This window comes from Mustelus asterias, chromosome 4 (assembly GCF_964213995.1).
Source record: "Mustelus asterias chromosome 4, sMusAst1.hap1.1, whole genome shotgun sequence".
Taxonomy (NCBI): Eukaryota; Metazoa; Chordata; class Chondrichthyes; order Carcharhiniformes; family Triakidae; genus Mustelus; species Mustelus asterias.
The window spans coordinates 57,412,589-57,539,393 of NC_135804.1; the positions used below are offsets into that span (position 1 = coordinate 57,412,589).

The 126,805-nt window shown below is 44.1% G+C and overlaps 1 protein-coding gene across 1 annotated transcript; it reads left to right on the plus strand.

The window, feature by feature from the left end:
* Positions 1-36,350: 36,350 nt before the first annotated feature.
* Positions 36,351-120,514, plus strand: LOC144492727 (matrix metalloproteinase-15-like). The gene is made up of 10 exons (XM_078211090.1): positions 36,351-36,554; positions 86,154-86,302; positions 91,296-91,418; positions 91,665-91,972; positions 93,467-93,628; positions 94,751-94,971; positions 95,640-95,778; positions 116,923-117,073; positions 118,019-118,134; positions 119,953-120,514. The coding sequence occupies exons 1-10, from the start codon at positions 36,450-36,452 to the stop codon at positions 120,384-120,386; spliced, it is 1,908 nt and encodes a 635-aa protein (XP_078067216.1). The 5' UTR covers positions 36,351-36,449; the 3' UTR covers positions 120,387-120,514.
* The last annotated feature ends 6,291 nt before the right edge of the window (positions 120,515-126,805 follow it).

The following is a 126,805-nucleotide window of genomic DNA, read 5'->3' on the forward strand; positions in this document are numbered from 1 at the left end:
TGAGGATGAAGAAGGCTGAGAAGGTGCTAAAAAGTGTCCATTAAGTAATCAGAATGCGCGAATGGCAGAACAGAGGTGCAGATTGTTAAAGAACTGCCTAGAAATGTGGCAGTTGCCCTGAAGGGGGTGGGCGGACGGGGCAAGAAGGAGAGCTGCAATGGAAAGTGGAAAAATGGAGGTGAAAAAGAAGGATGATAAAATGAATGAATAGGATGAAACAAAATGAAATAAAATAAATGGAAATGGGGTGAAGGTAGAGGAAAGAGTTCATGCTCTGAAGTTGTTGAACTCAATGTTCAGTCCAGAAGGCTGTAAAGTGCCCAATCGGAAGATGAGGTGCTGTTCCTCTGGTTTGCGTTGGGGTTTGCAAGAACATTGCAAAAGGCCAAGGATGGAAATGTGGACAGGAGGGCAGGGTGGTGTGTTGAAATGGCAAGTGACAGGAAGGTCAGGGTCCTGCTTGCAGACGGACCAAAGGTGTTCAGCAAAGTGATTACCCAGTCTACATTTGGTCTCTCCAGTGTAGAGTAGACCGCATTGGGAGCAGCGAATGCAATAGACCAGATTGGAGGAGGTGCATGTGAAGTGCTGCTTCACCTGAAAGGGGTGTTTAGGACTTGGGGCGGTGAGCAGGGAGGAGATAAAGGGACAGGTGTTGCACCTTCTACGATTGCATGGGAGGATGTCATGGGCAGGGGTGAGGTGTTGGGTGTGGCGGCGGAGTGGACCAGGGTGTCCCAGAGAGAATGGTCCCTGCGGAATGCTGACAGGGGGGATGAGGGGAAGACATGTTGAATAGTGGCGTCTTGTTGGAGTTGGCAGAAATGGCAGAGGATGATCCTTTGAATGCAAAGACTGGTGAGTTGAAAATGAGAACAAGGGGGATCTAACCTGGTTTTAGGAGGGAGGGGAGGCGGTGAGAGCAATGGCCCGGGGGATGGGTTGGATGCTATTGAGAGCCCTGTCAATCACAGTGGGTGGAAAACCACGATTGAGGAAGAAGGAAGACGTATCGGCATACTGCTTTGAAAAGTAGCATTATCAGAACAGATGCGGCAGAGGTGAAGGAACTGAGAGATTGGGATGGAGTCCTTACAGGATGTGGGATGTGAAGGGCTGTAGTCAAGTAGTTTTGGGAGTCGGTGGTCTTGTAATGGAGTCCCTTCCCTCCTACATCCTCGATTCCTCCGATGCCCTACGCCATATCAATGACTTCCAATTCCCTGGCCCAAACTGCCTCCTTTTCACCATAGATGTCCAATCCCTCTACATCTCCATTCCCCACCAGGAGTTCTTCGCTTCTTCCTCGAACAGAGGTCTAAACAATCCCCATCCTCCACCACTCTCCTCCATCTGGCTGAATTGGTGTTCTCACTGAAAAATATTTCCTTTAACACGTCTCACTTCCGCCAAATAGAAGGTGTGGCTGTGGGCACCCGCATGGGTCCCAGTTATGCCTGTCTCTTTATGGGTTATGTGGAGCATTCCCTGTTCCAGTCCGGCCCCCCCTCCCACAACTCCTTTATCGGTACATCGACGACTATTTTGGTGCCACTTCATGCTCTCATCTGGGCCTGGAATAATTTATCAGTTTTACTTCCAATTTGCACCCCTCTATCACCTTCACGTGGTCCACTTTTGACAATTCTCTTCCCTTCCTTGACCTCTCTGTCTCTATTTCTGGTGATAAATTGTCCACTAGTGTTCATTACAAGCCCACCGACTCCCACGACAGCTTGACTACAGCTCTTCAGACCCCACATTCTGTAAGGACTCCATCCTATTCTGTCAGTTCTTTCACCTCAGACGCATTTGTTCTGATGACACCCACTTTCTAAAATAGCGCTGCCGATATGTTTCCTCCTTCCTCAATCGTGTTTTTCCACCCACTGTTGTTGACAGGGCTCTTAACCGTGTCCAACCTATCCCCTGGGCCACTGCTCTCACCCCCTCCGCTCCCTCCCAGAACTAGGATAGGGTCCCCCTTGTCCTCACTTTTCACCCCACCCGTCTCCACATTCAAAGGATCATCCTCCGTCAACTCCAACATGATGCTGCTACTCAACACGTCTTCCCCTCATCACCCCCCATCAGAATTCTCTCTGGGACACCCTGGTCCACTCCTCCACACCCAACACCTCAACCTCTGCCCACGGACCTTCCCATTCAATCGTAGAAGGTGCAACACCTGCCCCTTTATCTCCTTTCTGCTCACTGCCCAAGGTGAAGCAGGTGAAGCAGCACTTCACGTGCACCTCCTTCACCTGTTCTATTGCATTTACTGCTCCCAATGTGGTCTACTCTACATCGGAGAGACCAAACGTAGACTGGATGATCGCTTTGCTGAACACCTTCGGTCCATTCGCAAGCAGGACCCTTCCTGTCGCTTGCCACTTCAACACACCACCCTGCTCTCCTGTCCACATGTCCGTCCTAGGCCTTTTGCAATGTTCTTGTGAATCCCAACGCAAACTGGAGGAACAGGACCGCATCTTCCGATTGGGCACTTTACAACCTTCCGGATTGAACATTGAGTTCAACAACTTCAGAGCATGAACTCTTTCCTCTAACTTCACCCTACTTCCATTTATTTTATTTCATTTTTTTCATTCTATTCATCCATTTTATCATCCTTTTTCCTCATCCTCTTTCTCACCTCTATTTTTCCACTTTCCATTCCGGCTCTCTTCTCTCCTCTCCCTCCCCCTCACCCCCCTCCCCCCTCCCCCCCTCCTCCCCACCCCCCCCTCCCCCCTCCCCCCCCTCCTCCCCCTCCTCCCCCAGTGAAACTGAGGAACAGTAAAGGATCTAAAACTGTAACAGATGTTGTGTATAGATCCATTAGCAGCAGCTTTGAAGTTCTAGATTGTATAATTGCAGAAATTAGGCAAACGTACAGCAGACCTTGCAGATCAGTTAGCCTTACATCTCTGGTGGGGAAATTATTGGAGTCTGTAATCAAGGATAGAGGAACTGAATACCTCACACTTTCTGTTAATTGGGGGAGCCAGCATGGATTCACGACAGATAGGTCATGCCTAACAAACCTCATTGAATTTTGTGAAGTGGTGACTAAGGTAGTCGACAGGGGAATGTCTATGGATGTTGTTCATATGGACTTCCAGAGGATATTTGATAAAGTCTCATATGAGACTGTTAACTAAGATAGAACTCCATGGAATTGAGAGCAAATTACTGACATGGCAGGGAAATTGATTGAGTGGCAGGCGACAGAAAGTATGGGAACTGGATAGGTACTCGCATTGGTAGGATGTAACTAGTAGTGCCCCAGAAGGCTCTGTGTTAGGGGCTCAATTATTCACATTATTTATTAATGACTTGTATAAAGTCATATATCTAAAGTTGCTGATGACAAAGTTAGACGAGATTGGAGAGAATGTAAATGATAGCATGAAATTGCAAAGGGATATTGATGGACTCGGTGAATGGGCAAAACTGAGGCAGATGGATTTCAATGTAAGCAAGTGTGAGGTTATCTATTTCCTATCAAAAAAGGATAGATCAAAGTAGAACATAGAACAGTACAGCACAGAACAGGCCCTTCGGCCCACGATGTTGTGCCGAGCTTTATCTGAAACCAAGATCAAGCTATCCCACTCCCTATCATCCTGGTGTGCTCCATGTGCCTATCCAATAACCGCTTAAATGTTCCTAAAGTGTCTGACTCCACTATCACTGCAGGCAGTCCATTCCACACCCCAACCACTCTCTGCGTAAAGAACCTACCTCTGATATCCTTCCTGTATCTCCCACCACGAACCCTATAGTTATGCTCCCTTGTAATAGCTCCATCCACCCGAGGAAATAGTCTTTGAACGTTCACTCTATCTATCCCCTTCATCATTTTATAAACCTCTATTAAGTCTCCCCTCAGCCTCCTCCGCTCCAGAGAGAACAGCCCTAGCTCCCTCAACCTTTCCTCATAAGACCTACCCTCCAAACCAGGCAGCATCCTGGTAAATCTCCTCTGCACTCTTTCCAGCGCTTCCACATCCTTCTTATAGTGAGGTGACCAGAACTGCACACAATATTCCAAATGTGGTCTCACCAAGGTCCTGTACAGTTGCAGCATAACCCCACGGCTCTTAAACTCCAACCCCCTGTTAATAAAAGCTAACACACTATAGGCCTTCTTCACAGCTCTATCCACTTGAGTGGCAACCTTTAGAGATCTGTGGATATGAACCCCAAGATCTCTCTGTTCCTCCTCAGTCTTCAGAACCCTACCTTTGACCCTGTAATCCACATTTAAATTAGTCCTACCAAAATGAATCACCTCACATTTATCAGGATTAAACTCCATTTGCCATTTTTCAGCCCAGCTTTGCATCCTATCTACGTCTCTTTGCAGCCTACAACAGCCCTCCACCTCATCCACTACTCCACCAATCTTGGTGTCATCAGCAAATTTACTGATCCACCCTTCAGCCCTCTCCTCTAAGTCATTAATAAAAATCACAAAGAGCAGAGGACCAAGCACTGATCCCTGCGGCACTCCGCTAGCAACCTGCCTCCAATCCGAAAATTTTCCATCCACCACCACCCTCTGTCTTCGATCAGACAGCCAGTTACCTATCCAATCGGCCAACTTTCCCTCTATCCCACACCTCCTCAGTTTCATCATAAGCCGACCATGGGGGACCTTATCAAACGCCTTACTAAAATCCATGTATATGACATCAACTGCCCTACCTTCATCAACACACTTCGTTACCTCCTCAAAAAATTCAATCAAATTTGTGAGGCACGACTTGCTCTTCACGAATCCGTGCTGACTATCCCAGATTAATCCGCATCTTTCTAAATGGTCGTAAATCCCATCTCTAAGGACCTTTTCCATCAATTTACCAACCACCGAAGTAAGACTAACCGGTCTATAATTACCAGGGTCATTTCTATTCCCTTTCTTAAACAGAGGAACAACATTCGCCATTCTCCAGTCTTCTGGCACCATCCCCGTGGACAGCGAGGACCAAAAGATCAAAGCCAAAGGCTCTGCAATCTCATCCTTTGCCTCCCAAAGAATCCTAGGATACATTTCATCAGGCCCAGGGGACTTATCGACCTTCAGTTTATTCAAAACTGCCAGGACATCCTCCCTCCTAGCCTGTAACACCTTCTCTTCCTCAAAAACATGGCCCCTCTCCTTGGTGAACACTGAAGAAAAGTATTCATTCATCACCTCGCCTATCTCTACTGACTCCATACACAAGTTCCCACTACTGTCCTTGACCGGCCCTAACCTCACCCTGGTCATTCTTTTACTCCTCACATAAGAGTAAAAAGCCTTGGGGTTTTCCTTGATCCGACCCACCAAGGACTTCTCATGTCCTCTCCTAGCTCTCCACGCCCCTTTTTCAGCTCATTCCTTGCTAACTTGTAACCCTCAATCGAGCCATCTGAACCCTGTTTCCTCATCCCTACATAAGTTTCCCTCTTCCTTTTCACAAGACATTCCACCTCTTTCGTGAACCATGGTTCCCTCACTCGGCCATTTCCTCCCTGCCTGACAGGGACATACCTATCAAGGACATCCAGTATTTGTTCCTTGAAAAAGTTCCACTTTTCATTAGTTCCTTTCCCTGACAGTTTCTGTTCCCAACTTATGCCCCCTAATTCTTGCCTAATCGCATCATAATTACCTCTCCCCCAATTGTAAACCTTGCCCTGCCGTACGGCCCTATCCCTCTCCATTGCAATAACAAAAGACACCGAATTGTGGTCACTATCTCCAAAGTGCTCTCCCACAACCAAATCTAACACTTGGCCCGGTTCATTTCCCAGTACCAAATCCAATGTGGCCTCACCTCTTGTCGGCCTATCCACATATTGTGTCAGGAAACCCTCCTGCACACACTGCACAAAAACTGCCCCATCCGAACTATTTGACCTACAAAGGTTCCAATCAATATTTGGAAAGTTAAAGTCCCCCATGACAACTACCCTGTGACCCCCACACATATCCATAATCTGCTTAGCAATTTCTTCCTCCACATCTCTATTACTATTTGGGGGCCTATAGTAAACTCCTAACAACGTGACCGCTCCTTTCCTATTTCTAACCTCAGCCCATATTACCTCAGTGTGCAGATCCCCCTCGAAGTGCCTTTCCGCAGCCGTTAAACTATCCTTGATTAACAATGCCACTCCTCCACCTCTTTTACCAGCTTCCCTACACTTAGTGAAACATCTATACCCCGGAACGTCCAACAACCATTCCTGTCCTTGTTCTACCCACGTCTCCATAATGGCCACAACATCGTAGTCCCAAGTACCAATCCACGCCCCAAGTTCATCTACCTTGTTCCGGATGCTCCTTGCATTGAAGTAGACACACTTCAACCCACCTTCCTGTCTACCGGTACCCACCCTTGACCCTGATACCTTCCCCAATACCTCACCACCCTCTCTGACTTCTGGACTACAACTCCTTTTCCCACTCCCCTGACAAATTAGTTTAAACCCCCCTGAAGAGCCGTAACAAATTTCCCTCCTAGGATATTGGTGCCCCTCTGGTTCAGGTGCACCCCTTCCCCAGCATGTGTTCCAATTATCCACGTATCTGAAACCCTCCCTCCTACACCATCCCTGCAACCACATGTTTAACTGCACTAGATAGTGGTACTTTCTAGATAGTATGAAGTTAAGTATAGTCCAAAGAGAATTAGGGGTTCAGGTGTGTAATTTTAAAAATGCAACAAACAGACTCAGCAAATGATCAGGAAGACTTATGGAATGCAGGCTTTTATATCTAGAGGTCTGGAGACCATGGACCTGACCTGTGACATTCTACAAGCTCTCCATGTCTGAGGATCAATAAGCTGAGCTACCAGTCAAGCTTGCTGTTCTACCTCCCTAGCTAAAAGTAGTATAAACCAGGTCCTGCTGAGTTCTGATGGATGGAGCTTTCCAAAATGTGATGGTAGGGATATTTTTAATGGACTTCCATTATTTCAAGCACTCGAGAAATGCAAAATTTGAATTCCAGTGCACATTCCCAGCTTGTGGTTGTTACAAATATAAACTCTTGTAAGCTGAATTTAGATTGCTGCCAGTTTATTGCAAATATTTTCTGTGGCCAGATTGAGGTTTATTTTTATTTATTCGTTGGATGTGGGCATTGCTGGCAAGACCAGTATTTATTTCCCATTCATAATTGCCCTTGAGAATGAGGGGGCGAGCCAACTTCTTGAACTGCTGTAGTTTGAGTGATGAAGATGCACTCACAGTGCCGGGAATTATAACTATAGAATCTCTACAGTGCAGAAAGAGGCCATTCAGCCCAATAAGTCTGCACCGACTCTCTGAAAAAGCTCCTATCCCCATAACCCCACGTGTTTACCATGGCCAATCCACCTAACCAGCACATCTTTGGACTGTGAGAGGAAATTGAAGTACCCGGAGGAAACTCACACAGCTGGAGGAGAACGTGCAAGCTCCACACAGAAGATCGGAATCAAACCTGGGTCCCTGGTGCTGTGAGGCAGCAGTGCTAACCACTGTGCAGCCCCATGTTGTTCTAGGATTTTGACCCAGCATTAAAGATTAGCTGCAATGCAGGATGGTGTGTGATTTGGAAGAGAACTTTTGGTAGTGGTGTCCGATACATCTGCTGTTCTTGGTCATCCAGGTTTTAGATGTCTTGGTTTTGAAAGGTGACTCACACTGTGATGTTGGGGGAATTCAACAATGGTAATGCATTTGAATATCAGGGGTAGGTGATTAGATCCTCTCTCATTGGAAATTGTGATTGTTTTGGCATTTACATGCTATGAATGTTACTTGTCATTTAACCACTCAAGAATGTCTTGCTGCATGTGGACTGCTTCATTATCAGAGGAAATGTGAATGTTTATACTCTGAGATCATTAATGAATATCCCTCCTCTGACCTTATAATGGGGGGGAAGGCCTTTGCTGAAAGATAGTTGGGCCTAAGATCCTGCTTGAACAACTCCAGTAGCACTTCCCTAGGGCTGAGATGATTTCCCTGGGCTCTGCTATCCTGGAGTTTTAGCTTATTCGTGGAGCCTCTTCCTCTCTTTAGCTGTCATTATCCACCATCATTCATGACCAGATGTGGCAGGACTGCAGAACTTTGATCTGATCCATTAGTTGTGGGGGTCACTTAATTCTGTCTATGGCATGCTGCTTCTGCTATTTAGTGGGTATGAATCCTGTGTCTCTGTTCTACCAGTTTGGCACCTCACTTTTAGATATGCTTGGTCCTGCTCCTGACTTGTTCTTTTCCTCATTAAGTTGTTGGTGCTCTAGCTGATGGTATTGGTAGAGTGAAGGATATGCCAGGCTATAAAGTTCTGGATTGTGATAGAATACAGTTTCGGTGCTGATGATGACCCATAGCGCTGAAGGATGTTCATATTTGAGTTGAACAGTTCTGAATCTATCCCATTAATATGCTGTTAGTGCCACAAAACACAGTGCACAGTATCTTCAGAATAAAAATGGGATTTTGTCTAGAGAAGAATTGTGTGGTGGCCACTCCTACCAATTCTGCCAGGGCTAGATACATCTGCAACAGATAGATTGGTGAGGACAAGCTCAAGTAAAGTTTTACCTCGTATTATTTCTCTCCACCCCTCACAAGTCCTGTCTGACAGATCTTACTTGCAGAACTTGGTCAACTTGATTTGTAGGGATGTTACTGACACACTCTTAGTAATGAACATTGAAGTCCCCCCTCTCAGAATACATTCTGTGCTCTTGCAATTATCATTGCTTCTTCCAAACGATGTTGAACAATCAGGATTTTAGTTTCTTTTGCTATTGAGGGGTAGATGTTTAGAGGATGTTCCCCTCATGGGGAATCTAGAACTAGGGGGCACAGTTTCAAAATAAGAGATTCTCATATTTAAGGCAGAAATGAGGAGGAATTTCTTCAAGTCACGAAAGTTTCTTCCCCAATGAGTAGTAGAGGATCTCATTGAATATGTTCAAGGCTGAATTAGACAGATTTTTGATTGACAAGGGAGTCAAAGGTTAGGAGGGTCGGCAAGAAAGTGAAGTTAAGACTACAGTCAGATCAGTCATGGGTCAACCCATCCCGCCAATATACTACTGTGCTGCCATCTCTGGTGGGTGGGTCTATTCTGAGACAGGAAATACTCAAGGATGGTGATGGAGTTGACTATGTCAGGCTATTGCTTGACCAGTCTGTGGGACAGCTCTCTGAAGTCCTCAGTTGATGTTGAAGAACACTTCGCAGGATCAAATGGGCCGAGTGTGCCTTTGTCATATCTAATGCCTAGGTCGATGCCAGGTGGTCTGTTTGGCTTTACATTTTGTAATTTTTTCATAGCGGTTTGAAAGAACTGAATAGCTTGTTAGGCTGTTTCAGAAGGCAGTTGAGAGTCAACCACATTGCTGTGGGTCTGGAGTCACATTTATACCAGACATGGTAAGGATGACAGATTTTGTTTTCTAAAGATCATTAATGAACTAGGTGGCTTTTTACAATAATACAGTAATTTTATGGTCACCATTACTGAGAAGCTTTTTAATTCCTGATTTATTGAATTAAAATTTTCTAGATACCATGGTGGGATTTGAACTCATGTTAATGATCTGGAATGCACTGCCTGAGAGGATGATGGAGGTAGATTTATTAACGGTTTTCAAAAGGAAATTGGTTAAGTACCCGAAGGGGAAAAGTTTGGGGGGCCGCAGGGCATGGGAGCAGGTCTAGCTAATGTACTCTTGCAGAGAGCCAGCATAAACTTGGCTGTCCAAATAGTCTCCTGTGCTGTAAGCCTTCTATGTTCTGTGTCTTGAAAGCAATAGTCCAAGCCCCGGATTCTAATCCAGTAACATAACCACTATGCTACTGTTTCTCCCAAATTTTACATTTTCATTCTGTGTGTGTAGAATTTTTCACTCTAATTTGAACTTTTGTCCCCTTGCCCTACCTCACAATTCAATTTCAAATAATATTCCAGATTTAGCTTTTTCTATTTCCGTAACTATGCTTTATTCCTCTGTAATGATCACCTCTCAGATATCTTATTTCCAGGCTGAGAAGGCCAAAGTTATAGGTCGGAATTTTCCAGCCGGTCACACCTGCAGGATTCTCTGGTGCCGCTGATGGTGCAACCCCCAATGCAAGTTTCCCACGGCAGTGGCATGGGGTGGCTTCAATTGGAATTCCCATTGATAGAGGCAGGACCAGAAGATCCCACTGCCAGCAAGCGGCACGCCGTCTCCCGCCACCAAGAAAAACACAGGGAAGGCCAGAGAATCTCACCCATAGTCTTTCACATAACTCAGACCTTTCACACTCAGAATCCGCCTTTTGACACTTCTCTGCTTGACTATTGCCCTTGTATCTTGGTCACCAGAACTGTATGCTATATTCAAAGTGTAGTCTGACCAGAAAATTATACTGTTTGATCACAGCTTCTTTTGACTGGTGTTTTACTGTTTGGCAGTGTAGTTCAATATTCCAGATTTATCTATATATTGTTGCTCTGGATTCATTGGACAGACTGAGCATCAAATCAACTAAGACTTCTCTTTTAACCTCATGCATTACTACTTTAACACCATTCTTTGAGTATGTGGGTTGTTTACTTTCTCTTCCTATTTGCAGTATTTTACACTTGTCTGCTCTAAATTTTGTTTTCCCTGGCTCTGTCCACTTATACATTGTACCCTATTGATTCTGTAAATTCTGAATTCTCTCCTCCAGTTCCAGTGTTTTTGCACCGAGTTCTGGAATCCAAATCATTTCTATAAATCAGAAAAATTAGTGATCCCAACTGTGAGTCCTGGTGCACTCCATTCAGTGCCTTCCCCATCCCCATCACACTTTTAATAAATACTCATTGTTCTCTTCCGTTCAGTCAATTTATTTTCCATTTTCTGTTCACCATTGATCCGTACGGTTTTGATTTTAACAAATAGTCTATTTTTTGAGATTTGTTTGTGTTACACCATGTCATAGGGCTTTGATTGTCTCTTCCTCAAAGAAGGCAAAGAAGTTAAACAGGCAGGATCTTCTTTTTCTGATTCTCTGTTGACTATTGTTTATTATAATGCTATAGTTGAGATGATTCTCATTATTTTGCAGTGAATGAATGAGGCTCATGACTCTGCACCTATCTGAGTTGTTTTGTGCCACCCACATTAACCTATTTATAATTTATATTACTACCTTAGTATCCAATAGCATCCTTATAATGATTGACTTTGGAAAGATTAACTGTGAATTCATTGCTTTCCTAATCATTTTGTGTTGATCTCTTTCTTATAGGGATGTTTGTGTGCCTGAGAGTCTTGTGAAAGGTCCGCATTGTGTGAAATTATTAGTCTGATGCAAGACTGAGGTCCTGGACTTTCCCCTTTCTGCACCATTTCTATACATGGTGCTGACCTTGTAATATACAAGCAACAGTTAGACTTCCTGCTTCTGTCACTGTGTAGTAAGACACGTCAGAGCTATGTGAATGCGCAAATACTTGGCTGGAGCACAATGCGATAGCTTCAGGACTCTCTAGTCAGAAAATAATGAAAGATCACATGTTGCACCATGAGGCTTTATAAACTGATTAAAGCAAATTTAAAAGTAATGTTTGCACTGGTGACATTTACACTGCCACTAATCTGAAAAGAAAGAACTCTGATTTAGTGCCTATCACAATCTCAGGATATCTCAAAGTGCTTCCCTGGTGATTAAATACTTTTGAATTTTAGTCACAGTTGTGGTGTAGGAAACACAGATGACAGTTTGCACACAACAAGCTCCCACAGACGGCAAATGTGATAATAAGCAGTTAATTTATTTTAGTGATGTTGATGAGTGAAGAATATTGACCAGCACACATTCAGGTTGAAATAATGTCATCCATCTGAGGGTTTAATGTCTAATTTGAGACAGCATGAAACAAAATGACCAAAATTGGTCCACTATAGCAGTTTTGTAATGACTATTGACCTGGGAACTGCTTTTCCAAAGTACATGTTGCAACATAAAGAAAGTCTTACAAATTGGCTTGGTGCCAAGTAAAATTGGCATGTGCTGTAAGCACCTCTGTTTTCTATAATATTTGTGGTCTCTCGTTTTGCTAACGTGGAACACTTGCAGAGTTGACTGAGGTAATGAAAATGCTAACTTTATTAAGAAACATCTTACAGTGGCTTTGTTACCATGAAAGCAATGTCATGAGACATTACATTCTTTCCTGTGTTGATGTATACTATCTCATTAGCATATCACAAGTTAGGATTGACCCCTTATACTACACTATCTTGCACATCGTTTTCTAAAGTGATCGGCAGTTTTTGCTTTGCTACTGTTTTGAGGAAACATCTACTCTCTGATTCGAGCACAAAATGATCAATATGGCATTAAGGCAACATCAGATTTACAATCCAGACATCTTGTCTAATGTCATGCCAATAGCTAAGTGCTCCACCAATGAAAAGTTGTATAAGTTGGTGATAAGACTCAGGGCCCTGCTCCACCACCACACTGGCGGAAACCTGAACCATGAGCTACTGATGACTATGACATGCTACATGGACTCTCTCCAATCATCACCCTGACCCTCCTGATAGACTCTTTCACTAGGTCAACGACTTCCCAATTTCCTACTCTCTCAATTGCCTTCCCTTCCTCGTTAAGCACGAATCTTAGCCCACAGCTGGCACTGTATCACCCTGAAATTCTAAGGGGGCAATCTTACCAGCTCGTCCTGCCGGTCAATTGGCGGTGGCGAGCTGGTAAGTCAGGCGAGAGGCAAAAAATTTAGTTTGCCCCTGGTTTCTTGCCTCTTGCATTCGCGAAGCTGATTTCAATATTTATGATTTTAAATATAATTAGTGACTCCTGTACGCTATTGTCCAAGTTCATTCTGTCCTTACCTGCTCGTCAATTGAGGTCCTCCCTGGTGAGGATCACGTATCATCCCACTAATGGGAGGGACCTGACATGATGGCCTTGCCGGTGGAATGAAGGCCATTGAAGTACCCCCGTATCATCGGGGGTGGGACTGGCATCGGCCTGGGTGGCAATTGTTGGGTGGGGGATGATTGGCCGGGGCAATTATTTGGTTGGGGGGGGGGGGGGGGGGGCGGGGCATGATTCTCTCCCATTTTCACACTCATTCGGCATTTAGGCCAGAATAACATCAGCGGAATTTTCCCACCCGCTGCAACGAATGGAGATTTGGCTGGGCACAAAATTCTTCAACTTCACTGCAGCAGGTGCATGGCATGAACAGCTGGTAAGATCACCCCCTCAGCCTATTTGTTGGTGAGCTGCTTTTGAATACCCATCAGGATCTGAGTCTACAACTTATTGAGTTTATTTTATGAGGCCTGATATTGGGTATGCCTTAGACCTAGCCATCGCCTATAACCAGTCTGTGTCAGACTGCAAATCTATTTTCTATCCCGCTATTTTTGTGTACAATTAGCAAAAGGCTAATGCTAGTTGTTTACATCTGTGAGCATAATCCAGGAAATGCTGATTTTAGTGGTTAATTTTCAAATTAACCTGATAGGAATGTCAGAGTAAAGGATGTTAAAATTGTTTCATCATTTTGTAAAATGTTTTTGATAGATAAAACTGAGATAACATTGTGCACATCAAAGCAATATTCTCTTTGTGATGATTCAAATATACATTAGTTTTTATCAAAGATGGACAACAATATATGACATTTAAAAATGACCTTCAATGCAATTCAGATATCATTAGAAGGAAGTTGAAAAAAGCAGTGTGATCAGAGTTTAGCCAACATCCCTGAAAAAAGACTGGCAAAGACACAAGATTAGCTTGGTAACGATTGTTGCATTTGGTGCCCTAAAGGTCATTATCAGTGAAATTGAATTCCTGACTATTCCTGTTTCCCTTTTGAAATAGAGGGGGTGATTCTCCAACCTCGGCGTGCCATAAGTAGACTGCTGCGGTCCCGGAGAATAGCGTGCAGGCCTAAAAATCAATTTTGCGCCCAGCACCAAATGGTTTGCGAGTCTCTTGGCTCCTTCCAAATGGCACGAACCGGATCCATTTAAATATGCATAGCCCAATCAAATCCCAGCGCATGAAATTCACCAGCCTTGGGGCACAGTGCAATAATGGTGAGAATCACTACCGGCCTCTACAAGCAGACACCTGGTGTAATGGTCATGCTGAGGGGCTCGGAGGCCACTGAAGCCTCTGGGTAATTGGGGGCATGGCTGGGTGGTGCCTATCTGGCACACTGGTGCCCAACTGACCACTGGACAGTCCGGCGGTGTTAGTTGGGTACCACCAGTGTGCAGGTTGGGTATCGTAAGTGTGCAAGGGGAAACGTTGAGGGGATAAGGCCTGAGTGGGGGTCATGATTGGGTAGGGGGCGGGGGGGGGGTGGATCATGATTCAAATATACTTTAATTTTTATCAAAGATGGACAACAATATATGACATTTAAAAATGACCTTCAATGTAATTCAGATATCATTAGATGGAAGTTGAGAAAAGCAGTGTGATCAGACTTTAGCCAACATCCCTGAAAAAAGACTGGCAAAGACACAAGATTAGCTTGGTAACGATTGTTGCATTTGGTGCCCTAAAGGTCATTATCAGTGAAATTGAATTCCAGTCTTGATGTCGCGGGTCCTGATGGGCAAGTCAGGGGTTGGGCAAAGGGGCACATTGAGAGGACCCCAATGCAGGTGACCTGTGTTGGGTGGGGGAGCATGCCGCTGATGAGAGGAAGGGTCTGATGATTGTGGGGGAGCGGGAGGGGGTCTCCTATTGCACTGTGAGATTGTGGTGCCCTTGCCAAATGGAGCCTGAGCACTCAGAAGCTGGGTTCACCAGCACGTTTAGGCTGCACTCCCACCCTCAGTACCAGTGCGAAACTCCCAACTCTCCATAAAGGTGACTGGAGTGTGAGAGGATTGCGATGCGGCACGCACTTGAGAGACTGGTAGAGATCACTCCATTATTCTCTCTGTTATGACACTTATGGTATGATCTTATCAACTCGCAACACCTTTCAATTGGCGTGACAAGGGTGAGAGGTGAAAAATCACATTCACGCCCAGTTTCTCTCCTCTCCCGATCGTACCGGCACTGTCTTGCCAGCGATATCAGCTTCGCACCCTTAAGCTCATTTCAATATTAATAACACCATTTAAATGTCATCAGTGAGTTCTGGACACTACTGTCCAGACTCATTTGCACTTACCTGGTTGCCGGTCGAGATCTTCACCGGCGAGAATCACAGCTGGCAGAGACCAGATGTGATGGCCTCACTGGTGGGTCGAAGGCCATTGCAGCCCATGGGTGGTGAGGGCCAGAGTCAGGCAGTTCCCCTTCGGCAGTGCCAGCCTGCACCCCCCCAACTGCCGGATGGGTAACCAGTCAGGGTTGGGATGGCAATGTGGATGTGGCCAGGGAGGCGGTGGCAATCAGTGCCCGTAGCTGGCCACCAGTGCCGGAAGAAAATTAATGACCTTGTTCAGGCAGCAAGGGTGAGTGTCCATCCTGTCCTGACATCGGTCCCAGATGTGCCTGCAATGTCCATCCACCCCCGACACTCCACGACCTTCCAGCACCTGACCCCCTAGCACCAGCCTCCAACACCTCTAGCACCCCACGTCACAACACTTGCTTGCCGAGGCACAATCCCGACAGACCCACCTAAGCAACACCACCCTCGACACCCGATGCCCTTCCAGTTATCAGGCTTTCAATCCCCCTTCTGTCCCCACAGGAGAAGGTCGCCCATAACCACCAAGAGCAGGAGAAGACAGGGTGTTTGGCACCTGATCTGAGAATCCTCACTTCTTTTGAGGAGAGAGCCCTGGATGTAGCGGGGGAGAACAGGGCCAGTATGGCCTGTGGCTTCGAAGTGAGCATCCACCAATCCTTTCGTTTGAGATATCTTAAGTAAATGGCATGCTGCCCAAATACCTGTCGCTCCCTTGCATTCAAACTTTGTGTCCTTTGTTTCAGGAAATGAACTCAATGCACTCAACCCGTCTGGAATTTCTCCCCTCCCCATGTTGCTCCCGACAAGATGCCCCATGACAGCTCAGAGGAAACCTCGGAGGAAGGGCCAAGGAAACCTCCGAGGCCAGCACCAGTTATCGACACAAGGCTCCCACCACACAATCCACCAGCATAGATACTATCACTAGGGAGGAACAAATTAGCATTGAGGTGTCTGGGTCATTCTCTGGTACACACGACATAGCTGTTGATGTACATCGGGTGAAGATGGGAGCGTTGGAGGCCTCTTAGCACGCAGGAGCCTTCCAGAGCATGGATTCAGCTGACCCAATGCCAGATGATGGACCACACAATTAGTTCTCCCTAAGCCGCTGGAGATGCAGCAGCAGAACTGGGGAATACAGGTGGGGCTGTCAGCAACATTGCAGCAATTGTGAGGTTGTTGGGAGGAGTCCCATAGCTTTCAAGTGTAGGAGATAGTGCTGGCATAGCGTGGTACCCAGACCAACACTACAAAGATGGCGTCCGCAGTGGAAAGCCTGGAGCAGGAAATAGTCGCCATGGGTGGCAGGGTCCATGGCATGGCCAAGTACCTGCAGACCATAGCCAAGTCACAGCTGGCCACGGCTGAGGGCCTCGGGACCCTGCTCGAGTCACTGGGGCCATGTCTGAGAGGTTCGAAAGCATCCTGGAGATCCAGTAGGCCGTGAGATATGGTTGCAGGCTTCGAAAGCGTGGCCCAGTCACAGTGGGTCATGGCTGAGGGGCTTGGCCCAGACTCGAGGTCCATAGCCGAGGGCTTACCCATCCTGGGACGAATGCATTTGGGCCTCGAGAACAGACAGGGCCAGGTGACACCGGGGCTTCTGGAGCTCAGTCTAGCTGCCCCGCCCTCCCATGGAGTGGCCCAGAGGCTCATTAGCACCCAGAGGAAGGAAGAAGGGTTGGAGCCCATGCCAGGGCCTTCCACCCGGAAGACTCTGGGCATCGCCAGGCCTTCAAACCCCCTCCCCCCACCCTCCCCACCTTCCTGACACTGGTGCACTTCCGTGATAATGGGATGAACAGGGTGACATGGATATGTCCATACCACCAGAAAGCCCCCATCTCCAAGTCATTGATAAAAGTCACAAATAGCAGAGGACCCAGCACTGATCCCTGTGGTACACCGCTGGTAACTGGTCTCCAGTCTGAAAATTTTCCATCCACCATCACCCTCTGTCTTCTATGAGATAGCCAGTTACTTATCCAATCAGCCAAATTTCCCTCTATCCCACACCTCCTTACTTTCTTCATGAGCCGATCATGGGGAACCTTATCAAACGCCTTACTAAAATCCATGTATACAACATCAACTGCTCTGCCTTCATCTACACACTTAGTTACCTCCTCAAAGAATTCAATCAAATTTGTGAAGCAAGACTTACCCTTCACAAATCCATGCTGACTATCACGGATTAAGCTGCATCTTTCCAAATGGTCATAAATCCTATCCCTCAGGACCTTTTCCATTAACTTACCGACCACCGAAGTAAGACTAACCGGCCTATAATTCCCAGGGTCATTCCTATTTCCTTTCTTGAACAGAGGAACAACATTCGCCGTTCTCCAGTCCTCTGGCACTATCCCCCTGGACAGTGAGGACCCAAAGATCAAAGACAAAGGCTCTGCAATCTCATCCCTTGCCTCCCAAAGAATCCTAGGATATATCCCATCTGGCCCAGGGGACTTATCGACCTTCAGGTTTTTCAAAATTGCTAATACACCTTCCCTCAGAACATCTACCTCCTCCAGCCTATCAGCCTGTATCCCATTCTCATCCTCAAAAACATGGTCCCTCTCCTTGGTGAACACTGGAGAAAAGTATTTATTCATCGCCTCTCCTATCTCTTCTGACTCCATGCACAAGTTCCCACTACTATGCATACAATCGATTGCTCCCTGGATGTTCAGCAAGTATGTTCAGCATCCCTGCGGCCCAGGCTTCTTGCTGGGCCTGGTCAAAGTTGATATACTGTTCTGCCCAGTTGAACAGGGCACCTTGTGGACACACTTGTGGACAGAGGACGGAAGATCCCACAGAGGTTCCCGCTGGCGTCCTGGAAAGTCCCGGTGGCGTAAAAGGTTGAGGGCTGCCCTGACCTTCGCCGCCACCAGGAGGGGTGTCCTCTTGTCCCTTGAGGTGTCAAATCCACGATGACCTGACACAGGTACCGCACTGTCTTCTTGCCAAGCCAGAGAATGCACCGGCAAACATTGTCCAGCAGCTCCTGAAGGACATGCGTGTCCTGAATTGCCAGGGTCTTCGTCTCCTCTGTGCCCTAACCACCCCCCCCCCCCCCCCCCTCCCCACCCAAAGACTGGCATCTTCTTCTGCAGGACCTGCACTCCCTTCCAGCAACCTGAGTCCCAACTGAGTGTGGATGGTGGCAAGTCGGCACCATGCCCAGTGCCATGCTCCACCTCGACGGGATGACAAGATTCACTTCACCCTTGCCATTGAGGGGGGCACAAAGACCATACAGGTGGCTGTGCAGGGGTCCCCATTGGGAAGCTTTAAAGCATAGACGTGGGTGTAGCCCCCTGGATATCTGGTGCAGTGGCTTCCAGGAATGGCTAGCAGTTTATACAGACGGGGGAGGGGCACCCTCGTTACCATCACAGGATGGGTTCCCGTGGAGGGTAGCACTGAAGAGTCCATGCTGTGTGAGAAGCCATGTTGATACCAGTGCTCCCTTGCTTGTAACAGCAGTTCTGAGACTTGCTGCTTGTTTGTGTTAGTGGGGTTACTGGGCTGGAATATCAGCAGGCAGCCAGCCTGTGTAGCTGACAGATGAAAGGATGCCGTGGCGACAGCACTGGGGTTGGTGTCTACAATCATAAGTGACCCCTTGGGGATTCGTTCAGCAGCCAGAGTGGATGCGCTCACCACCTGGACCTAGCCAGCTCTGACCCCCGAACTCTGCACCCCAACACTGGCACAAACCCCTCCCCTACCCACAGCAGGCCCAGCCAGGACCGAGCCCTGAGATTTGCACCTCCAGATTGGCAGCAACTCCTCCCCCCCCTCCCCAAACAGCAGGCCCCAGCCACCGCCGAACCCCAATGACAGGCACCAGTTCTCCACAACATAACACCCATGCAAGCACCCCACCACCCACCATGGCTCCGCTGAGGACCCCTCCCTGCACCACGGAGGCTGGTGGTCAAAGAGACTTACCTCTTCGCTCCTGCTGCACCTGCAGCAGACTTTTATGGAGCAGATACATGAAGGTATGCGCAGTGGGACGATTGCGTCAGCATCTCTAAGTATATGGAGATACATATTGATGAATGAAAATTGGCATTTCACCCATTTTGGGGCGGTCTTCCTCATATCAGAAAAAAAGTTTGGTACGATGGGAACTGGTGGGAAAACTGGCGCGATTCCCTTTTTTTCATTCTCTCACGATCTTACGACCTCACCACACTAATAATGGGTGGGCTGAAGTCCTACAATTCGGCCCTTAGAATTTTTTGGAAGAATTCCACCAGAGTTTCTTTTGATAGCATTCCCATTTAGCTGATTACAATGGAATATGATTAAAATTTGGTTCATTTCGTCCTTTTTGAATGTCATGAGTATTTCTATAATGAATGTTACATACACAGGCTGATGTTTGAATTTGGAAGTATTTTAAGAGATGATGATGCTGATCTTTATAAAATCTGAGATAAAGAAAGCTGCTTGAAAGGTGAAGCATAATAATTCTGAACTAATACCACAATATAGGTAAATACTTGATGTATTTAACACCAGAGAAACAGTGCCGCAGTGTCCTTTTTTAGATGTTTATTTAACATGGTATAATTACATGAAGGAAAGTTTGATTATACAATTCATGTTAAGGTTTCAAAAGTAATTCTTTCAGGATAGAGGATTTTTAGAAAAATCTCCTGTTCCAATGCTTGTAAAGTCACTGGAGGACACTAAGTGATGAATGTTACATAATGTAGAGTGTGCCTTACAATGCAGCTTTTGTAAACTTTCCATTCAAAATATCTTTTTGATTTTTCCTGTCATTATGAGGTTGTTCAGGAATTAAATCAAGCTTTTGTCTGTGTATTTTAATGATTTGCATTTTGATCTACTTTGTCACTAACATACCTGTATGGTAAAAGTACATATATATAAATGACTTGGATATTGGAATACAGAGTAAAATTTCAAAATTTGCCAATTATACTTAATTTTGAGTTGTGACAAGCAATGAGAATGGTACTAACTGACTAACAGAATATAGATTAGTTAGCAGAATGGGCAGACAAAGTGGCAGATGAAATTTACTACAGAGAAGTGCGAGGACACTTGTGGCGGAGGGGATAATGGCATAGTTCTAAAGAGTGTGCAGGGACTGAGGAATCCTGAAGGTTCATATGCATAGATGTTTGAAGGTGGCTGGAGATATTGAGAGTAGTTAACAAAGTTTGTGGATTCTTGGGTTTCATAAATAGAGGTATTGAGTACAAAAGCAGGGAAGCTATGCTGAACCATTATAAAGCTCTAGTTAAGATCACGTACAACTAGAGCATTATTCCCAGTTCTTGTCTGCACATTTTAGGAATGATGTGGATATCCTTGAGAGGCATTTAACAAAATGTTTCCAGAGGTGAGGGATCTTAGCTACAAGATTAGGTTATGATGCGCGTTATCATACACGAGGCTTGATGCTCAGGAAATAAAGGCTTTTATTTGCTGTAACAAAGCAGCTAACAATTATAAACACGATCCCAGACTGAGGGGTCCCAGCCAGAGCAGGGACCTTTATACCTCTCCCAGGAGGCGGAGCCCGACTGGGATGTACCACAACACTACAATACAAAGGTGTAACAACCCCACCCTAACCCCAACAGCAACAAGTAGCACATCCCATCCCTAACCCAACAGCAACCGTTGGAGAAAATCTCCATTACAAAGGAGGAAGTGTTAGGTTTGTTAGAGAATTTAAAGACTAACAAATCCCCAGGGCCTGATGGAATCTATCCAAGGCTGCTCAGGGAGACGAGAGATGAAATCGCTGGGCCTCTGACGCAAATCTTTGTCTCGTCACTGGACGCAGGTGAGGTCCCAGAGGATTGGAGGATAGCTAATGTGGTCCCGTTATTTAAGAAGGGTAGGAAGGATAGCCCGGGTAATTATAGGCCGGTGAGCTTGACGTCCGTGGTGGGGAAGTTGTTGGAGAAGATTCTTAGTGATAGGATGTATGTGCATTTAGAAAGGAATAAACTCATTAACGATAGTCAGCATGGTTTTGTGAGAGGGAGGTCATGCCTCACTAACCTGGTGGAGTTTTTTGAAGAAGTGACCAAAATGGTTGACGAGGGAAGGGCCGTGGATGTCGTCCATATGGACTTTAGTAAAGCGTTTGACAAAGTCCCTCATGGTAGGCTGGTGAAAAAGGTTGGATCTCATGGGATAAAGGGGGAGGTGGCTAGATGGGTGGAGAACTGGCTTGGTCACAGAAGACAGGGTGGTAGTGGAAGGGTCTTTTTCCGGCTGGAGGCCTGTGACTAGTGGTGTTCCGCAGGGCTCTGTATTGGGACCTCTGCTGTTTGTGATTTATATAAATGATCTGGAAGAAGATGTAACTGGGGTGATCAGTAAGTTTGCGGACGACACAAAATTGGCAGGACTTGCGGATAGTGAGGAGCATTGTCAGAAGCTACAGAAGGATATAGATAGGCTGGAAATTTGGGCAAAGAAATGGCAGATGGAGTTCAATCCTGATAAATGCGAAGTGATGCATTTTGGTAGAAATAATGTAGGGAGGAGCTATATGATAAATGGCAGAACCATAAAGGGTGTAGATACGCAGAGGGACCTGGGTGTGCAAGTCCACAGATCCTTGAAAGTGACGTCACAGGTGGAGAAGGTGGTGAAGAAGGCATATGGCATGCTTGCCTTTATAGGACGGGGCATAGAGTATAAAAGTTGGGGTCTGATGTTGCAGATGTATAGAACGTTGGTTCGGCCGCATCTGGAATACTGCGTTCAGTTCTGGTCGCCACACTACCAGAAGGACGTGGAGGCTTTGGAGAGAGTACAGAGGAGGTTTACCAGGATGTTACCTGGTATGGAGGGGCTTAGTTATGAGGAGAGATTGGGTAAACTGGGGTTGTTCTCCCTGGAAAGACGGAGGGTGAGGGGAGACTTAATAGAGGTGTATAAAATTATGAAAGGCATAGATAGGGTGAATGGTGGGAAGCTTTTCCCCAGGTCGGTGGTGACGTTCACGAGGGGTCATAGGTTCAAGGTGAAGGGGGGGAGGTTTAACACAGATCAGACGGACATATTTTACACAGAGGGTGGTGGGGGCCTGGAATGCGCTGCCAGGCAAGGTGGTGGAGGCGGACACACTGGGAACGTTTAAGACTTATCTAGACAGCCATATGAACGGAGTGGGAATGGAGGGATACAAAAGAATGGTCTAGTTTGGACCAGGGAGCGGCACGGGCTTGGAGGGCCGAAGGGCCTGTTCCTATGCTGTATTGTTCTTTGTTCTTTGTATATACTTGTAGTACTGGCCAGACCCTGGCTCAGTACTATCCAGTGGGAACCAACGATGGTTCACCACAGGTTAGAAAGGTGGAGTTCTTCTCATTGGAGCAAAGAAGGTTTGCAGGAGATTTGGTAGAGGAATACAAGATTATGACAGGTTTAGATAAAGAAAAGCTGTCCACATTAGCTGATAATACAAGGGCCGGAGACTCAGCAAGACAGGGGGGAATGTGAGGAAGCAGGTTTTTATACAGTGGGTGATAATCACCTGAAACTTGCAATCTGAGGTTATTGAAAGCATATGCCATTAATGATTTGAAAAGGAAATTTAATGTGCACTTGAGGGGAATAAACTTGCAATGTTAAGGGAATAAAGCGGGGGAATGGGACTGACTGTATTGCTCAATGAAAAGCTAACATGTATTTGGGCAGAATGGCCTTCTGTGCTGTTTTGAGAAAGTGATCAAGTAGTATAAATACCACAATGAGCAAGACTATAAAAGGGGGGAAAAGGAGTAAAAAACATTAATGTCATTTAGCTACATTTGTAACCTTTGTAAAATATGCTTTCAACCATATTTATGTTTCATGGGAAAATACCTCCATTATATGGTTGCAATTTGCAAATCGGAGAGTTGGGATTTGTCCAATATTGACTCCTCTGCTTGCTAGTTGTATTTTCGATGGATCACAGGCATTGTTCAGCTGCTGTGACTAGTTCTCCTGCAAGTGGCGCTGCAGGATATGCTAATAGAGAATGGTTGGCAGCTACACTCCGGTGGCAGCTGCAATCTTGTTGGCTCTGCCAAGTGCCTTTCTTATTTATTAACCATTAGTAATATTTGAACATCTGCAGGCGCCTGGGAACTTTACAGTGCTGGATCCAGCATGGCAGCTGCACATTCTTTAATATTATCATTAGAAATTCATAAGAGCATAAGAAGTAGGAGCAGGGGTTGGACATACGGCCTCTTGAGCCTGCTCAGTCATTCAGTAAGATCATGGCTGTTCAGACTTTGATCTCAAATCCACTTTCCTGCCCGTTCCCTATGACCTTGAGTCCCCTATTGTTTAAAAATCGATCTCAGCCAAGAATAAATTCAATGTCTTAGCCTCCACAGCCCTCTGTCAGAGATTTCAAATGATTCAAAACCTTAATAGAAGAGAATTCCCTCATCTCCATCTTAAATAGGCAAACCCTTATTTTGAAATTATACACCCCAGTTCCAGATTTCTTCACGAAGGGAAACATCCTCTCAGCACCTACCCTATCAAGCCCCCTCAGACTCTTCTATGTTTCAAGTTCACCTCTCATTCTTCTAAACTCCAATTACTATAGGCCCAAACTGTTCAAACTTTCCTCATAAAACAACCCCTTCATCACAATAATCAACCTTGTGAACCTTGTCTAAAGTGCCTCTAATGCAAACATATCCCACTTTAAAGGAGACCAAAACTGAATATAGTATTCTGGACATGATCCAATCAGCTGTAGAAAGACTTCTCTATTAGCCTTCCTAATTACTTGCCGAATCTGCATGCAAACTTTTTATGTTTCAAAAATGAGATCCAGATTGCTCTATATCTCGGCTTTCTGTAACCTTTCCATTTGAATAATTCCTAGTTTTGCCATCAAATAGGTGGGCATGATGGCATAGTGGTTAGCACTGCTGCCTCACAGCACCAGAGACCTGAGTTCGATTCCAGCCTTGGGTGACTGTGTGGAGTTTGCATGGTCTCCCCGTGTCTGCATGGGTTTCCTCTGGGTGCTCCAGTTTCCTCCCACAGTCCAACGATGTGTAGGTTAGAGGGATTGGCATGGTAAATGTATGAGGTTACGGGGATAAAGCGGGGGTAAGATTCTCTGTCGGAGAGTCAGTGCAGACTCAGTGGGCCAAATAGCTTCCTTCTGCACCAAGGATTCTATGATTCTCTGATTGAAAGTGGATAACCTCATATTTTCCTACATTATACTCCGTTTGCCAAATTCTTTCCCACTCACTTAATCTATCTGTATTCCTTTGCAGATGCTTGTTAGAGTAGGAATGTCAGCGTAGCTAAGATGAATAAGTGGCTTGAGAAATGGTGCAAGAGGGAGGGATTCAAATTCCTGGGACAGTGGAACTGGTTCTAGGGGAGGTGGAACCAGTACAAATTGGATGGTCTGCAACTGGGCAGGACTGGAACCAATGTTCTAGGGGGAGTGTTTGCTAGTGCTGTGGGGAAGGTTTAAACTAATGTGGCAGGGGGATGGGAACCGATGCAGGAAGTCAGAGGGAAGTAAAGTGGGGACAGAAACAAAAGGCAGTAAGGGGGAAAGTGGAAGGTAGAGAAACCAAAGACAAAAATCAAAAAGGGCCATAGTACAGAGTATAGAGACTCTGTGGAGAACTCAGTGAATGGGTCCAGAAAGGCTAAGAAAAATAAAACACAGGGAGAGTGCACAAAAACATGACAGGACAGATGGTCTGAGGTGTGTTTGCTTTAACTTGAGTATGACAGGTAAGGTGTGGATGAGCTTAAAGCTTGGATTACTATATGGAACTATGATGTTGTGGCAATTACGGAGGCTTGGATGAAATAAGGGCAGGACTGGCAGCTTGGCATTCCAGGATTTAGATGCTTCAGGCAAGATACAGAGGGTGACGGAAGAGGTGGGGGTGTTGCTTTACTGATTAGGGAGAATGTCATAGCTATAAAGAAGGAGGACATCTTTTTTGTGATCATGCAGTGAGCCCATGTAGGTAGAACTCAGGAACAGGAGTGGTGCAATCACACTGTTGTGGTTGTACTACAGACCTCCCAACAGCCAGTGTGAAGTGGAGGAACTGATATGCCAGCAGATTTAAAAACAACAGGGTTGTTATGATGGACGATTTTAACTTCCCCAACATAGACTGGGATTCCTTTAGTGCCAGGGACTTGGATGGGGCAGTCTTTGTTCAGTGTGTCCAAGAGTGCTTCTTGAGTCAATATGTAGATAGTCCAATTCAGGAAGGGGCTATCTTAAACCTGGTTCTGGAAAATGAGCCCGGACAGATGATTGATGTCTCAGCGGGGGACATTTTGAGAACAGTGATCACAATTCTATAAGTTTCAAGATACTTGTAGAAAAGGATGCTAGTCCAGAGTGAAAGTACTAAACTGGGAGAAGACTAACTATGACAGGATTAGGTAGGAGCTAGGGAATATAGATGGAGGGGCGGCTGTTTGAGGGTAAATCCACATCTGATATGTGGGAGTCTTTTAAAAGTCTCGGCCATTTGGCTAAGATCAAGTGTAGTTATGCGGATGCTGCACTTGGTTGAGGTCATTGGGTCAGATTATAAGCTTCATATGTTTCATATGAAGCAATTTTTAAAAGCGGTATCTTGGCCTTTTGGCTAAGATGCAAATGAGTTCAAGCCTTGGAGGAGGAATTCTCCGCCTACTACAATCAGCTTGGCTCATGCAGATCAGGCCCAAGACAGGGTAGAGGATTGCATGCCCTGTCTTGTCAGCCTGGATCGGAAATGTCTCAACTTGTTGAGACTATGATTTGGACTTGATTTGATTGAATTGGAAAAGTATTTTTAAAAAGTCAGCTGTTAACAATTCAGGGCTAGTATGTTGCTGTAAAAATGAAGGATAAAGATGGCAAGATTCAGGAACCCTGGATGAGAAGAGAGATTGTGAGCTTGGTGAAAAAGAAGAAAGAGGCATACATAAATTTCAGGAAATTGAAAATGGATAAGACTCTTGAGCAATACAAAAATAGCAGGAAAGAACTTAAACAGGGACTTAGGAGGGCAAAAAGGAGCCATGGAATATCCTTGGCAGGCAGAATTAAGAAGAATCCCAAGGGTTTTTATGTGAATATAAGGAGGAAGAGGGTAGGTCAACTCGAGGACAGTGGAGGGAATTTGTGTGTGGAGCCAGATTAGATGGGTGAGGTCCTTAACGAGTACTTTGCATCAGTATTCACAAAGGAGAAGGATATGGTGGATGGTTTGTAGAAAGGAGGATGTTGACATTCGAGGACATGTTGAGATAAAAAAGGAGGTATTGGAGGTTTTGAAAAACATTAAGGTGGACAAGTCCCCAGGGCCAGATAGGGTGTATCCCAGAATACTGAGAGAGGCGAGGGAAGAAATTGCTGAGGCCTTGGCCAAAATCTTTGTATCCTCTTTAGCCATGGGCAAGGTACCAGAGGATTGGAGAGTAGCTAACATTGTTTCTCTGTTTGAGAAGAGCAGAAAAGACAATCCAGGAAATTACAGGCCTCTGGGCCTTGCATCAATGGTGAGGAAATAATTGGAGAAGATTCTTAGGGAAAGGATGTACTCACATCTGGAAGTGAATAGGCTTATTAATGAGAGACAGTATGGTTTTGTGAAGGGGAGATTGTGTCTCACAAACTTGATTGAGTTCTTTGAGGAAGTGACAAGAAACATTGACCAGGCAGGGCAATGGATGTTGTATACATGTACTTTAGTAAAGCCTTCGATAAGGTTCCTCATGGCAGGCTAATGCAGAAGGTGAAGTCATATGAGATCTGAGGTGAGTTGGTAAGATAGTTACAAAACTGGCTTGGGCATAGAAAGCAGAGAGTAGCAGTGGAAGGGTACTTTTCTAACTGGAGGTCTGTGACGAGCAGTGTTCCACAAGGATCAGTACTGGGGCCTCTTTATAATGTATATAAATGATTTGGAGGAAAATATAGGTGGTCTGATTAGTAAATTTGCAGATGAGACAAAAATTGGGGGAGTAGCGGATAGTGAAGAGGATTGTCAAAGGATACAGCAGGATATGAATCAGCTGGAGATCTGGGCCAAAAGATAGCAGATGGAATTTAACACGGACAAATGTGAAGTGATGCAATTTGGAAGGTCTATTGCAAAAGAAAAGTATGCAGTAAATGGTAGAGCCATTAGAAATATTAGCATACAGAGGGATCTAGGTGTGCAGATCCTCAATTCCCTGAAGGTAACAACTCAGATAGACAAGGTGGTCAAGAAGGCATATAGCATGCTTCATTGGTCGGGGCATTGAGTATAGGAATTGGAAAATCATATTGCAACTGTATAAGACTTTGCTTTGGCCGTATTTGGAGTATTGTGTACAATTCTGGTCGTCACACTACCGGAAGGATGTTAATGCATTGGAAGGGATGCAGAAGAGATGTATCAGGATGTTGCCTCATTTGAAGGATATGGACTATGAAGAAAGGTTGAACAAACTTGGATTGTTTTCATTGGCACTTCGGAGGATAGTCAGAGTCTTTTTCCCAGGGTCGAAGGGTCAATTACTCAGGGGCATAGGTTGAAAGTGAGAGGGGGAAAGTTTAAAAGAGATGTAAGGGGCAAGTTTTTCACACAGAGGGTGGTGAATACCTGGAACGTGCTGCTGGAGGAGGGGTGGAAGCAGATTCTATAACGATGTTCAGGAGGCATATGGATCAATATATGAATAGGCAGGGAATAGAGGGATATGGACCACGTAGAGGCAAGAAAATATTAGATTAGAGAGACATCTGTGTTGGCACAGACTTGGTGGGCTGAAGGGCCTGTTCCTGTGCTTTGTTCTTTGACAGACCTCTGGAGCCAAACTGATATGAAATAAAAGACATTATTCCTGAAAGCCCATTCATAACATTTAATTCCAAGTACTTAGTCCTTTATCAAAACATACTTGTATTCATAACCTCATATCAAAGACTGCTAATCATTTCAATAACCTCTTCGATCAGTTTGTGAGATTACAATCCTAGCCCTCAACCACCAGAAAGCAGCCAAGCATTAATAATGCTATAATTATAGCATTTAGGATTATATCAACAAACAGGTATTGAAACTGCTGTAACAGACCTTTTTCAACTCTTAGATACAGTTAGACTGGGTTTTTTTTCAATTTTTAAAGAGCTGGCCATTTAAATTACTTGACAGTTCTACATATCCTTATCCACCTTCAGAAGCAATTGTAATTACTGTAAATATTTGTAATTTGCACAATGCAGGATAAGACCCTTGCTGCAGCATAAATTGGGTCTGTTTGATCTCAGCGCTGAATTCAAATGGCCCTGCTGGATTTTCAATATATATTAGTCACATCTACCATTGTCCTCTCCACCACACCCAGTGAAAATGGCTTCTACCGGATATGGGGAGGAAATTCCAGATTTGGAGTTTATCTGCCATTTTGGATATGACCTTGCAAAAATCCAGGCCTTTCTTTCTTTATGGAATGTGTCCTTGTTGAAAATACAAAACATCATCTTAAGTATCTAGCACTGCTTATCTACTGTCTAATCTTTTAATTTACTTTCTCAACACTTTGACCAACATTGTCTTCATTTATAAGTTTAACACCCAAGTTTCCCACCCTCAAACTGAATGTGAACTTCTACTATGTTACAATCACCTTTGCCCAGAGGAAGGATCCTTTATGAGATCATTAATTAATCCTGTTTTACCAGGTTTAACTTGGTTCTACAACATATTGTTCTAAGGTGAATTTGGCCTTAAAGCTACCTTTTCAGATGAAATTGTATCCCGTCTATAAGAAGATTAAAGTTGCCCACAATTATTACAGTACCTTTCTGACAAGACCCCATTATTTCTTGATTTATATTCTTTCCTACAATGTAGCTACTGTCAGGGGTCTTAAAATATAACATAGTATAATCTATTATATCATAATCTATGTAACCTCGACATAATATAGTCCCACCAGTGACTTATTTCCGCTGCTATTTCTTATCCCCACACAAACTGATCCTATATCCTGGTCTTCTGAGCCATTGGGCCCGATTTTACCATTTTCATTCTAAGTGCTGAATCTGGGCATAATGCAGATCTGACTTAGAAATCTGCTTTCAGGCGCCCACATATGCACTCAGCCTGAAAAGAAAATCATCAGTCCCATTCGCACTGTGGGCAGGGCTTAGCGCGGCTGAAACAATCGGAGCTCTGAACTGCACATGCGCAGTTAGAAAAAAATTTGAAAAAGCGCACCCATGTCAGATTGCTCTGCGGCCCGGGAGTGAAAAGCGGGAGCAATGCCCCCACAGACATCACTGTCCCCCTTATCCACCCCCACCACTACCCACACACATCACTGTCCCCCTTATCCACCCCCCCCACTACCCACACACATCGCTGTCCCCCTTATCAACCTCCCCGCTACCCACACATATCACTGTCCCCCCATCCACCCCCCCCGCCACTACCCACTCACATCACTGTCCCCATTATCAACCCCCACTGCTACCCAGACCGATCACGCCCCCACCAGAGATCCATCTGACCCCCCCACCAGTGAGCAACCGGGCCTCCCCCCACCAGAGATATATCTTACCCGCTTCCCTCCTCTCCCCGGCCCCCAGACAACGATCTGGCCTCACTCCCTCCCCCCACCCCTGACAACGATCTGGCCCCACTCATCACCCCCCCCCACCCTCCCAGCGAATGGTCTGGCCTCACTCACCCTCCCCCCGCCCCCCCCGGCCAGAGGAACATCTGACCCGCCTCCTCCTCCCTCCCCACCAGACAACGATCACCCCTCCCCCCCCCACCACCACCACACAACGATCAGCCCAACCCCACCCCCACCAGATACATCTGACCCGCCTCCTCCTCCTCCCTTCACCCCCAACCAGACAACGATCTGGCCTCCCCAACCAGAGAATGATCTGACCTGCCTCCCTCCTCCCCCCCACCACTGATCTGAGTCAGAGAGCCGTTGGAAGCTCTGAACGCGCTCTTCAGCAGCTGGAGCGCCCGATTCAGACCTTTATTCAGCAGGTCCATTACGGTGCGGTTCCGGATTGGCAGACGCGGTGGTAAAGGGGAAAATGCTGATAAAGTTGGGCGGGCAGTTCATTAATTCAATTCAAATGCATGCAAATGCATTTAAATCGCCATTGCGCCCGTTTTGGGCACGAAGCGGATCGCCGCCATTCCCGGGTTTCGGTAAAGTGGCAATCTGCGTGGACGAGGGCGCGGATCGCGATAATGGCCTCACACCCAACTTTACCATGTTTTTGCGCCTGAAAATGGGTGCGACGCAATGGTAAAATCGGGCCCATTATTTCTCACTATTTTGCTTATTTCTTAGTTATAGAGTACGCCCATTGACAGATTTGGAGTTAGCGTGGTCATATGCGCAGTTTCATTTTCAAGAGACCAATTCCCCCCACCCTCCTCCCCCCCCTTCTTCAGGACCCAGCCAAGAAAAAAACATTCTCTTTTATCTCTCCCCCCACCCCCACCCCCATTTTTCATTCTTTGTAAATGCTTAAGTGCACTTATCATGATTATTCAGTATTTGCATTTAGGAGAAGCTAAGAGCTGCAATATTTTAACATATCACATATGCAAGCTATCAGAAAGAGTATTCAATCATTTTGCTTGTGTGAAGTAGGAGATACAGAAAAAAAGGCTTAACTTTTACTCAGTGTAATACTTTTATTATGGATTTTCTGCTCCCTGATAAACCAGATCAAGTTGTCACCAAATGCAGGATAATCATAATTAAAAAATAAATCCAATACATACACAATGGACTGGAAATCTCCATATCCCGCCGGATTCAGTGGATGGCCAAAATTTGGTTTCACACTGAAATTAAAGCGGGATCTTCCAATGCTGACTGTCATGGTGCATCGGGAATCTCCCTGGAGGCTAGCATGAAAATGATTTACATCCCACTAATGGAATGCAGCTGAGGGCCTGACCGGATACTTAATCCACTCTCAACCATCCGCCATGCCAGTTGGAAAATATGCTCCTTCAGCTGAGTGGTTGCTCAGTGTGTAGGTGGCTTTGGAGTTCAATACCTAGGTCCCAGAGCCTTGCGGTGGTTTGGAGGGCCTCCTGAGGCTTTGGGAGGGAGAAGATACTGGGGCCGAGAGGTGCATGGGGGTCCTGGAACTGAGGGAGACTCCCGGGCCTTGAGGGGGAAGGGACAGATGTCCTGGGGCCTTGGGGGAATGGGATGAAGGCAGGTCCAGAACCTTTGGGCATGAAGGGATGAATGTGGTTGTTGCATGGAGGGGTGTCCCCAGGCCTTGGGAGGAGGGGGAAGGGTGTACAGGATTGAGTGTGATAAAGTGTTGTGAAGTTGACATGAGCGGGTGGTGACCATTTTCTGCTCATGTAACGTCTGCGGCACTTGTGCCCCTTCTCTCCCTGTGATCTCACTCCTCTCTCCCAACCAGACCACCTGCACCTACAAGTATCTGACCTGTGCATACACACAAACTCACATCTACAGACTTCTTACAACACAAAAAGCAGCAGTCAGAAACCATAAATGCCATCTTGATATCGGCTATCACTCCCTTATGCATGCATTAAGCAATGGACAATGGTGATTTTGCTTTTTCATTAGCAGGTTGCAATTAATTTGCCAGATTTTTCCTGCATTTTTGGGCCCCCACTGTCATTTGGGGGCCAGTACCACCGCACAGTTTGTTTCATAGCAAATCTGCTACTGAGTACCCCACCTCCTTTTACTTTCTGCCTATTCTGAGAAATCAACTATCCCCGAATATTCAGTTCCTTGCCTTGTTGCCCTTGCCACATCTCTGTAATGGCCATCATATTATACTCGTTTATTACTACTTGTTGCACTAATTTATCTATTGTGTTACAAATTGTGTGCCATTCAGATAAAGAGCCTTTAATTTGACCTTTTTACATTCTTACCACTCTAACAATAATATCTAGTGCACTGTTACATTGGTATTCCTTTCTCTTCCTGTCTCTCAGTGGTTTACACGCTCAATCCTGGAAAACCTGGATAACAAAGACACTTATGTCAGACTCCTATTAAATGAGTACAACTCAGCCTTCGACACCATTATTCCTACAAAACTCATCTCCAAATTCCATGGCCTAGGGCTCAGCTTCTTCCTCTGCAACTGGATCCTAGACTTCCTAACCCACAGACCGCAATCCGTAAGGATGGGCAACAACACATCCCCCTCGATTAACCTCAACACCGGTGCCCCACAAGGCCATGTTGTCAGCCCCTTACTACACTCCTTAGCCCCTCATGACTAGCTAAATTCCGCTCCAACTCCATTTTCAGGTTTGCTGATGACACCACTGTAGTGGGTCGGATCTCAAACAATGTTGAGACAGAATACAGGAAAGAGATAAGAGAATCTGGTGAAATGGTACGACGCTAATAATTTCTCCCTCAATGTCAATAAAATGAAGGAGATAGTTATCAACTTCAGGACGTGTAGTGGAGAACATGCCCCTGTCCTACATCAATGGGGATGAAGTGGAAATGGTCGAGAGCTTCAAGTTTCTAGGTGTCCCGATCACCAACAACCTGTACTGGTCCCTCCAAGCCAACGCTGTAATTAAGAAAGCCCACCAATGCCTCTACTTTCTCAAAGCTTAGGAAATTTAGCATGTCTGCTACGACTCTCAATTTTTACAGATGCACCATGGAAAGCTTCCTTTCTGGTTGTATCACAGCTTGGTATGACTCCTGCTCTGACCAAGACTGCAAGAAACTACAAAGGGTATGAACGTAGGCCAATCCATCATGTAAACCAGCTTCCCATCCTTTGACTCTGTCTACACTTATGCTGCCTTGGAAAAGCAGCCAGTATAATGAAGGACCCCATGCACCCCAGACATACTCTCTTGAAGCCTTTCCCAATGGAGCAGCTCCATCTTTCGCCAATGCTGGTGTCAGTGTCCATGAATTGGAACCCATTTCTCCCACATCAATCTTTACACACGTTCATTGCTATGATCTTAATGACTTTACGCCAATTTGCTCGAAGCTCAGTTTGTAATCCGCAGATATTTACATGGGGGAATTCTGCTTTTTAATCAAGACGGGTAGCAGGAGTTGAAAACATGCACTGATCAACATACTTGAGAAGTGTAGGATAATACTCAGTTGCTCAACCAGTGGCACAGAGTTGCCATCATTGGAGTTGAGGTGCTAGCATTTGTGATCAGAGTGGTAGAATTCTTGACAGGGACATGAGGCTGCTAGAATCACTTGCACAGCAGAGGTTGGCAGATCAATCAGATTGAATGAATAGACACTAGCTGAGAGAGTTGCGATGGGAGCAGGCTACTCTGACAATGAACTTGGTAGCAAGGAGGACCTTCAACAAATGTATCCTCCTGGTTAGAGGAGACCAGAGGCACTACACAAGACATTGTGTACCATCCAAGAGTCAACTACCTGCAAATGACAGAGTTTCAGTGCCATAAGAGAGTGTATCTATCCAAGCCACCTGGGTTGTTCCAGGGATCAGCTGTGGATTTGGGTGGCATCTCGCATTAGATCATTAGGCAGGTCATGGATGCTATTCTGGAGGGTGAGAGATTACACCCATTTTGAGGTAGGTGGGTTACCACAGGCACAGAGGGTTTGCTGCCATCAATGGATTCTCTCAGATCCAGTTGGTTATCAATTATACTCACATAACCATCAAGATGACAGACAAGGCAAACAAATTCTTGAAAGAACAGGCTTCCATGCAATTAATATTCTGCTGGTCTGGAAGGTCTGCACTTGGCTCCGAGTCATAGAGGTTTACAGCATGGAAACAGGTCCTTTGGCCCAACTTGTCCATGCCGCCCCTTTCTTTTTAACCCCTAAACTAGTCCCAATCGCCTGTGTTTGGCCCAAATCCCTCTATACCCATCTTACCCATGTAATTGTCTAAACGCTTATTAAAAGACAAAATTGTACCCATTTCTACTACTACTTCTAGCAGCCTGTTCCAGACACTCACCACCCTCTGTGTGAAAAAATTGCCTCTCTAGACCTTTTGGTATCTCTCCTCTCTCACCTTAAACCTATGCCCTCTAGTTTTAGACTCCCCTACCTTTGGGAAAAGATATTGACTAGCTGATCTATGCTCCTCATTATTTTATAGGTGTCATACCTCTTCAAACCAACATCTAGAATCCTGGTGGATAAGGGTTATCCTCTAAAGAAATGACTCCTGACACCCACCCGGTACCCAGTCACGGAAGCAGAGAGGTTCCACAACCAAAATCATTATTAGTATGTACATGTCTTGAGATCATTGACATCTTGAAGATGTGCTTCTGTTGCCTTAAACGATTGGGTGGCATCCTCCAGCATGAGCCACCTATAACTACTCATTGTGGTTGGCTGCTGTGTGCATGACAATGTAAAGACATATGGAATTGGATGATGAGGTGGACCTAGGACACCACTCCCTCAGAGGAAGATAAAGGGGTTGTTCTTGAGGAGCCCAGCACCCAGGCATTGGAGGAAGACTGCTCAGCCATCCCAGGCTTCATGGCAACTGGTAGGCAGGCTCGACTGCAAGGCCTATGCTAATTCAGCAATGTTTCATATGAATGGCTATTAGCCTTATAATAGATGACTCTTAATTCAGCTACTGTCAGAGAGAGATGTTAGCCAGCAAACACACATCTGAACAATTCCATTACCACCCAAATAGATTGAAAATGGGGTCTCTATTACCAACAGTTTCCTATAACACAAACTATTGCACCACAGGAAATTGCCCCTCCCCTTATTAATAACATTCAAATCTCATTGTAGGCATAAGGGTGAAGAAGTCGGAGACAAACAATGGTTTCAAAAATAATTTGGATGGGCACTTGAGGAAAATAAACTTGCTGGCCTCTGGGAAAACCGGGGGAATGGGAATGTTTGGATTGTTCTTAAAAAGAGCCAATGTGGAATTGATGGATCAAATATCTTCTTTCTGTGCTATAATAACACTTACTCTGTATATCTGACTCTATGATTATTAAAGGATATGTTCATGACTGTACAAACTGAGAAAAAATCACCAAGATGACCCATTTGGGCATCTAACAACATGGCACCTTATGTTACTGTCCATTTCTATGGAATGTTCCCATTATGGTTAAGGATGAGATGAAGGCAGCTTGCTACTTTCTCTCTGCTCACGGCTGAGATGCCTGTGGCTTCTGTGCTTATTCATGAGCACTCATCCAGAGCTGTTGGACCTACCTCTGGTTTCTCAGTAGGAGGGGCCAGGGATGATGCCAGGGAGATGTGGGATGTAGCCAGTGCCACCTGAGGAGTGCGCACATCATCTGCTCTTGACTGCCTTAGCTCTTTCATGGCGTCCATGCATGCTGGAAATGTCCACTGGCGGGGGAGGGGGGGAGGATAGCTCGCATCTACTCTATGCATCTCTGTGCCTTCAGTGACATTGAACGACCACTCTGTTCCTCCTCCACATATCGCGCTTTGGTAAACAAAAGGTGTTGACGAGAACTTGGACTACTCAGCCGTTGCCTTAGCACAACCATGTTTTGCCCATGTTTGAACCAATAACCAACTCAGTAGGTGATAGCCATAGTATAGCTACAGCACACGTTGAGCAGAAGTATCCTCCATTCTCTTCATCTGAAGATTGAGCTGTCATGACGTCCGTTTCACCAGTCAGCAGTGTGTGATGCTGCGACACATCACCACCTGTCCAATACATTTCGCTTGAATTATGTACTCTTATATAGGATGGAGAAAGATCTAACGAAACTTGTAGCATCCAGGAAAATATTACGAGAAGATAATCGTCTTGATTTCGGAGAATAAAGAAAAACAATTAAGGAAAGCAAAAATGAGGATGAGAGTTGCTCTTTTAAACAGTGTGGGAGTGAAAAAGGAAGGGAGGCGTATTTGCAGGTGGAGGCAGAATATGGACTTAGTATCGCGGTCACTTTAATTACAAATGGGAGAGGAAGTGGATTGATGAAGACTGATAATTAGACTTCGGGAAAGAGACAGTCCTCTGACTGTAACTTAGTCTCATTTAGCTGTAGAGGGCGCTGACTTTCTCGGTCAGAGCAGATTGATAATAGAACAGGAGAGAGGGAAATAAAGAGCAGAAGGGATCACCGGGGCTCGGGGCGGTGGAACCACAGCGCATTGCTAAGAAATGGCCGGAAGATTGTGCTGGAGCCGAGGTTGGATAGTGCCCGTTCTCATTCTAGGGCTTTGTGCCATTTCTAGCCGGACTGAGGAAGACAGCTTTAGCGCAGAGGTAAAGAAGACATCCAAACTCCGATTGGAGTCAGTTTTCAAGTCGGGTCGCTGCATGTACAGCTGCTACAGTACTCGTACAGACAATCGCACCTTCATATAGCTGTTGCTGATCTGACTGTACATTATTAACAAACACCGGGAAATACAATGTTGATACACGTTATTTCTGTACAGTGTTAAATATGCATGGTTGGACTCGTTAGCCAGTATTAAAGCATGCTAACAAATTGCATATGTTAATCTGCATGTTTTAGTCGATGTTATAGCCATATTGGCTTGAATAATTTCACAGTATTAGTATGCATATATAGTCTTATTGCCCAATTTTGGCAACCCTGTACAGTATTAATCACTGCCGAGTATTACTAGAAATGTTTTGATTCACTGTACAGAATTAATATATATCCTTGAACTCATTAAGTATTAAAACATGCTAATAAACTGCATTGTATTAAAAATATATGGATTTATTCATTGTACAATACTGATGCATATGAATAGATTCATTGATCAGTATTGATGTGGAAGATAGTCTCACTGTACCTCATTAATATACATACATAGTTCCATTATTCAATATTAAAATGGTCTAATAAATTCACAGTATTAAGTTGCATGGCTGTCCTGTCCCTTAACAGTGCAAATACGTTTATAACATTAAGATGCATGCATATGTTTATTATTCAATATTAAAGTGCATTGTTTCATTTGCAATATTAAGATGCATGGGTATACACAACAATACATTTTCCAATAAAGGTATAATATTAAGTTGCATGAATATACTCATTGTCTTATATTGATATGCATGAATTAACTTCATAACAATATACGTGAAAGGATCGGAGCATGAGAATATAAAGGCTTTGGAAGAGAAAAGACAATGTAACGTTTTGAAGCCATTCATTTGTAATCAACAGTACTCTACATCATTAATATACGCAAGTGTTACCCAGCACAATTAGACTGCATTTTATTATGCTAACTGTATGCTGCTTAGGCAATGATCTTAACTGAGCAGTAGTATTGCCATCCATTTACATTATAGTACACTGTTTAATGAACAAATACTGTAGGTTGTGATTATTGTGCAGTGGTAGATTCTGTAAAGTTCACTATACTGTTAGTCTTTATACAAGAGTGACATTAACTAATGTTACTGTTACTCTTTACATTGTTGATAGCAGAGGACCACAATACAAAATTAACAAATACTGATGGAGTCAGGTCAGTAGTTACAGACAGAAAAACTTGTTATTCGGTATAAATAATCAGGCAGTAGTGAGCTCCAAAAGGGTATGTACATTGAAGATTTTACTGGTGCTGCTGAGTGGTTGTGGTTATAACTCAAGGTAATACAGTCATTCTCATCAGATTCTATGTCTGTTACGGTTTTAAGATATTGTTGGTATTCTACTTTAATACTGTACTGGAAGCTTGTGGTTAAAAAAAACAGAGTGAGAGTTAAGGGTAGATACACAGACTGACTGGAGGTGGAAAGTGATGTTCTTCAAGAATTGTTGCTGGAAACACTGTTACTCACAATTTACGTGAATGAATTGCACTGGGAAGTCAGATGTACACTTCTTCACTTTCACTAACTGCTTACTCCAATTCAGGGTCACAGGGAGTTGGATCCTGTTCCGACAGATACAGGGCATTAGGTAGGGTACACCTGGAACGGGAAGCCAGTCCATAACAGGGCACACATTTACATACACAGACTAAGGGGCAATTAAACATGCCAATCCACCTAACCTGCATGTCTTTGGATTATGAGAGGAAACCAGAGCATCCAGCAAAAACCCACGCGTATATGGGGAGAACTCCAGACAGACACCCAAGGCCAGAATCGAACCTAGGTCCCTGGAATTGTGAGGCAGCAGTACTAACCACTGCACCATCATGCTGCCCATCAGATGGGCAAATTTCAAAATTTGTGTGTAACACCAAATTGGAGGTATTGGTTAATACTTTGGATTACTATGACAAAACAAAAGAAGACATTAATAAACTTGTAGAATAAGCATATAGCTGTCACACTAATTTCCATATAGCTAAATGCGATAGGATGCACTTTGGTCGGAAGAATAATAAGACCACTGTCTCCTTTGAAAATAAGACCAAATGAGATAAAGGTACAAAGGGATCTAGGGGTACAGATGCACAAATCTCTAAAAGTAGCAGAACAGTTAATAACGCCATAAAATAAACAAAGCATTGGGATTTATTTCTACAGGGATAAAACTGAGTAGTAGAGAAACCATGTTAAATTTGTATCAAACTTTGGTAGACCACATTTGGTATACTGTGCACAGTTCTGGTTTCCATATTATTCTAAACTATACAGAGATACTGGAGGAGAAACAAAAAGATTTATAAGTAGTATACTAGAATTGTGAGGCTATACCTATCTGGAAAGATTGAACAGGTTAGAATTCTTTCCTTTGGAAAAGAGAAGGCTGATTATGAAACAGTTTGTTTGATTACGAGAAAAAGGCAGCAAAATTTGGGCTATTTGCCTGTAGTTTTGATGCCAATTTGGTACCAAAATAATGTACATGCTCTAAGCACAAACAACTTGAGTGGCATATGCTAGACAGTATTTTGGTAAGGATATTGGCGTGGTTCTCAAGAGGAGTGCCAGAAATATGCAGACCAGGGAGTTTCTTGCTAAATTAACACTGGTGCCGCCATTTTCAACCTCACTGGTCCAGCCAACACCCTCTAGTTAAACATACACAGTTGAACATGCATTCAGCAGCAGAAAGGATGTCCCCATCAGCACTTTCAAAGTGATCATCAGCTACTTTCAGTTTAGTTGCTGATTGATTTCTGCTGGCTCTGCTTTAGCTGGTAGAAATGCTGTGAATTTCTAGTGCTATTTAAAGTTGGTGAAATCGACAGGGAGTGGTGTTGCATATAGGGAAAGTCTTACTCTGAATTCAAGGGCCCTGGTCAAACCACTTGCTCCCAGTCATGGGTGCTATAGTTACCATTCCCCCTGGTCTGCTACATGACAAGGAAATTGAACAGAGACAATACAGAGAAAAATAAACTGCTTGGAAAGGGAAAAGGAGAAGTGGAAGTGGCACCCAAGTCTTCAGGGACTATTTCTCTTCCCTGATGCTAAGTCAAGAGTAGAGTTTACAACAACTCTGTTTTATGAAGGTGTGATCACATGAATCATCCTCCTCTTGCAGACAGACCTGCAGCCTTAAAGCAGGGTGAGAAAGCTGTTGTCAGTAGCTGTCCAAGTAACTATGGCCTTGAGTTCTTCACACCAGGATTCTTCCGGGCAGGAGCAGGTGATAGCTTTAACATTTTCCAGATTTCTGTCCACTGCTGTACATGTGCAGGATTCATATAACTGATGCTCTTTATACCTCATTACCTTCTCTTTAACCTGAGGGTAAGAGGCAGATAATGCAGGTGGCTTCGTCAGAATAATGGGCTGAACATTGAGAAATCAGTGAACATCCCCACTTCTGACCCTATAAGGGAAGGAAGGTAATTGATAAAGCAGTTGAAAACGGTTTGGCCGAGTATACTACCCTGAGGAGCTCCTGCAGCCATGTCCTCGGACTAATATGATAGACCTCCAACAACCATGGCCATCTTCCTTTGTGCTAGGTATGACTTCAACTAATAGACACAATTGACCTGATTCCCATTGACTTCAGTTTTTGCTTGGGCTCCTTTATGCCACACTAGGTAAAATGTTGCCTTGATGTCAAGGGCAGTCATTTGCACCTCACCTTTGGAATTCAGTCTATGGTTTCACCAAGGCTGTAATGAGGTCAGGAGCGAGTTGTCCCAGTGGAACTCAAGCTGAGTATCAGTGAGCAGATTATTGCTGAGCAAGTCTTCCATTTGCTTTTCAGTCTTCAATTTACTCTTGACAGCATGACCTCAGCCCCAGGACAGTCTCATCAATATGACCCCAACAGCGTGACCGCAGCTCCAGGCCTGTCTCTTGGTTCTTCTTGGACAGTCCTTCACTATTCCACTCTGTTCCTTGGCCATCCCTTGTCCTGCCTCTGCCTCCCACCTTCGCTCCCCTATTACCCCCCCTGCCCAGCCTCTATCCCCCCACCCCTGCACTCATCTACCCCCCTCCCCCTCCGCTCAGGTGTTCCCCTGCCCCTCCTGAATTCTGCCTCCATCTCACACCTGCACAGCTTTGATGCAGCTCATGCTACGTGCACCCAATATCTTGCAGCAACGTTCTTAAAGGAAGGTGACCTCCAAATTGTGGATGAACTGAAGATCGTGAGGTGTGCACCACTTCTATATAGTCATGAAACAAACCATTCTAATTATCCACTGGTGGGCACCTAATTATAGGGGGACAGAATTCTGGCAAGTTTGCTTTTAATCAGCATTCATGAGACGTAAATATGATTTCTGACATATGTCAGCGGGAAACTCAAGCCGCCATCAAAGGAGAACAATATTCCAATCGAATTTCCCACTGGCGGCAAACGGAATTTTACCATCATACTAAATTTAGTGTCCCCGCCGCTATGATTTGCGCTGCTGGTGGGAGTGGAAAATTCCACCCTACCTCTGATGGCTGCTGTTGTCTCACAATTGATGGGAACAGTTGAAGATTTGGAATAGCAGGGAGAAACAAGCAATTACTTTCAAAAATCATAGAATCATAGAAACCCTACAGCACAGAGAGAGGCCATTCGGCCCATCGAGTCTGCACCGACCACAATCCCACCCAGGCCCTACCCTCATATCCCTACACATTTACCCACTAATCCCTACGCATCTCAGGGCACTAAGGGCAATTTTTAACCTGGCCAATCAACCTAACCCGCACATCTTTGGACTGTGGGAGGAAACCAGAGCACCCGGAGGAAACCCACGCAGACACGGGAAGAATGTGCAAACTCCACACAGACAGTGACCCAAGCCAGGAATCGAACCCAGGTCCCTGGAGCTGTGAAGCAGCAATGCTAACCGCAGTGCTACCGTGCCGCCCAGAGACACAGAGATATGCACAAATAACTTCAAAAATAACATAGGGATACAGAGAAATATGTTGATAACTGCACGTGATTGCATTTCCAACAGACCATGCACTGATCAATAATGCAGATAAGAACATTTGTAAACAACACACATAGGTAAAATTAAATATTAGTTAATAAAAAGATATTTAAAGAATTTAAAAATAATGCATGATATAAGTACATGGATAACATAAGTGCTCGCAAAGATATTCAAAACTAATTATTACAGCGCAAGTCATTTAAGTGGAAAACATCAAGACACATCAATCTAACTAACAGACAGGTACATATAAATGTATTAATACGATAATGAAATATCTCCTCTCCCTGCCTGGAATCCAGCAGCTGTGAGGTCTGAGTTCTGCATCCTGTGCCTTTTGCTGCAGGCTTATTGTCCTCTGACAAGAGAATGAGGCATTTTCCCTACTGCCTCAGGTGACTTCCTGATCACACCAGATATCAGGCAGGAGAGTCTGCAGCAGAGTCTGTATCCATGCATCGTTTTGCCATGGTTGCTTCGCATCTGTTGAATATTGTTGGCGTGGATAGGAAATGTAGATCATGCATTGTACTTTGGTTATATATATGTCTCTTTCAGGACACAAAATGTACTAAATGTTAAACAAATAGTTGGTCAGTTCATTCAAAGGGCAATTTCTGTCCAAGCTGAAAATTACAAACCTGGCTTTGTTTTTGGGGAAATCAGTAAGAGGTAAGAGTATTATGGTTTCAGTGGCCTGGAATATGCGTCAATGGCTATATAAGTGACAAATGGACTGAGTTCAAAAAGCCACCTCACTGCCATCTTCTCAAGGACAATTAGGGATGGGCAATTAATGCTGGCTGAGTCAGCGATGCCCACATCCCATGAATTTTTTAAAAATGATGTCAGTTAGACTATTGTAAACCTCCAGGGCAAATTTATACTAAAATTTGTTGGAGACTGATTAGAACATGCTGCAGCAAGTGGCGAGTTCAAATCAAGGACAATGTCCAATATGCACCTAAGATGTCAGGGCCTGACTTAGAAAATGTTATTTAATGCTTTTAGAAAGATTACCTGTTTGTGCAGGTTTCCTGATTCTATATATTCAAATGTTTTAACTTTATCTAAGTTAACTATAAATAGTAATGTTTTGCTAATTTTGTAATTAAATCTCATTGCTTATAGTCAACATGATGTGAAAACAAAGGCTGCTCATTATGTTGCACATTTTAAAGGTAACTCTTGGGATGAGTGCATCTCTGGCAAGGCCAGCATTTATTGCCCATCCTAGTTGCCCTTGAGAATGTGGTGGAGGACCTTCCTCTTGAACCGCTGAAGTCTGTGTGGCGTTGGCCCATGATGAAAGAACACAATATATTTCCAAGTTGGGATGGTGTAATACTAATTTCACCTCAGAGGATATTTTGTCAGTAAGTCAACCCAGCTAAGATGAAGTCTACTTTCCACGTTGAGAAGCCATTCAATTCTAGTGAATTATTTTAATGAAGGTGACAGTCTTCCATTTCCGTTACTTGTTTTCCTTCAGTTTTCTTTTATGAACTATTAGGATTATAGGCTGCTAAGTGTAATGGGCTGTACGTCAAAGCTGCCAGCACACAGGGAGATGTAATTATTCTCAAAGCAAATGCTGGGTATATGTGGCTGATCTGGAATTTTAGTCAAAATTCCTGCCATCAGGTAAATATTTCTTAAAGCAAACGGCATTAAACTAGAGAAAAGTAGAAAGGAATTATATAGGATTAACTTTTGTACTAAGTATACCACATCCTTTCTATGTAATTTTTCAATTGAAGGCATCTGATAAATTTTGGGGTGGTATTTAATATGGGTAAATTTTGGGGTGGTATTTAATATGGGTAAAGAGACTTTTGCCCACTGGTTGAAGAGGCAGTGAGAGTCCTGCATTGCCTCTTTTGTGGGAAGGCTTGCCTTGTTAAATGCCAATCAGGCACTCAAATGGACAGTAGTGGGCTTTCCCCAGGATCAAGTACCTTAGGGGCGGAAATATCCACCAGCTGAGAGCTGACAGCCAGTCAATGTCAGCAACTCTTCATTGCTGCAACACCACTGAAGAGGTGGTGGCTGTTGCCAGTACTGTACCCTTCCATGGCCCAGGATCGCTAAGAGACTCAGACCAGAGGTGAGTCATGGCACGTGAGGTATTGTGGAGTAGTGGTCATGGACAAGAAGGGGTAGGAGGGTCATCAATATGGGTATGGATAGGTTTCAGAGGGCCCCCTCTTTCCAATGGCAAGTCCTTCGATCTTTGAATGAGGGCCCCCCAACTTGAAGGCCACAGGAAACTGATACAATTTGCTTGAGTTTCCCACTTTTTATTTGCAAAAATATACTTTAGTAACATAAAATCTGAAAGACATATTACAAAATATTTCCAATTATTGTAACAGTAAAGTATGATGATATTTACATTTTCTCCAGAGATCAAATTGCACTCAGGTGTTTCAGTTCAGCAATGAGAACATTACATATATTTCAATATTTTCATTACAGAGAGCAAAATTCTTTACAAACTATATATTTTGGTCACCTTGCATTCTGAGGTGCTTCAATAAAGTTACACACAGTTAGATTTAAACACACAATCTGAATACTTGCCCCTCCGTGTACATTGGCTGAAAGGCCTTACACACTGGCCTTTACCCATTGCACCTTGGCACCGACTGCCCCAAGCTTCAGTGCACCCCTCAACACGGAGTCCTGGGGCCCTGGAATGTGTCAGTCTGCAATACTAAGTCAAGGACAATTCTTTGTACTAAAAGATCAACAAGTTTCAGGCAGACCATAGAGCGTCTTTCACTGAGTTGATGAGCCTCCAGCAGCAGTTGATGTTTGTCTCTGTATATGTCCCTGGTAATAGCCTGTAGAGTACAGAGTCCTGTGTCAAAAAACTGCTGGAAATGAACCTTGAGAAATAAAACTGCATCTCTCTCCAGACCTTCTTTGCAAAGGCACATTCCACAAGGAACTGTGCGACCATCTCTCCCCATCCACAGCCACCTCTTCAAGGGCAGTGTGAGGTGGTGCAGAGACTTAATGTGTGCATGAAGGATCTGATGGGGAGTGCCCTTCTCACCACCAGTCAAGCTAGGTCTTGATGCTTGTTTGAAAGTTCCGGTGATAAGATGTTCAGCCAAAAGACAGTTTGCCCAAGGAACCATCTAACAGGATCCACCATCTCTTTTTCCCTCAAGGCCTTGAGTTCATTACGTGCAGACCACTTCTTGACTGCCTTGTGGTCAAAGGTGCTTTCCTGAACAAACTTTTCCACAAGGGACAGATGATACAGTACAGTCCAATGCTTGGAGTGTTCCACGGCAAGGTGGCCAGATCCATCCTTCACAACATCAGGGACAGGTAGAACCTTAGTATGTAATGACACTTGATGTTTGCGTACTGAGGATCTGTGTATGGCTTGATGCAGCCACACACAAAGGTGGCAATCAGGATGAGGGCGGTGTTAGGTACGTTTTTTCCTCATCCAAAGACTTGTGCATGGTGTCCCACATGGTGAGTCCCCCACCTAACATTGGGTGAATGCCAGCAGTGGCAGGATGATGTCTGTTATGATCTGGTTAGAGACAAGTAACTTTTTCTTTAAAATAGATGAAGTTTGAAGCCTAGGTACTTACTAAGATAGTAAAGCCACGAGATGCCATGGTCTTAAACAAATGAAATAAACTTTACTGTACAAAGTCAGCAAAGTAAAACAATTTACAATATCTATCTTAGTATTTAACACTCATAATTAACATGAGGTAAATTTGAATAGGCAAACTATGGTCAAATACAGCACACTGCACATTAAATGGTAGAGGCGACCAAGACGGATCTCACAGATTTCCTAGCAACCCACCCAGACATCAGTGAGTTACAAAATCTCATTAAAACCCTGCGTCATGAGGGACTCCAACTCTTCACTTTTGCAAATTTAACCTCTGAATTCCCTAAAAAGCTGCTTTGCCTCAGACTGCCTGAACGACTGATCATCTCCTGATGGTTCAATTTCTTCTTCTGAGACTACCTTCCACAAGATTCACAAAGCTGCACTCCCACCTCTAATTGCTGGCACAATTTCAACTCTTTTACAAACCACAAAGTTCAATAAGCTGGCACTGCCCCTGGATTTTTCTGAACTCCAGTCTCCCAGCCACAACAAGCTATAACTGGCTCCCATGGCTTCTCTGAGCCCCAAGAAGTGACCTTCTCAGCTCCCCAGGACTTCTGAGCTCCAACTTCCTTCAGCCTGCTAGCAGCTCACGACTTCTCTGTGAACTGCAAAACCACACAAGATCTAAACTGCAACTAACCCCCTCTCCCAGCAAATATAGAGATAAATTGAAACCAGAGACCCATCTCCATGTTGACATAACCTTTCAGAGTTTGCTGAATGCTTTTAAACTAATTCAGTTCTAACTCCCAAAGCAATACATCTCTCTGGACTGCACTCCTTTCTAAGCAGTGTACACAACACGGACGGGATTTTATGGCTCCGCTCGTCCCAAAACTAAAATCCCGCCTCAGGTCAACGGACCTTTCCATGGTCCGTCCCTCGTCCCCTCCGATTCCCATGGCAGGCGGGACGATAAAATTTTAGCCCACATCTCCTATTCTTCAGCTATGTTGTGACCTTAAGTAGCTACTCAGCCGTCACCCTTCTATCAGATTAAATGCCCTCCTCACCACCAAACATGCCACGGAAAGGGCATTTAATTCTGTCCTTGCCATGTGTTTGGTCTTCCTGGAGTTCAAAGAAAGTCCCATGCTCACATAGGCTTCAGTTAATAAATCAACTATCAGTTGTAATTCTTCAGAGTGATAACTAACCTGTGCACCCTCATAATATAATAGTTCTATCGCAGAAATGTTTGTTGTCTTGGTTGTGGCCTTAAGGCAGTTAGAGTTGAAGAGTTTGCCATCAATGCAACAAATGTTTACCACAGCTTGTAGTAGAAAGTTGAAAATAGTGTTGGTGGAATGACACTCCCCTGTTTGTTGGCTGTTTTAACAGGGAAGGGGTCTGTGTGTAGCCATTATTTGGTTGTTAGTTGTATACTGTCATGTAGTAGATGGATGATGTTTGTGAACTTAGTTGTGCATCCATCGCTGTGGCACCCTTCAAAGGGCAATTTAGTTCTCCGAGTCAAAGGATTCTGTGAAATCGAAGAAAGCCATCCACAAAGTTTGTTCTCCTTTATTAACACCAACAGATGGGAAAAAGATCCTCAATCATGACCAAAACGGCAATTCATCATCAAAGGTGATATCAAGACCTTCCAATCAACAAAAGCAGCCACTGAGAGAGAACGATGAGTGTTAGAAAGAGAGGATTGCTGCAAGAGCTAACAATCTACCACCATCTCTACCAGTCAATAATTGATTTCCTCACTGTGGAAGAGGCTGCAAAACTAAGATAGAGTTCATAATCCTTCTGTGAGCCCACAGCCAACATTGACATCTCAATTCCAGTAACCCCAACGCCGGCATCTCCACATCATCTCAATTCCACCCAGCCATCTGTCAGAAAGAATCATTGACATGAGCAATTGCATTAGAAATGTAATTTAGAAAAAAATCACTTTACCCAACTAAATTAGCACTTTGAAAAGGACAAAGATGTACATGACTGACGATGCAAAAGAAAAGCTTTTTTGAGCATTTTACAGCACTTGTCTGTTGTGCCATTTCCTCACTTGTTTCTAACTCCCACAGAATAGTAGTAATACATGATGTTGCCCCAAAAATATTCTTGAGATGCCACAAGTCATAAATGAAGTACAGAAACCTGAGCTGGCTAGCACCATTCTGTACTGGTTTAACAAGTGGTGAGCAAAATTATGTCATTTCAATGAATGCAGGATCATTCGGCGGCACGGTAGCACAGTGGTTAGCACTGCTGCTTCACAGCTCCAAGGTCCCGGGTTCGATTCCCAGCTCGGGTCACTGTCTGTGTGGAGTTTGCACATTCTCCTCGTGTCTGCGTGGGTTTCCTCCGGGTGCTCCGGTTTCCTCCCACAGTCCAAAGATGTGCGGGTTAGGTTGATTGGCCAGGTTAAAAATTGCTCCTTAGAGTCCTGTGATGCGTAGGTTAGTGGGATTAGCGGGTAAATATGTGGAGGTAGGGCCTGGGTGGGATTGTGGTCGGTGCAGACTCGATGGGCCGAATGGCCTCCTTCTGCACTGTAGGGTTTCTATGATTTCTATCATTAATTTTGACAAAGACAGCGCTATGAACCATTTTTTTCTGTAACAGGGCATCTAATAGCACCTTAGTCAAATGTACCCTTGCACGTTTAGCTTTATCAATATTTTTCATGGCAAGTTGACAACATCACAATGAGGGAGGAACGGCATTTTACGGCCTCGCTCATCCCAAAACTATAAAATTCCACCCAAAGTCAACGGACCTTCCCATTGTCCACCCTCACGCACTCCGATTCCCGTGGCAGGCGGGGTAACTAGGATCTGAATGAACAGGGAAAGTGAGTGTGTACTCTTCAACCATCACAAGGGCTGAGAAGCGAATAAGGTTGAATTCAATGTCAAATCAAATACAGAGAGAGATAAAAAGGAAAGGAAAACAATTAGATTAAGGAATAGAGAAATAAGAGAGTTGAAAAATATTTTTTACTTTTATCTTCTGAAAATCTCACCTGAAGAAATAAGACTGTACACTTTTTGTAATTAATTTTCTTTTCATTAAAAGGTTATTTATTTCATGAAATGACCAGATTTAACTTCTTTTGATGAAAAAACAACTATCACTGAAATGCAGCAACTTCACACCAGTCCATGCATTTCCATGGTAAGGCAGACAGCAGAATGTTGTGATATCCAGCAATAAGTGCGAGGAATTCGTGGACTTCTTTGCTACTAAGACTAAGACTGTCTGATCAGTTGCCACTGCCTCTTTGTTTCCTCCCATTAGTCCATCGGGCCAAACTTCCTCGAAAGCGACCCCCTGCTCTAGCCCTGATTGCATATCTTTCTCTATTTTTTTCGCCCATCTCCCTTCATACCTTCTCCAAACTTACTTGTCTATGAAACTCACCTCTTGCCCTTGAGGCCCATTTCTACTAAACTACTGACCACCCAACTCTGTTCCTGGTTACCATGTTAGCTAATATCGATAATGGTTCTCTTCAGATATTGTCCTATTCTTCTTTAAACCTGCTGTCATTAATCCTTTTTTGAAAAAAATAATTCTTGACCTCACTAACTTTGCAAACTACTGCCTCAGCTTCAACCTCCCTGTCCTCTGCAAAGTCCTTGAACCTGTTGTCACCTCCCAAATCCCTGAAAGTTGGCACCCAGGTTGATAGGGTTGTTAAGAAGGCGTACGGTGTGTTAGCTTTTATTGGTAGAGGGATTGAGTTTCGGAGCCAGGAGGTCATGCTGCAACTGTACAAAACTCTGGTGCGGCCGCATTTGGAGTATTGCGTACAGTTCTGGTCGCCGTATTATAGGAAAGATGTGGAAGTGTTGGAAAGGGTGCAGAGGAGATTTACCAGGATGTTGCCTGGTATGGTGGGAAAATCGTATGAGGAAAGGCTGAGGGGCTTGAGGTTGTTTTCGTTAGAAGAAGGTTAAGAGGTGACTTAATAGAGGCATACAAGATGATCAGAGGATTAGATAGTGTGGATAGTGAGAGCCTTTCTCCCCGTATGGTGATGGCTAGCACGAGGGGACATAGCTTTAAATTGAGGGGTGAGAGATATAGGACAGATGTTAGAGGTAGGTTCTTTACTCAGAGAGTAGTAAGGGCGTGGAATGCCCTGCCTGCAGCAGTAGTGGACTCGTCAACATTAAGAGCATTCAAATGGTTATTGGATAAACATATGGATGATATTGGAATAGTGTAGATTAGAGGGGCTTTAGATTGGTTCCACTGGTCGGCGCAACATCAAAGGCCGAAGGGCCTGTACTGCGCTGTAATGTTCTATGTTCTAAATCCATGCTTTTATTTTCCCGAGGTTGATTTAATCCCTCCACCAGACTTTCTTCATTGCTACAGTACTGAAACTGCTCTAGTCACAAATGACATTCTATGTGGCCATGACTGTAGTAAACTATCCCTCCTCATCCTTCTCGATCTGTCTAGAGTCGTTGACACGGATGACCAGATCATCCTCTTCCAACACCATTCTGCTGTTGCCCAGTCACAATTGTTATGGTATTAGCTTTCAGCAAGTTTAGGTTCATACCTTTATGTTTTTGCTTTTCTGTAAAGTGGAAATAATTACCTTTATTTATCACCGGAATATATTTTTGCTGAGTACTTAAAAAAATCTCCTTAAAAATCCTCCACTGTTCCTCAGCTGTCCTACCTACCAGTCTGCTCGCCCAGTCTACATTAGCCAATTCTGCCCTCATCCTATCGTACTCCCCTCTGTTCAAGCAGAGACACTGGTTTGGGACCCTACTTTCTCACCCTCCATCTGTATCAGAAATTCAACCATATTATGATCACTCAACCCAAGAGGATCCCTCACAAGAAGATCCTTAATTCTACCTGTCTCATTACACAGTACCAGATCTAAGATAACTCGCTCTCTCGTAGGTTCTGTAACATACTGTTCAATGAAACTATCCCAACAGCATTCCAAGAACTCTTCCTCAAGCCCTCCACGTCCAATTTGAGTCGACCAATCAATATGCAGGTTAAAATCCCCCATGACTACTGCCGTTCCGTTTTTGCACGCATCCATTATTTGCTTGTTTATAGCCCTCCCCACCTCTAAGTTATTATTTGGGGGCCTACAGACCACGCCTACCAGTGTCTTTTCCCCCTTACTATTCCTTACCTCCACCCGCAACGATTCCACGTTTTGCTCCTTAGAGCCTATGTCGTCTCTCACTACCGTCCTGATATTATCCTTTATTAACAGAGCTACCCCATCTCCTTTTTCTATCTGTCTATCCTTCCTAAATGTCTGATACCCCTGGATATTCAGTTCCCAGTCCCGGTCACCCTGCAACCACGTTTCTGTGATGGCCATTAGATTATACTCATTTGTATGGATTTGTGCCATCAACTCATTTACTTTGTTTCGAATGCTTCGTGCATTCAGGCAAAGTGTCTTTATGCCAGCCTTTATCTGGACCCAGTTTGTTGAAACGCTACTAACATCTCCCGAGCCCTCTACTCCTTTAACCATTTGAATGTCCTCAACATTAACCTGCACTTGTACCAGGCTGCAAGAACAGTGTGGGAGTGTCGGTGATGGGTAGCTATCCTGCTTCATGAGGCATAGAGACCTTCTCACTTGGGTGAGGGTAAACGCTATGAAACTTACAACACTCACTCTGCCAATGGTGTGAGGCAGAAGGGATTACTGGACAGGAAGATTAACGCCACTTCTCTGCGAACTCTGACTGCCAGGTACAGCAGTGAGAGTGCATTGATTGCTCTCATGCAAGGCTGCTTAACTGCTCAGCATTGAAATCCCTGAAGAAGGAGGCTGCCCTCTAGGGAATTGCTTGAAAAGCTAATTGCATACCTCTCAAGATTCAGCTGGTTCTTGTCAAGAACTAACTGACAATTCTTTGAGGAGTTCAACATGCCAGTTTAATATCCAGAGTTGGATCTAATTGCACAGTCTGGAGACCAAGGTTAACCCCTTGGAACACCAAGCCCCAAGAATATAGACTTAGCACTTACAGCTAAGAATGATTGCAAAATGCTTCACCTTATCTTTTGCATTTACACGCTGGGTTCTGCCATCATTGAAGGTGGGGTTTTTGGAGCTTTCTCCTTTAGTTAGTTGTTTAATTGTCCATCACCATTCATTATTGAATTTGGCAGGACTGCAGAACCTTGATCTAATCTGTTTATTCTGGGATTGCTTAGCTCTGTCTATAACACGTTGCTTTGCTTTTGACGTGCATGTTGTCCTGAATTGTAGCTTCACCAGCTTGGTATCACATATATATGTATGCCGAGTTTTGAGCTGCTAGATCTGTTATAGATTTCCAATATCCTATTTCACTTGCTGTTTGTGTCTCAGAACATTATGGAGACTGTCCTTAGTATGAAGATTGGAAGATGGGTTTTGCAAGGGCTATGCAGTGGACATTCCCAACAATACTGTCATGGACAGACACATCTGTGACAGGTAGATTGGTGAGGATGATTCAAGTAGTTTGAGAGTGCAAGATGGTGGTTCTCCACTGTTACTTCGAAACTAGCTTCCTGGTGGGAAGAGGAAGTAGGTGGGTAGGGGATAAGTGAGTTAGTGGGGAGGGTATGGGTGAGCAGGGGCATAGGTGGCTAAGTGGACCAAGGCTGAGATCTGAAGAATTCTTCGTACTCATCCATACCATTGAGAAACTACAACAAAGTTTCTGCATGCATGGGATACCTGAAGTCCTGACAACGGCACTGCCTTTACAAGTGTTATGTATGTTGGGGCTTAGCCCCTTTAAGGGAACAGGTCAGTGAGCTGTGGAGTGAGCTGGCTGGGACTGCTCTGAGTGGACAGTCAATGTTTGGAGTGTGGAGCGAGTAGATTGAATAAAGATCTGTGTTCCCTGATACCTGGCTGTGGACTAGTTCTTGAGGAGACACCTCAGTACTAAGAGATTTAACACTGGCGATGAAGTTTGGAGTGTTCGACGGTTCATAAACTGAAAGACAGGAACCTTCAACATGGATCATCTGGAGATCCACAGTGCACTGTAAAGAAGGAAACCCTCGGCGGATGGGACGAGTTAAACAATTTTCCAGTACGTTCAATTATGCTTCGGACAGTTAGTCTTTGATGAAAGTCATGAACATTCTGTGAAGACGGTACTTATTTACATTTTTCTGGCTGGAGAATTACTTTCTGTTTTGAGAAATGTTGATGCGCAATAGGTTTAATGAAATTCCTCAAATCATGGGGGCAATTCTCCCAAAAGTGCTGAATTGGTGGGAAAATTATTCTCGATCACGACTGTTTTCTCAGTTCAACTTCACACGTGAATCTCCCCACTCTGTGCACTGCAGGGGTCCCAATCGTGAATCTCATTAAAAACCCAGGAGGGTGGGGCCTATTCGCGCCAGAATCTGACAGGTCTGAAACTCTGCGCATGCGCAGTGGTCCCGATCTGTCAGTCTCCCTATTTGCTGGCCAGCTCGATCGCTGACCAGCCCGGGACCCCATAGTGCTGCCCCCCCCAGCACCCCCCACGGCCTGATCGTGGCCCCCACAACAATTCTCAGGCCAGCCCTGATCCCGCCCCTGGCCCAGAGCGCCCCGATGTCCATCCCACCTCCCCCCAGCAGTGGCGATCCCCCCACCCCACTGACCCCACCCCGGGTCAGACCACCAGCCCGGGAGGCAGGCCCCTCCCCCGGCAGACCACTCGCGCCTCCCCCGGCCCGTCCCAATCGCTGCCTTCCCTCCATCCCAGGCCGATTGCCATGCAGAGTGGCAGCGGGACCCCCCACCCCACCGATCACCCCAGGCCCCACCCACAGTAGGCCCCACCCCCTTGGCACTGCCCGATGCCCGATGGGCAGTGCCAAGGTGCCCCCTAGGCATGGGCACTTTGCCCCTTGGGCAGTGCTGGGGGGACAGGCTGGCACTGCCAGGGTGCCCATGCCCAGGGGGCTGCACCCCTTGCCACCCGAACCCCTGGGGGGCCCGATTGCCCCCCCCTTCATACTGGCGTGTCTCCCGCTTGTTCCCCGAATGTGGGGAGCTACTCTAACCCCGCCGGAATGAAGTACTCCTGGCAGGGTGGGAGATTCAATTGGAACCGGCAAGTTCCTGATAATGAAATGCTAAACATATTTAAACTACATTAAAAAAAGATTCAAATGGCTTACCTCTCTTCCCGCCAGTTTCCAGCGTGGTCTGGACTGTTCTCCGGCTCTGGAGACGCGTATGCGTTCCCGGTGCATGCGCAAATCCCAGAAAAAGGCCGACGACGCGCATCTCCCAGCCCAACCTGGCAGAAAAGTTGCGGGTCACGATGGGAGAATCGCCACCTCTGTGTCTAATTCAAGCAGCATAAGACGGAAGGGTTTGGGTGGTGTGTGGATGGAGCATTACAGTCCAAACATTGATAATGATGCAGACCTCTACCCCAGAAGTTCCCAGTAATGTGATACTCTATAGAGATATTTAGCTTACCACGGAGCTAAGAGGGCATCATGAGAAACAGCAAGTGGACGGACTTGGGAGCCGTCAATGGTTGAAAGTCAGTCTCCATGACTGTCGCTGGCATCAGGTTGCTGGCGATCGAAGGAAGACTCAGTCGTTGGGTGATTGCAATACAATGCTTGGGGAGAAGCGGGTGCAGGAGCCAGCGTGGGGAATAAAAGCAGGCTTTGGGCCGAGTTCAGGAGCAGGAAAACACCTGCCGTTGATAAAGAAAAATGGTGGAAAAAGCACCGAGTTTCAGACCTTCAGGCTTTCTGATGAAGGACAGCGCACTATCACCCTTCATTGAATGGGTTGGCTGAACGAGCGGTGCAGACGTTAATGTTCGGCATGAAAAAGCAACCTGCAGCGTCCATAGATTTTTGTTTGACTATAGGACTACCCCTCACACAATGACCGGAATTGTCCAGAGGAATTGTTAATGGGACGGTGGCATCGGACAAGATTAAACCTACTGCTCCCAAACCTGGCAGGGAGGGTGGAGTCCCAACAAGAGAATCAGAAGAAGAACTATGATTCTGCGAGGATAGAAAGAACATTCAAAACCGGTGACCTAATCCACACGAGGAACTTCGGGAACAGCTACAGTTGGGTCCCCGGGATCATAACGGAAGCAAAGGGGCCTGTGTCATATAAGGTCCAAGTGCAAGACAAAATTGTCAGGAAGCACCTGGACCATCTCAGGAGTAGGGAACCCAGGCCAGTGCAGGCCCCATTACCAGCCATGGGGCCAACCACTGCCAGCGCCGAACCATGACTAGACGTCGACCCTACACTTGCGCCTCCGGGTGATGAGGACATGGATTCTGAGATGGAAGCAGAAGAGACTGGCGCCCCAACTGAAGCAATTCCCCAGGAAGAACCAGCATCAGTGGCTTTACAACCCTCCTTTTGGAAGCAAAGGTCTCCAATCCGTTTCACACCCCCAATCCAGTCCTGCCTCCAGTTGACCCCAGGCCAATCGCCCGCCCATGGTGGGGGTGTTGAGGAAGAAACAAACTTGCGGGGGGGGGGGGGGGGGGGGGGGGGAGTCATGAACACCATGGGGGATTGTCAATAGATCTCCCTGTGGGTCTCGTAGAATACAAGCTCCTCTATTAGGCGAGTGGAAGCTCATCCAATAGGGAAGGAGCAGGGGGTTTAAAACCAGCTGGCTCCACTTCGGCCGGCAGTCAAAAGACTTCAGGACTGACTGTAATCTACAGCCACTGAGCGGCACTTTGAGCATGTTGTTAATAAAGGGTGATGGTAATGGAAGACTGGCCTTGATAAGATTATTACATTTTAGCTTTGTCCAAAGTTAGTCTAAGGAGCTCGGAAATTAGAAGTTTCAATTTTTTGATAATGAGGGTGAACAGCCAGCAGTCATGTTCCACATAGACATGGGCAGAAAGCGAGATAAGTTCCTGCAGTCAAAATTTGGGGAGCTAAGTCGGAAATTAGCAAGCACACCTCAAAAGTAACAATCTTTGTATTACTGTTAGTATCATATGTAATTGAGAATGGAAATAGGAGGATCGAGCCCGAGGGAGGGCTTTAGATTTCTGAGACATTGAGATCATAGAATCATAGAATCCCTACAGTGCAGAAGGAGACCATTTGGCCCATCGAGCCTGCACCGACCACAATCCCACCCAGGCTGCATCCCCGTAACCTCATGTATTTACACTGCTAATCCCCCTGACACGAAGGGACAATTTAGTATAGCCAATCCATCTAACCCGCACATCAGTTCGAAAGGAAATGGGACCTGGACTGGCTGGGTGAGTTGCACCAATTTCCTTGAGGGGTGATTTGCCAGGGAGGGTTTAAACTAACTTGACAGGATTGAGGGAACCAGTAGGTAATACTAGAGAGGGATACCAATGTGAAAATATATTGGGAGAAAGAGATAGTTATAAGTAGAAAATAGTATGGTGTTAGGTGGGTTCAATTTAAGAGGGAACGTAATTAAGTCTAAGTTAGCTTACAGTGCGTGCATGTGAATGGGAGAGCGATAAATAAGATTGCTGATTTGCAATCACAGATAGCTATGTGAAATACAATGTTTTGGCCATAACTGCGACCTGGCTCAAAGAAGGGCAAGATTGAATATTAAATATTCCTGGATACAAGGTGTTCGGAAAATATAAGAAAGCAAGGAAAGGAGGAAGGCTGGCAGTATTGATTAAGAAAGAAGAATACTGCAATGCTGGAGAGAGAAGATGTCCTTGAGGCATCAACAACAGAATCCGTTTGCCTGGAGCTATGGAACAAAAGAAGTGTAATTACATTGCTCAATGTAGATTATATGCCTTCAATTAGTGGGAAAGATGTAGAGAAACAAATTTGCAAGGAAATTACAGAGAAGTGCAAAAATTATAGAGTAGGGGACTTTCATTCTCCAAATATAGGCTGGGATGGTAGTAGTGTAAAGGGCAGAGAAGGGCAAGAGTTCCTAGAGTATGTTTTGGGGCATTTTCAACAGCAGTATGTTTCCATTCCAACATAATTTTTGGTTAGGTTGATTGGCCATGCTAAAATTGTCCCTTTGTGTCCTGAGATGCGTAGATTAGAGAGATTAGCGGATAAAATATGTAGGGATATGGGGGTAGGGCCTGGGTGGGATTGTGGTCGGTGCAGACTCGATGGGCCAAATGGCCTCTTTCTGCATTGTAGGGTTTCTATGATTTCTATGATTCTATAACAAGAGGCATTGCTGGACCTGGTTCTTGGGAATGAGGTGGGCCAGTGGATCAAGTGTCAGTAGGGGAACATTTAAGGGACAGTAATCATTGTATCATAAGATTTATGTTGGCTATGAAAGAGGGCAATGAGCAATCCTGAGTAAGAATAACTAACTGGGAGAAAGCCAGCTTCAATGTGGTAAGAATGGATCTGGAGCAGAGAAATTGGAATCAAAGATTGGCAGGCATAACTGTAACTGAATTGAACGATGAGCTACTTTTAAAGAATAGCAAGTTAAACTACAGTCAAGATATTTTCCCACAAAAGGGAAAGGTAGGGCAAATATATCCAGAGCTTCACAGATGAAAAGAGAAATAAATAAAGATGAAGCATAAAAAGTGAGGTTATGTCAGGTGTATGATACAATTGAGAACTAGGCCAAATATCGAAGGACCCTAGTTTTACAAATTATTTCACATGGTTATTTGCTCTCGCATTAGTGATCAGTTTCTTGCTGTTTTCTGCATTGCCTTTTGGCCCTATGTGCTCCTCCTGTGTTGAGATAACCAGATTTGTACACAGAATCTTAGAATTGTTTAGCGCAGAATGAGACCATACAGCAAATTCTGCCTGCGTCAGCTCTATGAAAGATCTAAAATAAAAGCAAAATACCACGGATGCTGAAATAAAAACAGAAAATGCTGCAAAAACTTAGCAGTCCTGACAGCATCTGTAGAGACAGAAACAGATGTTTCGAGTCCAGTGTGAGTCTTCTCTTTGCCAGACCAGTTGAGTTTTTCCAACATGTTCTGTTTTTATTATCTGTGGAAGATCTATTGGCTTAGCACCATTTTCATTGACTTCCTTCATACCCTTTAAAGCAGTTCAGGCATGTGCTGACCAGAATACTGTATAACTTTAGTATGATTTCTGCAGCTAGTTTGGCTTTTTCAGATCTGCCAAGTTAAGAATTTTTATTATTGATTCTTGGGACTTGAGCATCACTGGCAAGGACATTTACTGCCCATCCATAATCCTACTTGAAACTATGTTGCTGTCGCTTCATTGTTGCCGGGTCTAAAAATGTGGAACTTCATTCTGAACAATGTGGGTGTACCATCACCAGATAAAAGGAAGTGGTTCGCGTTGTTTTTGTTTTCTCACATTGTCTGGACACAGCAAATGATGAGTTGACTAACACACCAAGTTCCTCAAGATTCCAGTCTCAATCAGCTTCCTATTTGATGGTTCTATCCTGTGAATGAAATTGATGTGCCCTACTTTCCCTTTCAGTATGTTTTTCTAATTGAATGTTATTTGCCACTGATCAGCTCAGCTGATCATCCTGCTGAGGCTATAAGAATTTGGTTGCTTCTCTTGGTTCCACGCTCTTTGGCTCAGAATTTAAGTGCCGTTCACTGAGGCTATGAATCCAAATCATTTATGTATACTGGAAAAAAATGGTGCCCCCAACATGGACCCCTTTGACATATCCTTCAGTTTAGCTTCACTCAGGAGTCCCCTCTGTTTCCTTCTCTCTGGTTAGTTACTAATCCATGTCTGGGACTTTGCTTGTATACTGACTTTAATTTTTAAAAGTCTTTAATGCACTACATTATCAGACACCTTTCGGTGGTCAAAGTACATAATATTATTTGGCTTTCCTTAGGTCTCAAAAAAAGTCCACAATGTTGGACTGAAAAATCTTATGCTGGAGTGAAGCTTCTCATTTACTGATGACCGAATATAATCTTTGGTTTCACTCACTGAGTGAGTCTCATGTCCCAGTGGAAGCAGTCTGGAGCAAATCCAATCAGACGACTTGAAAAGCTTTCAATATGGAAAGAAATAGAAGAAAATGTAACAAGGTCCCCAAATTAGGATGCACAGTAAGATGTAGCTCTTCTGATCGGATTGTCCAGTTGTTTGAAACTGTTGAAGGGCTCCTGATATAATCCTAGCATTGTAATGGGTTTATATAATGTATAAGAACTTCATGAAGTCAGTATTTATGTCCCTATTCTGTGCAATTTCAAATAATTTGGCTAAGATTTTCCTCTTCACCTCTTGTTCAAGTAGATTATTTTTTGGCATTGTATTTCAGGAACAGTAGTGGACAGAATAGAAGAGATTTAATCAGCTCCTAATGTTTTCCCTGGGGAAAGGTCACAGTCTCAGGATATGGGGTAGATCGTTTAGAATGGAGATGAGGAAAGATTTCTTCACTCGAAAGGAAATCTGTGAAATTCTTTGCCACAGAAGGCTGTGGAGGCCCAGTCACTAAATGTATGCAAAAAAGAGTTAAGCCATTCTTTAAAAGATTTTAATGGCATCATTAAACCATGGGAGAAAGTCGAAATATGGCACTGTAATAGAGAATCAGCCATGATCATATTGAGCAGGCTTGGAGGGCCGAAAAGCCTACTCCTGCTCCTAGTTTCTATGTTTCTAACCCATGCTGCAGCCAAGCTGAAAAAGTTAAATGCTGATGCTCAATCATTGAAAACATTATTTTCTTTAATCCTGGCATTCTCATCTCGATGAACACCAAAGTGCGCCAAAAATATCAATGGTACCTCAGGTTTCATAAGGTGCTTTCTGAATACATGCAAGAATGGTCTGGTCTCATCACTTAAAGTGCAATAACTGGTATTATTAGAAACTGTATATTTTATCAGTATTTTAAGTACTGTATTGTTTTATCAGTAATGTAAAGTTTACTGGCCATGCCAAAACCAATTGGGAAGTGTAGGCTTTATTAATTATAAATTAATTAATTAGCAATTATTAATTAAATTAACACATATTGGAGATGGCTGGGCAGGTGATGGACTGCGATTGTAGGATGTGGGAGCTGCTGGATACTGGTGTGATCCAGGGCAAACACATCTGCAGTAAATTATTATGGCCGCAGGAACTTTGGCTTCATGTTATTGTGCTGGAGGCTGAGTTGCAGACACTGCGGAACATCAGGGAGGGGGGAAAGTTACCTGGACACTTTATTTCAGGAGGTGGTCACACCCCTTAGGATAGGGTTTTCTGATTTGGTCATTGGTCAGGGACAGGAGGGTGCAAGTGACGCAGTAAGGACACCCAATGGGCAGGAGTGCAAGAACCTTGGCCCTTGCAATTGTCCAACAGGTCGGAGGTTATTTCAGCTTGTTTGAATGAGAGTGGGGGCTGTAGGGTGCATGAACTAACTGACCATGGCACTGTGGTACAGGAAGCCATTCAAGTTGGGGGAGTTACAATGAATGTAGTAGTAGTATGGGACAGTATGGTCAGAGGGATTGACACCATTCTCTGCAGCAAAGAGTGTGAATCCAGATGGCTGTGTTGCCTGCCTTGTGCCAGGGCTCAAGATATATGCTTGGGGCTGGAGAGGAACCTGCAATAGGAAGCATAGGACCAGTCGTTATGGTCCATGTAGGTACCAATGACATTGGCAAGACAAAGAAGGAGGTTCTGCATAGTCAGTATGAGGAGCTTGAAACCAAATTAAAAATGCAAAATCTGAAAGGTCATAACCTCTGGATTATTACCTGAGCCACATGTAAATTGGTACAAGACAAATCAGATTAGAGGGGTGAGTGCATGGCTCAAAGACGGGTGTGGGAGAAGTGAATTCCGGTTCGTGGGATACTGGCGCTAATACTGGGGAAAGTGGTATCTGTACAGTTGGGACAGTCTACACCTGAGCAATGCTGGGACCAGTGTTCTTGCGAGCCGCGTAACTAGGGAAGTAGAGAGGAGTGGAAGCAAGGGATCAAATTCGGGAAAATGTGGTCAATCAAAAAGCAGAGACAAGTCAAAAGAGAAAGGTATTATGGGAAACGAAAAACAGGTCACGACAGGAAGGGATAGGAAGTACAAATCTAACAGAGAATCAATGGCTGAGACTAGAAGTTATTAAAAGCACAAAAGGATAAAACTAAAGGCTCTGTATTTGAATGCATGTAGCATTTGAAACACAATAGATGAACTGAGAGCACACATAGAAATAAATAAGTACAATTTGATAGCCGTTAGAGAGACACAGCTGCTGGAGGATATGGATTGGGATCTGAATGTTAAGGGTTACAGGACATTTAGGAAGGACAGGGAGCGAGGAAAAGGTGAAGGGGTACAAATCAATTTGGGTTCCGCTAGGGTCACGCAACTCCAGACCTCATTACAACCGTGGTTCAAACATGGACAAAAGAACTGAATGCCATAGGTGAGGTGAGAATGACTGCTTTTGACATCAAGGCCACATTTGACCGAGTATAGTATCAAGGAACCCTCGAAAAACAATGGGAATCAGGGGCAAAATTATCCCATCGGTTGGAGTCATACCTGGCACAAAGGAAGATGGTTATGATGGTTGGAAGTCAATCATCTCAGCTCGAAGAAATAGTGCAGGAGTTCATCAGGGTAGTGTCTTAGGCCCAACTATTTTCAGATGCTTCATCAATGACCTCCTTTCCATCATAAGGTCAGAAGTGGGAAGATGACTGCACTGTTCAGTACCATTTGTGACTGCTCAAATACTGAAGCTGTTCATGTCCAAATACAGCAAGACCTGAACAATATCCAGGCAACTGCTCACACCACATTAGTGCCAGGCAATAGCCATTTCCAACAAGAGAGGATCAAACTATCGCCCCTTTACATTCAATGGCATTACCATCGCTAAATCCCCCACTATAACTATCCTAGAGTTTACCATTGACCAGAAACTCAAGTGAACTAGCCATATAAATACTGTGGCTACCAGAGCAGATCAGAAATCACCACCACCCAAGACAAAACAGCCCACTTGATTGCTACCGTCCACAATTATTTAATCCCGCTACCGCTGATGAACATTGGCAGCCGTGTGTACCATCTACAAGATGCGCTGCAGGAACTGACCAAGGTTCCTGAGGCAACACCTTCCAAACCCATGACCACTACCACTTAGAAGGACAAGAGCAGCAGATACCTGGGAACACCACCACCTGGAGATTCCCCTCCAAGTCACTCACCATCCTGATTTGGAAATATATCGCAGTTCCTTCACTGCCACTGGGTCAAATCCTGCGATTTCCTCCCTAATAGCGCTGTGGGTGTACCTACACCTCAGGAACTGCAGCGGTTCAACAAAATAACTCACCACTAGCTTCTGAATGGAAACTAGGGATAGGCAATAAATCCTGGCCTAGCCAGCAACATGCACATCTTGTAAAATAAATTTTAAAAAATATTGGACAAGGTATTGGATACAAAAGCAGGGATGTAAAAAACACTGGTTGGGCCACAGTTGGAATTTTGTATACAGTTCTGTTCACCACATTACAGAAAGAACATAATTGCGCTGGAGAGAGTGCAGAGGAGATTTACTAGAATGTTGCCCGGGCTTGAAAATTGCAGCTATGAGGAGAGACTGCATGGGCTAGAGTTGTTTTCCTTCAAACAGAAGTGGCTAAGAGATGACCTAATTGAGGTGTACAAAATTATGAGGAGGCTAGATAAGTTAGACAGGAAGGACTTATTTCCCCTAGCTGAAGAATTAGAGGGGACATGTTGAAAAGCCTTTTCACCCAGAGGATAAAAAGGCTTTTCATCCAGGGCATCTGGAATTCACTGCCTAGGTTGGTGGATGAACTTGAAATGTTCAACTAATTGAGAAGGTACCTGTATCTGCATCTCAGTGCTGTAACCTGCAAGACTACACACCAGGTGCTGGAAAATGGATTAAAATGAATGGCAAGTTTATTTCTCTCTTTTTGGCCAGTGCAGACACCATAGGCTGAATGGCCATTTCCTGCACCATAACCTTTCTATGGTTTGAGTTGAAGAGCAATAAAGAGGGAAAAATTAGAGTATTAAGAGAAAGGTAGGAGAAATATAAAAACCGATCTTAAGTTTCTATAAATATTTTAAAAAGAAAGGAGTTAACAAAGTGAGCATTGGTCCGATAGAAAGTGAGTCTGGAGAATTGATAGAGAAATAACAGATGAATTGAACAGTCTTCATTATGGAGGATACAAATAACATCCCGGAAACAGCAATAAACCAGGAAATAAAAGAGAGGAAGGAACTCAGGAAAATGATAATCACCAGAGAAGTGTGGAGCTGCAGGCTGACAAATGCCCGGGTCCTGATGGTCTTCGTCCTAGGGTTTTAAAATAAGTGGCCAGTAAGATAGTTGATGCATTGGGTTTAATTTTCTGAAACTCTCTAGATTCGACCAAGGTCCCTTTAGATTGGAAGACAGCAAATGTGACTCCATTATTCAAAAAGGGAGGGAAACTATTGGCTACTTAGTTTAGCATCTGTCACATTTAGCTGGTACCCCAAAGATGTGCTGGGGAATCCCTTTAGGAAGTTCCCAAGTAAGGATTTGCCTGGCAATTGTCCAGAAGTGTTAACTTCCTCTGGACAGTTGCGCTGGGCTAGGAACAATCCGACAGAAGCGATCTCAGTCGCTAACCTTGAATGGTTCTGTCTGTTTTACCTTTTAATTATTCTGAAAGAGTTAAGTGTAAAAAAATCATTTATAACTTCAGTGTAACTATTTAAAAAACCAGACCAGACCACCGCGCCACCATTCATGACCTGATCTTGTCCTCCAGTCCCCCCCTCCCTTTTCCGGCCCGAACCCCCACTCCCAGTCCAACCCCCACCTCCTGCCTCCCAGTCTGACACCCCCCGCCTTCCAGTTCAGTCTGACCCCCCTCCCCCTCCATTCTGATCTGACCCAACCCCCTGATCTCTCCTGATTGTCTGAACCACTTACCTTTGAAACTTACCATCTCCCTTTAAATTGTCCCTTTAACCATCTCCTCTATGGCACCCAGTGCCACTTAAAGGGGGTGTTCTTTTGTTCCCTGTTCCCCAGTTTCTCCTCGCCGATGTAGCTGGGGTTGCATTTCGCTGCCCCTGTCGCACCCAGCCTGAGTGAGGAAGGTTGGACGGACAGGGTCTTTTCAATTTCATTGTGGGTAAGTCCATTAAGAGTGGCAATTCACTGGAGATTGGCACTTGTATTTTTTTCTCTTACTGTGTCTTCTCAGTGATGGATACAGTCTAGCTGTGTCCTGTATATTTGTAGAAGATGCAAGCAGAATATTACTTCAGAACAGCTGAGTAACAAACTATGGTCTCCATTGTTCGGATGAATTTGCAGTGATGCATTGTGAGTGAGCATTTACCGACAAAACTGACTGCTTCACATCCCGTCAAGTGGGTTATCTTTACTAGTTTTTGCAGCTCTTTGTGAATGTTCTGCACAGGGAACATCTTTGAAGTGGAAATCCTATGGCAAGATGCCACCCAGAAAGCTGGCTGCTAGTTTCAGGTCTGCAGCCAGTTTCTACACAAGAAGTAACTGGAAAGACCTTAGCAATGTGTATCTTTGAAAAATAACAGAATTCTGGAATTTTCACATGACAGTGACATGCGCAAGTGGGACAAATTTCCAAAGTGGGAAGTGTATTCTGGGGAACATGCAGAAATGTTGACAATACCACACCCTGGATTGGCAAATTACCTCAACAATAGAGTGCCTTTTATTGACGATCTGTTGGGTACATTATTTTTCTCATGTGTTGTCTACTCTGATACTGGGGCTGAGCAGTTATAAACCCTGATTTCAGGTTTTGGTGAGAATGTGAATGACAAAGAATTCTGTATGTATACAGCATTAGCATCGTGACAGGGGATAGCAGCCAACCTCAGAATAAACTGCTACTGATTAAAAAAACTTCCATGGTTTAAAGATTTCTTTCTGCTTCCATGTAACCCTGTCAGAAGCTGAAACACTGCAGAGACTGTATTGACAGGAAAAGCAAAGGCTGAATGAAACAATACCATGGAGGAAACTCAGCCAGAGAGGTTATATTTAATCAGCTATACACAGAACCACTGTTTTAGAAGATCTTTAGCTCATTATGTCAAAGTGGAGGACTCAAGTTAGCCAATCAGGTTTTCAGAAGGCGAAACAGAGACATGGAATACTGGAAACAGTCAACAGGTCAGCCATAATCTGTGGAGAGAGCAGTTAAGATGTTTCACACACTTGAAGCCCCATTTTGAATTTGCAGGCAATTGCACCTGTGAAGAAAGAATCTAGCCTAAAATGGTTTGACATGGCACCGTGACACAGTGGTTAGCATTGCTGCCTCACAGTGCCAGAGACCCGGGTTCAGTTCCCAGCTTGGGTCACTGTGCGGAGTCTGCACGTTCTCCTTGTGTGTCTCCTCCAGGTGCTCAGGTTTCCTCCCACAGTCTGAAAGACATGCTGGTTAGGTGCATTGGTCATGCTAAATTCTCCCTCAGTGTACTCGGAGTGTGGCGACTTGGGGATTTTCGCAGTAGCGTCATTGCAGTGTTAATGTAAATCTGCTTGTGACATCAATAAGTAAATTTTGAAACTTTAGTTGTCTGAATCCCTGTAATTTTGCAGCCAAATGTACCATTGCATGGAATTTCATCAGCCAGATGAAATGATGACTGTCATCAGACTTGGGAACAAAATGGCTTTACTCATTCTTTCCTCCTTACAATCTACACACTTCTAAAACACTAAACATTACATGATAAAATCACAGTTAGCTTGAGCGTGAGGAACCTGGGTCTGAAATTAGTGTCTTCAACTTAAATAAAGGCAATAACAAAGTTATGAAGGCAAAGTTGGCTAATGTGTATTGGAAAAATGGAATAAATAAATAAAGCAGTAGCAGACATTTAAGGGGACGCCAGCAAGTTATTTTCCAACACACACATCATCCTGACTTGGAACTATATCACAGTTCTTTCACTGTCACAGAGTCAAGATCCTGAAACTCACTAACAGCACTGTGGGTGTAACTATACCACATGGACTGCGATGGTTCAAGAAAGCAGCTCACCACCTCTCAGTAGCAATTAGGAATGGGCAACAAATGCTGGCCTAGCCAGTGACATTCACATCCTGCAAAAGAATGAAAGAAATTTGAATGGACTGCCTGCTGTGATAGTGGAGTCGGACACTTTAGGAACTTTCAAGCGGTTATTAGATAGGCACATGGAGCACACCAGAATGATGGGGAGTGGGATAGCTTGATCTTGGTTTCGGACAAAGCTCGGCACAACATTGAGGGCCGAAGGGCCTGTACTGTGCTGTACTGTTCTATGTTCTATGTTCTAAATCACAACAAGAATATATTCCATTGAGAAAAAGATTCTATTAGAAGAATTAACCCCATGGCTAACTAAGGAAGTTACAGATGATACCAAGTTGAAAGAAAAGGCATACAGTGTTGCCGAGGTTAGTGGTAAGCAAGATGATTGGGAAAATTTTAGAAACTAGAAAGAGTTCACCAAAATAAAAAAAGGAGAAAATAGAACTTGAGAGTAATATAGCAAGAAATATTTAAACAAAACAGACTATAGAAACATTTACAAGTACAGGCAGTCCTCGGATTTATGATACAGTTGGTTCCAGAAAACAATGGGCGGAATCTCTATAAGAACTTGGTAGAGTGTCAGTTCTGGTAAGAAAACTGGTGTGGAACTCTCCAGCTCCACTGGCCAGTTTTCTCTCCAGATATTGTCACTTTAGTTGTCAAAAAAGAGTGGGCAGGGTTTGCGCCATCAGTCTGACGAGGTAGGGAGTCATAACTGAAAAAATAAATCTCCCACACCCCCCCACCACAGAGACATCTGTGGCTTGTAATTCCCACCCCCCCATCCATCATCCCTGACATCCTCCTCCTGCCGATCATCATCACCGCTCGCAGTGCCTGCTCCCCCACCCCGCAACTGAGACTTCCCCTAGAGCCTGTCCCCTGGCACTCCCAGGTTGGCACTGCTGACTAAGTCACGGGGCATTGCCCAGGGCACTGCCTGGCCATGTCCCTCCCACCCAGGGACTATAGTGACCTTTGTGCACCCATAGGAGATCCCCACGATGGATTCACGTCTGGGCAAACCTGTTGCAGACCTCGCCGATGGGACGAAAATCGAGTGAAGGTGGAAGATCTGGCAAGTGGGGTCTTTAATTATATTTAAACTTATTGAAACGAACGGAAATCAGTTTCTCGCCCATGATGGGTGTGAACCTGATTACATTGTCAACGAAAATCAGAAATCGAGATACTACTGGCCGAGATTTGTGATTTCTGGGTTTCACCTGATCTGAGTCCCTGCCAGCAATTTTGCAGACAAAGAGTGCAAGCTCAAGTTCCCGCCACATGTTGTAAGTTGAAACGTCATCAGTTGGAACCAAGTTTCCCACAGGAACAAGGTATAAATGGATGCTTGGTTCCTGAACTGAGGCTGGAAATCACTCATGGAGTGCCCAGTATTGTTAAATGCTCTCAACTGTTGCCCTGTCAAGCTACTGAGGTGTCTGTTGAGATGCCTGCACACCTGAGCACAAGTTCCTCAGTTAGTGTGGGGGAAATAATGAGGTCATTGATCACTGTCAGTTGCCTGTTTAATCTTGGACCTCTGCAATTCTGAGTGCATATTAAATACAACATAAGTGTATACATGCATTAAAATCGCGACGATTTTAATCCTTGCTGCCAATTCTGACTGACTTCTTCACAACGACATGTCCATTATGAAATTAAATTATGAAGGATCCTAAACAAAATAGTGAAATATTATATAGGCACAGTAAAGATTTACATAAAAACTTTAGCAATAAGCACTGATATTGATGAAACTGGGAAGACGCTGAGTTCAATCATTTCTGACACAGCAGCAGCAACATTTGGTAAAGGTGGAACCCACAACAAAGACTGGTTTGAGACCCACTCAGAAGAGATGACACCTGTCATTGAAGCCAAAAAAATTAACAAAATAAAACACTTGTTTCCAACCTATAAAGATGTTTCGACCTTGCCAATCATACAGATGGGCAGTGCAGAATCTCATTGCACATGTATGAACATGCTGGCATGGCGTCGTAAAGTCAAAACTGATGTTGTAAAGCTAGGTGTCAATTGATAAAGGTTGTAAGTGCCATTTGTGGTAACTCAAACATCATATAGTCGAGAACAGCCTGTATGCAAAAAGGGAATAACTATTGTTCTGTTAGAAAATGAGATTGGAGAATTAATGGGAAACAAATGGCAAAGACGTTGAACAAATATTTTGTATCTATTTCCATGGTACAAGAAGCTAAAAGCATCTTAATAGCAGAAAATAAGGGATCATAGGAAGAGAAAACTTAAAACAATCGTAAGAGGCGATTCTCCCATCCCGCTGTGCTGATCGAGTAGCGCAGCGGGCTGGGAAACATCAGTGGTGGCCGTTTCGCAGGATTCCTGCTGGGCGGCTGGGCCTCCACGTTTCTCCCAGCCTAAGTTCTTCAGCATCAACCGATTCATGCTGAAAATTAGCGGGGCAGCGATTTGTGTGCGTTACCATAGCTTACCATATCATTAGTGGGTCTGTGACTGAATTCTCACCTCCCACCCCGCTAGTTTCTCCCACTCCTCTGGCGTGACGTTACGCTGGCAGGGTTTACAACTGCTCTATAAAAGTTGGGACCTGGCAGCATTGTGCAGGAGTAAGGAGGTAAGTGCTATGGGGCTGCATCCCCAGAGGGCAGGGGAGGTTGGAGACAGGGGCTGGAAACTTTCTGCTTGGTGTGGGAAAGTTCCTGGAGAGCTGGAAGTGCTGTCCCCAGGCCCAGGGATGTTCCATGTTGTTTCTGTGGGGTGGGGTGGGGTGGAGCCCTTTACTGACTGCTGGCCAGGCTGCTGTCTGCAGCCACAGAGATAGTTACAAGCAATGACATGTATCTATCTCTCTAACCCCCACCATGCAGAATGGGTCTCGAGCTTGCCATCATGGTGGCAGCTGAGGAGGAGGAGGCAGCTCTGGAGGTGGAGGGAATAGCTAAGCCACCCCAGGAGCAGCCAGTGGCAGACCTTGAGGAAGGAGATCAGAGGGAAGTGGGACAGCAGTCTCCCGAGAGGGGTGGCAGGAGAAGGAGGATGCAGAGGCCAGGGCAATACAGGACCAGGAGGCTCTTAGAGGGCTTATCGGAGTCCCCGTGCTGTCGCTGGCTCTGCCTGTCTGGCACTCATGTGAGGTCCTAGCACACCTGGCATCTCAGGGGAGGGGAGGCCACCCGCTCCCAGCAGACGTTAAGGTGACAGCGGCACTCAACTTCAATGCCACAACTTCTATGCGTCAATTCAGGCACCCAGTGGGGACATCTGTTGCATCTCTCAGGCCTCTATTCACAGATGCGTTCGTCAGGTTATAGATGCCTTGTACCCCTGGAAGGCCAATATATCCATTATGATGTTGGCCAGGCACAGCAGGAGGCCAGGGCTGCAGGCTTCGCTGCCCTTGCTGGGATGCCCCATGTTCAGGGGACAGTGGATGGGACACACATTGCCCTGCCGTCCCCACAAGGTGAGGGGCAACCTTTCATTAATAGGAAGGGGTTCCACTCACTCAGTGTTCAAATTGTCTGTGACCACAGGCTGATTATTATGCAGGTCTGTGCACACCACCCAGCGAGTGTCCATGACAGCTATGTGCTTAGGCAGTCCGACATCAAAGATCAGCCCAGGCTGCCGGGATGGCTTGTGATGGACAAGCATGATGCCAGGGGTGGTGTTTGACGAAGGGTCCGGGGGATGCTGGGGAAAGTAGTGCAGGTGGTCTATAATTTTTGGCCAAGGTGCTGGTATCAGCAGTCTGCACCTCGATGTGTGGGATTGGGGTACACTCAGCTCTGTGGGGGAGGGGGGAAATCAGAGACAGATTAGTCACAGCTGTGTGTTGCAAATAACATTTAATTGTGCTCTTAACTTTTACAGAAACCTTAACCCTAACCACTGGTGACCTTCACCCATGCCCTCTTAGTGACCCTACAACTTTCTAATCTTGTGTGGCCTACTGCTTCACATAGGTGCTTCCCCAGGATGCACATCGGAGGTGGAGGTGTCCAGCTGTGATCTGTGCCCCGTTGCCTCTGATACCCTTGGTGGGCATCGCCTGGGGGACCGAGACCTCATAGAAATCATAGAATCCCTACAGTGCAGAAGGAGGCCATTCGCCCCATCGAGTCTGCACCGACCACAATCCCACCCAGGCCCTACCTCCACATATTTTACCCACTAATCCCTCTAACCTACGCATCCCAGGACTCGAAGGAGCAATTTTTTTAACCTGGCCAATTAACCTAACCCGCACATCTTTGGACTGTGGGAGGAAACCGGAGCACCCGGAGGAAACCCACGCAGACACGAGGAGAATGTGCAAACTCCACACAGACAGTGACCCGAGCCGGGAATCGAACCCAGGACCCTGGAGCTGTGAAGCAGCAGTGCTAACCACTGTGCTACCGTGCCGACCTGGAGGGCCCCAACCTATCTGCGGATGACAGTGATGTTTCTGTGTCACCCTGTTCATGCAGTTGGCCCCGAGATGCTCCGGTGTGAGGAAGGTAATGGGATATCTGGAGTCTCCTGGGTGGAAGGCACCGGCATGGGCTCCAGCCCTTCTTCCTCCCTCGGGGTGCCCATAGGCACTGGGGACACTCCATGGAATGCCAGGGCAGCTGGACTGAGCTCCAGAAGCTTAGGCGTCACCTGGCTGTCTGCCAGTTCTGGAGGCCCAGATGTGTCTGCCCCATGGTCTGTGATCCCTCAGCGCTGGCCCTCTGAGACTGAGCCAAGCTCTAGAGCCCCTCCACTACAGCATTCTGTGAGTGAGCCAAGCTCTGGAGCTCCTCAGCATTAGCCCTGTGAGACTGGGCTACTTTTACTGTCGCGTGGCATCCGAAGCGACCACTCTTAGCTTTTGCTTGTGATGATAAGGATGGCAAGTATGATAGCAGTCGGGAAGCCGGAACAGTTAAACTCTTTGGACTCCCTAATGAATCCTAATATTAGATTTCAGGAAATGTGTGCCACGGAAATGTATACAACAACATCATGCTGAGCAGAGCATATAAAAACTGCATTCATCGTGGACCCAAATGTATGGATTTCATTTTTGATGAGACTTTGCAGAAATGGAATTGTTGTCAAGACCCACAGCCAGGGCCTACTATGTATCCAGAATACCAGTGAAAGTCCCAGCCATGGCCAGCAGTGTCTCCCACATGTCCCCGACAGCTATGGCCATGGAACACTGTGCCTCCTGGATGCCAGTGACACCCTCGGCCGTGGCCTGCTGTGTTTCTGCCATTGCCCACTGAGTCTCCAGGATGGCCTGCACCCTGACAACCATGAGGCCAAATCCCTGTGCCAGACTTTCCACTGCGGACGCCACACTTGCAGTATTGGCCTGGTTCGCACGCTGTGCTGGCACCACCTCCTGCGACAGCACTCTGACTCCTCTAAACAGCCTTACAGTCACACTCTCTAGGTTTGCTGATGCATCTCCACCAGCTTCAGGATGAATGAACCCTGAGGCCCAGCATCTGGCTTGGGGCCAGCTGATTCCTCGCCTCTGGCAGACTTGCGTGCCCGAGCCCTCAGATGTTCCCGCCTCCATCCGATGTGCAACAGCGGCTGTGATGTGCTTACCAGTAAGTGACCCAGATGCGTCAGCACTAATGTGACCCACCATCGTGATAGTCGCTGTGTTGGTGGGTCGTTTGGTTGATTCCTGTGCCGAAGCACTGGTGCTGTCCTTGGAGGATTATTCTGGGCCTCCCTCTGAGATACCAGGGGAGTTTTTTCATGTGCAGCGGGGGGGGGGGGGGGGGGGGGGGGGCGGGGGGCACCGACATTAGAAGGGCCTGGTGCATCAGGGTCCACCACTGTAAGAAAGAACACACATTAGTGGGAGGGAGGGAAAACAGCCCATGCAGCATGGCACTTACTTCAAAGAAGACCTCAGGAATAGGGTTCAGCTGATGCTCACTTGCATGCTGGACGCTGACCTGGCTGTTGTCGACCATTCTAGGCTCACCTCCCCCCCTCCTCCCCCTCCCACCACCACCCCTGCCAGCTCCAGGGCACACTGCTCAGAGCCCATCAGCAGCCACAGCTCAGGAACACCCCCAACAGTGTTTTTCCGTCACACGGCGATTATGTGCATTTTTCTCCTGTCGGGACATAAGGGGGATTGAAAGCATGATGTATGGAAGGGCATGGGGTGCAATGTATGGCGGCATTGGGGAGCTTGGTGTTGGCTGTTTCGGGGAAATGGGTTCCCACTGGAGTGTGCTGATTGGGGAGTGCCACAGGGTTGGAAGCGGTACTGGGGGTGAGGGGCGGGGGGCGTGGTTGGTGGCTGCCCTTGAGGTGTCTGGGGATGATTTGACATTGTAAGCACAGCACGTGTAATGGTTTCAGAATAGGATGCACACTCACCCTTGCAACCTGAAGAAGGTCGTTCATCTTCTTTCGGTACTGGTCTCCAGTGTCTGGGCATTTACAACTGCAGCCACTGCCCGCTGTAACGCGCTTGCTGTGCAACCCATTGGGCGATGGCTCTGAGTGGGGTACAGCAGTTGGCAGCTCACCTCCACTGCATCCAGCAGGTGGGCCTGCTCACTCTCGGAAAACCTGGGGCTACTTCTCTTGGGTGCCATCTTCCCGGTTTGACTGCCTGTGTGTCCAAAGTTGCAGCTTATATACAGCTCTGTCTTGTTAAGGGAGTCCAGGTGCAGTCAGTTTGGGCCAGTCATGGGCCCGTTAGTTAAATTACATTGTGAATAATGTACAGGCAACCTGGTTTCAACAGAGGCTGAGCCATCTCCAGAGGTGCTGATTGGGTTAATTCAGTAAGATACCTTGTCCAGGGGAGCAGTGAGGCCAGTGTCCTGTGTGTTAACTGGGGGGGGGGGGGGATTGGGGAGGCCAGCGATGTCCGAGTCAGTGGGGGATGAGGAGGCCAGCGATGTCCAGGTCAGTGGAGGATGGGGAGGTCAGCGATGTCCGGGTCCATGGGGGATGGGGAGGCCAGCGATGTCCGGGTCCATGGGGGATGGGGAGGCCAGCGATGTCCGAGTCAGTGGGGGATGAGGAGGCCAGCGATGTCCAGGTCAGTGGAGGATGGGGAGGTCAGCGATGTCCGGGTCCATGGGGGATGGGGAGGCCAGCGATGTCTGGGTCAGTGGGTGATGGGAAGGCCAGCAATGTCCGGGTCAGTGGCAGATGAGGAGGCCAGGAATGTTCTTGTGGGGGGGGGGAGGAGGTGAGAGACCAGCGATGAGGCCAACAATGTCCATGGGGGGAGGGGGAGTGAGAGGCCAGTAATGTCAGTGCTGGGAGGACTTGTTTAGCAATGTCCCAGAGATCGACGCATGCGCGGTGGCCCACTCAGCGCACTGATTTCAGCCTTTTCAGTGGGAATAGGCCCCATCTCCTGATTTTTCACGTGATTCACCCGAGTGCACTCTGCAGTGCACAGAGTGTGGGAAATTCATTTTGAAAATCCCGGTGAAAAATCCAGTGGGATTTACTCCAGTTTTTACGCAAATTCGACACTTCAAATTTTTTTGGGAGAATTGCTCCCTTTATGTTGAAAGAAAGAGTACTAGACAAAACTAATGGGACTAAAGGCTGTCAAGCACCCGGGACCTGGGAGTCTACATTTTAGCTTCTCATAGGAAGTGGCTGCAGCAAAGGTCATAATTTTCCAAAATTTCTTAAATTCTGGAAAGGTCTCAGTGGATTGGAAATCTGCAAATACAACACCCTTATTCAAGAAAAAAAAGGAAACAGAAAGCAGAAAATTATAGGCCAGTTAACATACCATCATTGGGAAAATGTTGGGAGTCCACGGTTAAGGAAGTAGTAACATAACATTTAGAAAATCATTATGCAATCAAACAGAAACAAACATGGTTTTATGAAAGAAAAATTGCCTTTGACAAATTTTTTGAAGTTCTTTAAGGATGTAATAGGCAGGTAGATAAAAGGGAACCAATAGATGCAGCATATTTGAAGGCAAATGGAATGTTGGCCTTTGTGGCAGATGAGGTGTAAAAGCAGGGAAGGATTGCTATAACGGTTCAGGATTTTGCAGAGACCACACCTAGTGTACAATTTTAGGCTCCTAATTTAAGGAGGGATGTACTTGCAATAGAGGCAGTTCAGACAAGGTTTGCTAAGTTGATTCCTGGGATGAAGAGGTTGTTTTATGAGAAATCATTGAGTAAATTGGCCTTTTTATACTCATTGGAATTTAGAAGAATGAGAGGTGATCTTGTTAAAACATTTAAGATTCTAAGAGGACTAGGCAGCGTTGATGTTGAGAGGGTGTTCCCCTTAATGGGAGAATCTAGAACGAGGGGACAGTTTCTGAATAAGGGGTTGCTTATTTAAAACAGAGATGAGGAGGATTTTTTTCTGTCAGAGAGGATTATTCTCCACCCCAGAGAGATGATTGAGTCAAGAGTGGAGTGGCTGATTTTTGAATTAAAAAGGGAGTGAAGGGTTATGGGGAACAGGCGAGAAAGTGGAGTTGAGGCACGAATCAGATCAGCTATGATCTTATTGAGTAACAGAGTGGTCTTCAGGTATCATATGGCCTACTCCTGCTCCTATTTCATATGTTTCTAAGCTTGACATAATCTAATTACTATTCCCTGATTTATCACAGCTCTGTTTTGTTTTTTCAACCTCCTTGGTGTTCTGCATTGTAGGTCATAGATCTTGTAAGCTTTCCCAATATAAAAATGGCTAGATTAATCACCATTTCACCAGTCTTTTTAGGTCCACTGAAATATGTGATATGGCAATACAGTGTTTGAGCCTGAGACTACTGCCCTTGTGTCTTAATTTATGATTTTAAAAATGTTACAGAAATAGTAGGGGACAACTATAAACATTACAATTTAGAGACAGATTGGCCTTGGCTCCCTGAACCTTCCACCAATCATTGCTGGCAGCTTTAGGCTGAGAAAAGTCAAGGTTGATTCTGTTGTCCTCCACTCCAGTTGAGGAGCTGTACAGACAAGGGGCTAAATCATGAATTTATGTGAACATATAAAATGGATGATAGTGAGTTAGCAAAATTTCAATGGAAATTGAAATCAGGAGAAATGTAAAACAGGCTACCAATTCGCTAACACTGATTTTACACCATTACACAAAGTCAATTTCTATACCAAGGATCATGATTTGGATAATTGTAGATGCAATATTATAGCCTTATCTCTGACACAGATGTTAGGCTGGGAGTGTCAATTACCTACTATCATGTTTCAGGACCCAGCCTTAGAAATGACATGAAGATGACAACCAGCTCAAGGTCAGCAAGTGTTTAATTCCTTTTAATGCTTACATTAGATACCCTATGTCTCATATTTTCCCATGAACATTCAGAGAAAGTTCACTGGAGGGATCTAGCTTTCATCTGAAAATACAATTGTAATCACTGCACACTGCATGAGTTTTGTATAGAATTGAGCTGAATCCTACCAGGGCTTTATATCAATTGGGGTTATGTCATCTGAATACTTTTCCTTTGTCCATGCTTCAAACGTACTCTTCATATAAACTCCACATCCCAAAGCCATGCAGTCACGGTGAACTCAAACCGAGCCACAAAGGAACAGAAAAAGCCATTAAACCTTCTCTATTACTTCTTTATTTGATTTGTGTTTTTTAAACTTATGTTGAATGTGAGTTATAATTCACAACTCACAAATTGTGCTAACCATAACTCATGATTTTGCTGCAGGTATCGGATGAATCCATTCACAAGATATAAATCATATCTTACAGCTCCTCTCCTATAGTTTTCATTTACTGTTGTTATTGAACCAATAACTACCATTTTGGTAAAGCCTGCTTTTAACTTTTTACTTCAATTGTAGAATACTGTGGAAGTGTTCTCCAAATTAATTGCCAACAGGTCACAAGCTTAGCCACAGTGACATTGTTTTAGCCACGTGCACTAACTGTCGTGGGAAACGCCCTTAGATAAGTCTGCATAAGAGTGTACATTTATTTAACAACCATTTAACACCATTCAGGAACCCAGGAAGTAAAACACTCACATCTACTGTAAAACATTCATACTTTGCTTTTCATTTCATTATTTTGCCATCAAGCTCACAAAAAAATTAAAGTGCATGTGCATTTGATTTCATGAACAGTGGCAGTGTTTCCTCTTTATTTACTAATCAAAATTGCATCGAGCCACATTTGGATTCCCAATTAACCACATTTTTCTTATTGATTTATGGGATGTGGATATCGTTTGCTGGGCCAGTATTTATTGCCCACCCCTAATTGCCCCTGAGAAGGTGATGGTGAGCTGTTTTCTTGAACCACTGCAGTTCCTGTTGTGTAGGTACACCCAAGTGCTAATGACTATAACATTGAGCATGAACTGTTATGGAAAATATTTATATTACATTCAGGTTCTTGATAGCTTGGACATTCCCAAATGATGTTAGGATGATTAAAGTTTCTCATTTGTATGGCCTTTCTGTTTGCACCCACTTATCTTTCTGATAGAGTAACCTACCCATTTTTATTTTGAGTTGATGGTCTGCAGAAAATTCCAGAAATTAACTTTGTATCACTCAGAGTAGATAATATTCCATTGAAAAACCTATCCTACAAAATGGATCAACTTATTTTACCTGACGTACAGAGCCACCCCATCTTCTTCCCTGTCTGGTCTGTCCACCTCGAATACTCTTTGTTTGTTGTACTCCTCCTCATTAGGGGTTTTACTCAAGTCCTGAAAATATTATTGCATATAGCTCCCAATTGCCACACCAGCCATGTGTTTAGCCATCTTGCTGAAAATGCTTTTAGCATTCATAATTAAATAGTTCAATTGGTTCTTCCTTCTTTTTGTAGTAATTAGCAATCTCTTTTCTGTCCATTTTTACCAACTGCCGAGTGCATCATTCAGTGTGACCACTAAAACAACTCTGTTATCTCCTTGTGATTACTGACCATTCTCCTCAGCTCTTCTCTTTTGATGCTGACTGCTGACTTTTATTTTGCAATGTTGGAAATGGAAGTAAATAATTGAGATTGACACCAATTTTATTTGTCCCCGGCCAATAAAAAATGCTCGAGAATTTGACATTATAATTAGCTAGAGTAGCTGAAAAATGGCACCAAATAAAAAGAATGAATTTTACCGATATGCACATTTTTGCTATGTTTTTGCAAATGAGGATTTAAGCTTAGTTGTTTCAAGTTTTTTGGGGGGAAAGCAAGTAAATTGGCTTCATTAGCTTTTTCTGGTACAACAGCCTTATCCTCCTCAATATTGTAGGTGTAGACAGTTATATGTGGTTCTTTTTTCCATGCTTTATTATTTTGGCAAAGATTAATGGCCAAGAGCCAGTCTTCCAAGAAGTAAGTGTGAGAGGAGTTGGGCTGTATTTGGGGTTGGGTGGGGTGGGGGAGAGGCAGTGGCTTGTTGAAGATTGTGAATGATCTCATAATTTGGCTGAGATTTCCTGGGGACTAAAAATTCAATCTGCAACAATAATAAATTCTGTGTTAGTTGTAAACCATGGGGAAAAAAAAATCCTACATGGACCTACTCCTCCGCAAGGAGCACAGCTGGCTGTTGCAATGACACAGTAAATAATAGATGATCTCAGAAATTGTATGAAATGAAAAAAAATACTTAGGTTAAATAGCATAAAAAGACAATGAATAAATAATAACTCCAAAAAGTCAAGACTTCAGATATATGTTGATAGATCTTACTTTGGGAGCGTCCTTTATTTCTGAAGAGGTTTTGGAAGTCCAGAAAAGATTTGTTGATGTCTATATCTTACTTGCCAGGTTAAGTTCATCCAAAAGAACTTGAGCTAAAAATTTGATAGGGTCACTTTTTTGATGTGAGGCTCCTCCTGCAATTACTACATGCCTGATCAAAGTGATGATGTGGAGATGCCGGCATTGGACTGGGGTAAGCACAGTAAGAAGTCTCACAACACCAGGTTATTTGGCAGCACAAGCTTTTGAAGTCTCGCTCCTTCATCAGGTGAGTGAGGACTTGTGTTCACAAACAGGGCATATACAGACACAAACTCAATTTACAAGATAATCGTTGGAATGCGAGTCTTTACAGGTAATCAAGTCTTAAAGGTACAGGCAATGTGAGTGGAGAGAGGGCCAAGCACAAGTTAAATAGGTGTGTATTGTCTCCAGCCATGACAGTTAGTGAGATTTTGCAAGCCCAGGCAAGTCGTGAGGATTACAGATAGTGTGACATGAACCCAAGATCCCGGCTGAGGCCGTCCTCCTGTGTGCGGAACTTGGCGATCAGTTTCTGCTCAGCGATTCTGCGTTGTCGTGTGTCGTGAAGGCCGCCTTGGAGAATGCGTACCCGAAGATCAGAGGCTGAATGCCCGTGACTGCTGAAGTATTACCCGACTGGAAGGGAACGCTCCTGCCTGATGATTGTCGAGCGGTGTTCATTCATCCATTGTCGTAGCGTCTGCATGGTCTCCCCAATGGTACCATGCCTCAGGACATCCTTTGCTGCAGTGTATCAGGTAGACAACGTTGGCCGAGTTGCAAGAGTATGTACCGTGTACCTGGTGAATGGTGTTCTCACGTGAGATGATGCCACAGAGTTTGTGTCTGTAAATGCCCTGTTTGTGAACACAAGTCCTCACTCACCTGATGAAGGAGCGAGACTCTGAAAGCTTGTGCTGTCAAATAAACCTGTTGGACTTTAACCTAGTGTTGTGAGACTTCTTACTGATCAAAGTGATGCAAGCTGCGCACAAACATTTTGCTGTTTACTCATCACCATGATTGCAGTTTGCAGCCCAACACAAAATGTGCTGCTAACTATCTCTATGCGCAGCAGGAGGTTGTGTGCCAGGGTTGTGTACATGGCGAGCCTGAAGGCACCTGTAAATCCTAAAGAGGAGATGCATTCTGGCTGCAGCAAGTAGTGGGACTGTATCAAAAAGTGTTTCTGCAAAAAACTATCAATGGAGAAGCAGAGGGTTTCCAGGTTCTCTGATGCATCTCTGAGGGGTCTGAAGATAGAGGTAGACAAGCGGCGAGAGCTCAACTTCCACCTACCTTCTAGTGTAACCTTACGATGAAAAGCATGTGATGGCACAGATGAATGGCAAAGAAACACCATCACTTGATCTGACACTTGCAGCCGCCAACTCAGATGTTGTCACTGGGCATACTTTGGAGAATAGTCTAGATCTGAGATCAGCATATGGTGAGTAACAGGGCGCAAATAGGCTCCAGCCAGGGCAGGGGAAAGGGAAAGCGTCTAAACTTCATGAAGGGCAAGGTCACAGAGGAGTTCTGATGCAGAGGACTCAAGTAAGGACTACAGTGAGGCAGCATACAGGAAAAGGTTGGTAGGCATGTTCATAGAGATGCTTGATGTGCAAGCTCGCCAGCCACAGAGCTTATTGTCACTGTCAAGAAGCAAGGAGTCTGGCTCCAACTTGTGCTATGTTTTCCATAGAGATTATAACTATTAAAAAGAGATTCAAACTTCCACTTATTAGCCAAAAGCTTGACATGGCAAAATTTCACTTTTTAAAACTTACACTGTAACAAATTATGAGAAGCACTTATGATTAAACATTATTTTCTTTTTGTAGCCAACTTACACTTTACAGAGAGAAACATTCCCCTTTTAAACTTACCATGGAATTATGTTCCTTATAGCCAACAGCATATAGATGGCCCGACTAGAGAGGGGGCAAAACTTGACCTCCTCTTGGGAAATAAGGAAGAGCAGATGACAGAAGTGTTAGTGAGGGATCACTTTGGGACCAACGACCATAATTCCATTAGTTTTAAGATAGTTATGGAGAATTATAGGTCTGGCCCAAAAGCTAAAATTCTAAATTGGGGCAAGGCCAATTTTGATGGTTTTTGACATGAACTTTCAAAATTTGATTGGGGGAGTCTGTTGTCAGGCAAAGAGACAAAGGCTGCTAAGTGGGAGGCTTTCAAAAATGTGTTAATCAGGGTTCAGGATAAACACGTTCCTTTTAGAGTGAAGGGCAAGGCTGGTAGAAGTAGGGAACCCTGGATGATTCAGGATATTGAGGCTCTGGTCAAGAAGAAGAAGGAGGCATATGGCATGCATTGGCAGCTGGGATCAAGTGGATCTCTTGAAGAGTATAGAGAGTGTCGGAGTAGAGTTAAAAAGAAATCAGGAGGGCAAAAAGAGGACATGAGATTGCTTTGGCAGGTAAGGCAAAGGAGAATCCAAAGAGTTTCTACAAATTCATGAAGGGCAAAAGAGTAACTAAGGAGAGAATGGGGCCTCTTAAGGATCAACAAGGTCATCTATGTGCAGAGCCGCAAGAGATGGGTGAGATCCAAAATGAATATTTCTCATCAGTATTTACTGTTGAGAAAGGCATGGATGTAAGGGAACTTGGGGAAATAAATAGTGATGTCTTGAGGAGTGTACATATTACAGAGAAGGAGGCGCTGGAAGTCTTAAATGTGCAACAAGATAGATAAATCCCTGGGACCTGATGAAGTGTATCCCAGGACGTTGTGGGAAGCTAGGGAGGAAATTGCAGATCGTCTGGCAGAGATATTCGAATCATCGACAGCCACAGGTGAGGTGCCTGAAGATTGGAGGGTGGCAAATGATGTGCCTTTGTTTAAGAAGGGCTGCAGGGAAAAGCCTGGGAACTACAGGCCTGTGAGCCTAACATCTGTAGTGGGTAAGTTGTTAGAGGTATTCTGAGAGACAGGATCTGCAGGCATTTAGAGACGCAAGGACTGATTAGGGACAGTCAGCATGGCTTTGTGAGTGGAAGATCATGTCTCACTATTTTGAGTGTTTTGAAGGGGTAACCAAGAAGGTAGATGAGGGCAGTGCAGTCGACATTGTCTATGTGGACTTTAGCAAGGCCTTTGACAAGGTACCGCATGGTATATTGTTGCATAAGGTTAGACCTCACAGGATCCAGGGTGAGGTAGCCAATTGGATACAAAATTGGCTTGATGACAGAAGACAGAGGGTAGTTGTCGAGGGCTGCTTTTCAAACTGGAGGTCTGTGATCAATGGTGAGCCTCAGAGATCGGTGCTTGGTCCACTGTTATTTGTAATTTATATTAATGATTTGGATGAGAATTTAGGAGGCATGGTTAGTAAGTTTGCTGATGACACCAAGATTGGTGGCATAGTGGACAATCAAGGAAGTTAGCTCGGATTGTAATGGGATCTCGATAAATTGGGCCAGTGGGCTGATGAATGGCAGATGGAGTTTAATTTAGATAAATGCGAGGTGATACATTTTGGTAGATCGAACTAGGGCAGGAGTTACTCAGTTAATGTTAGGGTGTTGGGGAAAGTTATAGAACAAAAAGATCTGGGGGTACAGATTCATAATTCCTTGAAAGTGGAGTCACAAGTGGACAGGGTGGTGAAGAAGACATTCGGCATGCTTTGGTTTCATTGGTCAGAACATTGAATACTGGAATGGGACGTCTTGTTGAAGTTGTAAAAGGCATTGGTAAGGTAACACCTGGAATACTGTGTGCAATTCTGGTCACCCTATTATAGAAAAGATATTATTAAACCAGAAAAAGTGCAGAAAAGATTTACTAGGATGCTACCGGGACTTGATGGTTTGAGCTATAAGGAGAGGCTGGATAGACTGGAACTTTTTTCCCTGGAGCATAGGAGGCTTAAGGGTGATCTTATAAAGGTCTATAAAATAATGCGGGGCATAGATAAGGTAGATAATCAACATCTTTTCCCAAAGGCAGAGGAGTCTAAAACTAGAGGGCATAGGTTTAAGGTGAGAGGGGAGAAATACAAAAGAGTCCAGAGGGGCATTTTTTCACACAGAGGGTGGTGAGTGTCTGGAACAAGCTGCCAGAGGTAATATAGAGGTGAGTACAATTTTGTCTTTTGAAAAGCATTTAGACAGTTACATGGGTAAGATTGATATCGAGAGATATGGGCCAAACACGGGAGGTTGGGACTAGCTTAATGGCAAAAAGTGGGTGGCATGGACAAGTTAGGCCGAAGGGTCTGTTTCCATGTTGTAAATCTCTATGACTCTATGAGTCCATGATTTCTTGAACTTCCAGTGGATCCCTGTATCCATCTTTCACCAAGTAGCAACTTCATGTGACTGTCCAGATGCTTTCCTCAGTTTTTGGAAAGTTTTGTAAATCCAGCACGCAGTACTGCCTATTCCAATGATTTTTCTTCCCCTGCACCCCTTCATGCCACTGACAATGCCAAAATGAATCTCTTGGAATCCTAAGATAACTGCAAGATGGATTTCTTCAACCAGATACCATCTCTGTTCCTTGTCTAGGTGTGGTAGTTCAGAAAGCCAAGCAGCCTGTTGTCTGTCTGCTTGCCACACAGAGCTTCTGCTGTCAGATATTCATAGAGATCATTGATTAGTAGGGAAGCCTATAACCTGATCTCACAAATGGCTTCGCCTGCCCCTTTTCCCAAGGTAATGTGAAACATTTAACCTTGCATTCAGGGAAAGCTGTTAATTAGCTATCCTTGGTGTAGGTTCGATGGACCGAATGGCCTCCTTCTGGACTGTAGGGATTCTATGACTTCTATGAACTTTAGCCAGAATTGTGGGTAGATGATCCTTTCTGGCCTACTCCTGACGTCCTCAATATCAGAGACGTCGGTCTTCAGCCAATTTGACTCACTTCACGTGATATCAGAAACAGCTGAAAGTACTGGACACAGCAAAGGCTATGGGCCATGGCAACATTCCACCAATAGTACTGAAGACTTGTGCTCCAGAACTTGCCGCTTCACCAGCCAAGCTGGTCCAGTACAGCTACAAAATGGCATCTACCCGGCAATATGGAAAATTGCCAAGTATATCCTGTCCACATAAAAAGGACAAATCCAACCAGCCAATTACTGCCCCATCAGTTGACCTTGAATCATCAGCAAAGTGATGGAAATTGTTATCAACAGTGCTGCAAAGTGGCACTAACTCAGCAATAATCTGCTCATTAATATTCAGTTTGAGTTCTGCCAGGGCCACTCAGCTCCTGACCTCATTACAACCTTATCATAAAATCATAGAATTCTGAAAATGCAGAAGGAGGCCATTCAGCCCGTCGAGTCTGCACCGAACACAATCCCACCCAGACCCTATTTCCATAACCCTCATTTATCCTGCTAATCCCCCTGACACTAGGATCAATTTAGCATGGCCAATCAACCTAACCTGCACATCTTTGGACCATGGGAGGAAACCAGAGCATCCGGAGGAAACCTATGCTGACACGAGGAGAATGTGCAAACTCCACACAGACAGTGACTGAGGCTGGAATTGAACCCGGGTCCCTGGCGCTGTGAGGCAGCAGTGCTAACCACTGGGCTACCGTGCCGCCCTTGATCATAACATGGACAAAAGAGCTGAATTCAAGATGTGAAGTGCCCTTGACATCAAGGCAACATTTGACTGAGTGTGGCATCAAGGAACGTGATCATAACTGAAGTGAATGAGAATCAGGGGAAAAATCTCCACTAGTCAGAATCACAGCTAGCACAAAGGAAGATGGTTGTGGTTGTTGGAGGCCAGTGATCTCAGTCGCAGGACATCGCTGCGGGAGTTCCCCAGAGTATTGTCCTAGGCCTAACCATTTTCAACTGCTTCATCAATGATCTTCTCCCCTCATAATATCAGAAGAGGGGATGTTCACTGATGTTTGCACAATGTTCAGAACTATTCACAGCTCCTCAAGTACTGAAGCAGTCTGTGTCCATATGCAGCAAGACCTGGACAATATGCAGGTTCATAAGTGGCAAGTAATATTCGTGCCAGACGATGACCGTCTTCAACGAGAGAATCTAACTATCACCCCTTGACATTCAATGGTATTACCATTACTTAATCCCCCAACATCAACATTTTAGGGTGGCCACTGACTAGAAACTGAACTGTACCAGCCATATAAATACTGTGGCTACAAGAGCAGGTCAGAGGCTGGGAATTCTGTGGAGAATAACTCCCCTCCTTAATTCCCAAAGTCTGTCCACCAGCTATAGGGCACGAGTCAGGAGTGTGATGAATAGTTCACATTTGCCCAGATGAGTACAGCTTCAACAACACTCAAGATGCTCAATGCCATCCAGGAAAAAAAAGTCTGCCTTATTGGAACCATATCCACCACCTTAAGCATTCATTCCTGCACTTAATGGGCTGAATGGCTTACTCTTACTCCAATGTTCCTATTTCTACCACCATCACATAATGGCAGCAATGTGTACCATCTATAAGATGCACTGCAGTGTCTCACCAAGTATCCTTCGACAGCACCTTAGAACCATAGAATACAGTGCAGCAAGAGGCTATCCGACCCATCAAATCTGCACAGACTCTCCGAAAGATCATCCCACTCAGGCCCTCCCCTCCGCCCTATCCCCGTAACCCTGCACATTTACCATGGCTAATCCACCTAATCTACACATCTTTGGACACAAAGAAGGCGATTTTACCATTTTGATTCTAAGTGCTGAATCTGGACGTGATTCAGATCCGACTTATCATCCTGTTCTCATACGCATTCAGCCTGAAAAAAAAGTCACGAATCTGAATCGCGCTGTGGGCAGGGCTTATCGCGCCCAAAATGTTGCTGCTCCGATTGGAGCCTTCAACTGTGCATGCGCAGTAACAAAAAATTGAAAACACTCCCCTGCCACATTGCTCCCAGGCCGCAAAAAGCGGCCCGGGAATGATGGCCCCCACAGACATTGCCCCACCCCCACAACATAATAGTCCCCCTTATCCACTCAGCCCCCCACTACTCAGACCGATCGCGACCCCCGCCCCACTTCCCCCCCACCGATCACCCGCAGAGTAGCAGCGGACCCCCCTTCCCTTCCACCGATCTCCCACAGGGTGTCAGTGGACCCTCTCTGCCCCTGCCCTCCCCCCCAACAGAGAACCATCTGGCCTCCTCCTCCTCTCCCCCCCCCCCCACCAGAGAATGATCTGACTTCCCTCCTCCCCCCCCACACCAGAGAATGATCTGGCCTGCCCGCATCCCCCCCCCCTCCCTCCACCACAGATACTTTTGGCCCTCCTTCTCCCTCTGCCCAACCAGAGAATGATCTGGCCTGCCTCCCTCCCCCTCACCCACTGATCTGAGTTAGAGAGCCGCTGGAAGCTCTGAACTTACCTCTTCAGAAGCTGGAGCGCCTGAAACAGACCTTTGCCGAGCATGTCTGTTTTACGCCAAATCTGGACGGGTGAACGCGATGGTAAAGGAGGAAATGCTGGTAAGTTTGGACGTCCAGCCCATTAAGTCAATTTTAATGCTTGCAAATGCATTTAAATTGACATCATGCCCGTTTTGGGTGTGGTTCCGATCATGGCCACTTTCAGGCCTTGGTAAAGGGGGAATCAGTGTGGAGGCAGGCCCGGATCGCGCTATTCGCCTCACGCCCAAATTTATCAAGTTTTCGTTCCCAAAAACAGGCGCAACGCAATGGTAAAATTGTGCCCAAAGGGGTAATTTTAGCATGGCCAATCCGTCTGACTTGCACATCTTTGGACTGTACACCTTCCAAACCCTCAACCTCTACCATCTGGAAGGGCAAATGCAGCAGATGCATGGGAATCCCACCACTTGCAAATTTCCCTCCAAGTCAAACACTATCCTGACAACTATTTTGCTGTTTGTTCACTGTCGCTGGGTCAAAATCCTAGCACTCCTTTTGAACAGTACTATGGGTGTACCTACTGGACTGCAGCAGTTCAAGATAGCAGCTGATAGCTGCTCACCACCATCTTTTAAAGGGTAATTAGGGATGGATCCAACAACATCCACATCCTGTAAATGAATAAATAAAAAAAATGTCCCACTGGACCAAATTATACTGAGGAAGCTATTAGTGATAAAAGCAAATTACTGCGGATGCTGGAATCTGAAACCAAAAGAGAAAATGCTGGAAAATCTCAGCAGGCCTGGCAGCATCTGTAAGGAGAGAAAAGAGCTGACGTTTTGAGTCCAGATGACCCTTTGTCAAAGCTTTGACAAATTTTCTCTTTTGCTATTAGTGATAAAGTTGGGGAAATGTGATAATAAATAAATTATAATGCCATCCTTTGAAGTGCTGTAGTTCTACATTGTAGCTTTAACTCCAGGATTGATATCTCTTTTAAGAGCCATTTGCAACAAAATGTTGGTTGAATCAAAATAAGAAAATGTGAAATTTGGGCCCTGTGAAGAGCAATTGTTGTTTTTCAAGTGCTATTATGGCAGAGAATGTATCTGAAATTTTCAGCTCAAATTAATGCCTATATTTGTAAGTCAAAGTGGCCTCCCAGGATCCACTCTGTTTCAAAGTATGTCAGTCTATAGATAACTGCAACAACTGCTGTTGTTCCTAAATTCCGCATTTTCTCCTCTCTACCCATCCCACACAGCTGGTTGTTGTCAGTTAAAATCATGTTTTTTATTTTTCTAGTGTTTGTTTCAATGTTATTTCGCCCTTTCCAGCATATTATGATTTTGCACTGATTGTTTTTGCTAATGCCTGTGGTCTGTGAATGTACAATGAACATCTGCAATAAAGAAGACTTGGACTTTGGCATCAGCAGCTGGAATTATTTTTGTGAGACATGATTGATAATGATCATGATGATATTGGTGGAAACACTTGTATTTTGAGTCAGAACTTGTATGACTCAAAGTTTTCCATTGCCTTGATTATTTTGAATATCTATAGAGGAGATAATAGGGCTCATTTACGATCCACTACTCTAATTTGGTAAACTGACTTTTTATTGCTGGTTATGTTATAAGTACATACGTAATTGAGTTACTTGGATGACAATCTCACACTTCTTGTTTATATTTCAGTCTTGGCTTCAGTCATATGGATATATCCCTCAAGGTGGCTTACGAATGTCCACAATGAGATCAGCGCAGACCCTCTCCAATGCCATTGCAAACATGCAGAGGTTCTATGGAATTCAAGTAACTGGGGAACTGGATGAAAACACAAAAATGTAAGAACTTGCTTGAAAATAATTCCGTGTCAGATCAGTCTCCACACAACACTCAGATGCACATGGGCCTCAGGGATCAAATCTCTTGTGCTATTTGTACAAAATAGCACGAGAGATTTGATCCCTGATAAAGAATTGACAAGTGTCTCAGTATCGCATACTACCATATGCATTCACTGCATGACATGCTATTTTATTTTTTCCTGGGATATGAGTATTGTCGGCAAAGGCAGCCCAAGGTTGCCCATCCCTAATTACCCTTGAGAAGTTGATGGTGAGTTGCTTCTTGAACGACTGCAGTCCATATAGGTAAGTCACCCACAATGCTGTTAGGGAGGGAGTTCCAGGATTTTGACCCAGCTACAGTGAAGGAACAGCGCTATAATTTCAGGCCAGGATTGTGTGTGCCTTGGAGCAGAACTTGCAAGTGACGGTGTTCCCAAGCATCTGCTACCCTTGTCCTTCAAGGTGCTAGGTCCTGGGTTTGGAAGTTGTTGTCAAAAGAGGCTTGGAGAGTTGTTTGACATTCCCCGGAACACCTTAAATAATCATGTAAAAAGAGTGACCCAACATGTTGGTTCCTTCAGCAAGCTATGTACAATTTACTATAAGGTGATGCAATTGTGTGCTCACCCTCATGGAATGTTTGATGACAGAGGCATTTAATCATGTTGGAGTGTTGGTTCTACAACCCAACTTCTCAGCTCCAACCCATTTAAGTAGGGGTGGGAGGGCTTGTGGACCTTCCTACCCACTACCAGTTGGGGCCCTTAAGTAAACAATTTATGTCCACTTAAGGGTCTCAGCCCACCGCTGCTGATATTAACCTGATGGCAGATGAGAGGTTTGCCATGCAGGAAGCATAACAAGTAAACTCATGTGGGATTGATTTCAGGCTCCTAGAGGGTGCCTCATTCAGAGGCATTCAGTACCTGATTGAGGGACCTGCTATCAGGAAGGGAGAGTCACACCACTGCCCTTGCTGCTGAGCCTCCCTCTCCCATGACTCCTCCCGCCATCATTCACCTGTGGCCTGAGCTCCAGAGGCAATACTGGGCCTTGGATAGATGTCATACCAGCAATAGCCGCAACCTCCCCGTAGCGCTCCCATTCAATAGATCTGCCGGCCGTCAGTTCTCAATGGGTTGGATCTATGGCCGCAGGGTCATGGATCCTGGGGAAGGCCTGCTGCTGGCCTGTCAAGTGCCTGAGAGTGGAACAAGATGAAATGGGCCTTCCTGGAAAAAGGCAACGCAGGGCTCTGCAGTCAGTAACTGATATGCCAAAAGCCTCCACGAGATTCGGCAATCTAACCACTGATTTAATCTCCTCAAAGAAAATTCTAGAATAATACTTCCTAATAGTCAAATTTACTCAAGATAAATGCCAGGTCACAAGTCTCCTTGGGCTGGAGAGGGTGTGTCATAGTTAGGAGCAAAAGGAAGAGCAGAATGTGGAACTGCCTGGTTTCTACACGTTCTGGACCAAAACATTAAATTCTACTGAGAAAGGGAAGTAAGGGCAGATTTCATGCCTGTTCCCATACATAGCGAGGGTACGTTGTATGGATATCTTAGAATTCCCAAGAAATTCCTCTCTTTATGTCTTTGAAATTTCATAGTGGAACTGTAGTCAGTTGAATCCTTGTGACTGAACCCTCTGAGGCCTTTTAAAAGCCCAAAACGTTCACTAAAGTGCTACTTAATCCCAGCGATGAATGATTACATTCTCAATTGAATTGGTTGCATTGAGAATTAAGGATTTTTTTAGAAAACAAAAAAATGCCAGAATTTTGCTTTTGAAGAATAGATTAGCTCACCCTGGGGCATCTTGTAACTTAGAGCAAGATCTTTAGGTAAGGGTGAGTGGCTCCCACAACATCACAGAGTGAGCCAAAATCAAGGAATTTTCCAGGTCCAAATATTCACCTACTCTTATGTTTCCACTATTCAAATGTGATATCCTGCTTGAAAGATATCATTGTGTCTGTTTGTTTCATCTGATGAAGAATGTGATTATCTCAATCTATAACTTACCCTTTAACTTGTAATCCCATTATCCAGTGGATATTTTTCCAGTTTTGATTTAAATGAATTATTTGTTATCACTTAAATTTCCCATTGCACACATTCACTCTTCTGTGGGGCAAAATTATATTTTTATTTGAAATTTGGTCATTTTAAAACTGTGTTTTCTATTTCTGTCCATACAACAGAAGTGAAGTAACTTGGTTACATCTACATTATTTATGGTTCCCAGCATTTTTAAAACTCAGATTGTAACTACGATTAATTTCTTAAATAAATTATTTGTATGATCTGTTTAGGGTCTTTTGTTTAAAGTTGGCAAAATTTGAAAATCCAGATATTACAAAGGGAATAAAGCTTAAAATGCCACAGTTTTAAACAAACAAAAGAAATTTTACAATACAAGAGTTAACAAAGCAAGTAGTCAATATTATCTTATAATTTAACATACAGAATCGTCATGAGATAAAGATGAACTAACAGGAAAACTATGGTCAAGCACACCACAAACTATACATTAAAGGGTAAGCACACCCAAGACAGAAATGAATTCCTGAGCAACCTCCCCAGGCATCAGTGATCACTGTGAGTCATAAAAGCCCTATGAACTTTGTCTTCTTCACGAAGGATTTCAGCTCCTCTCTTTTGAGGATACACAGTCTGATTTCCCTCAACTTCCCTTCCTGAGATTGCATCCGCTGGATTCACAAGGCTTCACCCCAGCATCAACTCATGACATGATGCCAGTTCCCTAGCTACACTGAGCAGAACATCACTACTCTTGGGCTTCCCTGAGCCCCAACTCTCAACTGCAGCAAGCAAATCCTGAGCTTGCATAGGGTTAGTGACCTTCTGCCACCTCTTCAGCTCTCAACTAACCTTCTTACATGGACTCTCTTTCGTGCCACAAAAACCCCGGTCTCATTGTTGGGTTTTTGCACTCCAAATAGGCTGTCAAAGGGCATCTGACAATCGAGCATGCGCAGCGTGCCCTCTGCCACTCTTTACACTTGCGCCTGAACTCCTGGAAGTTATGGTCCTTGACTTCCACCCAAGAAAACCACAATATAGATTTCCTCACCATGTATTAAAATTCTGCTTGTCACTCCTTGTAAGTTAGCGCTTTAAATCTTGAAATCATTCTTGTCAGTTTTTAAACCCTCTCGATTACATAAATAACATTTTGGAGCCAGATTTACTGAATGTTCAATATCTTCATTTTTTTCTGTATTTCCTGTTCTCTCTCTATGTTACTGCGTTTTTGTTACCTTTTTTGTAAAATATACGTTGCTGTAATTACAAAATTAGGTGTTGTAATTTACATACTGAAGATGCTCCCTATCCCAACAGCAACTAAGTGAAATGGGTGGGCGAGAATTGTTGAACTACCTTACAGGCATTTTGCTCAGTTGATGTGGGCTACATTTACTGCAGACCAATTGCAGTAAATGTGCGGTTGCATTGGCACATTGTGTTGCTGTGGTGGAGTATCATCACAATGGGCTAATTGCTATATCAGCAAAGATGGACTTAGCGAAGCATATGAACATTGTCCTGATGATTGAAACAGAAACTAACTATGGTACAATGTTTGGCAGCTTCAAGTCATCCTGTTCTCCAAGTGTGCTGTGTATAGACTTGGCGCACATGTTTTGTCAGTCACTTTATGTTGAAATGCCCGCTTCGACCTTGCACATCTAATATGAATGTCTACAAACAGTGCAATTATTTGCTTTGTTATTATGAATAATGCATACTCTTGCAGATCTTTATACTGTTTATAACATTGGTTTAATCTATATTTAGCAAGCTTCGGAATTTTTATTTTAAACTTTAAATGTTAGGTGAATTCATGAGCTCATTAAGGCAAAGACCTTCATTGAGGAATGCAATATTTGCAAATATCTTGCACTCAACATTAGCATGTAGGACTTCCAGGTCAAAGCATACCATGGCCTAGATACAGTGTAAAGTGCTTTCTGTTCCCAGCCTCAGAAGTGTGCTAATCATTAAATGACCCTGTTGAGCTGTCACTATTCTGAAGGGCAATTAGGAATGGGCATTAAATGCTGGCCTAGCCAGTGATACTCAAATGACATAAAAGAATAAAAAAGTCAGCCTACTCTGTGGCACATTGTAGTATAAATTGGTCAACAGTATCGGGCACTATCCATAGCAAAATATTAGTGAAGTTGGGCAGGAAGACTTATCACTGTTTCAACTTCCGTCAGTACTGCCACATGTTTTTCCCCATTTCTCACCATTCAACCACTCCTCCTACCTCCACCATCTATTGTAAGTAATCCTTATCTGCTTCATCGCATTTAAATATCAGCAAAACAACAAGCTCAGGGTCAGCACCAGCCAACCTGTTCTGGAGATTATTGGAGGGAGAAGGCTCAGTAATGACTTATTCCCCTCTATTCAAGCCCTTTTAAAACGTGTCAGAAGCCCCTTGGGTCATGTGCAGTCTGTCTTAAAAGTGAAAAAAATTCTTCAGGCGAATTCAGCTCATTTTAATGTCACTTCTTCTACACTTGCTGTAACAAGTATCCTGTATAGTATTACTGACTTTTGTACCCATGCAGATGTGGGCTCCCTCTTTGTGGTAGCGATCCTGTCAGAAAGCTACACTGCATGCCTTATTAGCCCCAATCCAGGAAAATAGGTTGGGGCATAAGCTGGAGGTCCCATCCCTATCCTCTCCAGTAGTGAATTCGGACCATTGAAGATGTAGCCCAAAGGGAAATCCAATCCAATGTATTTAAGCATCAACTATCAGAAAATCTAGCTGTCAGTTTTTTCTAGAAAGCTTTAATCTTGTCATTGTGAGCACATCCAGATAAGGCTCTGCAGTTAGGAAAGGAAAATGTGTTCAGGGCAGCCTGAGCAAACAAGCAGCATTGTTGATAATGAGGACAGGCTGTAGGTTTTATATTAACTTTTTGTTCATTAACCTTTGCCAGGTGGATGAAGAAACCCCGCTGTGGTGTTCCTGACAACTTTGGTACAGAAATCAAGACAAATCTGCGACGCAAGCGGTATGCCCTCACAGGACAAAAGTGGAACCGGGAACGTATCACATTCAGGTAAGGAATTCAGTCCAAACCTTAAAACCTCATTCAAATCTTATAATACTCTCTGTGCTCTGTGTGTCTGGGATATCTGTATGTATGTGTGGGTGTCTATATGATTAACTCTTTCTAAAATTTTGTGTTTCATCTGAGCAGGAGGCATCGCATTATTAAGTTGAAATTATGAGCACAATTTCTTTTTCCAAACCTATGCCAAGATTTGAGGTTCCTAATTAATGCTGTTACTATTCCTTCATGCAGTATCCAGAACTATACACCCAAAGTGGGGGAATATAAGTCACTCCAGGCCATCCGGAAAGCTTTTGCAGTGTGGCAGAAAGCGACACCATTAATCTTTGAGGAAATTCCTTCTAACGATATTCGATATGGCCGCAGAAAAAATGCAGACATCATGGTCTTCTTTGCCTCTGGTTTCCATGGAGACAGTTCTCCATTTGATGGGGAGGGTGGCTTCTTAGCCCATGCCTACTTCCCTGGGCCTGGAATGGGTGGAGACACACATTTTGATTCAGATGAACCTTGGACACTGGATAACCTTGATCTTCAGGGTGAGTGTTTTTTTTTGTTTATCTCTCAGACATGAAAGGAAAGAGTGATCAGTAAACCAGCTTGAGTTTATACCATCCTTTCATCCCTGAGTTCCTGCGCTAAATGACTCCTGAATCTCAATGATTTCGATCTCCATTTTAGCTCCTGCAGTCCCCTCGCCTCTGAATTAACTGTCCCTCTTGTCCTCTCTGAATCTTCTGTATAGGTTCTCTTACCTATATTCAAGGACAATCTCTTGCCCTTGCATTCTATATGACCTCTCTATCAGTGTCTATCATTAACAGGGCCAATCCAACCACTCTCCTCCATTTTAACCTGAGGTTATCAACTCTAGTTTGCTGTATTGTCTTGAAGTCTCAGTAAACTACTAAATTAAAAGAAAATAGTTCACTTTTGACAATGGCAAGATCCATTTACTCTTTCAAGGTTAGCCCTGGAGAACACTGATCACTGTACCCGTGGTGTAACTGCTGAAATTGTTACTCATGCATTAAGAATTTTGATATCTGACCTAAAGACCTTTTCAGCCACATATCTGGCAATGTACCACTCTCAAAGATAGCTCACGAGCATCTGCTCAGATAGCTCCCATCACAGTTGAGAATAAGAACTTACCATGGGTAAAAACTGGCACCTTGCCTCTCTATGTTTGACTTCCAGTGCACTATTGCCTGTGACAGTATTTGAGATGCCTAATTTCAATGTTCTGAACTCTGGCAGAAAGATTATAATTCAATTTTATATCTTTTAAGCTTGGCTTTGGCCGTGGCTTGCTGAGCTGCCATGTTCATCCTTGAGAGGCAATAAAATGAAATCCAGCATGTTCTGTGTTAATTTTTGAAGCTTAATGAGCAAACAAAAATTAACACCTCATCAGAAATATATATCTATATCAATTACCTTAACTCAAAATCAGTACATGCCATAGCTCTAATGCACAAAGGAAATTTGATCTTATGTTGCCAGGCATTAATTTAATATCTAACTACTTTCATTCAGATGACAGTCACTGTCTGCTTTGACTCATCTCTTCAAAGGAGAGTGATTTTATCAGAGTATTCTGAAGTATGTGCAGCATTGATTACATTCATTTGAAGAGGTTTGTGAGAGGAGGAATAAATGAATTATCTTTGACAAATGGCCACTTCTTGAGTGTATGTAACATTGCACCAATTCTCCTGCTCCAGGCTGGCAATTATTTGAATAAACAGTCCTATGTTTATTTTGTTGGGCATTTAAGGGAGGCCAGTGTGATCAGTGCATTGTTCCAGCTGAGCCTTTGAAGAATAGGTTATGCTGATTCCAATGCCATCATTGGCACACTGCTAATCAGTATCATAGCATGCTATTCTTTTTCCTCTGCTTTCTATCCTTTGGCCATGTACTGCTACCTGATATGGAGTGAAAGGAGCATCTTACATTGATTTTATGGATTACTTTAGATTGTTATCCTTTAACTAGTTTTGATTCAGATCTATTGTTTTTGTCCACAGGGAATGACCTGTTTCTGGTGGCAGTACACGAGCTGGGCCATGCTCTGGGCCTAGAACATTCTAACAATCCAAGTGCCATCATGGCACCTTTTTACCAGTGGATGGAAACAGAGAAATTTGAGCTTCCAGAAGATGACCTTAGGGGGATCCAGCAGATTTATGGTGGGCTTATTGGGCTTATGAGGGATATCACTTTATTTATTGTCTATTTTTATAATTTGAGGTGAAGTTCATTTGTAATTCCAAGCTCTGTTCATGGTCTAAAGGTATTTCACAGAAGGTAACTCTAATGCCCAACTGTATATTGTAGCAACACCCAACTATAATTTATTGTAAGGTCTCATTCTGAAATGTGGTTCCACAATTGTTGGCTGACAGCTTTGTGGATTCATCCAAATGACTGCTATCCATATGAGCTGATCACCAGGTCTAACACTGACCCGCCCCCGATATTTATACCATGATTTTTTTCCACGGGAACCTTGGTTATTTTCTGTTCTTTTCCTCTTCTGGTTTGGAAGCACAGAGGCCAATTTCAGTGTTCTCACCCTCGCTGAGATTATCCGGCTCAGCACAGAGCAGCAATTGAACCTGGGACTTTGGGGGTCTTTATGATTGACTACCACAGCATAACATCTATTTAACCATTGACCCCCAAGAGACCTGCTACAAATAATAGATCAAAACCAGATGCTGGAAATTTGAAATAAAAACAGAAGCACTCAGCAGGTCTGGCAGCATAAGTAGAGAAAGAAACACAGAGTTAATGTATCATGTCGATTGTCTTTCATATAGAAATCATAGAAATCATAGAAACCCTACAGTGCAGAAGGAGGCCATTCGGCCCATCGAGTCTGCACCGACCACAATCCCACCCAGGCCCTACCCCCACATATTTTACCCGCTAATCCCTCTAACCTACGCAACCCAGGACTCTAAGGGGCAATTTTTATTTATTTTTTTAACCTGGCCAATCAACCTAACCCGCACATCTTTGGACTGTGGGAGGAAACCGGAGCACCCGGAGGAAACCCACGCAGACACGAGGAGAATGTGCAAACTCCACACAGACAGTGACCCGAGCCGGGAATCGAACCCTGGACCCTGGAGCTGTGAAGCAGCAGTGCTAACCACTGTGCTACCGTGCCTATAATTAATAGACATCCATCTCACCCTTTGCGAGTTTGGTTACTTGGTGTAAATGTCCATCCCTCCCTCCCTTCTTTCCTCCAAGTGTATAATATATTGACTGTTGCATTTTTCTGTTCATTGCTTTGTTTCTAGGTCCACCAGATAGCAAACCCAAGCCCACAAATTCACTGCCAACCATAACACCACGGAGGCCAAAGAAACCCAAAACGCCTACGGAGAGAAAGCCAGCTCCCAGGGACCCTGAGTCAGACAATCCCAGTACAACAGATGGACCTACCCAATATGGTCCTAATATATGTGATGGCAATTTTGATTGTATGGCTATGTTGCGGGGAGAAATGTTTGTATTTAAGGCAAGTTGAGTTACTGGGTTTTGTTATTTAATTATCAGTAATGCATTCCTCAATTGATATGTGTGGCAACATTGTAATCAACTTAAGATTGAACATGTAATAGAGAGTGGCAAGTAACCTGAAGCAGTTTTAGCAACGGTGAGTTTCGAAATACATTTAATTTGTGTAGCACTGGCTTTTCTGTCACTGTTCCTAATATTTGATGTAAAACAAAGTGGAGTCATTCTAACTGTCTCCCTTAACAATGCACCAGAGAGGCAGTAACAGCAGCAACAGGGTTGGGTTTTATTTTTTTCTTCCTAAACCCACAGTACTCTGTAATAGCACCAGCAACTGGAGGAAGCAATAAGGGCATTGCCAGCTTGGTGCCCACAGCAGTTTGTAATGGGTGTGTAATATCGTCTTTGTTACTAGATCACTTATTATTGCCCAAAGGAATGATATTACTAACTGAAAGTGTATTGAATCATAGGATTACAATAATATCACCACACACTGACCCATTGTAGTACATAAGTTATGCTATAATGTTAAGGCTTTTAGTTTTGATGATCAGACAGAGTTATAAAGGCGAATCTCAGATTTACATATTAGTGAGGGATTTTGAGCTTGTGCAGATCTATGATTCTCTGTCTTTGTGGCCTGAATTTGCTCTCCTGTCCAAATAGGGACTCTGGTTCTGGAGGGTTCGAAATAACCGAGTACTGGAAAACTACCCAATGCCTATTGGCCATTTTTGGAGAGGACTGCCATCCAATATTGATGCAGCATATGAACGACATGATGGAAAGTTTGTGTTTTTTAAAGGTAAGGACAGGATCTTATGAACTCAGGCTGATTATGTCCACTATAGAAAGGGGAATGAGGCTGAAACATTAGTTGTATCTTTTGGATCTTCATTGTTTGGTGTACAGATTAATATCCAATGTATATTAGGAGGCGGTTGCTTTCAGTTGTGCTGCCATCAGTGTCAAAACAATGTAAATACAAGGTACTGCTCCAAGCCGTGTGCTCCATAAAAGCAGGTTGTCTTGTAGCACATCCTGTTGTTCTGCAGCATAGAGAAGAAGCCATGGAACATCAACCGCAGAAGTTGCCAAAAATCTTCACCAGCCATGGGCTGATGGCTAATATCTATTTTTCATCCCCTTATTGACAGTGAATTTGTAGCTGTCCTTGAAGGAGGCATTAGTATCAGATAAATAACAACCTTAAGATAAATGTGCATACAACCAGCTTGTACGTGAATATAATATTGATTTAACTCTTATAAAACTGCACTGAAATATAAATTTGATGGTTCAATTTGAGCAGTAGCAGGGCTGGGAACTGGTATCACAGGAAATCTGCATTTGTAATAATTTGCATATATTTCTCAAAGTTAATACTTTTAGCACATATGGTGCACTGGACTGTTTCAGGTATTAGATCATTTTCTCTGTTACAAATAGTTGGGAGTGTGCAAAGCACATGCTGTGCCAATCTGCACCAGCATTGAGCAGCCTATCCAACAATCTTTAAAGAGACCACTCAAAAATCAGTTCAAGATCATTTTTATCTTTTTTTTTAGTGCCAGGAGGGGCAGGGATAGTGCTCCCGGTCTGATCCATCTGCAGTTCCAGGTGACCCCCACTAGGCCCCTGGGCATGGGCACTCTGGCAATGCCAGCCTGTGCCCCCTGGCACTGCCCAAGGGGCAAAGTGCCCATGCCCAGGGACACAGGGGGCACCTTGGCACTGCCCACCGGGCATCAGACAGTGTCAAGGGGGCGGGACCTATTGGGGCAGGGTTTTGGGGTGGGGCCAGCTGGGGATGGATCTTAGGGGGCGTTCAGTGGGGATGGGGGGACCTGCTGCAACTCTGCCATTTGGATTGATTGGGGCTGGAGGGAGGCCAACAATCGGGGCGGGCTGCAGGGGGGTGGGAGTTGGGGGGGGGGGGGTGTCGGCCGGGTGGTCTGCCTCCCGTGGGGGGGGGGGGGGGCTCTGCCGGGGGCACAGTCTGTCTCCCGTGGGAGGGGGATCATCACTGCTGGGTGGGGAGAGTGCTGGGGATCGGGGTGCTCCTGGGGGGGGTCTGGCCCGAGACTGCCTATGGGGGCCGCAATCGGGCTGTGGGGGGCTGCTGGAGGGGCAGCACTGTCAGACTCTGGCATGAATAGGCCCCGCCCCTGAGCTTTTAATAATAATCACGTTTGTGACCTTTGTATTGCACAGAGTGTGGGAGATTTGAGCCTGAACTCCCACTGATTAAACAATCGTGAATTACACCACTTTTCCTGCGAATTCAGCACTTAGAATTCTTTTGGGAGAATCGCCAACTTTGTCTGTTAACTCATTCAACCTTAGCCAGTTCTTCCCTCATATCTATGTAATTGGCTTTGTTTAAGTTAAGATTCTGCTTTCTGTATGTCGCTTTCAAACTTCATGTGGAATTCAGTTGCATTATGGTCACTAGTTTCTAATAGACCTTTTACTTTGCTAATTGACTCTGCCTCTTTATACGATTCTGGATCTAAACTAACTTTATCCCTAATTAGTTCCACAATGAATTGCTCCAGGAAACTGTCACAGAAACATTCTACAAACTCATCTTCTTGCCACCCTTTCCAATTTGATTGGTCTGGGGTAGCACGGTAGCACAGTGGTTAGCACAGCTGCTTCGCAGCACCAGGGACCCGGGTTCGATTCCCGGCTTGGGTCACTATCTGTGTGGTGTTTACACGTTCTCCCTGTGTCTGCGTGGGTTTGCTCTGGTTTCCTCCCACATTCTGAAAGATGTGCTGGTTAGGTGCATTGACCCGAACAGGCGCTGGACTGTGGCAACTAGGGGAATTTCACAGTAACTTCATTGCAGTGTTAATGTAAGCCTTATGACTAATAAATAAACTTTAACTTAAGTCTATATGAAGATTAAATTCATCATTGCCTTTATGACTCACTTTAATAATTTCCTGCTTAAGGTTCTGTCCAATAGAATAATTTCAGTGTTTTCTGACTCTTGCTATTCTTAATCTTCACCCATCCTGATTCTACTTCCTGATTTTCTGAGCCAATATCCTTTCTCACTATTGTCCTTATGTCATCCTTGAGTGTCAGGGCAACCCTTCCTCCATTGTCATTCTGCTTTTCTTTTCAAAACCCTGGAATATTTATTTCCCAATCTTGGTCACCTTGTAACCAAACCTTTGTAATGGTGATTAGATCTATTTGTGCCACTAGTTGATCTAGCTTACTGCTTTGCATATTCAGAAAAACGTGTTTTTAATTTTTTTTAACTACGATTCCCTACATGGATCTTACCCACTGATGGACAATTACTGTTTCTGTACCTTCTTGTTCCTCTCTGCTTATCTTTACCCAAACTGCTACATTGTTCTGTCACCTTGACTTTTCCCTTTGGATTTCTAAATCCCCCTTCACCCGAATTCTTCCCCCATACCCTCCTCCTGTTAAAGATCTCTCCACAGCCTTAATTAAATGATTCGTCAGGACACTGGCCCCTGTCCTACTTCAGAAGAACCCATCCCAACAGAACAACTCTCTCTTTCCCAAGTATTGGTGCCAGTGCCCCATGAATTTAAACTCCTTCTTCCTACACCACCCTTTCAGCCTCACCTTTAACCCTCTAATCTGCCTGACCCTAAACCAGTTAGCATGTAGCTTAGGTGACAATCTAGAGATGATTACATTGGGATTCCAACTTTTCAAACACTCAACAGAACATCATTCCTAGTTCTATCTACGTAACCGGCTCCTATGTAGATCATGATAGCTGGACCATACCACTCCCACTCTGAGTTCATCTCCAGCCACATGGAATTGTCCTTAACCCTGGCACCAACTAGGTAACACAGCCTTCGGAGTTCTGTTTGCAGCTGCAGAGAACAGTGCCCATCCCCTGACTATATTGTCCCCAAGACTACCATGTTTTTTTTGCTCCCCCACAATTGGCATCCTACACTATCATACCATGGTGAATTTGCTTATCTACCCTGAAGTCCTTCTCCTCGTCCACAGAGTAAGTAAACACCTTGTACTTGTTGGTCAAAGTCAAAGGCTGAGATTCTTCCAACACCAGCTGTATACCCATGTCTGATTTGCCAGGACATTGGCCCCTGCCCTACTTCAGTAGAACCCATCCCAACAGAACAACTCTCTCTTTCCCAAGTATTGGTGCCAGTGCCCCATGAATTTAAACCCCTTCTGCGCACAGTTATAGCCTCCTGTCCTTTACTATTGACCAACTCTTAAGTTCTACCTAACCTAAGGGGTCTGGTCTGCCAACTGGAACAAAATGTCCAGGTAACTCTCGCCTACCTAATGAAACACAGTGTTTGCAACTCAGAGTCCAACTCAGCAACTCAGATCCAAAGTTGCTCAAGCTACAGACACTTCCACAGTTGTCTGGTTACGTGATTGCCCAGGACTGTAATGCATTCCACAGATTCCTATACGTTGCAGTCACGCCACAATACCATATTTGCCATGCCTGTCTAACCTTATTTATTTCGTTACTCAATTAGTTATTAATTTGCACAGCTGAAGTATTAGCAAGCCTCTTAGCTTGGAAGCAAAAGGAGAACACTCACCAGCTAATGGAGGCTGAAAAATGGCATAAAAAGGAACAGCTCTTCCCCCTCTTCACCAAATTCCCACCCATACCAAACTCCTGACGTAGTACTAGTTCCTAGTTGCACTTATACCTTGTTATCTCATCCTGTTCTCATCCACCTAGAGTTTACTCTGTGCCCTTGCTACCCTCACTGCTTCTTCCAAATGGTGTTCAACATGAAGGAATATTGATTTATCAGCTGAGAGAGGACAGCATTTAGTAATTAAAGAACAAAGAACAAAGAACAGTACAGCACAGGAAACAGGCCCTTCGGCCCTCCAAGCCTGTGCCGCTCCTTGGTCCAACTAGACCAATTGTTTGTATCCCTCCATTCCCAGGCTGCTCATGTGACTATCCAGGTAAGTCTTAAACGATGTCAGCGTGCCTGCCTCCACCACCCTACTTGGCAGCGCATTCCAGGCCCCCACCACCCTCTGTGTAAAAAACGTCCCTCTGATATCTGAGTTATACTTCGCCCCTCTCACCTTGAGCCCGTGACCTCTCGTGATCGTCACCTCTGACCTGGGAAAAGGCTTCCCACTGTTCACCCTATCTATACCCTTCATAATCTTGTACACCTCGATTAGATCTCCCCTCATTCTCCGTCTTTCCAGGGAGAACAACCCCAGTCTACCCAATCTCTCCTCATAGCTAAGACCCTCCATACCAGGCAACATCCTGGTAAACCTTCTCTGCACTCTCTCTAACGCCTCCACGTCCTTCTGGTAGTGCGGCGACCAGAACTGGACGCAGTACTCCAAATGTGGCCTAACCAGCGTTCTATACAGCTGCATCATCAAACTCCAGCTTTTATACTCTATACCCCGTCCTATAAAGGCAAGCATACCATATGCCTTCTTCACCACCTTCTCCACCTATGTTGCCACCTTCAAGGATTTGTGGACTTGCACACCTAGGTCCCTCTGTGTTTCTATACTCCTGATGACTCTGCCATTTATTGTATAACTCCTCCCTACATTATTTCTTCCAAAATGCATCACTTCGCATTTATCCGGATTAAACTCCATCTGCCACCTCTCCGCCCAATTTTCCAGCCTATCTATATCCTGCTGTATTGCCCGACAATGCTCTTCGCTATCCGCAAGTCCAGCCATCTTCGTGTCATCCGCAAACGTAATTGGCAAGAGGTTTCCTTGCCCATGTTTGACCTGATGCCATGAGACTTCATGGGGTGCAGAGTCAATGTTGAGGACTTCCAGGGCCTCTTGCTCCTCACTGTATACCACTCTGCTTCCATCTCTGGTGGGTCTGTCCTGTTGGTGGAACAGGACATACTCAGGAATGGTGATGGAGGAGTCTGGGAAAATGGCTATAAGATATGACTTGGTGAGTATATCTATATCAGACTGTTGCTTGACTAGTGTGTCCCAAATTTGGTGCATGTCCTCAGATGTTAGTGAGGAGGACTTTGCAGGGTCGAAGGGGCAGGGTGTATCTATTTTGTTTCTGGTGCCTAGATCACCTGAAGAAGGGGCTCAGAGCCTCGAAAGCTTGTGTGGCTTTTGCTACCAAATAAACCTGTTGGACTTTAACCTGGTGTTGTTAAACTTCTTACATTGCCTAGATCAATGTCAGGTAGTCCTCTGGTTTTATACTTCCTTTACTTTTCCCCCAATTCTGGTCTTTCATGCGTTCTCAAATTTCATCACTCTGCTGTTAATGCCATACCTTCAGTTGCTTTAGCCTATACCTCTTTGTCCTTCTTTAAAACACTCCTTAAAATCTATCTTTTTGACCAAATTTTGGTCATCGGCTCTAATATCTCCTCACTTGGATTGGTGTCAAGTTTTGTTTCCTGTTGCTTCTGTGATGCGCCCTGGATTGTTTGTGTTAAAGGTGCATGTAAATACATGCTTGTGTTGATACTTCATCTACTCCAGTTTCACAGTCTGGTTTCCCCCTATATGTTTGTGTCCCCTTTCCTCTGTGTGCCCTGCAGAGCAGATAAGAGGACAGAGATGGAAATAATCAACAATGCAAACAGTATAAAAAAAATCTTTTCTGTATTTATCCAACAGACTCTTTCATAGGTGGGAAGCGGTAGGGGTTCTTATCTGCTATTTCAGGAGGTTTCGGTGTAAAGTGCAGGAAAATATATGTTTGTTGTATAATTTACCATTGTTTCCCGGCAGGATAAAACATCATCATTTTGCACAGAGGGTGGACTGAATATACACTTTTCCCAGACATATGCACAGAACAGCTGTGGGTGAGGCACCCTCTGCATCACATGAGCACTCCCAGAAGGTTGTTTACAGATTCCATTTCCTTACAAGCACACATACTGTGAGTGAAACTACACAGCACATTGATAGGGCTGTTGTCCTTTGCCAAATCCAAAATTGGACAGAGGCAAGCTGTGGAAGGAGAGCAGGGCTTGGCAGTTTCATGGGTTCAAAGTCATCTCTTGGCAAAATCTCTATTACTGAAAATGATAAACAGTAAATCTTTGAGGTCAACGAATAGCAATCATGAGTATTAGCATTGTATATAAGCTCAGCAAACAATATTGTGAGTCTTAACTCAGGAAAGTCTTAAATAATATACTGACTGGACGGGATTCAGTTCATTTTCGTGCCATTTAAAGAGGTTACACTGCATGTGTTGAAGGACTGTGCCTCTGCAGCAAAAGTATTTTATCTGTAAAATCTGTTCCTATTCCCCAAAACCAAATTTTTAATATCAACTTATTGTCCATATGGTGGATAGCACCAGGCGAGCCTGGGGTGGGCGTGATGGCTGCAGGGCTTGTTGCATTGGTACATGTCAGCTGGCATGAGAGGCATAGACTGCAAACTCAGGGCCTGCAAAAACGTGGTAAAGTCGGGTGTGAGGCCATTAACGCGATCCGTGTCCACGCAGTTGGCCACTTTACCGAGACCCGGGAATGGCCGTGATCTGATTCGTGCCCAAAACGGGCACAACGGCGATTTAAATGCATTTGCATGCATTTCAAATGAATTAATGCGCGCCCAACTTTATCAGCATTTCCCCCTTTACCACCACATTCGCTGATCCAGAATCGTGCCGAAATGGACATGCTGAATAAAAGTCTGGTTCGGGCCCTCCAGCTGTTGAAGAGGTGAGTTCAGCGCTTCCAACAGCTCTCTGACTCAGATCAGTGGTGGGGGGGAGGAGGGAGGTGGGTCAAATCATTCCCTGGTGAAGAGGGGGGGAGGCCCGATCGTTGTCTGGTTGGGCGGGGGGGGCGGGGACAGGAAGGCAGATGTACCTGGGGGAGGTGGGGGGGAGAGAGGGGAGTGAGGCTAGATCATTCTCTGGGGTCAGGGAGTGAAGCCAGATCATTCTCTGGTGGGGCAGGTGGGGGGGGGGGGGGGGGAGTGAGGCCAGATTATTCCCTGGGGGAGGCGGGGGGAGTGAGGCCAGATCATTCTCTGGTGGTGCGGGGGGGGGAGCGGGGGAGTGAGGCCAGATCATTCCCTGGGGTGGGGGGGGAGGAAGGAGGCGGGTAAGATGTATCTCTGGTCGGGGGTGGGTGGGGGGGGAGGCCAGATGGATCTCTGGGGGGTCCGGGGACGCGATCGGTCTGGGTAGCGGGGGGTTGGGTGGATAAGGGGGACAGTGATGTCTGTGGGGTACATCGCGCCCGCTTTTCGCTCCTGGGCCGCTTTCTCCACTTTCTGCGGCCCAGGAGCGATCTGACATGGGCGCGTTTTTTCAAATTTCTTTTCTAACTGCGCCTGTGCAGTTCAGAGCTCCGATCGTTCCGCCCACAGCACGATTCAGACTTGCGATTTTTTTTTCAGGCTGAGTGCGTCTGGGGGCGCCTGAAAGCAGATTTCCAAGTCGGATATGAATTGCGCCCAGATTCAGCACTTAGAATGAAAATGGGAAAATCAGGCCCTCAGTGTGTCAACCTCTGTGGCATTTACTGGGGCTGATTCAGGTACCTAAAGCAGATGGCGCCGGTTCCATATATGGCACCATCTAAGGTGACCATATAGCTGATGGGTTGGTGGGCATGACTGTATGCACAATAGCCAATTTGTCATAACCCCTCATAGTTTGCATTCTGACTGTCTGGCCTGCTCCGGAGTCTGGAGCTTGTGGGTGATGTGATCATGGTAGCCCTCCCCTCTTTGTTATCATTTCATAAAGGCTTCCTTCAAATTTGTTTCCATTTTAGGCTGTCGCAGGGTTTTGGCAGCAGGGATCATGGTCCTGGTGCATTTGGAGAACATTCTCTGTGCTGGTGAGGATACACCTCCCTTGGCAGGCTGCACAGATTAATCAATGCAGTATAAATGTTCGAGTTATCACAGAGGCACTTTTTGAGGAGGTGCTTTGCTGAATGTACTGCACACCCCACCAAAGCATTCGATTGTGGATAAAGGGGGCTGCTTGTAACAATTTCAAAGTCCCATGTGACTGCAAAGTCCTTGAACTCCCTGCGCACAAACTGCCTGGCATTATCTGCCATTAACCATCGTGGAATGCCATGCACGATGAAGTGTCTCTTCAGCTTACGGATTACTATAATGTTCTCCATATCAGGTAAGTAATCAACTTCACACCACCCTGAGAATGAATCAACAAGGACCAGATGCTGTTTCCCATTCCAGTCAAATATATCTACTATAGTGAAGGACCACAGTAGGCCTGGAATCTCATGAAGGTGCAATGATTCTTTAGTTTAGTGACGCTTGTGCACATTGCATGGTGGACACCTGGACACCTCACTCTCTATTTCACCATACATTGATGGCCAGTACATAGTTTAATTTGTTGCACCGATCCCGAGGTCCCGTTGGGGGTGCTGCTGGGTGTATTATTTCTGCAGAGAAAGAGGGATTACAAACCTCTGGCCATGCAATATCAATCTATCTTGCACTGTTAACTCCTCTCTCATGGCATAAAAAGTGTGGAGCTCATAGGGAAGTTATTTTGCCATTGCAGGCCATTATTTCATGGAGTTGTTTGTACATGGATTGGGATTATTTTCCTTGGAGCAAAGATGGCTGAGGGGTGATTCGATAGAGGTGTGCAGAATTATGAGGACAAGAGATAGAGTGGACAGGATAAAATTGTTTCACTTGGTGGAGAATTCTAGAACCAGGCGTCATAGATTCAAGATAAGTGGCAGAAGGTGCAGAGGGGACTTGAGGAGGAACTTTTTATGCAGAGGGTGGTAGATGTCTGGAATTCGCTGCCCGAGTTGATGGTGGAGGCAGGGAAAATGCACCTTAAGTGTTGTAAGCTACATGACTATGCACTGGGTGCAGGAAGGTGGGATTAGAAAGAGTACCTGGGTGTCCTCGGGCTGGCATGGACATGATGGGCTGAATGACTTCCTCTGTGCTGTCACTCTTCTATGGTTCTATGTGGCCCATTTGCAGGGCAGTTATCAGTTCATCGATTCTCTGTGACGACAGCACTTGGATTGTCATAATGTCAGTGTCCTCCTCATGCTGAGTGGTGGGTAGATGAGCTCTGGAAAGGGCATCTGCTAAGTAGAGTTCTTTACCATGTTTGTTGATCATACTGAAGTTGTATCATTGGACTTTGAGCATCATTCTCTGCAGGTGTGTTGATGCAGTATGGAGGAGCTTTTTAGGATGGTGATGAGCGGTTGGTGATCATTTTCAACGGTAGCAGGGAAGCCGTAAATGAAATCATGAACAGGTAAAGACAAGGTCGCGGAACTCTTTCTCGATCTGGGCGTAGCGAGTTTCAGTGTCATTGATGCAAAAGCCACTAGTCTGCCACTCTGGACGCACACTACTCCAAATACATGCCGAGACACATCTGCTAATAACACAATAGGTGTTTGGACATTGAAGTACTGTAGCACTGGAGGAGCTGAAAGCAGGTCTTTGAGTTGAACGCACTGTTGTGGCACCTGCCAACACCATTCCGCATCGTGGTGGCTAAGTTGGTGCAGGGATACAGTCACTTCACTATAGCAAGGAATGAATTTTGATAGGTAATTTGTCATGCTGAGGAAATGCTGGAGCACATATTTGTCAACAGGAGTGGACATCTGCCATAGAGCCTTTGTTTTGTCTTGGTCTGGCTTTAAGCCATCAGCAGTCAGCAAGTGGCCTACATAAGGGACCTTGCTGACTCTGAATTTGCATTTGGCAAGGTTGAGCTTCAACTGCATGTATTCAACTGATTGTATCGAGGACCAAACTCAGACATTCAACATGTTCCTCCAATGTGCACCACCAAATTAGGAAGTCATCAAAGGTGGTTGCCCTTTGAAGAGCTGTTCTGTGGGCCTTTGGAAGACCTCACTACCAGTGGAAATGCCATAGGGCATATGCAGTAATCTGTATCTGCCTACTAGAGACATGAACGTCATAAGCTTTTAGTATTCTTCACCAGGCAGCATTTGCCAAAATCTACATTTTGCACCCAAGATACTGAAGACCTTGACATTAGACTCATCAGCTATGACCTGATCCATCTCTTCATTGGATGGTGAGGTCTCAGAAGTGCTTTGTCAAGGTGAATTGGGTCGATACAGATTCTGACTGTGCTATCTTCCTTCACTGCAGCTACCATCACAGAGATCCATTCTGTGGCTGAATTAACTCCTCAGAGGAAGGTGCCTCTTCACCAGATTTCCTTTATGTACCAACTCCATTACACCCCTCGAGTGCTTCAGGTACAAAGTCAAAATCAGAAATGTCAGGTCCATATATACAGGTGAGACTCCCTGATTGGGCAGGCATTATGACCTCAATCAGAGAGCTTATACTACAAGAGCCAACCCTCCTGGGTCTTGTTGAAGCCATTACAGTGACCTCATCTATGGGGGCTATACCACCCAGTCTTGTCATTCTGTCTAGTTCGTATGTTACCTTCTGTTTTAAGGCAAAGGGTACTCTTTAGAGCACAGACAGTGGGTGGCACTGAATCATCCAGCCTTGTGTGATACGTGATAGGCAGCTTCCCAACAACATCACAGTCAAACAGTTCCCCATATTCCAGCATCTCTGGAGCTTGTTGCTGTAAAGCATGCACGCCCGGTCCATGGTGGATTAATCCTAGTGCAATGCTTTCATGGAGACCCAGCAGTTGTTTAACATCCTGGTCAACTATGTGGAATTGAAACTTGCCCTGCATGCTGTCCGAAGGCTATGTCTTCTGTGCGCATGGTCTATCCACCATATGCAACGAGGTTCACTTTGTTGGTGGAATCGAGTGCAGCGCACAGCTCGATTTTCTTCAGCAATAGTTTCTGCAAAACATTGCATTTTTCCCCAGTATCAACTTTGACTTAAATGTTCGTTATTGTGAGCAATTTGAGAACATAAGACCATAAGACATAGGAGCAGAATTAGGCCATTCAGCCCATCGAGTCTGCTCCACCATTCAATCATGGCTGATATTTTTCTCATCCCCATTCTCCTGCCTTTTCCCCATAAGCCCTGATCCCCTTGTTGGGCGTTGGGTGAATATTTCACCCTTTTCAGTAATGAGGTCAACACTTTCAGAGGAATGCTTCAAGGGGCTCAAGGTTTTGATTTATCTCCTGCTGATTCACTTTGTTTATACTGTGAGCTATCCCGAGGTAGCTGGATGTCTTGTTATAGCAGCTGATTGATATGGCTTTGATCTGCAACACTTTGCAAAGTGATTCCATTTATCACAGTTGTTACAGTGCTTGTTAAATACAAAGCATGTTTTTCTTTTTTGTGAGTGCTGGCCATTGCAGTTTGTGCGAGCTGTGTTTTGTACTGAAAAGACTTCAGCTCCTCTTCTTAATTGTTTGGTGTTCCTGTTCAATCAACATGCAAATGACATATTCATATAACATTAATGACATATTCTAACCTGTAATTTATTTTGCAGAGCAGCTGCTTGTGTACACTGTCACAGTGTATTCCACACACTCTACGGTCTTTTACAAATTCATCAGTGAGAGCACTGAATTCACACTTTTTGCCTGAATTTTCAGTGTTGAAATATGCGACTATTGATTAATTGGGTTTCTGATTAGCAGTGTTGAAAGCGTGTCTATCCATGATCACATTTTTTATAGACCTGCAGATTTGTTCAGACTTCTTCAGTAGTAAGTTAGAGTCCTCTTGGTCTTCCCCCTCCTGGAATGTGAAGGATTCCAATTTCGCCACAGCTTCTGGGCCCGCCAGGTTTAGCAACGTGTAGGCTTGGACTTTCTTCTACTTGTCAGACAGGCCAACATAACAGTATGCGCGCCGTTTCTTCTCAAACTTTTTCCAGTTGTCAGTGATTGTTTCAGTGCATCGATTTGTTTACTTTTAATGAAGTCCTTGTGCTATCTCAGTCAGCTCCTGACACCATATATTGTTGTGTGCTTGTGCAGGAAGGAGGACACTTCATTTACAGAGATCCTTGACTGCTCTTACATGCCATGGCTTTAGTGACACGGGAATGACTTTCCCCCACATTGCATATCAGTACAAGTGCATAAGTCATTTGCCAATATGTGAATGGATGCACATTCTACAGAGGTGAAAATAGGTAGTTTTAATGGCATGAATAAGTGGTTGGAAGCTCATCTTAAGGCCATATGACATCAAGATTGTGAGTACACTATTTCAACCTTGGACAGTTATCAGGGAGATAGACGAAGTCAATGGCTCAGGAACCATGTCTGTAGCAGGGACTGAAGATTATAACTTCAGCTGGCAGGGGTATTCACAGATATCTTTAACCTCTCCCTACACCAATCTGAGGTCCCTACCTGCTTCAAGAAGACAATCATCATCCCTGTACCAAAGAAAAGCCAGGTAGCATGCCTTAATGACTATCTCTTGGTGGCTCTGGCATCCATCATTATGAAGTGCTTTGGAATCACAGGTCAACTCCGGCCTCCCAGATTGCCTGGATCTTCTACGGTTTGCCTATCACCGTAACAGGTCCACAGCAGACACCATCTCCATGGCCCTACACTGAATCCTGGAACACCTGGAAAACAAACACTTATGTCAGAGTCTTATTCATTGACTACAGCTTAGCCTTCAACACCATTATCCCTACAAAACTAATCTCCAAACTCTGTGGCCTAGGTTTTGGCTTCTCCCTCTGCAACTGGATACCAGACTTCCTAACCCACAGACCGCAATCAGTAAGGATAGGAAACAACACATCCTCCATGATTATCCTCAACACTGGTGTCCCGCAAGACTGTGTCTTCAGCCCCTTACTATATTCCTTATACAGCAGCCTCAGAGAGAGACAGAGAGAGCAAAACACACCTCTTGCTACTTTCATGACCAGGCAGAAATTAACTGTTTTAAAATAAAAGAGAACTGTGTGTTTTCCCTGCAAGATTAGCTCCTCCCATTCACATGACTCTACCTCTGTCAATCAACCTAATCAAAACCCTACTCTGAAACCCCAGAAAATAAACAAAAATGCATTAACTCAGGTTAAAATAAACACATTCCTAGCTAAAAGCAATCATTAGCTTGCATTCTCAGTATGTGAGCTGCATGGTGCAGACAAATTTGCACGTGTAAAACATAGCTGAATTTTAAACATACTCCTTACAGGAAACATGATAAAAATGCATTTCTTAAAGGCACATTATCGTCACACCTCTCCACTTTAAAAAAAATGAACCAACAATATGAAAAGATGGTTTCATTTTTCAAAACTCTAGTCTCATACCATTAGTAGTCTATATACCCCTAAGCTTGCAAATATAACCAGTATAGTCCAGTTCAGTCTTTCTCTTTCAATGTTGAACATTCCTCCTTCTTTCATCAAAGCTGTGTTAAAGCACCAGCAATCACGTTTCCTCTTCCTACTTTTCGCGACATGCTGCTGTTGTTCAGCTGCTTCCTCTTTCTTTTGAGAGACCTCCTCCTGGTAATGTCCTCAGAGAGCTGGGCAAGATCCAGAAGATAAAACTTTACACTGAATGCAAACTGAAACAAACCACATTTTAATTTCCTTCGCTAAATTCAATCAGTTCTTTTGAATTTCAGAATCCCAAAATGTCAAACCAAAACAATCTTTTTCAGAAAGCTAAGCAGCTCACAAGACTTTGTCAAAGAGAACCTGTCCCTTTGCATGTTTTCTCAACCTCTCATGGGTCCAGGGCCTTCCAGAAGGATAACTTTATCTCTGTCCCCATGTTTGTTAACTGGCCTTACTTCCTTGTCAGGTGGTCCAACTCCACCTTCTGTTGTGAAATAGCATGCTCGACATTCTTTCTGAGGTCTGCTGACTGACCTACATCTATAGATGATGAGTTGCCGTTGACAGTCCTGTAATTTCTGCTCAGGTAATTTCAACAACTCAGGAACAGGCTTGAAATCAGTCAACTTTTCTTGCAACTGACTCTGCACCTGCCTTATTCACATCATTGTCCAGTAATTGCTTCTCCTTTTCCGTCTCCATGAGTTTTAAGTTGCACTCATCTGCCTCCATTCATGTCTTCATTATCTGAGATTTGTAACTATCCACCAGCCCTTCGTACTGTTTGATTGAGACTTTCGGCTGCTGAATCTCAGACTGAATGAACGTCTGCTTCTCCTTCGGAACCTGTGCCAACTTGAATGGATTAAGCCTATATAGATATTGCTTAATGGGAACAGCATTTCCTACATCTACATCATGCACAATTATTTTAGTACTTCCCAGTTCGTTCCCACATATAGCTCCATGTGATTGTAATAACTCTTTCAAGTCATTTTGACTTTCTTCTGGAAGGTAACTCAATCATTTATTTCAATCTCTGATTACTTCCTCATTGTCCAATCTAATTTGAGGAATGTCAAATTCAGAATCATCTGGATTTGTTTCTTCGCTTCGAGTTGTAACAACAAACACATCCTACTTTTGTTTTCCTTCCCTATCAAAATACCGTTTGAGTATATTCACATCACACACTCTGTGAGTTCTCCTATCTGATGCTCTTATCAAGTAATACACCTCATTTATTTTTCTTTCGATTTGATAAGGCCCACTAAACCTTGCTTTTAATGGTTGACCACCCTGCTGGTAATAATACTAATACTTTACCTCCACTTGCAAAACTATGAATTTTTGATTTCATATCCACATCCTTTTTCATCACATGCTGTACCACTTTTAAATGCTGTCTAGCCAGCTCGCCACCCCTAGTGAATCTCTCCCTAGAGTTTGACATGCAGTCCAACAATGTAGTCTTAGAACATTGACTCACCAATTTCTCCTTGATCAATTTAAGTAGTCCTCATGATTAAAAATAATTTCAAAAGGACTAAATTTAATTGATTTATTCGGGGCATCCCTAATTTCAGAAGGTGCAAAAGGAATTCCTTTATCCCAATTGTCCAGATAATCCTGACTATGAGCCCTCAGCATGGTCTTTAAAGTTTGACGCTACCATTCCAACACTCCCTGCGATTCTGGATGGTACTCAGTTGATTTAAATTTCTTTACACCTAAGCTATCTATAACTTCCTTGAATAACTTCAATGTAAAATTTGATCCTTGATCTGATTCGATTTCTTTGGGTAGTCCATATCTGGTAAAAAAAATTGAAGTAACTCCTCCACAATCCTTTTAGCTATAATATTATGTAATAGAATGACCTTCAGAAATCTAGTAAGCCACCCTCAATTATGGTCAACAAATATTGATTCCCACTTTTAATTTTAGGCAGGGGTCCCACACAGTCAGATAGGATCTTCATAAAGATTCCTCAAATGCCAGAATGGGTCTTAAGGGTGCTAGTTTGATTTCTGCTTGAGATTTCCCTATTACCTGGCATGTCTGTCATGTACGGCAAAACTCAACTACATCCTTATGCAGTCCAGGCCAATAAAAATGTTTTTGTATTTTAGCTTGAGTTTGCCTTACTCCTAAATGATCTCTGGCTGGCACCTTATGCGCCTCCCACAACACCTCCTTTCTATAACCCACCAGTAATACAACTGGATGAACCTCTGCCCATCTTTCATCTGCCTGAATATGTAAAAGTCTCCACTTCCTCATTGAGACATCATTTTTAATGTAATTACACTCCAGTATTCACTCCGATTCTTCTTCTGCGTATGCTTTCTGATACAACTGTTTTATCTCTACATCTTTCTGTTGTAATTCTGCCAACTTTCCTGAACCAAAAAACATCTGCTTCATTCTCCACTGGTTCTTGCTCTTTATCAACCACCTGGTCAGAAATGATTTCTGATTACTGAACTTCCACCTCTTTATCTTTATTATTTGATTTCTCCTCCTGTCTCAATCTGTAGCTTTGTAATATCATTGCCCAGGATAAACTGTAACCCTGAAAAAGGTATTTTCTCCATTACTGCTCCCACCACTTCACTTTTCACCGGACTCTCCAACCTTAGCTTACACAATGGAACACTGCTCTTTTCACCGTGAATTCACATACTACCATCTTTCTGGCAATATTCCTTCCGAACTACATATCTCCTCATCCCTCACTATTAAAGATTGACTTGCTCCCATACCTCTTAACATCTTAACTTCTTTACCTACTCCTCCTGGTACACATGAATAAACCTTACCCACACAAGTAAATTCTTTAAAAAGATCTGGCACTTGCTTATCAATCAACTCCTGACCAGGCTGTACATTATTTTGCACCTCTTTAGCTTCAACTATGGTTTCCTTTTATTTGGTTTGCCCTAAAAGACAAAAAAAACGATGGTTTCCTTTACCACATTAACAAACCCCACTGCCACATCTTGTTTTACCACGTCTGTCTTTCCGGTGCTTTTCGTAAGCCATCAACACTGCGGCATTCTGTGTCCAACTTTATTACAGTGAAAACATCTGAGACTTTTTATTTCTCTTCCACCCTCATAAATTCCCTTTTTAACGTAGGGTAAACTATGTTTTTCCAGTTTCCAAAGTTCAAAAACTCTCTCCCTTTCCCATCTTTTTGTTTTTCCTCTGCTTTTAATCGCAATTCAAATTGTTTAATCTATTTTTCCTCTTCAAACATTTTAAATTCTTTTGCTGTTTGTTCTGCTGCAACCGCCTCTCTCTTTCTTTCTTTTGCTTCTAATTCAAGTTGTTTCATTTGTAATTGAATTCTAGCCAATTCCAAGGCATCCAATTGTGTTTCAGGCAATTTAAAATGCTGAGCTATCACTGCAATTATCACCATCTTCCTTACCCCGTCAGGTAATGTCAACTGCACTTGTTCGCCAATTCCAAAAGGTTTGTTTTACCCACCTCCGAGTGACTTCTTCCACGCCCAAGGAAGTTTTAGCCACTGAAAAAGCCATTTTTCCACAAGGTACTCCCAATTTAAACTAACCAAATGCTACACTTGAAAAGACCTCAACACCCACTATCTTATAACTTTTAATCCCGGATGAGGCCCCAATGTTAGAGTACCAGAGCAGAAACCCCAAAATATGTTGTGGAGCCCAGCAGTTTTTCTATTTTGGCATTAGTGTGAGGATAAGGTGTTTTACTCCAGGTGTGATTCTATTGACACACTAAGAAGCTTTCATCAAAATAAACTTCATTTAACAATACAGTTTAATGATAATGAATTAGCCCAACTTTTACAAATTGAAATAGTTAAACATGACAAAATATAATTCTTAACAGCTAATCTATCTCTATTAGTTCCAACTTAAGCAATATTCCTCCTATAGACTTAAACTCCTCTTCAAAACCAGTTAGCAAGCAACAGAGGCTTATGTGTTTTTACTTGTTTGCACATCTGGAGAGAGAGAGAGAGACAGAGAAACATCTGTCTTCTGACACTCAAACAGCAGCCTCCAGAGAGAGAGAGAGAGAGATACCTCTTACCTCTTTCAGGACCAGGCAGAAAACTGACTGCTTATTTCCTGTAAGCTTTGTTCCGCCCATTAACATATGACTGTCTCTGTCAATCATCCCAATCAAAACTCCTACACTGAAACCCTAGAGGATAAACCCAAAATAAACAAAAAATGCATTATCTCATTTAAAAATAAACACCCCATTAGCTAACATCAATTATTATCCAGAATTTTTAGCATGGAACTGCATGTTATCTCAGATAAAGCGACACCATATAAAACAGAGCTGAATTTTAAACATACCTCTCACAAGAAACTTGATAAAAATACGTTCCTTAAAGGCACAGTATCATCACTACACTTACCCTGTCCATATATTGACACTCGAAGCATCCTCCCCTGCATCAAACTATTAAAATTGTTGTCTATCTCCCGAAAGACGTTCCACAGCCACAAGATATTATAAAAAAAACACTGCATGAGGCACGATGAGATCAGGTTTTACTGACAGACTTGCACTTAACATTCACAGGCAAAAATAACCCACCCATGTGACCTATTTGGTGACTACTGTGAAGTTTATGTGATATGTTTACAGGTGTTCTGGCGTAGTGCTTCTTCCTCACTTGCAGCTGCACTGGAGAAAGGCTGCTGATTCACTACCTCCCTTGCCCGGATGACTTTGGCAGGTGTCCTCTATGCGGCTGAGGCCTTGAGCGTATATCATGTTAGAATATTCCTGCTGAGAGACAGAAGGATGTTCTGTTGCTGTCTGTGGGATAACAGTAGGTGGGTCTGTGCCCATGCTTCTAGTCCATCTGTCGCCCTGTCTCTTGGCCCCTGAGCTCAGAGTCAGGATGATGGTGTGCAGGTCGGAGAACATACCCAAGATTGCATCTGCAATATGCTTGGTTTGCCAGTCCAGGACAGTTGTCTGTCTGTCTATGGAGGAAGCTAGACACTCCGAAGAGTGGGTGATCGTCATAAAGGTAAAGTTGCCATTGTCCCAGATGACCAAAGGCTGCTCTTCCCTTTGAGGGGGAGAGCTGACTGCTGGTGATTTAACCCGAGAATCATCACACCTTAGGCAAGGGGCAAGGTTGAGAAGGCAGCCTTCAGGGACAACGTCAGCTGGTATAGAAATTGATCCCGTGCTGTTGGCATTGCTGATGACCACAGTGTACATGGCTTGGATGGACACCTTCACATTCTGGGCTGGAGCATGCAACCCCTCTGGTATATTACCAATCTCCACAGACCTCACGCTCGACATCTACCACCTCACGTCAACTCCAGAGGCAGGGAGAGCGACAGTCTGGCATCTAGACCAGGGTCAGCAGAAGAGGCTTTACCTGTGACAGAGAGACAGAAGTAAGAGGGTTTGTGGATATCACAGACCTTTCCACAGCTGCACAAAGTAACAAAGGTCAGTAACATTACTCATGTGCAACATGAGAGATGAGACTTTGCAGGCACTATACACACTTGTAGCTATATCTAAAGATTCCGATATGAATCTTCCGAGGGTTCTAGCGTTGGAATGAGGTTTTTGACCTTCATCGCATCATACCAAAATCCATCACCTCCCACTTGTCTTGTCCTGTTTTCCTATTGGTTTCTGCCTTTTGCTGTCTCACCAGACGCATGCCTTCTTCCTATCTCACCTCTACATATGGACCTGGATGATTCAGACAGCAACAAAAACTTTCTCCTCAAATGGAGTCAGCACAATGAGGTTTGACACACCCCCTCCAGTCCAGCCTCACTCACAGGCATTATAAGAATTTCTCCTGAAAAAAGGCCTGACATTGCATTCAATAGCACTGTTGGTCTATTGATGGCATGTCGCCGACACATTATTAGCAGAATGTTGGCATCCTAGATGCTGTGCACCTTCCTCTTCTGCACATGCTGCCAAACCCTCGCCCTTTAATTCATTGGCCGTGACCCCAACAACCTTGGAGACAGAAATTACGCCCCCCCCCCCCCCCCCCCACCCCCCCCCCCCACCCCCCACAACCCCATGCCAGAGCATATTCATTCATTTACATGCTTGTGGAACTGGACCGAGTTGGGGGGGGGGGGGGGTGGCCTCACAGCTGCTGAACTCCTTCCAGACTTGCTTTGTCAAGTAGCACATCCTTCTTCTATCCCTTGGGACAAGGACCTCCTTCCTTACCTTCACAGTCTGGAGGAGAAACTGCAGAAAGACATCTCTGAAATATGAGCCATCTAGAGTCTTCCTGCTGCCATTCTTGCTGTAGCCTTCCAGTCAGCCCTGTGAAGGTCAGCAGTCAGGGAACAGCAGCACAATTGTTGAAGGTAGTAGAGTGGTTAAAGGCTGCATGCAAGGGGAAGACTCCTTTTTCCAACAGCAGTGATTGCAGCGTTGACAGCCCTTTAAATATGGTGACAGCACCTGCCCCAACACCAAGTGACATCAACTTCACTACCTAACTTGGATAAAACTGTAATGATTGAGTTTATCTGAGAAGTGCTCTTTGGGAAGGTAACACTTTTGATTGGATACTGTGAGAAACAGATCCTAATGATTACCAGGCAGAACTGACTGACTATAGAGATGTTAATATTTTGGCAGACACAGCTAATTGTCTCTACTGCTTGATGATTACCTTGGCATGCCTATTTTATGCAACATTCAGATAGCATAGTATGCTTCTGAAGAAGAACTAAGAACTGTCTCAGGCTCTCACATGCATCTGTGTAATCACACCCACTGTCACAACTTAGCTGGAAAATTAGAATATTCCCAGGCTCTGACAGTCTGTTGTTTGAGGTGCTTTAACCGTGTCTGATGATACAAGTATGCAGGTGCTACCAGATGGCCATGTAGCACTTCTCATGGAGCCAAACGTGTCTGAAACTCTCCTCCACCTCTCCCAAAAACTTCAGACAGAAAGGAAATTCCTTTTGGGAAATCAGAATGGTGCAGGCGGAGGACCAGGTAAGTTATTTGGATTAAAGTTCATGAAAACATAAGTGCCAGAACAAACAAATTGGCTACAAATTGCTTGTTACTTTTTTTTTGCTCTTTGCACGTACTCCTCAGTGGCTAGATGTCCATTTATACTGATGTATTTTTCGAATGCAGAAGACGGGTGCAGAGAATTCCCTCAGGATTTCTTCCTGTCCATTTGAATTGTCATCAAAGCCAGATTGCCGAATGGGAAATTACCCCAAGGAAATTTCCAGTGCTTGTATTTTAAAGCAGGAGCTTAATCTGCCCACCTCAGCCGAAGTGTGCATCCCACACAAAATGGGTAAAAACTGAGCTCAAAGCTTATTCAGAATATAAAATAACCTCAGTGCAATTGATTTGCTGAGTTTGAAAATAACTGTCTAAATTTTATGGTTCCATTCACTGTGGGTTTTGCCGCAGGTGGGACAGAAAATTTAACGCACCCAGCAAAATGTCCATTGACTTCGGGTGGGGATTTCCAGTCCCACACTGGGCAAGACTGAAAAATCCTTTCCAAAGTTTTTGTTGTGATAGCAAAAGAAACAAAAAAAACCTTGAGGTTTCACAGGTGACTAGAATTCATTTCAGGTTGAAAAGTAAACAGAATTCATTTTTCATTTCTAGGTGATAAATTCTGGCTGTTCAATGAGGCGATGTTGGAGCCTGGGTATCCTCGTCACCTGATGGAACTTGGTGCTGGAATGCCTCATGACAGGATTGATGCAGCCATTTGGTGGGAGATCACTGGTCAGACGTACTTCTTCAGAGGGGACAGGTCTGCTTTGAATTATGTGCCATCTTCACTTTGGCATAACTTTAGATCTAATTTCTTACTGACTTAAGATATATCAGAGCGAAAATCTGGACATTCCTTGATCCAAAAAGCTCTGTGCTGGACCAGAGGGCATCTTTATCCATGTCCCTTGAAAACCTGCAGCCAGATTTAGATGGATCACTGTATATGATTGTTATTACTGAATGGAGCCCTCAACAGAAGTATATATTCAAATTAGATACTACAGAAAGATTCATGGCATCCAGCTTAAACAGCCTGTCATGCAATAAAAACGATGGAAGTGTGCAGTATGCGGGGGAAAATTCAATGGTCCTGCAATGGAGGTACTGCTGCAGCAGCAGAATAAGGGTAGTGGGACCATGGAAGGAACTTTGAACCTATACTGCTTCTGCCTGGGGTTGAGATCACCTTTCACAAAGCAACCTGGAAAGGGATAAATGTGGTGAATGAGAGGCATCTGCTGTGATCCTGTGGGACTGTGGAAGAGAGTTTTGGCTGCAGTCAGAAATGCATGATTACAACAACCTTCACATCTCTGGAACATTTTACTTTTAAAGTACTAATTAAAACCTTGCATAAACTGTAACTGTAATCTTAACTGAGGACAACTTGAAAGAACAGAGTATACCCTATGTAGATTATGCACTGAGAGGGTTCAATTACATGCCCCATGCACAATGCGCTTTAAATAGTACATTGTATAGCTTTGCTATTCATATTTCATTTGGTTTATTTGCTGCTTTGAATTGCTTTATCTCGCCTGGTTTGATTCTCGTTATGTGGTGTTTGATGTAGATTTGTCTAACCCAACTTGATTTCCCCGTGTGTAAAGAATAAGTGTGAGTTTTGGGGGGTTGGTTTGCAAAACAATTACTAAAATGCTGCTTAACATTGAATACTGAACAAACTTTCTGATGATTTCAGATACTGGCGCTTCAGTGAAGAGAAGAGAGCAGTAGATAGTGGCTATCCAAAGTCCATCAGTGTTTGGAAAGGAATCCCATCTTCACCGAAGGGGGCCTTCCTCACTGTCAATGGAGGTAAGCAAGGATCCATTTTGGAAATTGTGAGTAAGTAGGGAGTCCAGTTAAGTGGAAACTGATGAGTATGTACTGTTGAATGCTTGAACCTGCTTCTGTTTGTCAAATGAAAAGAAACTGTGTTTATCTCCCGGTAATGGCTATACCATTCTATGATGTAGGCATAGAGCCATCATATTTTAAAGTGTGTAAAGATGTTGCAGCCAACAAAAGCATGCCATGCAATAGTATTACAGCAGTAAAAGTAGTCACATAGTTATCACTTTACATTAACAGTTATGTTGTGCATAAAACATTGTGGCTGGAATTTTATGGCCCGATTTCAATGCCCACCTATGTCGGGGCTGGAAAATATCACCCAGAATGTTTCAGGGACCAGCTGTTCCCAGTTTTACGCAGAGATAGAATTACTTTGAATGTACAGCAGAGAAACAGGCCATTTGGGCTAACCAGTCCATGCTGGTTTTAATGCTCCACATGAATCTCCTCCCATTTTTCCTCATCCAACTCAGCATAACTCCATATTCCCTTCTCTCTCATCATTTAGCTTCCCCTTACAAGCATTGATATGATTTGCCTCGCAGTGGTACTTTCACTGGACCAGTAATCCAGAGACCCAGGGTAATGCTCTGAGGACCCGGGTTCGAATCCCACCAAGGCAGATGGTGAAATTTGAATTCAGTAGAACAAAAATCTCGAACTAAAAGTCTAATGATGACCATGAAACTATTGTCGAGTGTCATAAAAACACATTCTGGTTCACTGATGTCCTTTAAAGAAGGCTACATGCGACTCCAGACCGACAAATATGTGGTTGACAATTAAATGCCCTCTGAAATGCTCTAACAAGCCAATCAGTTCAAGTGGTATTAGGGATGGGCAATAAATGCTGGCCCAGCCAGCAATGTCCACATCCCATGAATGAATTTAAAAAAAATACTCCTTTTGGTAGCATGATCTATATTCTTACCACCCTCTGAGTAAAGATGTTTCTGCTGTATTTCCTATTTGATTTTTTGGTGACTATTTTACATTAATATTCTCCAGTATTGCTCTTCTCTACCAGTGGAAACACTCTATGGCTGTTCAATCAAAACATGTCTTAATTTTATAGACCTCTATTAAGGCAGCCTTCATCTTTGTCTTTTCAAGAGACCCAGCTGTTATCCTTTCCTAATAAATACAAGCTCATAATTCTGTTACCATCCCTGCAAATCCTTATTTACAGCCTCTCCAGTACTTCTGGACACCTCTTATAATATGGTGACCAGCAAAGTACACAGTGCTACAAGCATGGTCCAACTAAGGTTCAATAGAAGTTAAGTACAATTTCTCCACTTTTTAATTCTATCCCTCTAGGAATAAACCCTAGTGCTTGGTGTGCTATCATTATGGCTTTATTAATCCATGTTGTTACCTTCAGTGATTTATGTATTTGTGTTCACAATCGCTTTGCTCTTCTACCCCATTTAATTTTTCATTTTCCATATAATATAGGACCTCCTTATTTTTCTTACCAAGTTTAATATCATACAATTATCTTTTGAAATCAATTTACCAAGTTTTTTGAGGTCTTCTTGATATGTGTTGCAATCTTCCGCAGTATTAACTAAACACCCCCCAAAAAACTGGTAACATCTGCAAAGTTACAATTGTGTTTTTGTGTCTAAATTGTGAATAAAGTACAACCAGTGAACAAAATAAATGTCCAATAAAAATGCTGAATGAGTTAATTGCACAACATTTCTGACTGTAATTGTGTAACCTTCAAATCTGTTGAGATGGCATCTCTAAAATTGTTTTAATTTTGATTGACAGCTTACACGCATTTTTACAAAGGTACTAAATACTGGAAGTTTAACAATCAGTTGCTGAGAACAGAACCTGGTTATCCAAAATCAATCCTTCGTGACTGGATGGGATGCAATCTGGATGTTGAACCTGATTTTAATGAAAAGGAGCCTAAGTTGGATGTTGATGATGCTGATGATGTTGATGACATTGATAACAGGGATGATGAAGAAGGTGAGACAAAGGAAGAGAAGGAAAAAGAGAGGGAAGAAGAAGTGGACATCCATATTAATATCCCCGTGGATGATTATACTAGAACCATGAATATAGTAATTGTCATAGTCCCACTGATTTTACTGCTTTGCATTCTGGGATTGATCTATGCCATCCTCCAACTGCAGAAGAAGGGAACACCAAGACTCCTGCTATACTGTAAACGCTCCATGCAGGAGTGGGTTTGACGTTCACACTGGTGCTGTTACTAGATGGCTCATCCTTGGGTCACAGACATTGAGTCCAGGTGACACTACTTCTCAATTTTGTTGTTTTACTTTACACAGTCCTGCTCAATGCTGTTAAGTGAGGCATTAAACATAAGAAATGTAGAGAATTTGGCATATTTTGAGATGGTCCCAGTGTTATTGGGTTAAGAGAATTTGTGATGTGGTTCCAAGGAATGCTTTCTGTGCCTCTTTACCTCCATGCCATTAACTGTGCTGAGTAAGTTGGTAAAAAGTGAAGCCTAGCCTGAAAAAGGATTCCTACTGGGTTTCCAAAAGGAGTATCATTGACTAGAGATGATGAACCACAAGGCACAAAACACTTGAAATAATTATTACTGTTTGAGCACATCATTCATTGGGATTAATTCATAAATAATTTCTATCCAACCTTTAGTCCACTGAAAAATGTTCACTTCTGAGCTGAATATTTTCTGAATTTTAGCTTGGATCATCATGACTTGGTGTTAGAACAACTGCTGACAGCTACAATGAGCCATAGAAAAATTGGACATTCATTGGAGCAGCCACAAAAAATAACCTTGTTTCTCTATACCGTAGAATTGTTGCAGTTACACTAATTATAGCCACAGAGCTTTAAGAAAATCACTGCCTCATTGGGAGATAGCTGCTATTCCATTGTTTCATTGTGAAATAATTACTGTAACTTAACACAAACACCAGGATATTGTAATTTGCTCTCTCATAATTTAGGCTTAGTGGATTCTATAAGATGTCCTTATCAACACTATGACTCTGTTGTGGTCAGACCTGTTCTACTGAAAGAAAATCATTCCATTTCACCAGATTTTTGTAGAGGACCAAAGAATTTTATTGATTTCTTTCTTAAAGCTTTGCACTTGTGCCTTTCCTGTGGATTGGGTTGTTGCTGCCGTAAAGCATCAGAAAAAATAGTTTACCAGAAGTCCAGCTTACCTTCTCAGGCTGAAAGCAGGGTCTCCTTGACTGTAACCTAACTCTGGGCTGCAATCCAGAGACTGATGCCTGCTGATTGCAGACTTGTCTCTCCTAGCTGAAGGTTAAAGCCTGCTGATTACAGTCTCTCTTGTCAAGCTAGAGGCAGATTTTTAACTGGATAGAGGTAACTGTTTAAAAAAATGCCCTTTATGGATAATTTACATTCTGATTGATTTTTCATCAGTAGAATATATTGTATATAAATAGTGGAGATGTCTTTGTCGGCACTTTGACTCTGTTAACACCATAGGCCTGCCTCCATATTGGAAGCAGAAATCCAATTAAATGAAGATAATCAATTAGTAGAAGGATTTCCCACAGAATTTTCTGGCCGTTCATGTGCAGCCATCGCTGTAAGCAAGGGCGGAAAATTTGGAGCTCGCTAAATCTCCATCCACTGCAACAAGACCAGAGAATCCTGCTGGCATGAATGGCCGAAAAATTCCCTCCATTTTGTAATCTGATGGCTTTGACTTAAAAGGAATATTGTATATAAAAACTTTCAGTGGATGCCTAAAGAATAGGGTTGTCACTTTTAGCCAAGTTCAAACGCAACTTTGATTGAGTGCAGATTTGCAGCCTTCCTTTCAACATATACTTCAAAGAGGTAATCAGGATTGCCACAAAATACAGCAAAGGTTAGCCTCCACCTTGAAGTCTTATGTGTTGTAGCTTCGTTATTTATCTACAATCCTCTTAATCATATTATGGTGAAACATAAGGATCAGGTTCAAGTATATACCAACAAAATTGAACTCAACCTGTTTTTTGCTTCAAAGGTTATTGATACACTTTCTAACTGCTTTGCAACATTAAGAGCTAGAAGGTCCGAAGTTTCTTTCACTTTTTTCAGCGAATCTGAAAATTCCTTTTCAATAGCTGCCAGTATTGACCTGCCTCCATTAGCCTCTCTTGTTCCATATCAGTCTAAAGCAACCACTGTAGAACTTTGGTGTATTCTTCAACCTCCATTTCACATCTGCACCAGTGCCCAACTCAGCTCCATCCTTCCCGACCTCACCCCAAACTCCAGTCATGACTTTATCACCTATAATGTTTTTTAACCAGCCCTTTTGCTTCCAAATTCAACAAAATACAACTCATTCAGGACTCTAGGGCTTGTATTCTCACCCATACAAGAATTCAGCATTCTCATCATTCCATTTTTTCTGAGCTTCAGCGGTTTGCCATGCCCCAAGGAAATTGATTTCAAGATTCTAAACACTGATTCAAACCCACAGCCTCCTCCTGTATTTCCTCCATCAATTCATCCCCACACACTCCACCTCAACTCCTTGTTCCCTGTGACATCTAGAACATCATTGTTGGCCACATGTTTAGCTGCCACAGTTCCTTTCTATTTTTAAACCACCTGCCTTTCAAAAACTTGTAACATCTTTCCCTTTGACCATGCAATTTCTAAATGCTTGATGTTTCTCCTTCCTTTTACTATTCATCACTTTTTTCCCCAATATCAAGACTTTGTGAAAGCTTTCTTTTCATGAGGAATATTAAGAAATGTGAATGCCTTTGACAAAGTGCTCCACAAAAAAAACTGCAACAAACCGGTGAAAAATTAGCAGAAAACCTGAAATGGTGGAGCTGGGTTCAGGAATGGGGAGAAATACTTACTGTGTGCTATGACCAAAAGGATCTGTAGTGGAATCTCTCCTGTTTAAAGTACATCACAGCATCTATGTTCAAAATCTAAATGTTGCTTCATCAAAATGCTAAACCAGATGATGCAATCAATGTGAGGCAGCCAAGAAAATATACAAAAATGAGCTATATAAAAATCTATAAATGGACAAGAGAGTGGTAGTTGAAACTGTATGCAGGTAAATGTAGAAGAAAATGGGTGAGATAAATATGAATAGTGTTGAAATATCTAAGGGTGAAATTGGAAGGAACCTATGGCTTTTTGTAGGCTCAGCATATAACACGTTCCATCGTTGTAAAGCAAATATAAGTTTGAGTCCAGAAAGTAGAGTATAAGTCAGAAAAAAATCATACTGAAACTGCTCAAACATATTGCTCTAAGTCCACTGTTGCTCATGAAGATATTCAAACCCCATAGGTAGTGCAGAGAAGAGCCCATAAAGCTGATCCTTAATGCCAGAGAAAGCAGCTGTAAGGAAAGCCTAGAGAAACATGATGTTTTCAATTTTGGCAGGAGATGACCGAGAGTTAAGCTTATGGACAATATGAAATGATAAACACCAAATTAGCTGACAATAGGGTCTGGATTTTCATGCCCCCGCCCCCCTCCCAAACTCATCAAGCATATAAAATATGAAGGAAAATATGAAGGATAACTAGCCCACCACCTTCTCACCCACCCCAATCTGTACCCCATCTTAAGTAGGCACCGAAATTGACAGCTTGCCCACCGTGCGTAAATAAATAATTAAGAGTCAATTAAGTTTATTTACAATGCATTAAAATAGTTGGTATGGGCGGGCAGGCAGACAGAAGTAGGCAGCCCATTCTTTTTTAAAAAGTTTTTAAAGGGGCAGGAAGGAGAGGAGGTACTATCTCCAGGCGAGGGCAGCAGTATGACATGCCCCTTTGCATATCGGAAGCAACCGCCAAAATATAATACCCCCTTCCTTCATTCCTACCTGCATCCAAAACCCATGCCCCACATCTTGCTCTCCAAGGTGCCTGATACCTCCTCACCCAGTCCCCCAGACTTACCTGAGTCCAGGATCCATTGGGGACTTCATCCTGTGCTGGCTTGCAGCCCTGGCAGCACCCACAACTGAACTCTAGCACTGCTGAGCAAGAGCTGCTGGCCTATTAGATTGGCTGACAGCTACCAAAGGCAAGACTTCCTTCCCGTGACGGGCTGAAGCCCCACACTTCCCTTCTTGTTGCCATCCGCTCTGTTATTGCAGTGGCAGCAAATATTTACTTTTCCTGGCTGGTAATTGACAAGACTTTTTAATCAGGCAAAATGAACGGTACCGCCCCGCATCCTCCCCCCCCCGCAACTTCTAAAGACCAGCCCTAAGAAAATGAACCATAGGTTCAATCTGGCGAAAGGTAAGTTTAGAGCTGATATGTGGAAGTTCGTTTTTAGAATAATCGATACTTGGAATGGGTTTCCTGGCAAAACAGTCAAAACTTTGGAATCAATTGGAGACAATTAAAGCTGTGATTGTGACTGCAGATTTTTCTAGATGGATGATCTAGCCAATAGTCTTCCTCTTCTGTAATGCCTTTGTAATCCCATACTTCAATTTTGGGGTAGCCAAGTATATGCTGCACCAGCATAGAGTGTAAAGAGATCAAAAGAAGCTTTTGGGTAATGACCGGATGCCATGATGGCCACAGCTCAACTTATTTAAGAGCTATCTGGATCTGAAATGTTGAAACTTGCAAGGCTATGGACCAGGTGCTGGAAAATGGGATTAAAATGTGCCGCTGGTTCTTTTTTTCTCTTTTTGGCCAGTACAGACACAATGGGCTGAATGGCCTCTTTTTGCACCGTAATCTTTCTATGGATTACCACAGGTTCACAAAAGAAAATAAAAAGGCAGTCTGAAATTTGAACAACAGCCTTTTACTGTTCAGTTAACATTTTAGAATTGCTCAGACTGTCCAGTCAAAAACTAGGTTGTTTGATCCAGAACAAAATGGGTGGCAGTTCTGGTCAGAGAGGACACTGGGTCCATATCTCACACTGCATGTGTCTTTATGTTAAATATTTATCAAAATTGGGCGCATCTAACAGTCTTTCTCTTTATTCTAACCTCACTGTCAAAGGGTGCAGAAGCTGCCCCCAAATTCAAAACTTTCAGAATCACGATTCTGTGATGCCCAGTTAGAATTATTTTACTGTAGGATAGCTCTGTCATCAGTCCATGATGATGTGATGATTTCAAGGTACCTTTCGAATTTGGTGCTAATTTGTAGTAACAGGGAGATATTCAACAGTGACTTCATCAGGGTATTGTAATGTGATCTGGGCAGCTAACCGCCTATATTGTACATAGTACAGCTAGATAATCACGTGTTAGAGTTGTATTGCGGGTATTTACAAAACAATAATAAATAACTAAATATGGGAGCATCATCACTGAACTATTTTGTTATCTGATACCGGTTTCTGCACCTCTCGCTGTTACTCAATGTTCCTAGAAATCATGCAATTTGGAAAGAAATGTTAGGCGTATGGTTTTATTTTTAAGATAACTTTTTTCATGTATTTAGAGTTTCTGATGTTCTTTTTTAAAATTGGTTCATGCTGGGCGTGTGTTACAATTAAATACCACAAATGAAACTCCCTGCTTCTGCAGTGACTACTCAGTGGCTTCTTTCATGTTTTATGAGGAAACACAGTAACACAATATAGTCCACACATTCGCGACACCAGAATGAGAAATAATTCTCATCTGTAGTACAATGTTGATCGGGCAATATATTGCAATAGTGGTTCACAGCAGAATCGGTACCTATAAACAGGACCATGTCTCCTCTGATTTGAAACTTTTAAAATGTGACGCGTGTCATAGGATAACATGCTATAGGACATATCATTACCATTTTACCAGCGTGTTAAACATTTGAGACACACATGAGCTCCCCATCATGTTCTACCTCCTGCTCTGAAACGCAAAAGGTACCATACTCACACTATATTGTTCAGGCAGAAACTAGCACAAAAAATATAACAACTCAGAAGTAAGACAATACAAACAAATAAGTAGCAACACAATGCTTGTTTGTAAAATTGTACCAGAAAACGCCTATACTTTCCTACCTCCCCAGCCTTGGATTTGGGAGGAGTGGGGGGGGGGGGGGGGGGGGGGGGGCGGGGGGGGGGGGGGGGGGAATCTCAAAGATGCACTAGGGAAAACCTTCTCAGAAGTTTGCAGTAAGGGTTTACCCAGCAATTGTCCAGAAGGGCTAACAATTGCGTTATGCTGGAAACCATCTAACAAAGTGATTTAAATCGCTAACTCTGGATGGTTCTGCCAATAACACTCTTATTGTTACTCTGAAAAAGTAAGATGAAATAAAAGCACTAACTTCAGTATAACTGTATTAAATGCCCAGAGTGAGCCCTGTACTTAGAGAAAGCCCCAATACCCCAAGGGACTCCCCACAACCCTCCCAACTAAGCACCCCACCTCACAAGGTATTCCCCAATTCGTAACCCACACGGAATTTCCCACCCCAACCACCACCCCTCCCGACCTGACACCATTTCCCCCTCTGTACCTGGCCATAAACCCCATCCCCTCCAGACCCTACTCACACAGCTCCGAAGTCCAACTCTGCAGCCCCCTCGCCCTGATGTCCAATCCTCCTCCATCACCTCTTGATGTTCCACCCTCCCACCCAATGTCATGACCCCTCCCGAAATCTGCCCACCCCCATATCCGACCCCCCCCCCC

Bases quoted from the DNA above. Each gene is read 5' to 3' on its own strand.
- LOC144492727 (XM_078211090.1), top strand. From the start codon at position 36,450: ATGGCCGGAAGATTGTGCTGGAGCCGAGGTTGGATAGTGCCCGTTCTC. The intron at 86,303-91,295 runs GTAAGAACTTGC...AACCTTTGCCAG, and splicing joins CTGGATGAAAACACAAAAAT to GTGGATGAAGAAACCCCGCT. The intron at 94,972-95,639 runs GCAAGTTGAGTT...CTGTCCAAATAG, and splicing joins GAGAAATGTTTGTATTTAAG to GGACTCTGGTTCTGGAGGGT.